We start from the raw sequence: 144,179 nt of genomic DNA, 5'->3' as shown, positions 1-144,179 counted from the left end.
TGATCCTTACTAGCTGGAAGTAAGGGAGATGGGGCATGAAGTTATTTCTAGGGGTTGGAGACCTACCAAGTTTAGCTCAGTTCTGGGCATCTTTGAAATACCTATTCAAACTTGTTCCTACATAGTAACTTGCAACTTTGAATGAGAATGTGCTTGCTTACAGCAACGTGCTATATGTTCTGAATGCCCGAATTGGGAATCTGTGTCAAAACTTTGTTAGGAATTATGTGATCCTTACTAGCTGGAAGTAAGGGAGATGGGGCATGATGTTATTATTAGGAGTTGGAGACATACAACGTTTAGCTCAGTTCAGGGCATCTTTGAAATACCTATACAAACTTGTTCCTACATAGTAACTTGCAAGTTTGAATCAGAATGTGCTTGCTTACAGCAACGTGCTATATGTTCTGAATGACCAAATTGGGAATCTGTGTCAAAACTTTGTTAGGAATTATGTGATCCTTACTAGCTGGATGTAAGGGAGATGGGGCATGAAGTTATTTCTAGGAGTTGGAGACATACAATGTTTAGCTCAGTCTGGGCATCTTTGAAATACCTATACAAACTTGTTCCTACATAGTAACTTGCAATTGTGAATGAGAATGTGCTTGCTTACAGCAACGTGCTATATGTTCTGAATGCCCGAATTGGGAATCTGTGTCAAAACTTTGTTAGGAATTATGTGATCCTTATTAGATGGAAGTAAGGGAGATGGGGCATGAAGTTATTTCTAGGAGTTGGAGACATACAAAGTTTAGCTCAGTTCTGGGCATCTTTGAAATACCTATACAAAATTGTTCCTACATAGTAACTTGCAACTTTGAATGAGAATGTGCTTGCTTACAGCAACGTGCTATATGTTCTGAATGCCCGAATTGGGAATCTATGTCAAAACTTTGTTAGGAATTATGTGATCCTTACTAGCTGGAAGTAAGGGAGATGGGGCATGAAGTTATTTCTAGGAGTTGGAGATATACCACGTTTAGCTCAGTTCTGGGCATCTTTGAAATACCTATACAAACTTGTTCCTACATAGTAACTTGCAACTTTGAATGAGAATGTGCTTGCTTATAGCAACGTGCTATATGTTCTGAATGCCCGAATTGGGAATCTATGTCAAAACTTTGTTAGGAATTATGTGATCCTTACGAGCTGGAAGTAAGGGAGATGGGGCATGAAGTTATTTCTAGGAGTTGGAGACATACCGACTTTACCTCACTTCTGGGCATCTTTGAAATATCTATACAAAATTGTTCCTACATAGTAACTTGCAACTTTGAATGAGAATGTGCTTGCTTACAGCAACGTGCTATATGTTCTGAATGCCCGAATTGGGAATCTGTGTCAAAACTTTGTTAGGAATTATGTGATCCTCACTAGCTGGAAGTAAGGGAGATGGGGCATGAGTTATTTCTAGGAGTTGGAGACATACAAACTTCAGCTCAGTTCTGGGCATCTTTGAAATACCTATACAAACTTGTTCCTACATAGTAACTTGCAACTTTGAAGGAGAACGTGCTTGCTTACAGCAACGTGCTATATGATCTGAATGCCCGAATTAGGAATCTCTGTCAAAACTTTGTTAGGAATTATGTGATCCTTACTAGCTGGAAGTAAGGGAGTTGGGGCATGAAGTTATTTCTAGGAGTTGGAGACATACCAAGTTTAGCTCAGTTCTGGGCATCTTTGAAATACCTATACAAACTTGTTCCTACATAGTAACTTGCAACTTTCAATGAGAATGTGCTTGCTTACAGCAACGTGCTATATGTTCTGAATGCCCGAATTGGGAATCTGTGTCAAAACTTTGTTAGGAATTATGTGATCCTCACTAGCTGGAAGTAAGGGAGATGGGGCATGAAGTTATTTCTAGGAGTTGGAGACATACAAACTTCAGCTCAGTTCTGGGCATCTTTGAAATACCTATACAAACTTGTTCCTACATAGCAACTTGCAACTTTGAATGAGAATGTGCTTGCTTACAGCAACGTGCTATATGTTCTGAATGCCCGAATTGGGAATCTGTGTCAAAACTTTGTTAGGAATTATGTGATCCTTACTAGCTGGAAGTAAGGGAGATGGGGCATGATGTTATTATTAGGAGTTGGAGACATACAACGTTTAGCTCAGTTCAGGGCATCTTTGAAATACCTATACAAACTTGTTCCTACATAGTAACTTGCAAGTTTGAATCAGAATGTGCTTGCTTACAGCAACGTGCTATATGTTCTGAATGCCCAAATTGGGAATCTGTGTCAAAACTTTGTTAGGAATTATGTGATCCTTACTAGCTGGATGTAAGGGAGATGGGGCATGAAGTTATTTCTAGGAGTTGGAGACATACAATGTTTAGCTCAGTTCTGGGCATCTTTGAAATACCTATACAAACTTGTTCCTACATAGTAACTTGCAACTGTGAATGAGAATGTGCTTGCTTACAGCAACGTGCTATATGTTCTGAATGCCCGAATTGGAAATCTGTGTCAAAACTTTGTTAGGAATTATGTGATCCTTATTAGATGGAAGTAAGGGAGATGGGGCATGAAGTTATTTCTAGGAGTTGGAGACATACCGACTTTACCTCAGTTCTGGGCATCTTTGAAATACCTATACAAAATTGTTCCTACATAGTAACTTGCAACTTTGAATGAGAATGTGCTTGCTTACAGCAACGTGCTATATGTTCTGAATGCCCGAATTGGGAATCTATGTCAAAACTTTGTTAGGAATTATGTGATCCTTACTAGCTGGAAGTAAGGGAGATGGGGCATGAAGTTATTTCTAGGAGTTGGAGATATACCACGTGTAGCTCAGTTCTGGGCATCTTTGAAATACCTATACAAACTTGTTCCTACATAGTAACTTGCAACTTTGAATGAGAATGTGCTTGCTTATAGCAACGTGCTATATGTTCTGAATGCCCGAATTGGGAATCTATGTCAAAACTTTGTTAGGAATTATGTGATCCTTACTAGCTGGAAGTAAGGGAGATGGGGCATGAAGTTATTTCTAGGAGTTGGAGACATACCGACTTTACCTCAGTTCTGGGCATCTTTGAAATATCTATACAAACTTGTTCCTACATAGTAACTTGCAACTTTGAATGAGAATGTGCTTGCTTACAGCAACGTGCTATATGTTCTGAATGCCCGAATTGGGAATCTGTGTCAAAACTTTGTTAGGAATTATGTGATCCTTACTCGCTGGAAGTAAGGGAGATGGGGCATGAAGTTATTTCTAGGAGTTGGAGACATACAACGTTTAGCTCAGTTCTGGGCATCTTTGAAATACCTATACAAACTTGTTCCTACATAGTAACTTGCAACTTTGAATGAGAATGTGCTTGCTTACAGCAACGTGCTATATGTTCTGAATGCCCGAATTGGGAATCTGTGTCAAAACTTTGTTAGGAATTATGTGATCCTTAATAGATGGAAGTAAGGGAGATGGGGCATGAAGTTATTTCTATGAGCTGCAGACATACAACGTTTAGCTCAGTTCTGGGCATCTTTGAAATACCTATACAAAATTGTTCCTACATAGTAACTTGCAACTTTGAATCAGAATGTGCTTGCTTACAGCAACGTGCTATATGTTCTGAATGCCCGAATTGGGAATGTGTGTCAAAACTTTGGGAGGAATTATGTGATCCTTTCCAGCTGGAAGTAAGGGAGTTGGGGCATGAAGTTATTTCTAGAGGTTGGACACATACCAAGTTTAGCTCAGTTCTGGGCATCTTTGAAATACCTATACAAACTTGTTCCTACATACTAACTTGCAACTTTAAATGAGAATGTGCTTGCTTACAGCAACGTGCTATATGTTCTGAATGCCCAAATTGGGAATCTGTGTCAAAACTTTGTTAGGAATTATGTGATCCTCACTAGCTGGAAGTAAGTGAGATGGGGCATGAAGTTATTTCTAGGAGTTGGAGACATCCAACGTTTAGCTCAGTTCTGGGCATCTTTGAAATACCTATACAAACTTGTTCCTACATAGTAACTTGCAACTTTGAATGAGAATGTGCTTGCTTACAGCAACGTGCTATATGTTCTGAATGCCCGAATTGGGAATCTGTGTCAAAACTTTGGTAGGAATTATGTGACTCTTACTAGCTGGAAGTAAGGGAGTTGGGGCATGAATTTATTTCTAGAGGTTGGACACATACCAAGTTTAGCTCAGTTCTGGACATCTTTGAAATACCTATACAAACTTGTTCCTACATAGTAACTTGCAACTTTGAATGAGAATGTGCTTGCTTACAGCAACGTGCTATATGTTCTGAATGCCCGAATTGGGAATCTGTGTCAAAACTTTGTTAGGAATTATGTGATTCTCACTAGCTGGAAGTAAGGTAGAAGGGGCATGAAGTTATTTCTAGGAGTTGGAGACATACAAACTTCAGCTCAGTTCTGGGCATCTTTGAAAGTCCTATACAAACTTGTTCCTACATAGTAACTTGCAACTTTGAATGAGAATGTGCTTGCTTACAGCAACGTTCTATATGTTCTGAATGCCCGAATTGGGAATCTGTGTCAAAACTTTGTTAGGAGTTATGTGATCGTTACCAGCTGGAAGTAAGGGAGATGGGGCACGAAGTTATTTCTAGGAGTTGGAGACATACAACGTTTAGCTCCATTCTGGGCATCTTTGAAATACCTATACAAACTTGTTCCTACATAGTAACTTGCAACTTTGAATGAGAATGTGCTTGCTTACAGCAACGTGCTATATGTTCTGAATGCCCGAATTGGGAATCTGTGTCAAAACTTTGGTAGGAATTATGTGACTCTTACTAGCTGGAAGTAAGGGAGTTGGGGCATGAATTTATTTCTAGAGGTTGGACACATACCAAGTTTAGCTCAGTTCTGGACATCTTTGAAATACCTATACAAACTTGTTCCTACATAGTAACTTGCAACTTTGAATGAGAATGTGCTTGCTTACAGCAACGTGCTATATGTTCTGAATGCCCGAATTGGGAATCTGTGTCAAAACTTTGTTAGGAATTATGTGATTCTCACTAGCTGGAAGTAAGGTAGAAGGGGCATGAAGTTATTTCTAGGAGTTGGAGACATACAAACTTCAGCTCAGTTCTGGGCATCTTTGAAAGTCCTATACAAACTTGTTCCTACATAGTAACTTGCAACTTTGAATGAGAATGTGCTTGCTTACAGCAACGTTCTATATGTTCTGAATGCCCGAATTGGGAATCTGTGTCAATACTTTGTTAGGAGTTATGTGATCGTTACCAGCTGGAAGTAAGGGAGATGGGGCACGAAGTTATTTCTAGGAGTTGGAGACATACAACGTTTAGCTCCATTCTGGGCATCTTTGAAATACCTATACAAACTTGTTCCTACATAGTAACTTGCAACTTTGAATGAGAATGTGCTTGCTTACAGCAACGTGCTATATGTTCTTAATGCCCGAATTGGGAATCTGTGTCAAAACTTTGTTAGGAATTATGTGATCCTTACTAGCTGGAAGTAAGGGAGATGGGGCATGAAGTTATTTCTAAGAGTTGGAGACATACAACGTTTAGCTCCGTTCTGGGCATCTTTGAAATACCTATACAAACTTGTTCCTACATAGTAACTTGCAACTTTCAATGAGAATGTGCTTGCTTACAGCAACGTGCTATATGTTCTGAATGCCCGAATTGGGAATCTGTGTCAAAACTTTGTTAGGAATTATGTGATCCTTACTAGATGGAAGTAAGGGAGATGGGGCAGGAAGTTATTTCTAGGAGTTGCAGACATACACCGTTTAGCTCAGTTCTGGGCATCTTTGAAATACCTATACAAACTTGTTCCTACATAGTAACTTGCAACTTTGAATGAGAATGTGCTTGCTTACAGCAACGTGCTATATGTTCTGAATGCCCGAATTGGGAATCTGTGTCAAAACTTTGTTAGGAATTATGTGATCCTTACTAACTGGAAGTAAGGGAGATGGGGCATGAAGTTATTTCTAGGAGTTGGAGACATACAACGTGTAGCTCAGTTCTGGGCATCTTTGAAATACCTATACAAACTTGTTCCTACATAGTAACTTGCAACTTTGAATGAGAATGTGCTTGCTTACAGCAACGTGCTATATGTTCTGAATGCCCGAATTGGGAATCTGTGTCAAAACTTTGTTAGGAATTATGTGATCCTTACTAGCTGGAAGTAAGGGAGATCGGGCATGAAGTTATTTCTAGGAGTTTTAGACATACAACGTTTAGCTCAGTTCTGGGCCTCTTTGAAATACCTATACAAACTTGTTCCTACATAGTAACTTGCAACTTTGAATGAGAATGTGCTTGCTTACAGCAACGTGCTATATGTTCTGAATGCCCGAATTGGGAATCTCTGTCAAAACTTTGTTAGAAATTATGTGATCCTTACTAGCTGGAAGTAAGGGAGATGGGGCATGAAGTTATTTCTAGGAGTTGGAGACATAACAAGTTTAGCTCAGTTCTGGGCATCTTTGAAATACCTATACAAACTTGTTCCTACATAGTAACTTGCTTCTTAGAATGAGAATTGCTTGCTTACAGCAACGTGCTATATGTTCTGAATGCCCGAATTGGGAATCTGTGTCAAAAATTTGTTAGGAATTATGTGATCCTCACTAGCTGGAAGTAAGGGAGATGGGGCATGAAGTTATTTCTAGGAGTTGGAGACATACAACGTTTAGCTCAGTTCTGGGCATCTTTGAAATACCTATACAAACTTGTTCCTACATAGTAACTTGCAACTTTGAATGATCATGTGCTTGCTTACAGCAACGTGCTATATGTTCTGAATGCCCGAATTGGGAATCTGTGTCAAAACTTTGTTAGGAATTATGTGATCCTTACTAGCTGGAAGTAAGGGAGATGGGGCATGAAGTTGTTTCTAGGAGTTGGAGACATACAACGTTTAGCTCAGTTCTGGGCATCTTTGAAATACCTATACAAACTTGTTCCTACATAGTAACTTGCAACTTTGAATGAGAATGTGCTTGCTTACAGCAACGTGCTATATGTTCTGAATGCCCGAATTGGGAATCTCTGTCAAAACTTTGTTAGGAATTATGTGATCCTTACTAGCTGGAAGTAAGGGAGATGGGGCATGAAGTTATTTCTAGGAGTTGGAGACATACCGAATTTACCTCAGTTCTGGGCATCTTTGAAATACCTATACAAACTTGTTCCTACATAGTAACTTGCAACTTTGAATCAGAATGTGCTTGCTTACAGCAACGTGCTATATGTTCTGAATGCCCGAATTGGGAATCTGTGTCAAAACTTTGGTAGAAAATATGTGATCCTTACCAGCTGGAAGTAAGGGAGTTGGGGCATGAAGTTATTTCTAGAGGTTGGACACATACCAAGTTTAGCTCAGTTCTGGGCATCTTTGAAATACCTATACAAACTTGTTCCTACATAGTAACTTGCAACTTTGAATGAGAATGTGCTTGCTTACAGCAACGTGCTATATGTTCTGAATGCCCGAATTGGGAATCTGTGTCAAAACTTTGTTAGGAATTATGTGATCCTTACTAGCTGGAAGTAAGGGAGATGGGGCATGAAGTTATTTCTAGGAGTTGGAGACATACCAAGTTTAGCTCAGTTCTGGGCATCTTTGAAATACCTATACAAACTTGTTCCTACATAGTAACTTGCAACTTTGAATGAGAATGTGCTTGCTTACAGCAACGTGCTATATGTTCTGAATGCCCGAATTGGGAATCTGTGTCAAAATTTGTTAGGAATTATGTGATCCTTACCAGCTGGAAGTAAGTGAGTTGGGGCATGAAGTTATTTCTAGAGGTTGGACACATACCTAGTTTATCTCAGTTCTGGGCATCTTTGAAATACCTATACAAACTTGTTCCTACATAGTAACTTGCAACTTTGAATGAGAATGTGCTTGCTTACAGCAACGTGCTATATGATCTGAATGCCCGAATTGGGAATCTGTGTCAAAACTTTGTCAGGAATTATGTGATCCTTACTAGCTGGAAGTAAGGGAGATGGGTCATGAAGTTATTTCTAGGAGTTGGAGACATACAACGTTTAGCTCAGTTCTGGGCATCTTTGAAATACCTATACAAACTTGTTCCTACATAGTAACTTGCAACTTTGAATGAGAATGTGCTTGCTTACAGCAACGTGCTATATGTTCTGAATGCCCGAATTGGGAATCTGTGTCAAAACTTTGTTAGGAATAATGTGATCATTACAAGCTGGAAGTAAGGGAGATAGGGCATGAAGTTATTTCTAGGAGTTGGACACATACCCACTTTAGCTCAGTTCTGGGCATCTTTGAAATACCTATACAAACTTGTTCCTACATAGTAACTTGCTTCTTAGAATGAGAATGTGCTTGCTTACAGCAACGTGCTATATGTTCTGAATGCCCGAATTGGGAATCTGTGTCAAAACTTTGTTAGGAATTATGTGATCCTCACTAGCTGGAAGTAAGGGAGATGGGGCATGAAGTTATTTCTAGGAGTTGGAGACATACAATGTTTAGCTCAGTTCTGGGCATCTTTGAAATACCTATACAAACTTGTTCCTACATAGTAACTTGCAACTTTGAATGAGAATGTGCTTGCTTACAGCAACGTGCTATATGATCTGAATGCCCGAATTGGGAATCTGTGTCAAAACTTTGTCAGGAATTATGTGATCCTTACTAGCTGGAAGTAAGGGAGATGGGTCATGAAGTTATTTCTAGGAGTTGGAGACATACAACGTTTAGCTCAGTTATGGGCATCTTTGAAATACCTATACAAACTTGTTCCTACATAGTAACTTGCAACTTTGAATGAGAATGTGCTTGCTTACAGCAACGTGCTATATGTTCTGAATGCCCGAATTGGGAATCTGTGTCAAAACTTTGTTAGGAATTATGTGATCCTCACTAGCTGGAAGTAAGGGAGATGGGGCATGGAGTTATTTCTAGGAGTTGGAGACATACAAACTTCAGCTCAGTTCTGGGCATCTTTGAAATACCTATACAAACTTGTTCCTACATAGTAACTTGCAACTTTGAATGAGAATGTGCTTGCTTACAGCAACGTGCTATATGTTCTGAATGCCCGCATTGGGAATCTGTGTCAAACTTTGTTAGGAATTATGTGATAATTACTAGCTGGAAGTAAGGGAGATGGGGCATGAAGTTATTTCTAGGAGTTGGACACATACCCACTTAAGCTCAGTTCTGGGCATCTTTGAAATACCTATACAAACTTGTTCCTACATAGTAACTTGCAACTTTGAATGAGAACGTGCTTGCTTACAGCAACGTGCTATAGGTTCTGTATGCCCGAATTGGGAATCTATGTCAAAACTTTGTTAGGAATTATGTGATCCTTACTAGCTGGAAGTAAGGGAGTTGGGGCATGAAGTTATTTCTAGGAGTTGGAGACATACCAAGTTTAGCTCAGTTCTGGGCATCTTTGAAATACCTATAAAAACTTGTTCCTACATAGTAACTTGCAACTTTGAATGAGAATGTGCTTGCTTACAGCAACGTGCTATATGTTCTTAATGCCCGAATTGGGAATCTGTGTCAAAACTTTGTTAGGAATTATGTGATCCTCACTAGCTGGAAGTAAGGGAGATGGGGCATGAAGTTATTTCTAGGAGTTGGAGACATACAAACTTCAGCTCAGTTCTGGGCATCTTTGAAATACCTATACAAACTTGTTCCTACATAGTAACTTGCAACTTTGAATGAGAACGTGCTTGCTTAAAGCAACGTGCTATATGTTCTGAATGCCCGAATTGGGAATCTGTGTCAAAACTTTGTTAGGAATTATGTGATCCTTACTAGCTGGAAGTAAGGGAGATGGGGCATGAAGTTATTTCTGGGAGTTGGAGACATACAACGTTTAGCTCAGTTCTGGGCATCTTTGAAATACCTATACAAACTTGTTCCTACATAGTAACTTGCAACTTTGAATGAGAATGTGCTTGCTTACAGCAACGTGCTATATGTTCTGAATGCCCGAATTGGGAATCTGTGTCAAAACTTTGTTAGGAATTATGTGATCCTTCCAAGCTGGAAGTAAGGGAGTTGGGGCATGAAGTTATTTCTAGAGGTTGGACACATACCAAGTTTAGCTCAGTTCTGGGCATCTTTGAAATACCTATACAAACTTGTTCCTACATAGTAACTTGTAACTTTGAATGAGAATGTGCTTGCTTACAGCAACGTGCTATATGTTCTGAATGCCCGAATTGGGAATCTGTGTCAAAACTTTGTTAGGAATTATGTGATCCTTACTAGATGGAAGTAAGAGAGATGGGGCATGAAGTTATTATTAGGAGTTGCAGACATACAACGTTTAGCTCAGTTCTGGGCATCTTTGAAATACCTATACAAACTTGTTCCTACATAGTAACTTGCAACTTTGAATGAGAATGTGCTTGCTTACAGCAACGTGCTATATGTTCTGAATGCCCGAATTGGGAATCTGTGTCAAAACTTTGTTAGGAATTATGTGATCCTTAATAGATGGAAGTAAGGGAGATGGGGCATGAAGTTATTTCTAGGAGCTGCAGACATACAACGTTTAGCTCAGTTCTGGGCATCTTTGAAATACCTATACAAAATTGTTCCTACATAGTAACTTGCAACTTTGAATCAGAATGTGCTTGCTTACAGCAACGTGCTATATGTTCTGAATGCCCGAATTGGGAATCTGTGTCAAAACTTTGGGAGGAATTATGTGATCCTTTCCAGCTGGAAGTAAGGGAGTTGGGGCATGAAGTTATTTCTAGAGTTTGGACACATACCAAGTTTAGCTCAGTTCTGGGCATCTTTGAAATACCTATACAAACTTGTTCCTACATACTAACTTGCAACTTTAAATGAGAATGTGCTTGCTTACAGCAACGTGCTATATGTTCTGAATGCCCGAATTGGGAATCTGTGTCAAAACTTTGTTAGGAATTATGTGATCCTCACTAGCTGGAAGTAAGTGAGATGGGGCATGAAGTTATTTCTAGGAGTTGGAGACATCCAACGTTTAGCTCAGTTCTGGGCATCTTTGAAATACCTATACAAACTTGTTCCTACATAGTAACTTGCAACTTTGAATGATCATGTGCTTGCTTACAGCAACGTGCTATATGTTCTGAATGCCCGAAATGGGAATCTGTGTCAAAACTTTGTTAGCAATTATGTGATCATTACTAGCTGGAAGTAAGGGAGATGGGGCATGAAGTTATTTCTAGGAGTTGGACACATACCCACTTTAGCTCAGTTCTGGGCATCTTTGAAATACCTATACAAACTAGTTCCTACATAGTAACTTGCAAATTTGAATGAGATATGTGCTTGCTTACAGCAACGTGCTATATGTTCTGAATGCCCGAATTGGGAATCTGTGTCAAAACTTTGTTAGGAATTATGTGATCCTTACTAGCTGGAAGTAAGGGAGATGGGGCATGAAGTTATCTAGGAGTTGGAGTCATACAACGTTTAGCTCAGTACTGGGCATCTTTGAAATACCTATACAAACTTGTTCCTACATAGTAACTTGCAACTTTGAATGAGAATGTGCTTGCTTACAGCAACGTGCTATATGTTCTGAATGCCCGAATTGGGAATCTGTGTCAAAACTTTGGTAGGAATTATGTGACTCTTACTAGCTGGAAGTAAGGGAGTTGGGGCATGAATTTATTTCTAGAGGTTGGACACATACCAAGTTTAGCTCAGTTCTGGACATCTTTGAAATACCTATACAAACTTGTTCCTACATAGTAACTTGCAACTTTGAATGAGAATGTGCTTGCTTACAGCAACGTGCTATATGTTCTGAATGCCCGAATTGGGAATCTGTGTCAAAACTTTGTTAGGAATTATGTGATTCTCACTAGCTGGAAGTAAGGTAGAAGGGGCATGAAGTTATTTCTAGGAGTTGGAGACATACAAACTTCAGCTCAGTTCTGGGCATCTTTGAAAGTCCTATACGAACTTGTTCCTACATAGTAACTTGCAACTTTGAATGAGAATGTGCTTGCTTACAGCAACGTTCTATATGTTCTGAATGCCCGAATTGGGAATCTGTGTCAAAACTTTGTTAGGAGTTATGTGATCGTTACCAGCTGGAAGTAAGAGAGATGGGGCACGAAGTTATTTCTAGGAGTTGGAGACATACAACGTTTAGCTCCATTCTGGGCATCTTTGAAATACCTATACAAACTTGTTCCTACATAGTAACTTGCAACTTTGAATGAGAATGTGCTTGCTTACAGCAACGTGCTATATGTTCTGAATGCCCGAATTGGGAATCTGTGTCAAAACTTTGTTAGGAATTATGTGATCCTTACTAGCTGGAAGTAAGGGAGATGGGGCATGAAGTTATTTCTAGGAGTTGGAGACATACAACGTTTAGCTCCGTTCTGGGCATCTTTGAAATACCTATACAAACTTGTTCCTACATAGTAACTTGCAACTTTCAATGAGAATGTGCTTGCTTACAGCAACGTGCTATATGTTCTGAATGCCCGAATTGGGAATCTGTGTCAAAACTTTGTTAGGAATTATGTGATCGTTACTAGATGGAAGTAAGGGAGATGGGGCAGGAAGTTATTTCTAGGAGTTGCAGACATACACCGTTTAGCTCAGTTCTGGGCATCTTTGAAATACCTATACAAACTTGTTCCTACATAGTAACTTGCAACTTTGAATGAGAATGTGCTTGCTTACAGCAACGTGCTATATGTTCTGAATGCCCGAATTGGGAATCTGTGTCAAAACTTTGTTAGGAATTATGTGATCCTTACTAACTGGAAGTAAGGGAGATGGGGCATGAAGTTATTTCTAGGAGTTCGAGACATACAACGTTTAGCTCAGTTCTGGGCATCTTTGAAATACCTATACAAACTTGTTCCTACATAGTAACTTGCAACTTTGAATGAGAATGTGCTTGCTTACAGCAACGTGCTATATGTTCTGAATGCCCGAATTGGGAATCTGTGTCAAAACTTTGTTAGGAATTATGTGATCCTTACTAGCTGGAAGTAAGGGAGATGGGGCATGAAGTTATTTCTAGGAGTTGGAGACATACAACGTTTAGCTCAGTTCTGGGCATCTTTGAAATACCTATACAAACTTGTTCCTACATAGTAACTTGCAACTTTGAATGAGAATGTGCTTGCTTACAGCAACGTGCTATATGTTCTGAATGCCCGAATTCGGAATCTGTGTCAAAACTTTGTTAGGAATAATGTGATCATTACAAGCTGGAAGTAAGGGAGATAGGGCATGAAGTTATTTCTAGGAGTTGGACACATACCCACTTTAGCTCAGTTCTGGGCATCTTTGAAATACCTATACAAACTTGTTCCTACATAGTAACTTGCTTCTTAGAATGAGAATGTGCTTGCTTACAGCAACGTGCTATATGTTCTGAATGCCCGAATTGGGAATCTGTGTCAAAAATTTGTTAGGAATTATGTGATCCTCACTAGCTGGAAGTAAGGGAGATGGGGCATGAAGTTATTTCTAGGAGTTGGAGACATACAACGTTTAGCTCAGTTCTGGGCATCTTTGAAATACCTATACAAACTTGTTCCTACATAGTAACTTGCAACTTTGAATGATCATGTGCTTGCTTACAGCAACGTGCTATATGTTCTGAATGCCCGAATTGGGAATCTGTGTCAAAACTTTGTTAGGAATTATGTGATCCTTACTAGCTGGAAGTAAGGGAGATGGGGCATGAAGTTGTTTCTAGGAGTTGGAGACATACAACGTTTAGCTCAGTTCTGGGCATCTTTGAAATACCTATACAAACTTGTTCCTACATAGTAACTTGCAACTTTGAATGAGAATGTGCTTGCTTACAGCAACGTGCTATATGTTCTGAATGCCCGAATTGGGAATCTGTGTCAAAACTTTGTTAGGAATTATGTGATCCTTACTAGCTGGAAGTAAGGGAGATGGGGCATGAAATTATTTCTAGGAGTTGGAGACATACCGACTTTACCTCAGTTCTGGGCATCTTTGAAATACCTATACAAACTTGTTCCTACATAGTAACTTGCAACTTTGAATCAGAATGTGCTTGCTTACAGCAACGTGCTATATGTTCTGAATGCCCGAATTGGGAATCTGTGTCAAAACTTTGGTAGAAAATATGTGATCCTTACCAGCTGGAAGTAAGGGAGTTGGGGCATGAAGTTATTTCTAGAGGTTGGACACATACCAAGTTTAGCTCAGTTCTGGGCATCTTTGAAATACCTATACAAACTTGTTCCTACATAGTAACTTGCAACTTTGAAGGAGAATGTGCTGCTTACAGCAACGTGCTATATGATCTGAATGCCCGAATAGGGAATCTCTGTCAAAACTTTGTTAGGATTTATGTGATCCTTACTAACTGGAAGTAAGGGAGATGGGGCAAGAAGTTATTTCTAGGAGTTGGAGACATACAACGTTTAGCTCAGTTCTGGGCATCTTTGAAATACCTATACAAACTTGTTCCTACATAGTAACTTGCAACTTTGAATGAGAATGTGCTTGCTTACAGCAACGTGCTATATGTTCTGAATGCCCGAATTGGGAATCTGTGTCAAAACTTTGTTAGGAATTATGTGATCCTTACTAGCTGGAAGTAAGGGAGATGGGGCATGAAGTTATTTCTAGGAGTTGGAGACATACAACGTTTAGCTCAGTTCTGGGCATCTTTGAAATACCTATACAAACTTGTTCCTACATAGTAACTTGAAACTTTGAATGAGAATGTGCTTGCTTACAGCAACGTGCTATATGTTCTGAATGCCCGAATTGGGAATCTCTGTCAAAACTTTGTTAGAAATTATGTGATCCTTACTAGCTGGAAGTAAGGGAGATGGGGCATGAAGTTATTTCTAGGAGTTGGAGACATAACAAGTTTAGCTCAGTTCTGGGCATCTTTGAAATACCTATACAAACTTGTTCCTACATAGTAACTTGCAACTTTGAATGAGAATGTGCTTGCTTACAGCAACGTGCTATATGTTCTGAATGCCCGAATTGGGAATCTGTGTCAAAACTTTGTTAGGAATTATGTGATCCTTACTAGCTGGAAGTAAGGGAGATGGGGCATGAAGTTATTTCTAGGAGTTGGAGACATACCAAGTTTAGCTCAGTTCTGGGCATCTTTGAAATACCTATACAAACTTGTTCCTACATAGTAACTTGCAACTTTGAATGAAAATGTGCTGGCTTACAGCAACATGCTATATGTTCTGAATGCCCGAATTGGGAATCTGTGTCAAAATTTGTTAGGAATTATGTGATCCTTACCAGCTGGAAGTAAGTGAGTTGGGGCATGAAGTTATTTCTAGAGGTTGGACACATACCAAGTTTATCTCAGTTCTGGGCATCTTTGAAATACCTATACAAACTTGTTCCTACATAGTAACTTGCAACTTTGAATGAGAATGTGCTTGCTTACAGCAACGTGCTATATGATCTGAATGCCCGAATTGGGAATCTGTGTCAAAACTTTGTCAGGAATTATGTGATCCTTACTAGCTGGAAGTAAGGGAGATGGGTCATGAAGTTATTTCTAGGAGTTGGAGACATACAACGTTTAGCTCAGTTCTGGGCATCTTTGAAATACCTATACAAACTTGTTCCTACATAGTAACTTGCAACTTTGAATGAGAATGTGCTTGCTTACAGCAACGTGCTATATGTTCTGAATGCCCGAATTGGGAATCTGTGTCAAAACTTTGTTAGGAATAATGTGATCATTACAAGCTGGAAGTAAGGGAGATAGGGCATGAAGTTATTTCTAGGAGTTGGACACATACCCACTTTAGCTCAGTTCTGGGCATCTTTGAAATACCTATACAAACTTGTTCCTACATAGTAACTTGCTTCTTAGAATGAGAATGTGCTTGCTTACAGCAACGTGCTATATGTTCTGAATGCCCGAATTGGGAATCTGTGTCAAAACTTTGTTAGGAATTATGTGATCCTCACTAGCTGGAAGTAAGGGAGATGGGGCATGAAGTTATTTCTAGGAGTTGGAGACATACAATGTTTAGCTCAGTTCTGGGCATCTTTGAAATACCTATACAAACTTGTTCCTACATAGTAACTTGCAACTTTGAATGAGAATGTGCTTGCTTACAGCAACGTGCTATATGTTCTGAATGCCCGAATTGGGAATCTGTGTCAAAACTTTGGTAGAAAATATGTGATCCTTACCAGCTGGAAGTAAGGGAGTTGGGGCATGAAGTTATTTCTAGAGGTTGGACACATACCAAGTTTAGCTCAGTTCTGGGCATCTTTGAAATACCTATACAAACTTGTTCCTACATAGTAACTTGCAACTTTGAAGGAGAATGTGCTGCTTACAGCAACGTGCTATATGATCTGAATGCCCGAATAGGGAATCTCTGTCAAAACTTTGTTAGGAATTATGTGATCCTTACTAACTGGAAGTAAGGGAGATGGGGCAAGAAGTTATTTCTAGGAGTTGGAGACATACAACGTTTAGCTCAGTTCTGGGCATCTTTGAAATACCTATACAAACTTGTTCCTACATAGTAACTTGCAACTTTGAATGAGAATGTGCTTGCTTACAGCAACGTGCTATATGTTCTGAATGCCCGAATTGGGAATCTGTGTCAAAACTTTGTTAGGAATTATGTGATCCTTACTAGCTGGAAGTAAGGGAGATGGGGCATGAAGTTATTTCTAGGAGTTGGAGACATACCAAGTTTAGCTCAGTTCTGGGCATCTTTGAAATACCTATACAAACTTGTTCCTACATAGTAACTTGCAACTTTGAATGAGAATGTGCTGGCTTACAGCAACGTGCTATATGTTCTGAATGCCCGAATTGGGAATCTGTGTCAAAATTTGTTAGGAATTATGTGATCCTTACCAGCTGGAAGTAAGTGAGTTGGGGCATGAAGTTATTTCTAGAGGTTGGACACATACCAAGTTTATCTCAGTTCTGGGCATCTTTGAAATACCTATACAAACTTGTTCCTACATAGTAACTTGCAACTTTGAATGAGAATGTGCTTGCTTACAGCAACGTGCTATATGTTCTGAATGCCCGAATTGGGAATCTGTGTCAAAACTTTGTTAGGAATTATGTGATCCTTACTAGCTGGAAGTAAGGGAGATGGGGCATGAAGTTATTTCTAGGAGTTGGAGACATACAACGTTTAGCTCAGTTCTGGGCATCTTTGAAATACCTATACAAACTTGTTCCTACATAGTAACTTGCAACTTTGAATGAGAATGTGCTTGCTTACAGCAACGTGCTATATGTTCTGAATGCCCGAATTGGGAATCTCTGTCAAAACTTTGTTAGAAATTATGTGATCCTTACTAGCTGGAAGTAAGGGTGATGGGGCATGAAGTTATTTCTAGGAGTTGGAGACATAACAAGTTTAGCTCAGTTCTGGGCATCTTTGAAATACCTATACAAACTTGTTCCTACATAGTAACTTGCAACTTTGAATGAGAATGTGCTTGCTTACAGCAACGTGCTATATGTTCTGAATGCCCGAATTGGGAATCTGTGTCAAAACTTTGTTAGGAATTATGTGATCCTTACTAGCTGGAAGTAAGGGAGATGGGGCATGAAGTTATTTCTAGGAGTTGGAGACATACAACGTTTAGCTCAGTTCTGGGCATCTTTGAAATACCTATACAAACTTGTTCCTACATAGTAACTTGCAACTTTGAATGAGAATGTGCTTGCTTACAGCAACGTGCTATATGTTCTGAATGCCCGAATTCGGAATCTGTGTCAAAACTTTGTTAGGAATAATGTGATCATTACAAGCTGGAAGTAAGGGAGATAGGGCATGAAGTTATTTCTAGGAGTTGGACACATACCCACTTTAGCTCAGTTCTGGGCATCTTTGAAATACCTATACAAACTTGTTCCTACATAGTAACTTGCTTCTTAGAATGAGAATGTGCTTGCTTACAGCAACGTGCTATATGTTCTGAATGCCCGAATTGGGAATCTGTGTCAAAAATTTGTTAGGAATTATGTGATCCTCACTAGCTGGAAGTAAGGGAGATGGGGCATGAAGTTATTTCTAGGAGTTGGAGACATACAACGTTTAGCTCAGTTCTGGGCATCTTTGAAATACCTATACAAACTTGTTCCTACATAGTAACTTGCAACTTTGAATGATCATGTGCTTGCTTACAGCAACGTGCTATATGTTCTGAATGCCCGAATTGGGAATCTGTGTCAAAACTTTGTTAGGAATTATGTGATCCTTACTAGCTGGAAGTAAGGGAGATGGGGCATGAAGTTGTTTCTAGGAGTTGGAGACATACAACGTTTAGCTCAGTTCTGGGCATCTTTGAAATACCTATACAAACTTGTTCCTACATAGTAACTTGCAACTTTGAATGAGAATGTGCTTGCTTACAGCAACGTGCTATATGTTCTGAATGCCCGAATTGGGAATCTGTGTCAAAACTTTGTTAGGAATTATGTGATCCTTACTAGCTGGAAGTAAGGAAGATGGGGCATGAAGTTATTTCTAGGAGTTGGAGACATACCGACTTTACCTCAGTTCTGGGCATCTTTGAAATACCTATACAAACTTGTTCCTACATAGTAACTTGCAACTTTGAATCAGAATGTGCTTGCTTACAGCAACGTGCTATATGTTCTGAATGCCCGAATTGGGAATCTGTGTCAAAACTTTGGTAGAAAATATGTGATCCTTACCAGCTGGAAGTAAGGGAGTTGGGGCATGAAGTTATTTCTAGAGGTTGGACACATACCAAGTTTAGCTCAGTTCTGGGCATCTTTGAAATACCTATACAAACTTGTTCCTACATAGTAACTTGCAACTTTGAAGGAGAATGTGCTGCTTACAGCAACGTGCTATATGATCTGAATGCCCGAATAGGGAATCTCTGTCAAAACTTTGTTAGGAATTATGTGATCCTTACTAACTGGAAGTAAGGGAGATGGGGCAAGTAGTTATTTCTAGGAGTTGGAGACATACAACGTTTAGCTCAGTTCTGGGCATCTTTGAAATACCTATACAAACTTGTTCCTACATAGTAACTTGCAACTTTGAATGAGAATGTGCTTGCTTACAGCAACGTGCTATATGTTCTGAATGCCCGAATTGGGAATCTGTGTCAAAACTTTGTTAGGAATTATGTGATCCTTACTAGCTGGAAGTAAGGGAGATGGGGCATGAAGTTATTTCTAGGAGTTGGAGACATACAACGTTTAGCTCAGTTCTGGGCATCTTTGAAATACCTATACAAACTTGTTCCTACATAGTAACTTGAAACTTTGAATGAGAATGTGCTTGCTTACAGCAACGTGCTATATGTTCTGAATGCCCGAATTGGGAATCTCTGTCAAAACTTTGTTAGAAATTATGTGATCCTTACTAGCTGGAAGTAAGGGAGATGGGGCATGAAGTTATTTCTAGGAGTTGGAGACATAACAAGTTTAGCTCAGTTCTGGGCATCTTTGAAATACCTATACAAACTTGTTCCTACATAGTAACTTGCAACTTTGAATGAGAATGTGCTTGCTTACAGCAACGTGCTATATGTTCTGAATGCCCGAATTGGGAATCTGTGTCAAAACTTTGTTAGGAATTATGTGATCCTTACTAGCTGGAAGTAAGGGAGATGGGGCATGAATTTATTTCTAGGAGTTGGAGACATACCAAGTTTAGTTCAGTTCTGGGCATCTTTGAAATACCTATACAAACTTGTTCCTACATAGTAACTTGCAACTTTGAATGAGAATGTGCTGGCTTACAGCAACGTGCTATATGTTCTGAATGCCCGAATTGGGAATCTGTGTCAAAATTTGTTAGGAATTATGTGATCCTTACCAGCTGGAAGTAAGTGAGTTGGGGCATGAAGTTATTTCTAGAGGTTGGACACATACCAAGTTTATCTCAGTTCTGGGCATCTTTGAAATACCTATACAAACTTGTTCCTACATAGTAACTTGCAACTTTGAATGAGAATGTGCTTGCTTACAGCAACGTGCTATATGATCTGAATGCCCGAATTGGGAATCTGTGTCAAAACTTTGTCAGGAATTATGTGATCCTTACAAGCTGGAAGTAAGGGAGATGGGTCATGAAGTTATTTCTAGGAGTTGGAGACATACAACGTTTAGCTCAGTTCTGGGCATCTTTGAAATACCTATACAAACTTGTTCCTACATAGTAACTTGCAACTTTGAATGAGAATGTGCTTGCTTACAGCAACGTGCTATATGTTCTGAATGCCCGAATTGGGAATCTGTGTCAAAACTTTGTTAGGAATAATGTGATCATTACAAGCTGGAAGTAAGGGAGATAGGGCATGAAGTTATTTCTAGGAGTTGGACACATACCCACTTTAGCTCAGTTCTGGGCATCTTTGAAATACCTATACAAACTTGTTCCTACATAGTAACTTGCTTCTTAGAATGAGAATGTGCTTGCTTACAGCAACGTGCTATATGTTCTGAATGCCCGAATTGGGAATCTGTGTCAAAACTTTGTTAGGAATTATGTGATCCTCACTAGCTGGAAGTAAGGGAGATGGGGCATGAAGTTATTTCTAGGAGTTGGAGACATACAATGTTTAGCTCAGTTCTGGGCATCTTTGAAATACCTATACAAACTTGTTCCTACATAGTAACTTGCAACTTTGAATGAGAATGTGCTTGCTTACAGCAACGTGCTATATGATCTGAATGCCCGAATTGGGAATCTGTGTCAAAACTTTGTCAGGAATTATGTGATCCTTACTAGCTGGAAGTAAGGGAGATGGGTCATGAAGTTATTTCTAGGAGTTGGAGACATACAACGTTTAGCTCAGTTCTGGGCATCTTTGAAATACCTATACAAACTTGTTCCTATATAGTAACTTGCAACTTTGAATGAGAATGTGCTTGCTTACAGCAACGTGCTATATGTTCTGAATGCCCGAATTGGGAATCTGTGTCAAAACTTTGTTAGGAATTATGTGATCCTCACTAGCTGGAAGTAAGGGAGATGGGGCATGAAGTTATTTCTAGGAGTTGGAGACATACAACGTTTAGCTCAGTTCTGGGCATCTTTGAAATACCTATACAAACTTGTTCCTACATAGTAACTTGCAACTTTGAATGAGAATGTGCTTGCTTACAGCAACGTGCTATATGTTCTGAATGCCCGAATTGGGAATTTGTGTCAAAACTTTGTTAGGACTTATGTGATCCTTACTAGCTGGAAGTAAGGGAGATGGGGCATGAAGTTGTTTCTAGGAGTTGGAGACATACAACGTTTAGCTCAGTTCTGGGCATCTTTGAAATACCTATACAAACTTGTTCCTACATAGTAACTTGCAACTTTGAATGAGAATGTGCTTGCTTACAGCAACGTGCTATATGTTCTGAATGCCTGAATTGGGAATCTGTGTCAAAACTTTGTTAGGAATTATGTGATCCTTACTAGCTGGAAGTAAGGGAGATGGGGCATGAAGTTTTTTCTAGGAGTTGGACACATACCAAGTTTAGCTCAGTTCTGGGCATCTTTGAAATACCTATACAAACTTGTTCCTACATAGTAACTTGCAACTTTGAATGAGAATGTGCTTGCTTACAGCAACGTGCTATATGTTCTGAATGCCCGAATTGGGAATCTGTGTCAAAACTTTGTTAGGAATTATGTGATCCTTACTAGCTGGAAGTAAGGGAGATGGGGCAAGAAGTTATTTCTAGGAGTTGGAGACATACAACGTTTAGCTCAGTTCTGGGCATCTTTGAAATACCTATACAAACTTGTTCCTACATAGTAACTTGCAACTTTGAATGAGAATGTGCTTGCTTACAGCAACGTGCTATATGTTCTGAATGCCCGAATTCGGAATCTGTGTCAAAACTTTGTTAGGAATAATGTGATCATTACAAGCTGGAAGTAAGGGAGATAGGGCATGAAGTTATTTCTAGGAGTTGGACACATACCCACTTTAGCTCAGTTCTGGGCATCTTTGAAATACCTATACAAACTTGTTCCTACATAGTAACTTGCTTCTTAGAATGAGAATGTGCTTGCTTACAGCAACTTGCTATATGTTCTGAATGCCCGAATTGGGAATCTGTGTCAAAAATTTGTTAGGAATTATGTGATCCTCACTAGCTGGAAGTAAGGGAGATGGGGCATGAAGTTATTTCTAGGAGTTGGAGACATACAACGTTTAGCTCAGTTCTGGGCATCTTTGAAATACCTATACAAACTTGTTCCTACATAGTAACTTGCAACTTTGAATGATCATGTGCTTGCTTACAGCAACGTGCTATATGTTCTGAATGCCCGAATTGGGAATCTGTGTCAAAACTTTGTTAGGAATTATGTGATCCTTACTAGCTGGAAGTAAGGGAGATGGGGCATGAAGTTGTTTCTAGGAGTTGGAGACATACAACGTTTAGCTCAGTTCTGGGCATCTTTGAAATACCTATACAAACTTGTTCCTACATAGTAACTTGCAACTTTGAATGAGAATGTGCTTGCTTACAGCAACGTGCTATATGTTCTGAATGCCCGAATTGGGAATCTGTGTCAAAACTTTGTTAGGAATTATGTGATCCTTACTAGCTGGAAGTAAGGAAGATGGGGCATGAAGTTATTTCTAGGAGTTGGAGACATACCGACTTTACCTCAGTTCTGGGCATCTTTGAAATACCTATACAAACTTGTTCCTACATAGTAACTTGCAACTTTGAATCAGAATGTGCTTGCTTACAGCAACGTGCTATATGTTCTGAATGCCCGAATTGGGAATCTGTGTCAAAACTTTGGTAGAAAATATGTGATCCTTACCAGCTGGAAGTAAGGGAGTTGGGGCATGAAGTTATTTCTAGAGGTTGGACACATACCAAGTTTAGCTCAGTTCTGGGCATCTTTGAAATACCTATACAAACTTGTTCCTACATAGTAACTTGCAACTTTGAAGGAGAATGTGCTGCTTACAGCAACGTGCTATATGATCTGAATGCCCGAATAGGGAATCTCTGTCAAAACTTTGTTAGGAATTATGTGATCCTTACTAACTGGAAGTAAGGGAGATGGGGCAAGAAGTTATTTCTAGGAGTTGGAGACATACAACGTTTAGCTCAGTTCTGGGCATCTTTGAAATACCTATACAAACTTGTTCCTACATAGTAACTTGCAACTTTGAATGAGAATGTGCTTGCTTACAGCAACGTGCTATATGTTCTGAATGCCCGAATTGGGAATCTGTGTCAAAACTTTGTTAGGAATTATGTGATCCTTACTAGCTGGAAGTAAGGGAGATGGGGCATGAAGTTATTTCTAGGAGTTGGAGACATACAACGTTTAGCTCAGTTCTGGGCATCTTTGAAATACCTATACAAACTTGTTCCTACATAGTAACTTGAAACTTTGAATGAGAATGTGCTTGCTTACAGCAACGTGCTATATGTTCTGAATGCCCGAATTGGGAATCTCTGTCAAAACTTTGTTAGAAATTATGTGATCCTTACTAGCTGGAAGTAAGGGAGATGGGGCATGAAGTTATTTCTAGGAGTTGGAGACATAACAAGTTTAGCTCAGTTCTGGGCATCTTTGAAATACCTATACAAACTTGTTCCTACATAGTAACTTGCAACTTTGAATGAGAATGTGCTTGCTTACAGCAACGTGCTATATGTTCTGAATGCCCGAATTGGGAATCTGTGTCAAAACTTTGTTAGGAATTATGTGATCCTTACTAGCTGGAAGTAAGGGAGATGGGGCATGAATTTATTTCTAGGAGTTGGAGACATACCAAGTTTAGCTCAGTTCTGGGCATCTTTGAAATACCTATACAAACTTGTTCCTACATAGTAACTTGCAACTTTGAATGAGAATGTGCTGGCTTACAGCAACGTGCTATATGTTCTGAATGCCCGAATTGGGAATCTGTGTCAAAATTTGTTAGGAATTATGTGATCCTTACCAGCTGGAAGTAAGTGAGTTGGGGCATGAAGTTATTTCTAGAGGTTGGACACATACCAAGTTTATCTCAGTTCTGGGCATCTTTGAAATACCTATACAAACTTGTTCCTACATAGTAACTTGCAACTTTGAATGAGAATGTGCTTGCTTACAGCAACGTGCTATATGATCTGAATGCCCGAATTGGGAATCTGTGTCAAAACTTTGTCAGGAATTATGTGATCCTTACAAGCTGGAAGTAAGGGAGATGGGTCATGAAGTTATTTCTAGGAGTTGGAGACATACAACGTTTAGCTCAGTTCTGGGCATCTTTGAAATACCTATACAAACTTGTTCCTACATAGTAACTTGCAACTTTGAATGAGAATGTGCTTGCTTACAGCAACGTGCTATATGTTCTGAATGCCCGAATTGGGAATCTGTGTCAAAACTTTGTTAGGAATAATGTGATCATTACAAGCTGGAAGTAAGGGAGATAGGGCATGAAGTTATTTCTAGGAGTTGGACACATACCCACTTTAGCTCAGTTCTGGGCATCTTTGAAATACCTATACAAACTTGTTCCTACATAGTAACTTGCTTCTTAGAATGAGAATGTGCTTGCTTACAGCAACGTGCTATATGTTCTGAATGCCCGAATTGGGAATCTGTGTCAAAACTTTGTTAGGAATTATGTGATCCTCACTAGCTGGAAGTAAGGGAGATGGGGCATGAAGTTATTTCTAGGAGTTGGAGACATACAATGTTTAGCTCAGTTCTGGGCATCTTTGAAATACCTATACAAACTTGTTCCTACATAGTAACTTGCAACTTTGAATGAGAATGTGCTTGCTTACAGCAACGTGCTATATGATCTGAATGCCCGAATTGGGAATCTGTGTCAAAACTTTGTCAGGAATTATGTGATCCTTACTAGCTGGAAGTAAGGGAGATGGGTCATGAAGTTATTTCTAGGAGTTGGAGACATACAACGTTTAGCTCAGTTCTGGGCATCTTTGAAATACCTATACAAACTTGTTCCTATATAGTAACTTGCAACTTTGAATGAGAATGTGCTTGCTTACAGCAACGTGCTATATGTTCTGAATGCCCGAATTGGGAATCTGTGTCAAAACTTTGTTAGGAATTATGTGATCCTCACTAGCTGGAAGTAAGGGAGATGGGGCATGAAGTTATTTCTAGGAGTTGGAGACATACAACGTTTAGCTCAGTTCTGGGCATCTTTGAAATACCTATACAAACTTGTTCCTACATAGTAACTTGCAACTTTGAATGAGAATGTGCTTGCTTACAGCAACGTGCTATATGTTCTGAATGCCCGAATTGGGAATTTGTGTCAAAACTTTGTTAGGACTTATGTGATCCTTACTAGCTGGAAGTAAGGGAGATGGGGCATGAAGTTGTTTCTAGGAGTTGGAGACATACAACGTTTAGCTCAGTTCTGGGCATCTTTGAAATACCTATACAAACTTGTTCCTACATAGTAACTTGCAACTTTGAATGAGAATGTGCTTGCTTACAGCAACGTGCTATATGTTCTGAATGCCTGAATTGGGAATCTGTGTCAAAACTTTGTTAGGAATTATGTGATCCTTACTAGCTGGAAGTAAGGGAGATGGGGCATGAAGTTTTTTCTAGGAGTTGGACACATACCAAGTTTAGCTCAGTTCTGGGCATCTTTGAAATACCTATACAAACTTGTTCCTACATAGTAACTTGCAACTTTGAATGAGAATGTGCTTGCTTACAGCAACGTGCTATATGTTCTGAATGCCCGAATTGGGAATCTGTGTCAAAACTTTGGTAGGAATTATGTGATCCTTACCAGCTGGAAGTAAGGGAGTTGGGGCATGAAGTTATTTCTAGAGGTTGGACACATACCAAGTTTAGCTCAGTTCTGGGCATCTTTGAAATACCTATACAAACTTGTTCCTACATAGTAAGTTGCAACTTTGAATGAGAATGTGCTTGCTTACAGCAACGTGCTATATGATCTGAATGCCCGAATTGGGAATCTGTGTCAAAACTTGTCAGGAATTATGTGATCCTTATTAGCTGGAAGTAAGGGAGATGGGTCATGAAGTTATTTCTAGGAGTTGGAGACATACAAAGTTTAGCTCAGTTCTGGGCATCTTTGAAATACCTATACAAACTTGTTCCTACATAGTAACTTGCAACTTTGAATCAGAATGTGCTTGCTTACAGCAACGTGCTATATGTTCTGAATGCACTAATTGGGAATCTGTGTCAAAACTTTGTTAGGAATAATGTGATCATTACTAGCTGGAAGTAAGGGAGATAGGGCATGAAGTTATGTCTAGGAGTTGGACACATACCCACTTTAGCTCAGTTCTGGGCATCTTTGAAATACCTATACAAACTTGTTCCTTCATAGTAACTTGCTTCTTAGAATGAGAATGTGCTTGCTTACAGCAACGTGCTATATGTTCTGAATGCCCGAATTGGGAATCTGTGTCAAAACTTTGTCAGGAATTATGTGATCCTTACTAGCTGGAAGTAAGGGAGTTTGGGCATGAAGTTATTTCAAGAGGTTGGACACATAACAAGTTTAGCTCAGTTCTGGGCATCTTTGAAATACCTATACAAACTTGTTTCTACATAGTAACTTGCAACTTTGAATCAGAATGTGCTTGGTTACAGCAACGTGCTATATGTTCTGAATGCCCGAATTGGGAATCTGTGTCAAAACTTTGTTAGGAATTATGTGATCCTTACTAGCTCGAAGTAAGGGAGATGGGGCATGAAGTTATTTCTAGGAGTTGGAGACATACAACGTTTAGCTCAGTTCTGGGCATCTTTGAAACACCTATACAAACTTGTTCCTACATAGTAACTTGCAACTTTGAATGAGAATGTGCTTGCTTACAGCAACGTGCTATATGTTCTGAATGCACGAAATGGGAATCTGTGTCAAAACTTTGTTAGGAATTATGTAATCATTACTAGCTGGAAGTATGGGAGATGAGGCATGAAGTTATTTCTAGGAGTTGGACACATACCCACTTGAGCTCAGTTCTGGGCATCTTTGAAATACCTATACAAACTTGTTCCTACATAGTAACTTGCAACTTTGAATGAGAATGTGCTTGCTTACAGCAACGTGCTATATGTTCTGAATGCCCGAATTGAGCATCGGAGTCAAAACTTTGTTAGGAATTATGTGATCCTTACTAGCTGCAAGTAAGGGAGATGGGGCATGAAGTTATTTCTAGGAGTTGGAGACATACCACGTTTAGCTCAGTTCTGGACATCTTTGAAATACCTTTACAAACTTGTTCCTACATAGTAACTTGCAACTTTGAGAATGTGCTTGCTTACAGCAACGTGCTATATGTTCTGAATGCCCGAATTGGGAATCTGTGTCAAAACTTTGTTAGGAATTATGTGATCCTCACTAGCTGGAAGTAAGGGAGATGGGGCATGAAGTTATTTCTAGGAGTTGGAGACATACAAACTTCAGCTCAGTTCTGGGCATCTTTGAAAGTCCTATACAAACTTGTTCCTACACAGTAACTTGCATCTTTGAATCAGAATGTGCTTGCTTACAGCAACGTGCTATATGTTCTGAATGCCCGAATTGGGAATCTGTGTCAAAACTTTGTTAGGAATTATGTGATCCTTACTAGCTGGAAGTAAGGGAGATGGGGCATGAAATTATTTCTAGGAGTTGGAGACATACAACGTTTAGCTCAGTTCTGGGCATCTTTGAAATACCTATACAAACTTGTTCCTACATAGTAACTTGCAACTTTGAATGAGAATGTGCTTGCTTACAGCAACGTGCTATATGTTCTGAATGCACGAATTGGGAATCTGTGTCAAAACTTTGTTAGCAATTATGTGATCCTTACTAGCTGGAAGTAAGGGAGATGGGGCATGAAGTTATTTCTAGGAGTTGGAGACATACAACGTTTAGCTCAGTTCTGGGCATCTTTGAAATACCTATACAAACTTGTTCCTCCATAGTAACTTGCAACTTTGAATGAGAATGTGCTTGCTTACAGCAACGTGCTATATGTTCTGAATGCCCGAATTGGGAATCTGTGTCAAAACTTTGTTAGGAATTATGTGATCCTTACTAGTTGGAAGTAAGGGAGTTGGGGCATGAAGTTATTTCTAGAGGTTAGACACATACCAAGTTTAGCTCAGTTCTGGGCATCTTTGAAATACCTATACAAACTTGTTCCTACATAGTAACTTGCAACTTAGAATGAGAATGTGCTTGCTTACAGCAACGTCCTATATGTTCTGAATGCACGAATTGGGAATCTGTGTCAAAACTTTGTTAGGAATTATGTTATCCTTACTAGCTGGAAGTAAGGGAGATGGGGCATGAAGTTATTTCTAGGTGTTGGAGACATACAATGTTTAGCTCAGTTCTGGGCATCTTTGAAATACCTATACAAACTTGTTCCTACATAGTAACTTGCAACTTTGAATGAGAATGTGCTTGCTTACAGCAACGTGCTATATGTTCGGAATGCCCGAAATGGGAATCTGTGTCAAAATTTGTTAGGAATTATGTGATCATTACTAGCTGGAAGTAAGGGAGATGGGGCATGAAGTTATTTCTAGGAGTTGAACACATACCCACTTTAGTTCAGTTCTGGGCATCTTTGAAATACCTATACAAACTTGTTCCTACATAGTAACTTGCTTCTTAGAATGACAATGTGCTTGCTTACAGCAACGTGCTATATGTTCTGAATGCCCGAATTGGGAATCTGTGTCAAAACTTTGTTAGGAATTATGTGATCCTCACTAGCTGGAAGTAAGGGAGATGGGGCATGAAGTTATTTCTAGGAGTTGGAGACATACAAACTTCAGCTCAGTTCTGGGCATCTTTGAAAGTCCTATACAAACTTGTTCCTACACAGTAACTTGCAACTTTGAATCAGAATGTGCTTGCTTACAGCAACGTGCTATATGTTCTGAATGCCCGAATTGGGAATCTGTGTCCAAACTTTGTTAGGAATTATGTGATCCTTACTAGCTGGAAGTAAGTGAGATGGGGCATGAAGTTATTTCTAGGAGTTGGACACATACCCACTTTAGCTCAGTTCTGGGCATCTTTGAAATACCTATACAAACTTGTTCCTACATTGTAACTTGCTTCTTAGAATGAGAATGTCCTTGCTTACAGCAACGTGCTATATGTTCTGAATGCCCGAATTGGGAATCTGTGTCAAAACTTTGTTAGGAATTATGTGATCCTCACTAGCTGGAAGTAAGGGAGATGGGGCATGAAGTTATTTCTAGGAGTTGGAGACATACAAACTTCAGCTCAGTTCTGGGCATCTTTGAAATACCTATACAAACTTGTTCCTACATAGTAACTTGCAACTTTGAATGAGAATGTGCTTGCTTACAGCAACGTGCTATATGTTCTGAATGCCCGAATTGGGAATCTGTGTCAAAACTTTGTTAGGAATTATGTGATCCTTACTAGCTGGAAGTAAGGGAGATGGGGCATGAAGTTATTTCTAGGAGTTGGAGACATACAACGTTTAGCTCAGTTCTGGGCATCTTTGAAATACCTATACAAACTTGTTCCTACATAGTAACTTGCAACTTTGAATGAGAATGTGCTTGCTTACAGCAACGTGCTATATGTTCTGAATGCCCGCATTGGGAATCTGTGTCAAACTTTGTTAGGAATTATGTGATAATTACTAGCTGGAAGTAAGGGAGATGGGGCATGAAGTTATTTCTAGGAGTTGGACACATACCCACTTAAGCTCAGTTCTGGGCATCTTTGAAATACCTATACAAACTTGTTCCTACATAGTAACTTGCTTCTTAGAATGAGAATGTGCTTGCTTACAGCAACGTGCTATATGTTCTGAATGCCCGAATTGGGAATCTGTGTCAAATCTTTGTTAGGAATTATGTGATCCTCACTTGCTGGAAGTAAGGGAGATGGGGCATGAAGTTATTTCTAGGAGTTGGAGACATACAACGTTTAGCTCAGTTCTGGGCATCTTTGAAATACCTATACAAACTTGTTCCTACATAGTAACTTGCAACTTTGAATGAGAACGTGCTTGCTTACAGCAACGTGCTATATGTTCTGAATGCCCGAATTGGGAATCTGTGTCAAATCTTTGTTAGGAATTATGTCATCCTTACTAGCTGGAAGTAAGGGAGATGGGGCATGAAGTTATTTCTGGGAGTTGGAGACATACAACGTTTAGCTCAGTTCTGGGCATCATTGCAATACCTATACAAACTTGTTCCTACATAGTAACTTGCAACTTTGAATGAGAATGTGCTTGCTTACAGCAACGTGCTATATGTTCTGAATGCCCGAATTGGGAATCTGAGTCAAAACTTTTTAGGAATTATGTGATCCTTACAAGCTGAAAGTAAGGGAGATGGGTCATGAAGTTATTTCTAGGAGTTGGAGACATACAACGTTTAGCTCAGTTCTGGGCATCTTTGAAATACCTATACAAACTTGTTCCTACATAGTAACTTGCAACTTTGAATGAGAATGTGCTTGCTTACAGCAACGTGCTATATGTTCTGAATGCCCGAATGGGAATCTGTGTCAAAACTTTGTTAGGAATTATGTGATCCTTACTAGCTGGAAGTAAGGGAGATGGGGCATGAAGTTATTTCTAGGAGTTGGAGACATACAAAGTTTAGCTCAGTTCTGGGCATCTTTGAAATACCTATACAAACTTGTTCTAACACAGTAACTTGCAACTTTGAATGAGAATGTGCTTGCTTACAGCAACGTGCTATATGTTCTGAATGCCCGAATTGGGAATCTGTGTCAAAACTTTGTTAGGAATTATGTGATCCTTACTAGATGGAAGTAAGAGAGATGGGGCATGAAGTTATTATTAGGAGTTGCAGACATACAACGTTTAGCTCAGTTCTGGGCATCTTTGAAATACCTATACAAATTTGTTCCTACATAGTAACTTGCAACTTTGAATGAGAATGTGCTTGCTTACAGCAACGTGCTATATGTTCTGAATGCCCGAATTGGGAATCTATGTCAAAACTTTGTTAGGAATTATGTGATCCTTACTAGCTGGAAGTAAGGGAGATGGGGCATGAAGTTATTTCTAGGAGTTGGAGACATTGAAACTTCAGCTCAGTTCTGGGCATCTTTGAAATACCTATACAAACTTGTTCCTACATAGTAACTTGCAACTTTGAATGAGAACGTGCTTGCTTACAGCAACGTGCTATAGGTTCTGTATGCCCGAATTGGGAATCTGTGTCAAAACTTTGTTAGGAATTATGTGATCCTTACTAGCTGGAAGTAAGGGAGTTGGGGCATGAAGTTATTTCTAGGAGTTGGAGACATACCAAGTTTAGCTCAGTTCTGGGCATCTTTGAAATACCTATAAAAACTTGTTCCTACATAGTAACTTGCAACTTTGAATGAGAATGTGCTTGCTTACAGCAACGTGCTATATGTTCTTAATGCCCGAATTGGGAATCTGTGTCAAAACTTTGTTAGGAATTATGTGATCCTCACTAGCTGGAAGTAAGGGAGATGGGGCATGAAGTTATTTCTAGGAGTTGGAGACATACAAACTTCAGCTCAGTTCTGGGCATCTTTGAAATACCTATACAAACTTGTTCCTACATAGTAACTTGCAACTTTGAATGAGAACGTGCTTGCTTAAAGCAACGTGCTATATGTTCTGAATGCCCGAATTGGGAATCTGTGTCAAAACTTTGTTAGGAATTATGTGATCCTTACTAGCTGGAAGTAAGGGAGATGGGGCATGAAGTTATTTCTGGGAGTTGGAGACATACAACGTTTAGCTCAGTTCTGGGCATCTTTGAAATACCTATACAAACTTGTTCCTACATAGTAACTTGCAACTTTGAATCAGAATGTGCTTGCTTACAGCAACGTGCTATATGTTCTGAATGCCCGAATTGGGAATCTGTGTCAAAACTTTGTTAGGAATTATGTGATCCTTCCAAGCTGGAAGTAAGGGAGTTGGGGCATGAAGTTATTTCTAGAGGTTGGACACATACCAAGTTTAGCTCAGTTCTGGGCATCTTTGAAATACCTATACAAACTTGTTCCTACATAGTAACTTGTAACTTTGAATGAGAATGTGCTTGCTTACAGCAACGTGCTATATGTTCTGAATGCCCGAATTGGGAATCTGTGTCAAAACTTTGTTAGGAATTATGTGATCCTTACTAGATGGAAGTAAGAGAGATGGGGCATGAAGTTATTATTAGGAGTTGCAGACATACAACGTTTAGCTCAGTTCTGGGCATCTTTGAAATACCTATACCAACTTGTTCCTACATAGTAACTTGCAACTTTGAATCAGAATGTGCTTGCTTACAGCAACGTGCTATATGTTCTGAATGCCCGAATTGGGAATCTGTGTCAAAACTTTGTTAGGAATTATGTGATCCTTACTAGCTGGCAGTAAGGGAGTTGGGGCATGAAGTTATTATTAGGAGTTGCAGACATACAACGTTTAGCTCAGTTCTGGGCATCTTTGAAATACCTATACAAACTTGTTCCTACATAGTAACTTGCAACTTTGAATGAGAATGTGCTTGCTTACAGCAACGTGCTATATGTTCTGAATGCCCGAATTGGGAATCTGTGTCAAAACTTTGTTAGGAATTATGTGATCCTTACTAGCTGGAAGTAAGGGAGATGGGGCATGAAGTTATTTCTAGGGGTTTGAGACATACCAAGTTTAGCTCAGTTCTGGGCATCTTTGAAATACCTATTCAAACTTGTTCCTACATAGTAACTTGCAACTTTGAATGAGAATGTGCTTGCTTACAGCAACGTGCTATATGTTCTGAATGCCCGAATTGGGAATCTGTGTCAAAACTTTGTTAGGAATTCTGTGATCCTTACTAGCTGGAAGTAAGGGAGATGGGGCATGAAGTTATTTCTAGGAGTTGGACACATACTCACTTTAGCTCAGTTCTGGGCATCTTTGAAATACCTATACAAACTTGTTCTTACATAGTAACTTGCAACTTTGAATGAGAATGTGCTTGCTTACAGCAACGTGCTATATGTTCTGAATGCCCGAATTGGGAATCTGTGTCAAAACTTTGTTAGGAATTATGTGATCCTTACTAGATGGAAGTAAGAGAGATGGGACATGAAGTTATTATTAGGAGTTGCAGACATACAACGTTTAGCTCAGTTCTGGGCATCTTTGAAATACCTATACAAACTTGTTCCTACATAGTAACTTGCAACTTTGAATGAGAATGTGCTTGCTTACAGCAACGTGCTATATGTTCTGAATGCCCGAATTGGGAATCTGTGTCAAAACTTTGTTAGGAATTATGTGATCCTCACTAGCTGGAAGTAAGGGAGATGGGGCATGAAGTTATTTCTAGGAGTTGGAGACATTCAAACTTCAGCTCAGTTCTGGGCATCTTTGAAATACCTATACAAACTTGTTCCTATATAGTAACTTGCAACTTTGAATGAGAACGTGCTTGCTTACAGCAACGTGCTATATGTTCTGAATGCCCGAATTGGGAATCTGTGTCAAAACTTTGTTAGGAATTATGTGATCCTTACTAGCTGGAAGTAAGGGAGTTGGGGCATGAAGTTATTTCTAGGAGTTGGAGACATACCAAGTTTAGCTCAGTTCTGGGCATCTTTGAAATACCTATACAAACTTGTTCCTAAATAGTAACTTGCAACTTTGAATGAGAATGTGCTTTCTTACAGCAACGTGCTATATGTTCTGAATGCCCGAATTGGGAATCTGTGTCAAAACTTTGTTAGGAATTATGTGATCCTCATTAGCTGGAAGTAAGGGAGATGGGGCATGAAGTTATTTCTAGGAGTTGGAGACATACAAACTTCAGCTCAGTTATGGGCATCTTTGAAAGTCCTATACAAACTTGTTCCTACATAGTAACTTGCAACTTTGAATGAGAATGTGCTTGCTTACAGCAACGTCCTATATGTTCTGAATGCACGAATTGGGAATCTGTGTCAAAACTTTGTTAGGAATTATGTGATCCTTACTAGCTGGAAGTAAGGGAGATGGGGCATGAAGTTATTTCTAGGTGTTGGAGACATACAACGTTTAGCTCAGTTCTGGGCATCTTTGAAATACCTATACAAACTTGTTCCTACATAGTAACTTGCAACTTTGAATGAGAATGTGCTTGCTTACAGCAACGTGCTATATGTTCGGAATGCCCGAAATGGGAATCTGTGTCAAAATTTGTTAGGAATTATGTGATCATTACTAGCTGGAAGTAAGGGAGATGGGGCATGAAGTTATTTCTAGGAGTTGAACACATACCCACTTTAGTTCAGTTCTGGGCATCTTTGAAATACCTATACAAACTTGTTCCTACATAGTAACTTGCTTCTTAGAATGACAATGTGCTTGCTTACAGCAACGTGCTATATGTTCTGAATGTCCGAATTGGGAATCTGTGTCAAAACTTTGTTAGGAATTATGTGATCCTCACTAGCTGGAAGTAAGGGAGATGGGGCATGAAGTTATTTCTAGGAGTTGGAGACATACAAACTTCAGCTCAGTTCTGGGCATCTTTGAAAGTCCTATACAAACTTGTTCCTACACAGTAACTTGCAACTTTGAATCAGAATGTGCTTGCTTACAGCAACGTGCTATATGTTCTGAATGCCCGAATTGGGAATCTGTGTCCAAACTTTGTTAGGAATTATGTGATCCTTACTAGCTGGAAGTAAGTGAGATGGGGCATGAAGTTATTTCTAGGAGTTGGACACATACCCACTTTAGCTCAGTTCTGGGCATCTTTGAAATACCTATACAAACTTGTTCCTACATTGTAACTTGCTTCTTAGAATGAGAATGTCCTTGCTTACAGCAACGTGCTATATGTTCTGAATGCCCGAATTGGGAATCTGTGTCAAAACTTTGTTAGGAATTATGTGATCCTCACTAGCTGGAAGTAAGGGAGATGGGGCATGAAGTTATTTCTAGGAGTTGGAGACATACAAACTTCAGCTCAGTTCTGGGCATCTTTGAAATACCTATACAAACTTGTTCCTACATAGTAACTTGCAACTTTGAATGAGAATGTGCTTGCTTACAGCAACGTGCTATATGTTCTGAATGCCCGAATTGGGAATCTGTGTCAAAACTTTGTTAGGAATTATGTGATCCTTACTAGCTGGAAGTAAGGGAGATGGGGCATGAAGTTATTTCTAGGAGTTGGAGACATACAACGTTTAGCTCAGTTCTGGGCATCTTTGAAATACCTATACAAACTTGTTCCTACATAGTAACTTGCAACTTTGAATGAGAATGTGCTTGCTTACAGCAACGTGCTATATGTTCTGAATGCCCGCATTGGGAATCTGTGTCAAACTTTGTTAGGAATTATGTGATAATTACTAGCTGGAAGTAAGGGAGATGGGGCATGAAGTTATTTCTAGGAGTTGGACACATACCCACTTAAGCTCAGTTCTGGGCATCTTTGAAATACCTATACAAACTTGTTCCTACATAGTAACTTGCTTCTTAGAATGAGAATGTGCTTGCTTACAGCAACGTGCTATATGTTCTGAATGCCCGAATTGGGAATCTGTGTCAAATCTTTGTTAGGAATTATGTGATCCTCACTAGCTGGAAGTAAGGGAGATGGGGCATGAAGTTATTTCTAGGAGTTGGAGACATACAACGTTTAGCTCAGTTCTGGGCATCTTTGAAATACCTATACAAACTTGTTCCTACATAGTAACTTGCAACTTTGAATGAGAACGTGCTTGCTTACAGCAACGTGCTATATGTTCTGAATGCCCGAATTGGGAATCTGTGTCAAATCTTTGTTAGGAATTATGTCATCCTTACTAGCTGGAAGTAAGGGAGATGGGGCATGAAGTTATTTCTGGGAGTTGGAGACATACAACGTTTAGCTCAGTTCTGGGCATCATTGCAATACCTATACAAACTTGTTCCTACATAGTAACTTGCAACTTTGAATGAGAATGTGCTTGCTTACAGCAACGTGCTATATGTTCTGAATGCCCGAATTGGGAATCTGTGTCAAAACTTTTTAGGAATTATGTGATCCTTACAAGCTGAAAGTAAGGGAGATGGGTCATGAAGTTATTTCTAGGAGTTGGAGACATACAACGTTTAGCTCAGTTCTGGGCATCTTTGAAATACCTATACAAACTTGTTCCTACATAGTAACTTGCAACTTTGAATGAGAATGTGCTTGCTTACAGCAACGTGCTATATGTTCTGAATGCCCGAATGGGAATCTGTGTCAAAACTTTGTTAGGAATTATGTGATCCTTACTAGCTGGAAGTAAGGGAGATGGGGCATGAAGTTATTTCTAGGAGTTGGAGACATACAAAGTTTAGCTCAGTTCTGGGCATCTTTGAAATACCTATACAAACTTGTTCTAACACAGTAACTTGCAACTTTGAATGAGAATGTGCTTGCTTACAGCAACGTGCTATATGTTCTGAATGCCCGAATTGGGAATCTGTGTCAAAACTTTGTTAGGAATTATGTGATCCTTACTAGATGGAAGTAAGAGAGATGGGGCATGAAGTTATTATTAGGAGTTGCAGACATACAACGTTTAGCTCAGTTCTGGCCATCTTTGAAATACCTATACAAATTTGTTCCTACATAGTAACTTGCAACTTTGAATGAGAATGTGCTTGCTTACAGCAACGTGCTATATGTTCTGAATGCCCGAATTGGGAATCTATGTCAAAACTTTGTTAGGAATTATGTGATCCTTACTAGCTGGAAGTAAGGGAGATGGGGCATGAAGTTATTTCTAGGAGTTGGAGACATTGAAACTTCAGCTCAGTTCTGGGCATCTTTGAAATACCTATACAAACTTGTTCCTACATAGTAACTTGCAACTTTGAATGAGAACGTGCTTGCTTACAGCAACGTGCTATAGGTTCTGTATGCCCGAATTGGGAATCTGTGTCAAAACTTTGTTAGGAATTATGTGATCCTTACTAGCTGGAAGTAAGGGAGTTGGGGCATGAAGTTATTTCTAGGAGTTGGAGACATACCAAGTTTAGCTCAGTTCTGGGCATCTTTGAAATACCTATAAAAACTTGTTCCTACATAGTAACTTGCAACTTTGAATGAGAATGTGCTTGCTTACAGCAACGTGCTATATGTTCTTAATGCCCGAATTGGGAATCTGTGTCAAAACTTTGTTAGGAATTATGTGATCCTCACTAGCTGGAAGTAAGGGAGATGGGGCATGAAGTTATTTCTAGGAGTTGGAGACATACAAACTTCAGCTCAGTTCTGGGCATCTTTGAAATACCTATACAAACTTGTTCCTACATAGTAACTTGCAACTTTGAATGAGAACGTGCTTGCTTAAAGCAACGTGCTATATGTTCTGAATGCCCGAATTGGGAATCTGTGTCAAAACTTTGTTAGGAATTATGTGATCCTTACTAGCTGGAAGTAAGGGAGATGGGGCATGAAGTTATTTCTGGGAGTTGGAGACATACAACGTTTAGCTCAGTTCTGGGCATCTTTGAAATACCTATACAAACTTGTTCCTACATAGTAACTTGCAACTTTGAATCAGAATGTGCTTGCTTACAGCAACGTGCTATATGTTCTGAATGCCCGAATTGGGAATCTGTGTCAAAACTTTGTTAGGAATTATGTGATCCTTCCAAGCTGGAAGTAAGGGAGTTGGGGCATGAAGTTATTTCTAGAGGTTGGACACATACCAAGTTTAGCTCAGTTCTGGGCATCTTTGAAATACCTATACAAACTTGTTCCTACATAGTAACTTGTAACTTTGAATGAGAATGTGCTTGCTTACAGCAACGTGCTATATGTTCTGAATGCCCGAATTGGGAATCTGTGTCAAAACTTTGTTAGGAATTAAGTGATCCTTACTAGATGGAAGTAAGAGAGATGGGGCATGAAGTTATTATTAGGAGTTGCAGACATACAACGTTTAGCTCAGTTCTGGGCATCTTTGAAATACCTATACCAACTTGTTCCTACATAGTAACTTGCAACTTTGAATCAGAATGTGCTTGCTTACAGCAACGTGCTATATGTTCTGAATGCCCGAATTGGGAATCTGTGTCAAAACTTTGTTAGGAATTATGTGATCCTTACTAGCTGGAAGTAAGGGAGTTGGGGCATGAAGTTATTATTAGGAGTTGCAGACATACAACGTTTAGCTCAGTTCTGGGCATCTTTGAAATACCTATACAAACTTGTTCCTACATAGTAACTTGCAACTTTGAATGAGAATGTGCTTGCTTACAGCAACGTGCTATATGTTCTGAATGCCCGAATTGGGAATCTGTGTCAAAACTTTGTTAGGAATTATGTGATCCTTACTAGCTGGAAGTAAGGGAGATGGGGCATGAAGTTATTTCTAGGGGTTTGAGACATACCAAGTTTAGCTCAGTTCTGGGCATCTTTGAAATACCTATTCAAACTTGTTCCTACATAGTAACTTGCAACTTTGAATGAGAATGTGCTTGCTTACAGCAACGTGCTATATGTTCTGAATGCCCGAATTGGGAATCTGTGTCAAAACTTTGTTAGGAATTCTGTGATCCTTACTAGCTGGAAGTAAGGGAGATGGGGCATGAAGTTATTTCTAGGAGTTGGACACATACTCACTTTAGCTCAGTTCTGGGCATCTTTGAAATACCTATACAAACTTGTTCCTACATAGTAACTTGCAACTTTGAATGAGAATGTGCTTGCTTACAGCAACGTGCTATATGTTCTGAATGCCCGAATGGGAATCTGTGTCAAAACTTTGTTAGGAATTATGTGATCCTTACTAGCTGGAAGTAAGGGAGATGGGGCATGATGTTATTTCTAGGAGTTGGAGACATACAACGTTTAGCTCAGTTCTGGGCATCTTTGAAATACCTATACAAACTTGTTCTTACATAGTAACTTGCAACTTTGAATGAGAATGTGCTTGCTTACAGCAACGTGCTATATGTTCTGAATGCCCGAATTGGGAATCTGTGTCAAAACTTTGTTAGGAATTATGTGATCCTTACTAGATGGAAGTAAGAGAGATGGGACATGAAGTTATTATTAGGAGTTGCAGACATACAACGTTTAGCTCAGTTCTGGGCATCTTTGAAATACCTATACAAACTTGTTCCTACATAGTAACTTGCAACTTTGAATGAGAATGTGCTTGCTTACAGCAACGTGCTATATGTTCTGAATGCCCGAATTGGGAATCTGTGTCAAAACTTTGTTAGGAATTATGTGATCCTCACTAGCTGGAAGTAAGGGAGATGGGGCATGAAGTTATTTCTAGGAGTTGGAGACATTCAAACTTCAGCTCAGTTCTGGGCATCTTTGAAATACCTATACAAACTTGTTCCTATATAGTAACTTGCAACTTTGAATGAGAACGTGCTTGCTTACAGCAACGTGCTATATGTTCTGAATGCCCGAATTGGGAATCTGTGTCAAAACTTTGTTAGGAATTATGTGATCCTTACTAGCTGGAAGTAAGGGAGTTGGGGCATGAAGTTATTTCTAGGAGTTGGAGACATACCAAGTTTAGCTCAGTTCTGGGCATCTTTGAAATACCTATACAAACTTGTTCCTAAATAGTAACTTGCAACTTTGAATGAGAATGTGCTTTCTTACAGCAACGTGCTATATGTTCTGAATGCCCGAATTGGGAATCTGTGTCAAAACTTTGTTAGGAATTATGTGATCCTCATTAGCTGGAAGTAAGGGAGATGGGGCATGAAGTTATTTCTAGGAGTTGGAGACATACAAACTTCAGCTCAGTTATGGGCATCTTTGAAAGTCCTATACAAACTTGTTCCTACATAGTAACTTGCAACTTTGAATGAGAATGTGCTTGCTTACAGCAACGTCCTATATGTTCTGAATGCACGAATTGGGAATCTGTGTCAAAACTTTGTTAGGAATTATGTGATCCTTACTAGCTGGAAGTAAGGGAGATGGGGCATGAAGTTATTTCTAGGTGTTGGAGACATACAACGTTTAGCTCAGTTCTGGGCATCTTTGAAATACCTATACAAACTTGTTCCTACATAGTAACTTGCAACTTTGAATGAGAATGTGCTTGCTTACAGCAACGTGCTATATGTTCGGAATGCCCGAAATGGGAATCTGTGTCAAAATTTGTTAGGAATTATGTGATCATTACTAGCTGGAAGTAAGGGAGATGGGGCATGAAGTTATTTCTAGGAGTTGAACACATACCCACTTTAGTTCAGTTCTGGGCATCTTTGAAATACCTATACAAACTTGTTCCTACATAGTAACTTGCTTCTTAGAATGACAATGTGCTTGCTTACAGCAACGTGCTATATGTTCTGAATGCCCGAATTGGGAATCTGTGTCAAAACTTTGTTAGGAATTATGTGATCCTCACTAGCTGGAAGTAAGGGAGATGGGGCATGAAGTTATTTCTAGGAGTTGGAGACATACAAACTTCAGCTCAGTTCTGGGCATCTTTGAAAGTCCTATACAAACTTGTTCCTACACAGTAACTTGCAACTTTGAATCAGAATGTGCTTGCTTACAGCAACGTGCTATATGTTCTGAATGCCCGAATTGGGAATCTGTGTCCAAACTTTGTTAGGAATTATGTGATCCTTACTAGCTGGAAGTAAGTGAGATGGGGCATGAAGTTATTTCTAGGAGTTGGACACATACCCACTTTAGCTCAGTTCTGGGCATCTTTGAAATACCTATACAAACTTGTTCCTACATTGTAACTTGCTTCTTAGAATGAGAATGTCCTTGCTTACAGCAACGTGCTATATGTTCTGAATGCCCGAATTGGGAATCTGTGTCAAAACTTTGTTAGGAATTATGTGATCCTCACTAGCTGGAAGTAAGGGAGATGGGGCATGAAGTTATTTCTAGGAGTTGGAGACATACAAACTTCAGCTCAGTTCTGGGCATCTTTGAAATACCTATACAAACTTGTTCCTACATAGTAACTTGCAACTTTGAATGAGAATGTGCTTGCTTACAGCAACGTGCTATATGTTCTGAATGCCCGAATTGGGAATCTGTGTCAAAACTTTGTTAGGAATTATGTGATCCTTACTAGCTGGAAGTAAGGGAGATGGGGCATGAAGTTATTTCTAGGAGTTGGAGACATACAACGTTTAGCTCAGTTCTGGGCATCTTTGAAATACCTATACAAACTTGTTCCTACATAGTAACTTGCAACTTTGAATGAGAATGTGCTTGCTTACAGCAACGTGCTATATGTTCTGAATGCCCGCATTGGGAATCTGTGTCAAACTTTGTTAGGAATTATGTGATAATTACTAGCTGGAAGTAAGGGAGATGGGGCATGAAGTTATTTCTAGGAGTTGGACACATACCCACTTAAGCTCAGTTCTGGGCATCTTTGAAATACCTATACAAACTTGTTCCTACATAGTAACTTGCTTCTTAGAATGAGAATGTGCTTGCTTACAGCAACGTGCTATATGTTCTGAATGCCCGAATTGGGAATCTGTGTCAAATCTTTGTTAGGAATTATGTGATCCTCACTAGCTGGAAGTAAGGGAGATGGGGCATGAAGTTATTTCTAGGAGTTGGAGACATACAACGTTTAGCTCAGTTCTGGGCATCTTTGAAATACCTATACAAACTTGTTCCTACATAGTAACTTGCAACTTTGAATGAGAACGTGCTTGCTTACAGCAACGTGCTATATGTTCTGAATGCCCGAATTGGGAATCTGTGTCAAATCTTTGTTAGGAATTATGTCATCCTTACTAGCTGGAAGTAAGGGAGATGGGGCATGAAGTTATTTCTGGGAGTTGGAGACATACAACGTTTAGCTCAGTTCTGGGCATCATTGCAATACCTATACAAACTTGTTCCTACATAGTAACTTGCAACTTTGAATGAGAATGTGCTTGCTTACAGCAACGTGCTATATGTTCTGAATGCCCGAATTGGGAATCTGTGTCAAAACTTTTTAGGAATTATGTGATCCTTACAAGCTGAAAGTAAGGGAGATGGGTCATGAAGTTATTTCTAGGAGTTGGAGACATACAACGTTTAGCTCAGTTCTGGGCATCTTTGAAATACCTATACAAACTTGTTCCTACATAGTAACTTGCAACTTTGAATGAGAATGTGCTTGCTTACAGCAACGTGCTATATGTTCTGAATGCCCGAATGGGAATCTGTGTCAAAACTTTGTTAGGAATTATGTGATCCTTACTAGCTGGAAGTAAGGGAGATGGGGCATGAAGTTATTTCTAGGAGTTGGAGACATACAAAGTTTAGCTCAGTTCTGGGCATCTTTGAAATACCTATACAAACTTGTTCTAACACAGTAACTTGCAACTTTGAATGAGAATGTGCTTGCTTACAGCAACGTGCTATATGTTCTGAATGCCCGAATTGGGAATCTGTGTCAAAACTTTGTTAGGAATTATGTGATCCTTACTAGATGGAAGTAAGAGAGATGGGGCATGAAGTTATTATTAGGAGTTGCAGACATACAACGTTTAGCTCAGTTCTGGGCATCTTTGAAATACCTATACAAATTTGTTCCTACATAGTAACTTGCAACTTTGAATGAGAATGTGCTTGCTTACAGCAACGTACTATATGTTCTGAATGCCCGAATTGGGAATCTATGTCAAAACTTTGTTAGGAATTATGTGATCCTTACTAGCTGGAAGTAAGGGAGATGGGGCATGAAGTTATTTCTAGGAGTTGGAGACATTCAAACTTCAGCTCAGTTCTGGGCATCTTTGAAATACCTATACAAACTTGTTCCTACATAGTAACTTGCAACTTTGAATGAGAACGTGCTTGCTTACAGCAACGTGCTATAGGTTCTGTATGCCCGAATTGGGAATCTGTGTCAAAACTTTGTTAGGAATTATGTGATCCTTACTAGCTGGAAGTAAGGGAGTTGGGGCATGAAGTTATTTCTAGGAGTTGGAGACATACCAAGTTTAGCTCAGTTCTGGGCATCTTTGAAATACCTATAAAAACTTGTTCCTACATAGTAACTTGCAACTTTGAATGAGAATGTGCTTGCTTACAGCAACGTGCTATATGTTCTTAATGCCCGAATTGGGAATCTGTGTCAAAACTTTGTTAGGAATTATGTGATCCTCACTAGCTGGAAGTAAGGGAGATGGGGCATGAAGTTATTTCTAGGAGTTGGAGACATACAACGTTTAGCTCAGTTCTGGGCATCTTTGAAATACCTATACAAACTTGTTCCTACATAGTAACTTGCAACTTTGAATCAGAATGTGCTTGCTTACAGCAACGTGCTATATGTTCTGAATGCCCGAATTGGGAATCTGTGTCAAAACTTTGTTAGGAATTATGTGATCCTTCCAAGCTGGAAGTAAGGGAGTTGGGGCATGAAGTTATTTCTAGAGGTTGGACACATACCAAGTTTAGCTCAGTTCTGGGCATCTTTGAAATACCTATACAAACTTGTTCCTACATAGTAACTTGTAACTTTGAATGAGAATGTGCTTGCTTACAGCAACGTGCTATATGTTCTGAATGCCCGAATTGGGAATCTGTGTCAAAACTTTGTTAGGAATTATGTGATCCTTACTAGATGGAAGTAAGAGAGATGGGGCATGAAGTTATTATTGGGAGTTGCAGACATACAACGTTTAGCTCAGTTCTGGGCATCTTTGAAATACCTATACAAACTTGTTCCTACATAGTAACTTGCAACTTTGAATCAGAATGTGCTTGCTTACAGCAACGTGCTATATGTTCTGAATGCCCGAATTGGGAATCTGTGTCAAAACTTTGTTAGGAATTATGTGATCCTTACTAGCTGGAAGTAAGGGAGTTGGGGCATGAAGTTATTATTAGGAGTTGCAGACATACAACGTTTAGCTCAGTTCTGGGCATCTTTGAAATACCTATACAAACTTGTTCCTACATAGTAACTTGCAACTTTGAATGAGAATGTGCTTGCTTACAGCAACGTGCTATATGTTCTGAATGCCCGAATTGGGAATCTGTGTCAAAACTTTGTTAGGAATTATGTGATCCTTACTAGCTGGAAGTAAGGGAGATGGGGCATGAAGTTATTTCTAGGGGTTTGAGACATACCAAGTTTAGCTCAGTTCTGGGCATCTTTGAAATACCTATTCAAACTTGTTCCTACATAGTAACTTGCAACTTTGAATGAGAATGTGCTTGCTTACAGCAACGTGCTATATGTTCTGAATGCCCGAATTGGGAATCTGTGTCAAAACTTTGTTAGGAATTCTGTGATCCTTACTAGCTGGAAGTAAGGGAGATGGGGCATGAAGTTATTTCTAGGAGTTGGACACATACTCACTTTAGCTCAGTTCTGGGCATCTTTGAAATACCTATACAAACTTGTTCCTACATAGTAACTTGCAACTTTGAATCAGAATGTGCTTGCTTACAGCAACGTGCTATATGTTCTGAATGCCCGAATGGGAATCTGTGTCAAAACTTTGTTAGGAATTATGTGATCCTTACTAGCTGGAAGTAAGGGAGATGGGGCATGATGTTATTTCTAGGAGTTGGAGACATACAACGTTTAGCTCAGTTCTGGGCATCTTTGAAATACCTATACAAACTTGTTCTTACATAGTAACTTGCAACTTTGAATGAGAATGTGCTTGCTTACAGCAACGTGCTATATGTTCTGAATGCCCGAATTGGGAATCTGTGTCAAAACTTTGTTAGGAATTATGTGATCCTTACTAGATGGAAGTAAGAGAGATGGGACATGATGTTATTATTAGGAGTTGCAGACATACAACGTTTAGCTCAGTTCTGGGCATCTTTGAAATACCTATACAAACTTGTTCCTACATAGTAACTTGCAACTTTGAATGAGAATGTGCTTGCTTACAGCAACGTGCTATATGTTCTGAATGCCCGAATTGGGAATCTGTGTCAAAACTTTGTTAGGAATTATGTGATCCTCACTAGCTGGAAGTAAGGGAGATGGGGCATGAAGTTATTTCTAGGAGTTGGAGACATTCAAACTTCAGCTCAGTTCTGGGCATCTTTGAAATACCTATACAAACTTGTTCCTATATAGTAACTTGCAACTTTGAATGAGAACGTGCTTGCTTACAGCAACGTGCTATATGTTCTGAATGCCCGAATTGGGAATCTGTGTCAAAACTTTGTTAGGAATTATGTGATCCTTACTAGCTGGAAGTAAGGGAGTTGGGGCATGAAGTTATTTCTAGGAGTTGGAGACATACCAAGTTTAGCTCAGTTCTGGGCATCTTTGAAATACCTATACAAACTTGTTCCTACATAGTAACTTGCAACTTTGAATGAGAATTTGCTTGCTTCAACAACGTGCTATATGTTCTGAATGCCCGAATTGGGAATCTGTGTCAAAACTTTGTTAGGAATTATGTGATCCTCACTAGCTGGAAGTAAGGGAGATGGGGCATGAAGTTATTTCTAGGAGTTGGAGACATACAAACTTCAGCTCAGTTCTGGGCATCTTTGAAATACCTATACAAACTTGTTCCTACATAGTAACTTGCAACTTTGAATGAGAACGTGCTTGCTTACAGCAACGTGCTATATGTTCTGAATGCCCGAATTGGGAATCTGTGTCAAAACTTTGTTAGGAATTATGTGATCCTTACTAGCTGCAAGTAAGGGAGATGGGGCATGAAGTTATTTCTGGGAGTTGGAGACATACAACGTTTAGCTCAGTTCTGGGCATCTTTGAAATACCTATACAAACTTGTTCCTACATAGTAACTTGCAACTTTGAATGAGAATGTGCTTGCTTACAGCAACGTGCTATATGTTCTGAATGCCCGAATTGGGAATCTGTGTCAAAACTTTGTTAGGAATTATGTGATCCTTCCAAGCTGGAAATAAGGGAGATGGGGCATGAAGTTATTTCTAGGAGTTGGAGACATACAACGTTTAGCTCAGTTCTGGGCATCTTTGAAATACCTATACAAACTTGTTCCTACATAGCAACTTGCAACTTTGTATGAGAATGTGCTTGCTTACAGCAACGTGCTATATGTTCTCAATGCCCGAATTGGGAATCTGTGTCAAAACTTTGTTAGGAATTATGTGATCCTTACTAGCTGGAAGTAAGGGAGATGGGGCATGAAGTTATTTCTAGGGGTTGGAGACATACCAAGTTTAGCTCAGTTCTGGGCATCTTTGAAATACCTATTCAAACTTGTTCCTACATAGTAACTTGCAACTTTGAATGAGAATGTGCTTGCTTACAGCAACGTGCTATATGTTCTGAATGCCCGAATTGGGAATCTGTGTCAAAACTTTGTTAGGAATTATGTGATCCTTACTAGCTGGAAGTAAGGGAGATGGGTCATGATGTTATTATTAGGAGTTGGAGACATACAACGTTTAGCTCAGTTCAGGGCATCTTTGAAATACCTATACAAACTTGTTCCTAGATAGTAACTTGCAATCTTGATTCAGAATGTGCTTGCTTACAGCAACGTGCTATATGTTCTGAATGCCCAAATTGGGAATCTGTGTCAAAACTTTGTTAGGAATTATGTGATCCTTACTAGCTGGATGTAAGGGAGATAGGGCATGAAGTTATTTCTAGGAGTTGGAGACATACAACGTTTAGCTCAGTTCTGGGCATCTTTGAAATACCTATACAAACTTGTTCCTACATAGTAACTTGCAACTGTGAATGAGAATGTGCTTGCTTACAGCAACGTGCTATATGTTCTGAATGCCCGAATTGGGAATCTGTGTCAAAACTTTGTCAGGAATTATGTGATCCTTACTAGATGGAAGTAAGGGAGATGGGGCATGAAGTTATTTCTAGGAGTTGGAGACATACAACGTTTAGCTACGTTCTGGGCATCTTTGAAATACCTATACAAACTTGTTCCTACATAGTAACTTGCAACTTTGAATGAGAATGTGCTTGCTTACAGCAACGTGCTATATGTTCTGAAAGCCCGAATTGGGAATCTGTGTCAAAACTTTGTTAGGAATTATGTGATCCTTACTAGCTGGAAGTAAGGGAGATGGGGCATGAAGTTATCTAGGAGTTGGAGTCATACAACGCTTAGCTCAGTACTGGGCATCTTTGAAATACCTATACAAACTTGTTCCTACATAGTAACTTGCAACTTTGAATGAGAATGTGCTTGCTTACAGCAACGTGCTATATGTTCTGAATGCCCGAATTGGGAATCTGTGTCAAAACATTGGTAGGAATTATGTGATCCTTACTAGCTCGAAGTAAGGGAGTTGGGGCATGAATTTATTTCTAGAGGTTGGACACATACCAAGTTTAGCTCAGTTCTGGACATCTTTGAAATACCTATACAAACTTGTTCCTAAATAGTAACTTGCAACTTTGAATGAGAATGTGCTTTCTTACAGCAACGTGCTATATGTTCTGAATGCCCGAATTGGCAATCTGTGTCAAAACTTTGTTAGGAATTATGTGATCCTCATTAGCTGGAAGTAAGGGAGATGGGGCATGAAGTTATTTCTAGGAGTTGGAGACATACAAACTTCAGCTCAGTTATGGGCATCTTTGAAAGTCCTATACAAACTTGTTCCTACATAGTAACTTGCAACTTTGAATGAGAACGTGCTTGCTTACAGCAACGTGCTATATGTTCTGAATGCCCGAATTGGGAATCTGTGTCAAAACTTTGTTAGGAATTATGTGATCCTTACTAGCTGGAAGTAAGGGAGATGGGGCATGAAGTTATTTCTAGGGGTTGGAGACCTACCAAGTTTAGCTCAGTTCTGGGCATCTTTGAAATACCTATTCAAACTTGTTCCTACATAGTAACTTGCAACTTTGAATGAGAATGTGCTTGCTTACAGCAACGTGCTATATGTTCTGAATGCCCGAATTGGGAATCTGTGTCAAAACTTTGTTAGGAATTATGTGATCCTTACTAGCTGGAAGTAAGGGAGATGGGGCATGATGTTATTATTAGGAGTTGGAGACATACAACGTTTAGCTCAGTTCAGGGCATCTTTGAAATACCTATACAAACTTGTTCCTACATAGTAACTTGCAAGTTTGAATCAGAATGTGCTTGCTTACAGCAACGTGCTATATGTTCTGAATGACCAAATTGGGAATCTGTGTCAAAACTTTGTTAGGAATTATGTGATCCTTACTAGCTGGATGTAAGGGAGATGGGGCATGAAGTTATTTCTAGGAGTTGGAGACATACAATGTTTAGCTCAGTTCTGGGCATCTTTGAAATACCTATACAAACTTGTTCCTACATAGTAACTTGCAACTGTGAATGAGAATGTGCTTGCTTACAGCAACGTGCTATATGTTCTGAATGCCCGAATTGGGAATCTGTGTCAAAACTTTGTTAGGAATTATGTGATCCTTATTAGATGGAAGTAAGGGAGATGGGGCATGAAGTTATTTCTAGGAGTTGGAGACATACAAAGTTTAGCTCAGTTCTGGGCATCTTTGAAATACCTATACAAAATTGTTCCTACATAGTAACTTGCAACTTTGAATGAGAATGTGCTTGCTTACAGCAACGTGCTATATGTTCTGAATGCCCGAATTGGGAATCTGTGTCAAAACTTTGTTAGGAATTATGTGATCCTTACTAGCTGGAGGTAAGGGAGATGGGGCATGATGTTATTATTAGGAGTTGGAGACATACAACGTTTAGCTCAGTTCAGGGCATCTTTGAAATACCTATACAAACTTGTTCCTACATAGTAACTTGCAAGTTTGAATCAGAATGTGCTTGCTTACAGCAACGTGCTATATGTTCTGAATGCCCGAATTGGGAATCTGTGTCAAAACTTTGTTAGGAATTATGTGATCCTTCCAAGCTGGAAGTAAGGGAGTTGGGGCATGAAGTTATTTCTAGAGGTTGGACACATACCAAGTTTAGCTCAGTTCTGGGCATCTTTGAAATACCTATACAAACTTGTTCCTACATAGTAACTTGTAACTTTGAATGAGAATGTGCTTGCTTACAGCAACGTGCTATATGTTCTGAATGCCCGAATTGGGAATCTGTGTCAAAACTTTGTTAGGAATTATGTGATCCTTACTAGATGGAAGTAAGAGAGATGGGGCATGAAGTTATTATTGGGAGTTGCAGACATACAACGTTTAGCTCAGTTCTGGGCATCTTTGAAATACCTATACAAACTTGTTCCTACATAGTAACTTGCAACTTTGAATCAGAATGTGCTTGCTTACAGCAACGTGCTATATGTTCTGAATGCCCGAATTGGGAATCTGTGTCAAAACTTTGTTAGGAATTATGTGATCCTTACTAGCTGGAAGTAAGGGAGTTGGGGCATGAAGTTATTATTAGGAGTTGCAGACATACAACGTTTAGCTCAGTTCTGGGCATCTTTGAAATACCTATACAAACTTGTTCCTACATAGTAACTTGCAACTTTGAATGAGAATGTGCTTGCTTACAGCAACGTGCTATATGTTCTGAATGCCCGAATTGGGAATCTGTGTCAAAACTTTGTTAGGAATTATGTGATCCTTACTAGCTGGAAGTAAGGGAGATGGGGCATGAAGTTATTTCTAGGGGTTTGAGACATACCAAGTTTAGCTCAGTTCTGGGCATCTTTGAAATACCTATTCAAACTTGTTCCTACATAGTAACTTGCAACTTTGAATGAGAATGTGCTTGCTTACAGCAACGTGCTATATGTTCTGAATGCCCGAATTGGGAATCTGTGTCAAAACTTTGTTAGGAATTCTGTGATCCTTACTAGCTGGAAGTAAGGGAGATGGGGCATGAAGTTATTTCTAGGAGTTGGACACATACTCACTTTAGCTCAGTTCTGGGCATCTTTGAAATACCTATACAAACTTGTTCCTACATAGTAACTTGCAACTTTGAATCAGAATGTGCTTGCTTACAGCAACGTGCTATATGTTCTGAATGCCCGAATGGGAATCTGTGTCAAAACTTTGTTAGGAATTATGTGATCCTTACTAGCTGGAAGTAAGGGAGATGGGGCATGATGTTATTTCTAGGAGTTGGAGACATACAACGTTTAGCTCAGTTCTGGGCATCTTTGAAATACCTATACAAACTTGTTCTTACATAGTAACTTGCAACTTTGAATGAGAATGTGCTTGCTTACAGCAACGTGCTATATGTTCTGAATGCCCGAATTGGGAATCTGTGTCAAAACTTTGTTAGGAATTATGTGATCCTTACTAGATGGAAGTAAGAGAGATGGGACATGAAGTTATTATTAGGAGTTGCAGACATACAACGTTTAGCTCAGTTCTGGGCATCTTTGAAATACCTATACAAACTTGTTCCTACATAGTAACTTGCAACTTTGAATGAGAATGTGCTTGCTTACAGCAACGTGCTATATGTTCTGAATGCCCGAATTGGGAATCTGTGTCAAAACTTTGTTAGGAATTATGTGATCCTCACTAGCTGGAAGTAAGGGAGATGGGGCATGAAGTTATTTCTAGGAGTTGGAGACATTCAAACTTCAGCTCAGTTCTGGGCATCTTTGAAATACCTATACAAACTTGTTCCTATATAGTAACTTGCAACTTTGAATGAGAACGTGCTTGCTTACAGCAACGTGCTATATGTTCTGAATGCCCGAATTGGGAATCTGTGTCAAAACTTTGTTAGGAATTATGTGATCCTTACTAGCTGGAAGTAAGGGAGTTGGGGCATGAAGTTATTTCTAGGAGTTGGAGACATACCAAGTTTAGCTCAGTTCTGGGCATCTTTGAAATACCTATACAAACTTGTTCCTACATAGTAACTTGCAACTTTGAATGAGAATTTGCTTGCTTCAACAACGTGCTATATGTTCTGAATGCCCGAATTGGGAATCTGTGTCAAAACTTTGTTAGGAATTATGTGATCCTCACTAGCTGGAAGTAAGGGAGATGGGGCATGAAGTTATTTCTAGGAGTTGGAGACATACAAACTTCAGCTCAGTTCTGGGCATCTTTGAAATACCTATACAAACTTGTTCCTACATAGTAACTTGCAACTTTGAATGAGAACGTGCTTGCTTACAGCAACGTGCTATATGTTCTGAATGCCCGAATTGGGAATCTGTGTCAAAACTTTGTTAGGAATTATGTGATCCTTACTAGCTGGAAGTAAGGGAGATGGGGCATGAAGTTATTTCTGGGAGTTGGAGACATACAACGTTTAGCTCAGTTCTGGGCATCTTTGAAATACCTATACAAACTTGTTCCTACATAGTAACTTGCAACTTTGAATGAGAATGTGCTTGCTTACAGCAACGTGCTATATGTTCTGAATGCCCGAATTGGGAATCTGTGTCAAAACTTTGTTAGGAATTATGTGATCCTTCCAAGCTGGAAATAAGGGAGATGGGGCATGAAGTTATTTCTAGGAGTTGGAGACATACAACGTTTAGCTCAGTTCTGGGCATCTTTGAAATACCTATACAAACTTGTTCCTACATAGCAACTTGCAACTTTGTATGAGAATGTGCTTGCTTACAGCAACGTGCTATATGTTCTCAATGCCCGAATTGGGAATCTGTGTCAAAACTTTGTTAGGAATTATGTGATCCTTACTAGCTGGAAGTAAGGGAGATGGGGCATGAAGTTATTTCTAGGGGTTGGAGACATACCAAGTTTAGCTCAGTTCTGGGCATCTTTGAAATACCTATTCAAACTTGTTCCTACATAGTAACTTGCAACTTTGAATGAGAATGTGCTTGCTTACAGCAACGTGCTATATGTTCTGAATGCCCGAATTGGGAATCTGTGTCAAAACTTTGTTAGGAATTATGTGATCCTTACTAGCTGGAAGTAAGGGAGATGGGTCATGATGTTATTATTAGGAGTTGGAGACATACAACGTTTAGCTCAGTTCAGGGCATCTTTGAAATACCTATACAAACTTGTTCCTAGATAGTAACTTGCAATCTTGATTCAGAATGTGCTTGCTTACAGCAACGTGCTATATGTTCTGAATGCCCAAATTGGGAATCTGTGTCAAAACTTTGTTAGGAATTATGTGATCCTTACTAGCTGGATGTAAGGGAGATAGGGCATGAAGTTATTTCTAGGAGTTGGAGACATACAACGTTTAGCTCAGTTCTGGGCATCTTTGAAATACCTATACAAACTTGTTCCTACATAGTAACTTGCAACTGTGAATGAGAATGTGCTTGCTTACAGCAACGTGCTATATGTTCTGAATGCCCGAATTGGGAATCTGTGTCAAAACTTTGTCAGGAATTATGTGATCCTTACTAGATGGAAGTAAGGGAGATGGGGCATGAAGTTATTTCTAGGAGTTGGAGACATACAACGTTTAGCTACGTTCTGGGCATCTTTGAAATACCTATACAAACTTGTTCCTACATAGTAACTTGCAACTTTGAATGAGAATGTGCTTGCTTACAGCAACGTGCTATATGTTCTGAAAGCCCGAATTGGGAATCTGTGTCAAAACTTTGTTAGGAATTATGTGATCCTTACTAGCTGGAAGTAAGGGAGATGGGGCATGAAGTTATCTAGGAGTTGGAGTCATAGAACGCTTAGCTCAGTACTGGGCATCTTTGAAATACCTATACAAACTTGTTCCTACATAGTAACTTGCAACTTTGAATGAGAATGTGCTTGCTTACAGCAACGTGCTATATGTTCTGAATGCCCGAATTGGGAATCTGTGTCAAAACATTGGTAGGAATTATGTGATCCTTACTAGCTCGAAGTAAGGGAGTTGGGGCATGAATTTATTTCTAGAGGTTGGACACATACCAAGTTTAGCTCAGTTCTGGACATCTTTGAAATACCTATACAAACTTGTTCCTAAATAGTAACTTGCAACTTTGAATGAGAATGTGCTTTCTTACAGCAACGTGCTATATGTTCTGAATGCCCGAATTGGCAATCTGTGTCAAAACTTTGTTAGGAATTATGTGATCCTCATTAGCTGGAAGTAAGGGAGATGGGGCATGAAGTTATTTCTAGGAGTTGGAGACATACAAACTTCAGCTCAGTTATGGGCATCTTTGAAAGTCCTATACAAACTTGTTCCTACATAGTAACTTGCAACTTTGAATGAGAACGTGCTTGCTTACAGCAACGTGCTATATGTTCTGAATGCCCGAATTGGGAATCTGTGTCAAAACTTTGTTAGGAATTATGTGATCCTTACTAGCTGGAAGTAAGGGAGATGGGGCATGAAGTTATTTCTAGGGGTTGGAGACCTACCAAGTTTAGCTCAGTTCTGGGCATCTTTGAAATACCTATTCAAACTTGTTCCTACATAGTAACTTGCAACTTTGAATGAGAATGTGCTTGCTTACAGCAACGTGCTATATGTTCTGAATGCCCGAATTGGGAATCTGTGTCAAAACTTTGTTAGGAATTATGTGATCCTTACTAGCTGGAAGTAAGGGAGATGGGGCATGATGTTATTATTAGGAGTTGGAGACATACAACGTTTAGCTCAGTTCAGGGCATCTTTGAAATACCTATACAAACTTGTTCCTACATAGTAACTTGCAAGTTTGAATCAGAATGTGCTTGCTTACAGCAACGTGCTATATGTTCTGAATGACCAAATTGGGAATCTGTGTCAAAACTTTGTTAGGAATTATGTGATCCTTACTAGCTGGATGTAAGGGAGATGGGGCATGAAGTTATTTCTAGGAGTTGGAGACATACAATGTTTAGCTCAGTTCTGGGCATCTTTGAAATACCTATACAAACTTGTTCCTACATAGTAACTTGCAACTGTGAATGAGAATGTGCTTGCTTACAGCAACGTGCTATATGTTCTGAATGCCCGAATTGGGAATCTGTGTCAAAACTTTGTTAGGAATTATGTGATCCTTATTAGATGGAAGTAAGGGAGATGGGGCATGAAGTTATTTCTAGGAGTTGGAGACATACAAAGTTTAGCTCAGTTCTGGGCATCTTTGAAATACCTATACAAAATTGTTCCTACATAGTAACTTGCAACTTTGAATGAGAATGTGCTTGCTTACAGCAACGTGCTATATGTTCTGAATGCCCGAATTGGGAATCTGTGTCAAAACTTTGTTAGGAATTATGTGATCCTTACTAGCTGGAGGTAAGGGAGATGGGGCATGATGTTATTATTAGGAGTTGGAGACATACAACGTTTAGCTCAGTTCAGGGCATCTTTGAAATACCTATACAAACTTGTTCCTACATAGTAACTTGCAAGTTTGAATCAGAATGTGCTTGCTTACAGCAACGTGCTATATGTTCTGAATGACCAAATTGGGAATCTGTGTCAAAACTTTGTTAGGAATTATGTGATCCTTACTAGCTGGATGTAAGGGAGATGGGGCATGAAGTTATTTCTAGGAGTTGGAGACATACAATGTTTAGCTCAGTTCTGGGCATCTTTGAAATACCTATACAAACTTGTTCCTACATAGTAACTTGCAACTGTGAATGAGAATGTGCTTGCTTACAGCAACGTGCTATATGTTCTGAATGCCCGAATTGGGAATCTGTGTCAAAACTTTGTTAGGAATTATGTGATCCTTATTAGATGGAAGTAAGGGAGATGGGGCATGAAGTTATTTCTAGGAGTTGGAGACATACAAAGTTTAGCTCAGTTCTGGGCATCTTTGAAATACCTATACAAAATTGTTCCTACATAGTAACTTGCAACTTTGAATGAGAATGTGCTTGCTTACAGCAACGTGCTATATGTTCTGAATGCCCGAATTGGGAATCTATGTCAAAACTTTGTTAGGAATTATGTGATCCTTACTAGCTGGAAGTAAGGGAGTTGGGGCATGAAGTTATTTCAAGAGGTTGGACACATACCAAGTTTAGCTCAGTTCTGGGCATCTTTGAAATACCTATACAAACTTGTATCTACATAGTAACTTGCAACTTTGAATCACAATGTGCTTGGTTACAGCAACGTGCTATATGTTCTGAATGCCCGAATTGGGAATCTGTTTCAAAACTTTGTTAGGAATTATGTGATCCTTACTAGCTGGAAGTAAGCGAGATGGGGCATGAAGTTATTTCTAGGAGTTGGAGACATACAACGTTTAGCTCAGTTCTGGGCATCTTTGAAACACCTATACAAACTTGTTCCTACATAGTAACTTGCAACTTTGAATGAGAATGTGCTTGCTTACAGCAACGTGCTATATGTTCTGAATGCACGAAATGGGAATCTGTGTCAAAACTTTGTTAGGAATTATGTGGTCATTACTAGCTGGAAGTATGGGAGATGAGGCATGAAGTTATTTCTAGGAGTTGGACACATACCCACTTGAGCTCAGTTCTGGGCATCTTTGAAATACCTATACAAACTTGTTCCTACATAGTAACTTGCAACTTTGAATGAGAATGTGCTTGCTTACAGCAACGTGCTATATGTTCTGAATGCCCGAATTGGGAATCTGTGTCAAAACTTTGTTAGGAATTATGTGATCCTTACTAGCTGCAAGTAAGGGAGATGGGGCATGAAGTTGTTTCTAGGAGTTGGAGACATACAACGTTTAGCTCAGTTCTGGGCATCTTTGAAATACCTATACAAAGTTGTTCCTACATAGTAACTTGCAACTTTGAATGAGAATGTGCTTGCTTACAGCAACGTGCTATATGTTCTGAATGCCCGAATTGAGTATCTGAGTCAAAACTTTGTTAGGAATTATGTGATCCTTACTAGCTGCAAGTAAGGGAGATGGGGCATGAAGTTATTTCTAGGAGTTGGAGACATACCACGTTTAGCTCAGTTCTGGACATCTTTGAAATACCTTTACAAACTTGTTCCTACATAGTAACTTGCAACTTTGAGAATGTGCTTGCTTACAGCAACGTGCTATATGTTCTGAATGCCCGAATTGGGAATCTGTGTCAAAACTTTGTTAGGAATTATGTGATCCTCACTAGCTGGAAGTAAGGGAGATGGGGCATGAAGTTATTTCTAGGAGTTGGAGACATACAAACTTCAGCTCAGTTCTGGGCATCTTTGAAAGTCCTATACAAACTTGTTCCTACACAGTAACTTGCATCTTTGAATGAGAATGTGCTTGCTTACAGCAACGTGCTATATGTTCTGAATGCCCGAATTGGGAATCTGTGTCAAAACTTTGTTAGGAATTATGTGATCCTTACTAGCTGGAAGTAAGGGAGATGGGGCATGAAATTATTTCTAGGAGTTGGAGACATACAACGTTTAGCTCAGTTCTGGGCATCTTTGAAATACCTATACAAACTTGTTCCTACATAGTAACTTGCAACTTTGAATGAGAATGTGCTTGCTTACAGCAACGTGCTATATGTTCTGAATGCCCGAATTGGTAATCTGTGTCAAAACTTTGTTAGGAATTATGTGATCCTTACTAGCTGGAAGTAAGGGAGATGGGGCATGAAGTTATTTCTAGGAGTTGGAGACATACAACGTTTAGCTCAGTTCTGGGCATCTTTGAAATACCGATACAAACTTGTTCCTCCATAGTAACTTGCAACTTTGAATGAGAATGTGCTTGCTTACAGCAACGTGCTATATGTTCTGAATGCCCGAATTGGGAATCTGTGTCAAAACATTGGTAGGAATTATGTGATCCTTACTAGCTCGAAGTAAGGGAGTTGGGGCATGAATTTATTTCTAGAGGTTGGACACATACCAAGTTTAGCTCAGTTCTGGACATCTTTGAAATACCTATACAAACTTGTTCCTAAATAGTAACTTGCAACTTTGAATGAGAATGTGCTTTCTTACAGCAACGTGCTATATGTTCTGAATGCCCGAATTGGCAATCTGTGTCAAAACTTTGTTAGGAATTATGTGATCCTCATTAGCTGGAAGTAAGGGAGATGGGGCATGAAGTTATTTCTAGGAGTTGGAGACATACAAACTTCAGCTCAGTTATGGGCATCTTTGAAAGTCCTATACAAACTTGTTCCTACATAGTAACTTGCAACTTTGAATGAGAACGTGCTTGCTTACAGCAACGTGCTATATGTTCTGAATGCCCGAATTGGGAATCTGTGTCAAAACTTTGTTAGGAATTATGTGATCCTTACTAGCTGGAAGTAAGGGAGATGGGGCATGAAGTTATTTCTAGGGGTTGGAGACCTACCAAGTTTAGCTCAGTTCTGGGCATCTTTGAAATACCTATTCAAACTTGTTCCTACATAGTAACTTGCAACTTTGAATGAGAATGTGCTTGCTTACAGCAACGTGCTATATGTTCTGAATGCCCGAATTGGGAATCTGTGTCAAAACTTTGTTAGGAATTATGTGATCCTTACTAGCTGGAAGTAAGGGAGATGGGGCATGATGTTATTATTAGGAGTTGGAGACATACAACGTTTAGCTCAGTTCAGGGCATCTTTGAAATACCTATACAAACTTGTTCCTACATAGTAACTTGCAAGTTTGAATCAGAATGTGCTTGCTTACAGCAACGTGCTATATGTTCTGAATGACCAAATTGGGAATCTGTGTCAAAACTTTGTTAGGAATTATGTGATCCTTACTAGCTGGATGTAAGGGAGATGGGGCATGAAGTTATTTCTAGGAGTTGGAGACATACAATGTTTAGCTCAGTTCTGGGCATCTTTGAAATACCTATACAAACTTGTTCCTACATAGTAACTTGCAACTGTGAATGAGAATGTGCTTGCTTACAGCAACGTGCTATATGTTCTGAATGCCCGAATTGGGAATCTGTGTCAAAACTTTGTTAGGAATTATGTGATCCTTATTAGATGGAAGTAAGGGAGATGGGGCATGAAGTTATTTCTAGGAGTTGGAGACATACAAAGTTTAGCTCAGTTCTGGGCATCTTTGAAATACCTATACAAAATTGTTCCTACATAGTAACTTGCAACTTTGAATGAGAATGTGCTTGCTTACAGCAACGTGCTATATGTTCTGAATGCCCGAATTGGGAATCTGTGTCAAAACTTTGTTAGGAATTATGTGATCCTTACTAGCTGGAGGTAAGGGAGATGGGGCATGATGTTATTATTAGGAGTTGGAGACATACAACGTTTAGCTCAGTTCAGGGCATCTTTGAAATACCTATACAAACTTGTTCCTACATAGTAACTTGCAAGTTTGAATCAGAATGTGCTTGCTTACAGCAACGTGCTATATGTTCTGAATGACCAAATTGGGAATCTGTGTCAAAACTTTGTTAGGAATTATGTGATCCTTACTAGCTGGATGTAAGGGAGATGGGGCATGAAGTTATTTCTAGGAGTTGGAGACATACAATGTTTAGCTCAGTTCTGGGCATCTTTGAAATACCTATACAAACTTGTTCCTACATAGTAACTTGCAACTGTGAATGAGAATGTGCTTGCTTACAGCAACGTGCTATATGTTCTGAATGCCCGAATTGGGAATCTGTGTCAAAACTTTGTTAGGAATTATGTGATCCTTACTAGCTGGAAGTAAGGGAGTTGGGGCATGAAGTTATTTCAAGAGGTTGGACACATACCAAGTTTAGCTCAGTTCTGGGCATCTTTGAAATACCTATACAAACTTGTATCTACATAGTAACTTGCAACTTTGAATCACAATGTGCTTGGTTACAGCAACGTGCTATATGTTCTGAATGCCCGAATTGGGAATCTGTTTCAAAACTTTGTTAGGAATTATGTGATCCTTACTAGCTGGAAGTAAGCGAGATGGGGCATGAAGTTATTTCTAGGAGTTGGAGACATACAACGTTTAGCTCAGTTCTGGGCATCTTTGAAACACCTATACAAACTTGTTCCTACATAGTAACTTGCAACTTTGAATGAGAATGTGCTTGCTTACAGCAACGTGCTATATGTTCTGAATGCACGAAATGGGAATCTGTGTCAAAACTTTGTTAGGAATTATGTGGTCATTACTAGCTGGAAGTATGGGAGATGAGGCATGAAGTTATTTCTAGGAGTTGGACACATACCCACTTGAGCTCAGTTCTGGGCATCTTTGAAATACCTATACAAACTTGTTCCTACATAGTAACTTGCAACTTTGAATGAGAATGTGCTTGCTTACAGCAACGTGCTATATGTTCTGAATGCCCGAATTGGGAATCTGTGTCAAAACTTTGTTAGGAATTATGTGATCCTTACTAGCTGCAAGTAAGGGAGATGGGGCATGAAGTTGTTTCTAGGAGTTGGAGACATACAACGTTTAGCTCAGTTCTGGGCATCTTTGAAATACCTATACAAAGTTGTTCCTACATAGTAACTTGCAACTTTGAATGAGAATGTGCTTGCTTACAGCAACGTGCTATATGTTCTGAATGCCCGAATTGAGTATCTGAGTCAAAACTTTGTTAGGAATTATGTGATCCTTACTAGCTGCAAGTAAGGGAGATGGGGCATGAAGTTATTTCTAGGAGTTGGAGACATACCACGTTTAGCTCAGTTCTGGACATCTTTGAAATACCTTTACAAACTTGTTCCTACATAGTAACTTGCAACTTTGAGAATGTGCTTGCTTACAGCAACGTGCTATATGTTCTGAATGCCCGAATTGGGAATCTGTGTCAAAACTTTGTTAGGAATTATGTGATCCTCACTAGCTGGAAGTAAGGGAGATGGGGCATGAAGTTATTTCTAGGAGTTGGAGACATACAAACTTCAGCTCAGTTCTGGGCATCTTTGAAAGTCCTATACAAACTTGTTCCTACACAGTAACTTGCATCTTTGAATGAGAATGTGCTTGCTTACAGCAACGTGCTATATGTTCTGAATGCCCGAATTGGGAATCTGTGTCAAAACTTTGTTAGGAATTATGTGATCCTTACTAGCTGGAAGTAAGGGAGATGGGGCATGAAATTATTTCTAGGAGTTGGAGACATACAACGTTTAGCTCAGTTCTGGGCATCTTTGAAATACCTATACAAACTTGTTCCTACATAGTAACTTGCAACTTTGAATGAGAATGTGCTTGCTTACAGCAACGTGCTATATGTTCTGAATGCCCGAATTGGTAATCTGTGTCAAAACTTTGTTAGGAATTATGTGATCCTTACTAGCTGGAAGTAAGGGAGATGGGGCATGAAGTTATTTCTAGGAGTTGGAGACATACAACGTTTAGCTCAGTTCTGGGCATCTTTGAAATACCGATACAAACTTGTTCCTCCATAGTAACTTGCAACTTTGAATGAGAATGTGCTTGCTTACAGCAACGTGCTATATGTTCTGAATGCCCGAATTGGGAATCTGTGTCAAAACTTTGTTAGGAATTATGTGATCCTTACTAGTTGGAAGTAAGGGAGTTGGGGCATGAAGTTATTTCTAGAGGTTAGACACATACCAAGTTGCTCAGTTCTGGGCATCTTTGAAATACCTATACAAACTTGTTCCTACATAGTAACTTGCAACTTTGAATGAGAATGTGCTTGCTTACAGCAACGTCCTATATGTTCTGAATGCACGAATTGGGAATCTGTGTCAAAACTTTGTTAGGAATTATGTTATCCTTACTAGCTGGAAGTAAGGGAGATGGGGCATGAAGTTATTTCTAGGTGTTGGAGACATACAACGTTTAGCTCAGTTCTGGGCATCTTTGAAACTCCTATACAAACTTGTTCCTACATAGTAACTTGCAACTTTGAATGAGAATGTGCTTGCTTACAGCAACGTGCTATATGTTCTGAATGCCAGAATTGGGAATCTGTGTCAAAACTTGGTTAGGAATTATGTGATCATTACTAGTTGGAAGTAAGGGAGTTGGGGCATGAAGTTATTTCTAGAGGTTAGACACATACCAAGTTGCTCAGTTCTGGGCATCTTTGAAATACCTATACAAACTTGTTCCTCCATAGTAACTTGCAACTTTGAATGAGAATGTGCTTGCTTACAGCAACGTGCTATATGTTCTGAATGCCCGAATTGGGAATCTGTGTCAAAACTTTGTTAGGAATTATGTGATCCTTACTAGTTGGAAGTAAGGGAGTTGGGGCATGAAGTTATTTCTAGAGGTTAGACACATACCAAGTTGCTCAGTTCTGGGCATCTTTGAAATACCTATACAAACTTGTTCCTACATAGTAACTTGCAACTTTGAATGAGAATGTGCTTGCTTACAGCAACGTCCTATATGTTCTGAATGCACGAATTGGGAATCTGTGTCAAAACTTTGTTAGGAATTATGTTATCCTTACTAGCTGGAAGTAAGGGAGATGGGGCATGAAGTTATTTCTAGGTGTTGGAGACATACAACGTTTAGCTCAGTTCTGGGCATCTTTGAAATACCTATACAAACTTGTTCCTACATAGTAACTTGCAACTTTGAATGAGAATGTGCTTGCTTACAGCAACGTGCTATATGTTCGGAATGCCCGAAATGGGAATCTGTGTCAAAATTTGTTAGGAATTATGTGATCATTACTAGCTGGAAGTAAGGGAGATGGGGCATGAAGTTATTTCTAGGAGTTGAACACATACCCACTTTAGTTCAGTTCTGGGCATCTTTGAAATACCTATACAAACTTGTTCCTACATAGTAACTTGCTTCTTAGAATGACAATGTGCTTGCTTACAGCAACGTGCTATATGTTCTGAATGCCCGAATTGGGAATCTGTGTCAAAACTTTGTTAGGAATTATGTGATCCTCACTTGCTGGAAGTAAGGGAGATTGGGCATGAAGTTATTTCTAGGAATTGGAGACATACAAAATTCAGCTCACTTCTGGGCATCTTTGAAAGTCCTATACAAACTTGTTCCTACATAGTAACTTGCAACTTTGAATGAGAATGTGCTTGCTTACAGCAACGTGCTATATGTTCTGAATGCCCGAATTGGGAATCTGTGTCAAAACTTTGTTAGGAATTATGTGATCCTTACTAGCTGGAAGTAAGTGAGATGGGGCATGAAGTTATTTCTAGGAGTTGGAGACATACCAAGTTTAGCTCAGTTCTGGGCATCTTTGAAATACCTATACAAACTTGTTCCTACTTAGTAACTTGTAACTGTGAATGAGAATGAGCTTGCTTACAGCAACGTGCTATATGTTCTGAATACCCGAATTGGGAATCTGTGTCAAAACTTTGTTAGGAATTATGTGATCCTTACTAGCTGGAAGTCAGGGAGTTTGGGCATGAGGATATTTCTAGGAGTTGGACACATACCAAGTTTAGCTCAGTTCTGGGCATCTTTGAAATACCTATACAAACTTTTTCCTACATTGTAACTTGCAACTTTGAATCAGAATGTGCTTGCTTACAGCAACGTGCTATATGTTCTGAATGCCCGAATTGGGAATCTGTGTCAAAACTTTGTTAGGAATTATGTGATCCTTACTAGATGGAAGTAAGGGAGATGGGGCATGAAGTTATTTCTAGGAGTTGCAGACATACAACGTTTAGCTCAGTTCTGGGCATCTTTGAAACTCCTATACAAACTTGTTCCTACATAGTAACTTGCAACTTTGAATGAGAATGAGCTTGCTTACAGCAACGTGCTATATGTTCTGAATTCCCGAATAGGGAATCTGTGTCAAATCTTTGTTAGGAATTATGTGATCCTTACTAGCTGGAAGTAAGGGAGATGTGGCATGAAGTTATTTCTTGGAGTTGGAGACATACCAAGTTTAGCTCAGTTCTGGGCATCTTTGAAAGTCCTATACAAACTTGTTCCTACATAGTAACTTGCATTTTTGAATGAGAATGTGCTTGCTTACAGCAACGTGCTATATGTTCTGAATGCCCGAATTGGGAATCTGTGTTAAAACTTTGTTAGGAATTATGTGATCCTTACTAGCTGGAAGTAAGGGAGATGGGGCATGAAGTTATTTCTTGGAGTTGGAGACGTACCAAGTTTAGCTCAGTTCTGGGCATCTTTGAAAGTCCTATACAAACTTGTTCCTACATAGTAACTTGCATCTTTGAATGAGAATGTGCTTGCTTACAGCAACGTGCTATATGTTCTGAATGCCCGAATTGGGAATCTGTGTCAAAACTTTGTTAGGAATTATGTGATCCTTACTAGCTGGAAGTAAGGGAGATGGGGCATGAAGTTGTTTCTAGGAGTTGGAGACATACAACGTTTTGCTCAGTTCTGGGCATCTTTGAAATACCTATACAAACTTGTTCCTACATAGTAACTTGCAACTTTGAATGAGAATGTGCTTGCTTACAGCAACGTGCTATATGTTCTGAATGCCCGAATTGGGAATCTGTGTCAAAACTTTGTTAGGAATTATGTGATCCTTACTAGCTGGAAGTAAGGGAGATGGGGCATGAAGTTTTTTCTAGGAGTTGGACACATACCAAGTTTAGCTCAGTTCTGGGCATCTTTGAAATACCTATACAAACTTGCTCCTACATAGTATCTTGCAACTTTGAATGAGAATGTGCTTGCTTACAGCAACGTGCTATATGTTCTGAATGCCCGAATTGGGAATCTGTGTCAAAACTTTGGTAGGAATTATGTGATCCTTACCAGCTGGAAGTAAGGGAGTTGGGGCATGAAGTTATTTCTAGAGGTTGGACACATACCAAGTTTAGCTCAGTTCTGGGCATCTTTGAAATACCTATACAAACTTGTTCCTACATAGTAACTTGCAACTTTGAATGAGAATGTGCTTGCTTACAGCAACGTGCTATATGATCTGAATGCCCGAATTGGGAATCTGTGTCAAAACTTGTCAGGAATTATGTGATCCTTACTAGCTGGAAGTAAGGGAGATGGGTCATGAAGTTATTTCTAGGAGTTGGAGACATACAAAGTTTAGCTCAGTTCTGGGCATCTTTGAAATACCTATACAAACTTGTTCCTACATAGTAACTTGCAACTTTGAATCAGAATGAGCTTGCTTACAGCAACGTGCTATATGTTCTGAATACCCGAATTGGGAATCTGTGTCAAAACTTTGTTAGGAATTATGTGATCCTTACTAGCTGGAAGTCAGGGAGTTTGGGCATGAAGATATTTCTAGGAGTTGGACACATACCAAGTTTAGCTCAGTTCTGGGCATCTTTGAAATACCTATACAAACTTTTTCCTACATTGTAACTTGCAACTTTGAATCAGAATGTGCTTGCTTACAGCAACGTGCTATATGTTCTGAATGCCCGAATTGGGAATCTGTGTCAAAACTTTGTTAGGAATTATGTGATCCTTACTAGATGGAAGTAAGGGAGATGGGGCATGAAGTTATTTCTAGGAGTTGCAGACATACAACGTTTAGCTCAGTTCTGGGCATCTTTGAAACTCCTATACAAACTTGTTCCTACATAGTAACTTGCAACTTTGAATGAGAATGAGCTTGCTTACAGCAACGTGCTATATGTTCTGAATTCCCGAATTGGGAATCTGTGTCAAATCTTTGTTAGGAATTATGTGATCCTTACTAGATGGAAGTAAGGGAGATGGGGCATGAAGTTATTTCTAGGAGTTGCAGACATACAACGTTTAGCTCAGTTCTGGGCATCTTTGAAACTCCTATACAAACTTGTTCCTACATAGTAACTTGCAACTTTGAATGAGAATGAGCTTGCTTACAGCAACGTGCTATATGTTCTGAATTCCCGAATAGGGAATCTGTGTCAAATCTTTGTTAGGAATTATGTGATCCTTACTAGCTGGAAGTAAGGGAGATGGGGCATGAAGTTATTTCTTGGAGTTGGAGACATACCAAGTTTAGCTCAGTTCTGGGCATCTTTGAAAGTCCTATACAAACTTGTTCCTACATAGTAACTTGCATCTTTGAATGAGAATGTGCTTGCTTACAGCAACGTGCTATATGTTCTGAATGCCCGAATTGGGAATCTGTGTTAAAACTTTGTTAGGAATTATGTGATCCTTACTAGCTGGAAGTAAGGGAGATGGGGCATGAAGTTATTTCTTGGAGTTGGAGACGTACCAAGTTTAGCTCAGTTCTGGGCATCTTTGAAAGTCCTATACAAACTTGTTCCTACATAGTAACTTGCATCTTTGAATGAGAATGTGCTTGCTTACAGCAACGTGCTATATGTTCTGAATGCCCGAATTGGGAATCTGTGTCAAAACTTTGTTAGGAATTATGTGATCCTTACTAGCTGGAAGTAAGGGAGATGGGGCATGAAGTTGTTTCTAGGAGTTGGAGACATACAACGTTTTGCTCAGTTCTGGGCATCTTTGAAATACCTATACAAACTTGTTCCTACATAGTAACTTGCAACTTTGAATGAGAATGTGCTTGCTTACAGCAACGTGCTATATGTTCTGAATGCCCGAATTGGGAATCTGTGTCAAAACTTTGTTAGGAATTATGTGATCCTTACTAGCTGGAAGTAAGGGAGATGGGGCATGAAGTTTTTTCTAGGAGTTGGACACATACCAAGTTTAGCTCAGTTCTGGGCATCTTTGAAATACCTATACAAACTTGCTCCTACATAGTATCTTGCAACTTTGAATGAGAATGTGCTTGCTTACAGCAACGTGCTATATGTTCTGAATGCCCGAATTGGGAATCTGTGTCAAAACTTTGGTAGGAATTATGTGATCCTTACCAGCTGGAAGTAAGGGAGTTGGGGCATGAAGTTATTTCTAGAGGTTGGACACATACCAAGTTTAGCTCAGTTCTGGGCATCTTTGAAATACCTATACAAACTTGTTCCTACATAGTAACTTGCAACTTTGAATGAGAATGTGCTTGCTTACAGCAACGTGCTATATGATCTGAATGCCCGAATTGGGAATCTGTGTCAAAACTTGTCAGGAATTATGTGATCCTTACTAGCTGGAAGTAAGGGAGATGGGTCATGAAGTTATTTCTAGGAGTTGGAGACATACAAAGTTTAGCTCAGTTCTGGGCATCTTTGAAATACCTATACAAACTTGTTCCTACATAGTAACTTGCAACTTTGAATCAGAATGAGCTTGCTTACAGCAACGTGCTATATGTTCTGAATACCCGAATTGGGAATCTGTGTCAAAACTTTGTTAGGAATTATGTGATCCTTACTAGCTGGAAGTCAGGGAGTTTGGGCATGAAGATATTTCTAGGAGTTGGACACATACCAAGTTTAGCTCAGTTCTGGGCATCTTTGAAATACCTATACAAACTTTTTCCTACATTGTAACTTGCAACTTTGAATCAGAATGTGCTTGCTTACAGCAACGTGCTATATGTTCTGAATGCCCGAATTGGGAATCTGTGTCAAAACTTTGTTAGGAATTATGTGATCCTTACTAGATGGAAGTAAGGGAGATGGGGCATGAAGTTATTTCTAGGAGTTGCAGACATACAACGTTTAGCTCAGTTCTGGGCATCTTTGAAACTCCTATACAAACTTGTTCCTACATAGTAACTTGCAACTTTGAATGAGAATGAGCTTGCTTACAGCAACGTGCTATATGTTCTGAATTCCCGAATTGGGAATCTGTGTCAAATCTTTGTTAGGAATTATGTGATCCTTACTAGCTGGAAGTAAGGGAGATGGGGCATGAAGTTATTTCTTGGAGTTGGAGACATACCAAGTTTAGCTCAGTTCTGGGCATCTTTGAAAGTCCTATACAAACTTGTTCCTACATAGTAACTTACATCTTTGAATGAGAATGTGCTTGCTTACAGCAACGTGCTATATGTTCTGAATGCCCGAATTGGGAATCTGTGTTAAAACTTTGTTAGGAATTATGTGATCCTTACTAGCTGGAAGTAAGGGAGATGGGGCATGAAGTTATTTCTTGGAGTTGGAGACATACCAAGTTTAGCTCAGTTCTGGGCATCTTTGAAAGTCCTATACAAACTTGTTCCTACATAGTAACTTGCATCTTTGAATGAGAATGTGCTTGCTTACAGCAACGTGCTATATGTTCTGAATGCCCGAATTGGGAATCTGTGTCAAAACTTTGTTAGGAATTATGTGATCCTTACTAGCTGGAAGTAAGGGAGATGGGGCATGAAGTTGTTTCTAGGAGTTGGAGACATACAACGTTTAGCTCAGTTCTGGGCATCTTTGAAATACCTATACAAACTTGTTCCTACATAGTAACTTGCAACTTTGAATGAGAATGTGCTTGCTTACAGCAACGTGCTATATGTTCTGAATGCCCGAATTGGGAATCTGTGTCAAAACTTTGTTAGGAATTATGTGATCCTTACTAGCTGGAAGTAAGGGAGATGGGGCATGAAGTTTTTTCTAGGAGTTGGACACAAACCAAGTTTAGCTCAGTTCTGGGCATCTTTGAAATACCTATACAAACTTTTTCCTACATTGTAACTTGCAACTTTGAATCAGAATGTGCTTGCTTACAGCAACGTGCTATATGTTCTGAATGCCCGAATTGGGAATCTGTGTCAAAACTTTGTTAGGAATTATGTGATCCTTACTAGATGGAAGTAAGGGAGATGGGGCATGAAGTTATTTCTAGGAGTTGCAGACATACAACGTTTAGCTCAGTTCTGGGCATCTTTGAAACTCCTATACAAACTTGTTCCTACATAGTAACTTGCAACTTTGAATGAGAATGAGCTTGCTTACAGCAACGTGCTATATGTTCTGAATTCCCGAATTGGGAATCTGTGTCAAATCTTTGTTAGGAATTATGTGATCCTTACTAGCTGGAAGTAAGCGAGATGGGGCATGAAGTTATTTCTTGGAGTTGGAGACATACCAAGTTTAGCTCAGTTCTGGGCATCTTTGAAAGTCCTATACAAACTTGTTCCTACATAGTAACTTGCATCTTTGAATGAGAATGTGCTTGCTTACAGCAACGTGCTATATGTTCTGAATGCCCGAATTGGGAATCTGTGTTAAAACTTTGTGAGGAATTATGTGATCCTTACTAGCTGGAAGTAAGGGAGATGGGGCATGAAGTTATTTCTTGGAGTTGGAGACATACCAAGTTTAGCTCAGTTCTCGGCATCTTTGAAAGTCCTATACAAACTTGTTCCTACATAGTAACTTGCATCTTTGAATGAGAATGTGCTTGCTTACAGCAACGTGCTATATGTTCTGAATGCCCGAATTGGGAATCTGTGTCAAAACTTTGTTAGGAATTATGTGATCCCTACTAGATGGAAGTAAGTGAGATGGGGCATGAAGTTATTTCTAGGAGTTGGAGACATACAACGTTTAGCTCAGTTCTGGGCATCTTTGAAATACCTATACAAACTTGTTCCTTCATAGTAACTTGCAACTTTGAATCAGAATGTGCTTGCTTACAGCAACGTGCTATATGTTCTGAAAGCCCGAATTGGGAATGTGTGTCAAAACTTTGTTAGGAATTATGTGATCCTTACTAGCTGGAAGTAAGGGAGATGGGGCATGAAGTTATTTCTAGGAGTTGGAGACATACCCACTTTAGCTCATTTCTGGGCATCTTTGAAATACCTATAGAAACTTGTTCCTGCATTGTAACTTGCTACTTGGACTGAGAAAGTGCTTGCTTAAAGCAACGTGCTATATGTTCAGAATGCCTGAATTGGGAATCTGTGTCAAAGGTTTGTTAGGAATTATGTGATCCTTACTAGACGGAAGTAAGGGAGATGGGGCATGAAGTTATTTCTAGGAGTCGGAGACATACCAAGTTTAGCTCAGTTCTGGGCATCTTTGAAATACCTATACAAACTTGTTCCTACATAGTAACTTGCAACTTTCAATGAGAATGTGCTTGCTTACACACCGTGCTATATGTTCTGAATGCCCGAATTGGGAATCTGTGTCAAAACTTTGTTAGGAATTATGAGATTCTTACTAGCTGTAAGTAAGGGAGATGGGGCATGAAGTTATTTCTAGGAGTTGGAGACATACCAAAGTTAGCTCAGTTCTGGGCATCTTTGAAATACCTATATAAACTTGTTCCTACATAGTAACTTGCTACTTGGAATGAGAAAGTGCTTCCTTAAAGCAACGTGCTATATGTTCTGAATGCCCGAATTGGGAATGTGTCAAAATTTTGTTAGGGATTATGTGATCCTAACTGGATGGAAGTAAGGGAAATCGGACATGAAGTTATTTCTAGGAGTTGGAGACATACCCACTATAGCTCAGTTCTTTGCATCTTTGAAATACCTATATAAACTTGTTCCTGCATTGTAACTTGCTACTTGGACTGAGAAAGTGCTTGCTTAAAGCAACGTGCTATATGTTCTGAATGCCTGAATTGGGAATCTGTGTCAAAGGTTTGTTAGGAATTATGTGATCCTTACTAGACGGAAGTAAGGGAGATGGGGCATGAAGTTATTTCTAGGAGTCGGAGACATACCAAGTTTAGCTCAGTTCTGGGCATCTTTGAAATACCTATACAAACTTGTTCCTACATAGTAACTTGCAACTTTGAATGAGAATGTGCTTGCTTACACACCGTGCTATATGTTCTGAATGCCCGAATTGGGAATCTGTGTCAAAACTTTGTTAGGAATTATGAGATTCTTACTAGCTGGAAGTAAGGGAGATGGGGCATGAAGTTATTTCTAGGAGTTGGAGACATACCAAATTTAGCTCAGTTCTGGGCATCTTTGAAATACCTATATAAACTTGTTCCTACATAGTAACTTGCTACTTGGAATGAGAAAGTGCTTCCTTAAAGCAACGTGCTATATGTTCTGAATGCCCGAATTGGGAATGTGTCAAAATTTTGTTAGGGATTATGTGATCCTAACTGGATGGAAGTAAGGGAAATCGGACATGAAGTTATTTCTAGGAGTTGGAGACATACCCACTATAGCTCAGTTCTTTGCATCTTTGAAATACCTATATAAACTTGTTCCTATATAGTAACTTGCTACTTTGGATGCGAAAGTGCTTGCTTAAAGGAACGTGCTATATGTTCTGAATGCCCGAATTGGGGATCTGTGTCAAAATTTTGTTAGGAATTATGTGATCCTTACTAGCTGGAAGTAAGGGAGATGGGGCATGAAGTTATTTCTAGGAGTTGGAGACATACCAAGTTTAGCTCAGTTCTGGACATCTTTGAAATACCTATACAAACTTGTTCCTACATAGTAACTGGCAACTTTGAATGAGAATGTGCTTGCTTACAGCAACGTGCTATATGTTCTGAATGTCCGAATTGGGAATCTGGGTCAAAACTTTGTTAGGAATTAGGTGATCCTTACGGCTGGAAGTAAGTGAAATGGGGCATGAAGTTTTTTCTCGGAGTTGGAGACATACCCACTTTAGCTCAGTTCTGGGGATCTTTGAAGGTCCTATACAAACTTGTTCCTAGATAGTAACTTACAACATTGAATGTGAAAGGGCTAGCTTACAGCAACGTGCTATATGTTCTGAATGCCTGAATTGGGAATCTGTGTCAAATCTTTGTTAGGAATTATGTGATCCTTACTAGCTGGAAGTAAGTGAGATGGGGCATGAAGTTTTTCTAGGAGTTGGAGACATACCCACTTTAGCTCAGTTCTGGGGATCTTTGAAAGTCCTATACAAACTTGTTCCTTGATTGTAACTTGCTAGTTGAAATGCGAAAGTGCTTGCTTAAAACAACTTGCTATATGTTCTGAATGCCCGAATTGGGAATCTGTGTCAAAACTTTGTTAGGAATTATGTGATCCTTAGTAGCAGGAAGAAAGGGAGATGGGGCATGAAGTTAATGCTTGGATTTGGAGACATATCCACTTTAGCTCAATTCTGCGGATCTTTGAAAGTCCTATACAAACTTGTTCCTACATAGTAACTTGCAACTTTGAATGAGAAAGTGCTTGCTTACAGCAACGTGCTGTATGTTCCGAATGCCCGAATTGGGAATCTGTGTCAAAACTTGTTAGGAATTATGTGATCCTTACCAGATGGAAGTAAGGGAGATGGAGCATGATGTTATTTATAGGAGTTGGAGACATACCCACTTTAGCTCAGTTCTGGGCATCTTTGAAATACCTATAGAAACTTTTTCCTGCATTGTAACTTGCTACTTGGACTGAGAAAGTGCTTGCTTAAAGCAACGTGCTATATGTTCTGAATGCCCGAATTGGGAATCTGTGTCAAAGGTTTGTTAGGAATTATGTGATCCTTACTAGATGGAAGTAAGGGAGATGGGGCATGAAGTTATTTCTAGGAGTCGGAGACATACCAAGTTTAGCTCAGTTCTGGGCATCTTAGAAATACCTATACAAACTTGTTCCAACATAGTAACTTGCAACTTTGAATGAGAATGTGCTTGCTTACACAACGTGCTATATGTTCTGAATGCCCGAATTGAGAATCTGTGTCAAAACTTTGTTAGGAATTAGGTGATCCTTACTAGCTGGAAGTAAGGGAGATGGGGCATGAAGATTTTTCTAGGAGTTGGAGACATACCCACTTTAGCTCAGTTCTGGGGATCTTTGAAAGTCCTATACAAACTTGTTCCTAGATAGTAACTTGCAAATTGGAATGTGAAAGTGCTTGCTTACAGCAACGTGCTATATGTTCTGAATGCCTGAATTGGGAATCTGTGTCAAAACTTTGTTAGGAATTATGTGATCCTTACTAGCTGGAAGTAATCGTGATGGGGCATGAAGTTATTTCTAGGAGTTGGAGACATACCCACTTTAGCTCAGTTCTGGGGATCTTTGAAAGACCTATACAAACTTGCTCCTACATAGTACATTTCCACTTGGAATGAGAAAGTGCTTGCTTACAGCAACGTGCTATATGATCTGAATGTCCGAATTCGGAGTCTGTGTCAAAACTTTTTAGGAATTATGTGATCCTTACTAGCTGGAAGTAAGGGAGATGGAGCATGAAGTTATTTCTAGGAGTTGGAGACATACCAAGTTTAGCTCAGTTCTGGGCATCTTTGAAATACCTATACAAACTTCTTCCTACATAGTAACTTGCATCTTTGAATGAGAATGTACTTGCTTAAAGCAACGTGCTATTTGTTCTGAATGTCCGAATTGGGAATCTGTGTCAAAACTTTGTTAGGAATTATGTGATCCTTACTAGCTGGAAGTAAGGGAGATGGGGCATGAAGTTATTTCTAGGAGTTGGAGACATACCAAGTTTAGCTCAGTTCTGGGCATCTTTGAAATGCCTATACAAACTTGTTCCTACATAGTAACTTGCAACTTTGATTGAGAATGTGCTTGCTTACAGCAACGTGCTATATGTTCTGAATGCCCGAATTGGCAATCTGTGTCAAAACTTTGTTAGGAATTATGTGATCCTTACTAGCTGGAAGTAAGGGAGATGGGGCATGAAGTTATTTCTAGGAGTTGGAGACATACCAAGTTTATCTCAGTTCTGGGCATCTTTCAAATACCTATATAAACTTGTTCCTACATAGTAACTTGCTACTTGGAATGAGAAAGTGCTTGCTTAAAGCAACGTGCTATATGTTCTGAATGCCCGAATTGGGAATGTGTCAAAACTTTGTTAGGGATTATGTGATCCTAAGTAGATGGAAGTAAGGGAAATCGGACATGAAGTTATTTCTAGGAGTTGGACACATACCCACTTTAGCTCAGTTCTTTGCATCTTTGAAATACCTATATCAACTTGTTCCTATATAGTAACTTGCTACTTCGGATGAGAAAGTGCTTGCTTAAAAGAAAGTGCTATATGTTCTGAATGCCCGAATTGGGGATCTGTGTCAAAACTTTGTTAGGAATTATGTGATCCTTACTAGCTGGAAGTAATGGAGATGAGGCATGAAGTTATTTCTAGGAGTTGGAGACATACCCACTTTAGCTCAGTTCTGGGCATCTTTGAAATACCTATAGAAACTTATTCCTACATTGTAACTTGCTACTTGGAATGAGAAAGTGCTTGCTTAAAGCAACGTGCTATATGTTCTGAATGCCCGAATTGGGAATCTGTGTCAAAACTTTGTTAGGAATTATGTGATCCTTACTAGCTGGAAGTAAGGGAGATGGGGCATGAAGTTATTTCTAGGAGTTGGAGACATACCAAGTTTAGCTCAGTTCTGGACATCTTTGAAATACCTATACAAACTTGTTCCTACATAGTAACTTGAAACTTTGAATGAGAATGTGCTTGCTTACAGCAACGTGCTATATGTTCTGAATGCCCGAATTGGGAATCTGTGTCAAAACTTTGTTAGGAATTATGTGATCATTACTAGCTGGAAGTAAGGGAGATGGGGCATGAAGTTATTTCTACGGGTTGGAAACATACCAAGTTTAGCTCAGTTCTGGGCATCTTTGAAATACCTATATAAACTTGTTCCTACATAGTAACTTGCTACTTGGAATGAGAAAGTGCTTGCTTAAAGGAACGTGCTATATGTTCTGAATGCCCGAATTGGGAATCTGTGTCAAAACTTTGTTAGGAATTATGTGATCCTTACTAGCTGGAAGTAAGGGAGATGGGGCATGTAGCTTTCTCTACGAGTTGGAGACATACCCACTTTAGCTGAGTTCTGGGGGTCTTTGAAAATCATATACAAACTTGTTACTACATAGTAACTTGCTTCTTGGAATCAGAAAGTGCTTGCTTAAAGCAACGTGCTATATGTTCTGAATGCCCGAATTGGGAATCTGTGTCAAAACCTTGTTAGGAATTATGTGATCCTTACTAGCTGGAAGTAAGGGAGATGGGGCATGAAGTTATTTCTGGGATTTGGAGACATACCCACTTTAGCTCAGTTCTGGGCATCTTTGAAATACCTATAGAAACTTGTTCGTACATAGTAACTTGCTACTTGGAATGAGAACGTGCTTGCTTAAAGCAACGTGCTATATGTTCTGAATGCCCGAATTGGGAATCTGTGTCAAAACTTTGTTAGGAATTATGTGATCCTTACCAGCTGGAAGTAAGGGAGATGGGGCATGAAGTTATGTCTAGGAGTTGGAGACATACCCACTTTAGCTGAGTTCTGGGCATCTTTGAAAGTCCTATACAAACTTGTTCCTACATAGTAACTTGCAACTTGGAATGAGAAAGTGCTTGCTTAAAGCAACGTGCTATATGTTCTGAATGCCCGAATTGAGAATCTGTGTCAAAACATTGATAGGAATTATGTGATCCTTACTAGCTGGAAGTAAGGGAGATGTATCATGAAGACATTTCTAGGAGTTCGAGACATACCCAGTTTACCTCTGTTTTGGTGATCTTTGAAAGTCCTATACAAACTTGTTCCTACATAGTAACTGGCAACTTGGAATGAGAAAGTGCTTGCTTACAGCAACGTGCTATATGTTCTGAATGTCCGAATTCGGAATCTGTGTCAAAACTTTGTTAGGAGTTAGGTGATCCTTACTAGCTGGAAGTAAGGGAGATGGGGCATTATGTTATTTCTAGGAGTTGGAGAAATACCCACTTTTGCTCAGTTCTGGGAATCTTTGAATTTCCTATACAAACTTGTTCCTATATAGTAACTTGCATCTTGGAATGAGAAAGTACTTGCTTAAAGCAACGTGCTATATGTTCTGAATGCCCGAATTGGGAATCGGTGTCAAATCTTTGTTAGGAATTATGTGATCCTTACTAGCTGAAAGTAAGGGAGATGGGGCATGAAGTTATTTCTATGAGTTGGAGACATACCCACTTTAGCTGAGTTCTGGAAATCTTTGAAAGTCCTATACAGACTTGTTCCTAGATAGTAACTTGCAACTTGGAAGAAGAAAGTGATTGCTTAAAGCAACGTTCTATTGTTCTGCATTTCCGAATTGGGAATCTGTGTCAAAACTTTGTTAGGAATTATGTGACCCTAACTGTCTGGAAGTAAGGGTGATGGGGCATGAATATATTTGTATGAGTTGGAGGCATACCCACTTTAGGTCAGTTCTGGGAATCTTTGAATGTCCTATACAAACTTGTTCCTAGATAGTAACTTGCAACTTGGAATGAGAAAGTGCTTGCTTCAAGCAACGTGCTATATGTTCTGAATGCCCGAATGGGGAATCTGTGTCAAAACTTTGTTTGGAATTATGTGATCCTTAGTAGACGGAAGTAAGGGAAGGGGGCATTAAGTTATTTCTAGGAGTTGGAGACATACCCTCTTTAGCTCAGTTCTGGGGATCATTGAATGTCCTATACAAACTAGTTCCTAGATTGTAACTTGCAACTTGGAATGAGAAAGTGCTTGCTTAAAGCAACGTGCTATATGTTCTGAATGTGCGAATTGGGAATCTGTGTCAAAACTTTGCTTGGAATTATGTGATCCTTAGTATATGGAAGTAAGGGAGATGGGGCATGAAGTTATTTCTAGGAGATAGAGACATACCCACTTTAGCTCAGTTCTGGCAATCATTGCACTTCCTGTACAAACTTGTTTCTACACAGCAGCTTGCAACTTGGAATGAGTAAGTGCTTGCTCAAATCAACATACCATATGTTCTAAATGCCCGAATTGGAAGTCTGTGTCAAAACTTTTTTAGGAATTATGTGATCCTTAGTAGATGGAAGTAAGGGTATGGGCCATGAAGTTATTCCTAGGAGTTGGAGACACACCTACTTAAGCTCATTTCTGGGAATCATTGCAAGGCCTATACCAACTTGTTGTTAGATAGCAACTTGCAACTTGGAATCAGAAAGTGCTTCTTCAAAGGAAAGTGCTATTTCTTCTCAATGCACTAAACATGAATCTCTTCCAAATCTTCTTTAGGATTTATGTGATCCTTAGTAGCTGGAAGTAAGGGAGATGGAGCAAGAAGTTATTTCCTGGAGTTGGAGTCATAGCAAGATTTTCTCAGCTGTGGGCATCTTTGCATGTCCTATACAACTTGCTAGACAGCAACTTGCAACTTGGAATCAGAATGTGTTTCTTCAAAGGAACTGGCTATTTCTTCTCGATGCCCAAAAAGGGAATCTGTGCCCAATCTGGTCAGGAAATGTGTGATACTTACCAGATGGAAATAAGTGAGATGGGGCATGAAGTTATTTCCAGGAGATAGACACATACCCACTTTCGCTCAGTTCTGGCAATCATTGCAAGTCCTATATAAACTTGTTTCTACACAGCAGCTTGCAACTTGGAATGAGAAAGTGCTTGCTCAAAGCAACGTTCTATGTGTTCTGAATGCCAGAATTGGGAATCTGTGTCAGAACTTTTTTAGGAATTATGTGAACCTTTCTAGATGGAAGTAAGGGAGATAGGGCATGAAGTTATTTCTAGAAGTTGGAGACATACCCACTTAAGCTCAGTTCTGAGCATCTTTGCAAGTCCTATGCAAACTTGTTGCTAGACAGCAACTTGAAACTTGGAATCAGAAAGTGCTTCTTCAAAGGTACGTGCCATTTCTTCACAAAGCACCAAACATTAATCTGTGCCAAAACTTCTTTAGTAATTATGTGATCCTTACGAGATGGAAGTAAGGGAGACGGAGCATGAAGTTATTTCCAGGACTTGCAGTCATACCCAGTTTTTCTCAGCTGTGGGATTCTTTGCAAGTCTTATACAAACTTGTTACTAGACAACAACTTGCAACTTGGAATCTGAAAGTGTTTCTTCAAAGGAACTTGCGATTTCTTCTCAATGCCCAAAAAGGGAATCTTTGACAAACTTTTTTAGGAATTATGTCATCCCTACTAGATGGAAGTAAGGGAGATAGGGCATGAAGACATTTCTAGGAGTTGAAACATGCCCACTTTAGCTCATCTCTGGGAATTTTTGCAAGTCCTATACAAACTTGTGGCTAGACAACAATTGCAACTTTGAATCCGAAAGTGCTTCGTCAAAGGAACATGCTATATCTTCTCAAGGCACCAAACGTTAATCTCTAGCAAAACTTCTTTAGGAATTATGTCATCCTTACTAGCTGTACGTAAGGGAAATGGGGCATGCAGTTATTTCCGGACATAGAGACCTACTCACTGTAGCTAAGTTCTGGCAATCTTTGCCAGTGCTATACAAACTTTCTTCTACACAGCAGCTTACAACTTCGAATGAGAAAGTGGTTTCTCAAGGGAACGTGTTATTTCTTCTCAATGTCCTAATTGGGAATCTGTGTCAAACCTTTATTAAGAATTATATAAACCTTACTAGATGGAAGAAAGGGAGATGGGGCATGAAGTTATTTCTAGGAGTTGGATACAGACCCACGTTAGTCCAGCTCTGGGAATCTTTGCCAGTCCTATACAAGGTTGTTGCTAGAGATCAACTTGCTGCTTGGAATCAGAAACTGCTTCATCACTGGAACGTGCTTTTTCTTCTCAAGACACCAAGTATTAATCTCTCCCAAAACATCTTTAGGAATTATGTGATCCTTACACGATGGAAGTATTTGAGATGGACCATGATTTTATTTCCATGACTTGAAGTCATACCCAGTTTTTCTCAGCTGTGGGCATCTTTGCAAGTCCTACAGAACTTGTTGCTTGACAGCAACTTGCAACTTAGAATCAGAAAGTGTTTCTTCAAAGGAACGTGCTATTTCTTCTCAATGCCCAAAAAGGGAATCTGAGACAAAACTTATTTAGGAATTATGTGATCCTTATTAGCTGTAAGTAAAGGAAATGGGGCATGCAGTTATTTCTAGGAGATAGAGACATACTCACTTTAGCTCAGTTCTGGAAATCTTGGCCAGTCCTATGCAAACTTGTTTCTACGCAGCATCTTACAACTTGGAATGAGAAAGTGCTTCCTCAAGGGAATGTGCTATTTCTTCTCAATGCCCTAATTGGAAATCTGTGTCAAACTTTTTTTAGGAATTATGTGATCCTTATGAGATGGACGTAAGAGACATGGGGCATGAAGTTATTTCCCGGACTTGGATTCTTACCCAGTGCTTGCTCAAAGGAACTTGCAATTTCTTCTCAATGCCCATTTGGGAATCTGTGACAAATCTTTTTTAGGAAATATGTGATCCTTACTAGATGGAAGTAAGGGAGATGGGCCATGAATTTATTTCTAGGAGTTGAAGACATACCCACTTATGCTCATCTCTGGGAATCTTTGCAAGTCCTATACAAACTTGTTGCTAGGCAGCAACTTGCAACTTGGAATCAGAAAGTGCTTCTTCAAAGGAATGTGTTATTTCTTCTCAAGGTACCAAACTTTAATCTGTCCCAAATCTTCTTTAGGAATTATGTGATCCTTACTAGGTGGAAGTAAGTGAGATGCGGCTTGAAATTCTTTCCAGGAATGGGTGCTATATATGGCTTGGCTTACCTCAACTCTGGATTGCCAGTCCTATAGTAACCTGTTGCCATACCTGCCCTGAGAAGCCATGATCAAGACACTGTCTTCTGAAAGGCATTTGAGATTCTTTCTCAAGGACCAAAAATGGCATCTTTTTCTTAACCTGGTTTACGTGTCTGATCATTACAAGATGGAAGGGAGAGAGTTCAGGCACAAAGCAATTTTTAGGAATGGATGTCACACCCAGTTTCGCTCAGCTCAAGGTATTACTGCCAGTCCTATACAAACATTTTGCCAGACAGCGACTTGGAACTTGAAGAAAGAAAGTGCCAACTCAAAGAAATGTGTAATTATTTCTGAAGTCCCAAAATGGTAGTCTGTGCCAAACTTGTTTAAGTATTATGTGAGCCTTATTAACTTGCACTAAGGGAGATGCGGCATGAATTTATTTCCAGGAATGGGTGCTATACATGGTTTGGCTCAGCTCCACTCTGGATTGTCAGTCCTCTACAAACCTGTTGCCAGAGCTGCCCTGAGAAGCCGGTATCAGAACATTGTCTTCTGAAAGACATGTGAGAATCCTTCTCAAGGGCCGTAAATGGCTTCATGTTCTAAATTTCGTTTAGGTATGTGATCCTTATGAGATGGAAGGGAGAGTGATCAGGCACAAAATCATTTTCAGGAAAGGGTGTCATACCCAGTTTAACTCAGCTCTAGCTATGTTTTGCAGTCCTATACAAACTTGTTGCTAGACAGCGACTTGCAACTTGGAATCAGAATGTGCCTCCTCAAAGGAATGTGCAAATCCTTCTCAAGGCCCCAAAGAGCATTCTGAGCCAAATCTTGTTTAGGTACTATGTGATCCTTACTAGATTGAAGGAAGTGAGATGGGGCATCAAGTTATTTCCAGAAATGAGTGCTAGACATGTTTTGGCTTATGTCTACTCTAGATTTCCCGTCCTATACAAACCTGTTCCCAGACGTGACCTGACAAGCCTGATTCAGAACTCTGCCTTCTGAAAGTCATGTGAAAATCCTTCTCAAGGGCTGTAAATGCCATCATGTTCTAAACCTGGTTTCAGTGTATGATCTTTGCGAGATGGAAGGGAGAGGGATCTGGTACAAAGTTATTTTCTGGAGTGGGCATCATACCCAGTTTAGCTAAGCTCTAGGTATGATTGCCAGTCCTATGCAAACTTGTTGCTAGACAGCGACTTGGAACTTGGAATCAGATACTGCCTTCTCAAAGGAACGTGAGATTCTTTGTGAAGGCCCAAAACGTGAATCTGTACCAAAATTTGTTTAGGTATTATGAGATACTAGCTGGAAGGAAGGTAGATGGGGAATGAAGTTATTTCCAGGATTGTGTGCTAGACCTGGTTTGCCTCAGGTCCACTTTGGATTTCCAGTCCTATACAAACCTCTTCCCTGATCAGCACTGACAAGCCAGGATCAGAACACTGCCTTCTGAAAGGCATGTGAGAATCCTTCTCATGTGCCATATATGGCATCATGTTGTAAACCTGGTTTCACTGTGTGATCCTTACGAGATGTAACGGGGAGAGATCAGGCACAAAGTTATTTCCAGGAATGGGTGTCATACCAAGTTTAGATCACCACTGGTATGATTGCCCATCCTATACAAACTTGTTGCTAGACAGCGACTTGGAACTTGGAATGAGAATGTGCCTTCTCAAAGGAACGTGTGATTCCCTCTGAAGTCCCTAACTGGGAACCCGTTCCAAATGTTGTTCAGTTACTACTTGATCCTTACTAATTGGAAGGAAGAAGTGGCTGTGCAGTTGCCGTGCCCAGGTGAGGCTCACCCCGAGGCGGTCGTGAGGGTGGTGGGTGGAATTGGGATGGCGTGTGTGTTGGCACCAGCAGTGGCGACAGAGACTCAGAGATCAGGGATCTCTCTCTCTCTCTCTCTCTCTGTCTTTCTGTCTCTCTCTCTTTTTCTCTCTCAGGGACCTGAGGAGAGGAGGTTGGCATGCCCTGCCCACCTCACTTACCTCTCCCCTGGGCCCTTCTTTCTCAGGCCACTCCAGGAGCCCTGCGGGCTTGGATTCCACCCATCAGACCAAGGGTACATGCGCAGCCACCGGGACCTGTGGCGGGCCTCAAGAGTCCTCAGTTGAGGCCCCGCCGACTGCCAGGCTCTGACCGGGTGGGGCTCTCTTTCTTGCCTGCCAGATTCAGGTGAAGAAGGAATGCCGCCCTTCTTTACTTGGCTTCAGCTGTTGTCTCCCTCCATTCCCCCACTTCCACTCAACTGGCTGGCTGCTTCCCTTCTTTGGAAGCGGTGGTCTGCCCCTGGTGGCCAAAGGCAGACTGGGGTGGGAGGTCAAGGCTCTGTTTCAGCCAGCTGTTTTGTGCCAGGCCTCATTTCATCCTGGAAAGACAGAACCATAGCGTCACCCCAGGCCTGCACTTTTTGACTCCAACCAGGTGGAGGAAAGGCTCTGTGGAGTCCGAAGGGCTGAGACAGGCATATGGCAATGTAATGAGTGTGGCCCAAGCAGGCCTCAGGCCTAGGGACCCGAGCCCACACTGGGCACACCCTTCAAGCATCAGGTCCCAGCCTCTTCTCTGGAGTTGGGAAGGCCTGGCCTTCCTAGTGCCCAGGTTATGGCTCTGAGGAGAAATCCATGATGGAGGGCATGTGTAAGGTCCTCTGCCTGAGGGTGCAGGTGCAGTGCCCATGGCGACAGCAAGGCTGGCTCGGCTTGCCTGCTTTCTCCAAAGGAGGCTGGCCAACCAGCCAAAGCAGCCACCTGGTCCATGCCCCTTTTGAGTGGACAAGTTCTGGAGGAAAATGCTCTGGGGCCTGGCACCAAGATTCCTTGGATGTGTGCTGGGCCCCATCAGAGCAGGAAGCAGCCTGGCAACCAGTGTGCCAGACCTGAGATCTGGTCTCCCACACCTGCATCCCTGTCCAACCCAGACCTCTCGAGGGAGGACGATGGTCTTGGCAGTGGTGAGTGAGGTAGGACTGGCAGTAAGACTTTCCTGGGATGCTCCGGGAGAGGGGGCCAGGGGATGGCCTGCCCCTGGCCAGGACTGCGGGACTGACCCAGCTCAGGGCTGTCAGGGGCAGAGAGAGAATCACCCTCTGCCCCTTCCCTTTAGGTTCTTATGGCAGGCCAAATGCTTAACAAATCAGATTATCTGGAGAAAATAATACCAAGCTTAAGCACGTGTGTACATGGGGGAAACCAGGGAAACTGAGTCTCTAAACACAATGGCAGAGATTCTCCTCTTATATCCTATCTTCACCCAAAAACAAAGGAGGATTTTGGGGATGGGGTTTTGGGATTAGAGAGAGGCAGAAGATAATTATCATGGAGTGGGACATGTAAACAATTGTCTGAACCATTTCCCCTGCACTGGGTTCAGGTCCAGAAGGGACAGCATGGAGGTGACCAGGAACTGGCCTCTCTGTGGTGGGGCTGGCCCAAGACAGCAGTGGTGGTGGGTGGAAGTGGGATGGCATCTGAGTTGGTACCAGCCATGGTGACAGCGACTCAGAGATGAGGGATCTCTCTGTCTCTCTGTCTGTCTGTCTCTCTGTCTCTCTCTCGGGCACCTAAGGAGAGGAGGTTGGCATGTCCTGCCCACCTCGCCTACCTCTCCCATGAGCCTTTCTTTCTCTGGCTGCTCCGGGAGCCCTGCAGGCTTGGGTTCAAACTGTCAGGCCAAGGGCGCAAATATGGCTGCCGGGGCCTAGGGCAGGCATCGGGGGTCCTCAGTCAAGGCGCCGCCTACCCTCCAGGCTCTGACAGACTGGGGTGCTCTCTTGCGCCCACCAGGTACAGGTGAATAAGGTGCACCAACGTTCTTGACTTGGCTTCAGGTGTTGTCTCCTTCCCATCCTCCGCTTCCACTCAGCTCGCAGGGTGCTTCCCTTCTTTGGAAGCAGTGGTCTGGCTCTGGTGGCCAAAGGCAGACTGGGGTGCCAGGCCAAGGTTTTGCCTCAGCCAGCTGCTTCGTCCCGGGCCTCATTTCTTCCTGGAAAGACAGAACCACAGCCTCACCCCACGCCTGAACTTTTCAACTCCAACCAGGTGGAGGAAATGCTCTGTGGAGTCAGAAAGGCCGAGACAGGCATAGGACAAAGCAGTGAGTGTGGCCCCAGCAGGCTACAGGCCTAGGGAGCCGGGGCCACACTAGACAAGCCCTTCTGATGACAGGTCCCAGCCTCTTCTCTGGAGTCAGCAAGGCCTGGCCTTCTTAATGCCCAGGCCACGGCTCTGGGGAGAAATCCATGATGGAGGGCACACATGAATCCCTGTGCCTGAGGGCCCAGGTGCCATACCCAGGGCAGACTGCAAGGCTGTCTCGGCTCGTCTGCTTTGTCCAAAGGAGTCTGGCCAACAAGCTGAACCAGCCACGTGTGCCAGGCCCCTTTCAAGGGGACAAGTTCTGGAGCAAAGAGCCCTGGGGCCTGCCGCCAAGTTTTCTGGGGCTTGTTCTGGGCCCCGTCAGAGGAAGAAGCAGCCTGGCAACCGGTGTGCCAGACCTGAGATCTGGCGCCCTACCACACCCGAGTTCCATTCCTGCCCAGGCCTCCCAAGGGAGGAAGACGGACTTGGCAGTGGCGAATGTGGTGGGGCTGGTGCTGAGCATTTCCTGGGATGCCCCAGGAGAGGGCGCCTGGGGATGGGCTACCCCTGGCCAGGTCTCAGGGACCAAGCCAGCTCAGAGCTGTCGGGAGCAGAGAGAGAATCCCCCTCCGCACTTTCCCTTAAGGTTCTTATGACTGGCCAAATCATTAACAAGTCAGGTTAGCTGGAGAAAATAGTACCAAGCTTAAGAACTTGTGTACATGGGAGAATCCCAGGAAACTGAATCTCTCAGCACAGTAGCAGAGATTGTCCTGTTGAATCCTATTTTCCACTAAAGACAAAGGAGGATGTTGGGGGTTAGGTTTTGGGATTTGAGAGGGGAAGAAGACAATTCCCATGGAGAGTGACATGTAAATGTTTCTCTGAACCCTTTGCCCAGCACTGGGGTCAGGTCCAGAAGGGCCAGAATGGAGAGAATCAGGAACCGGCCTCTCTGTGGTGGGGTTGGAATGGGTGAGGGCGTGGGGGTGGTGGGGGAAGTGGTATGGTATATGAGATGTCACCAGCGGTGGCGGCAGAGACTAATGGTCTGGGATTTCTCTCTCTCTATCTCTCTCTCTCTGTGTTTCTCTCTCTCTGTGTCTCTCTCTCTCTGTCTGTCTCAGGGACCTGACAAGAGGAGGGGGGCATGCCCTGCGCACCTTGCCTACCTCTCCCATGGGCCTTTCTTTCTCTGGCCCCTCCTGGGGCCCTGTGTGCTTGGGTTCAACCTGTCAGGCCAAGGGTGCATGCGTGGCCACTGGGGCCTATGGTGGGCCTTGGGGGTCCTTAGTGAAGGCTCCCCCCATCTGCGAGACTCTGACCAGCTTGGGCATTCCCTCATGCCTGCCAGGTGCAGGTGAAGAAGGTGCACAGCCATTCTTGACTTGGCTTCAGGTGTTGTCTCTCTCCCATCCCCCACTTCCACTCAGCTCGCAGGCTGCTTCCCTTCTTTGGAAGCGGTGGTCTGGCCCTGATGGCCAAAGGTGGACTGGGGTGCGAGGTCAAGGTTCTGCCTTGGCCAGCTGCTTCGACCCAGGCCTCATTTCTTCCTGGAAAGACAGAACCATGGCCTCACCCCACGCACGCACTTTTTGACTCCAACCAGATAGAGGAAAGGCTCTGTGGAGTCAGAAGGGCTGAGACAGGCATACAGCAAAGCAGTGAGTGTGGCCCCAGCAGGCTACAGGACTAGGGAGCCAGGTCCATGCTGGGGAATCCCTTCCAGCGACAGGTCCTAGTCTCTTCTCTTGAGTTGGCAAGGCCTGGCCTTCCTAGTGCCCAGGCCACAGCTCCAGGGAGAAATGCACGATGGAGGGCACCTGTGAGACCCTGTGTCTGAGGGCCCAGGTGCCACACCCAGGGCAGACTGCAACGCTGGCTTGGCTCGCCTGCTTTGTCCAAAGGAGGCTGGCCAACCAGCCGAACCAGCCGAACCAGCCACATTTGCCAGGCCCCTTTCAAGGGGACAAGTTCCGGAGCAAAGAGCCCTGGGGCCTGCCGCCAAGTTTTCTGGGGCGTGTGCTGGGCCCCGTCACAGGTGGAAGCAGTCTGGCAACCTGTGTGCCAGACATGAGATCTGGCAGTCTCCCACACCTGGGTCCCTGCCCCACCCATGCCTACCTTCATCGAGGGAGCACGACGGTCTTGGCAGTTGCGAGTGTAGGTAGTCATTAGAGACTTAACTTGGACTTGTAGTAAAAGAGCCTAACATAAGAACATTGGGCTTGGGCTCTGCCATTTGTAACCTGGGTGAGTTTCCTAGCCTGTGTACCCAGTCTCTTCATCTATAAATTGTGAGAAGAAAAACATCTACTACATCTGGATATTTTGAGTGTTATGTGCGTTAATGTATGTTCAAGTGCAGAATTAACATTCAGAGTGTAGTCCCTGGCTCAGAAGAACTGTTTGATGCTATTATCATAATTATCATTATTTCACGTCCTTATCATCCTCGTGAGTTGCCTGTAAAACCAACCATTATCCACAGTGTCAACAGTTTTCTTCCTGGTCCCTGCTTAAAGGCCTGCAGTTGGTGCCTCGTGCTCTTAATCTCCTGTTTTTATCCCAGTCCTTGTAGGGATACATTTATTCCTTTCTTCTTTGCACTAAGGTGCTGAATTGGGGGCCCACACCCAACCCTGCATGTTCTTTTAATATCCGATGCTTTTGAAACACTTATTACTGTTTACCTGGTGGATTATACTCCCTCACATGAACAACGTACAGAAGATAGGATGTAGGAATCGTTACATGTAGGACTCTGAGTTTATCATAACACAGATTACAGTTGATCAAGGACCAAAGTAGTGTTCCTTAATGCAAAAATCTTCAGAGATGAGTGTGTTCTAATGTGACACCACCTGAAAATAAAACAAGCACATAAAAGCATAAGTAGTTTTAAAAGGAAAAGCACACAACTAAAAGAATTGATCCCATTAAATACACTATTCTATTTGTTTATGTATCAAATTATTGATAGGAAATAGCCAGGTGTAGAGATAGTAGAATTGAAGAATTTCATAGAGAATTATTTAACAATTGTTCATATCTTGTGTTTTACATCTTTGATTAGGGTAATATTTTCACCTTTTCCTTTCCTGGTGTCTCTATCTTTCTCAACTTTTCCAAGAGATATATTTATATTATCCTCTAAAATTTTAGAGAAATTTTTAAAAAGTTCTGAAACATTTTAATTTGTATTAAATTAATGTTGTTGATTTTGTATATTGGAATAGCACTAGATTGCAAGTTAATTAGTGATAATTCGAGATTTAGTTTGGTAAAAGATGGTAGTTGGAATTAATACCAGGATGTTTGTAACCTAGTTTTTCTTCATTATTTGATGTAGTTTTCAAAGTGCCAGAGCTGGTCATTTTTAATATAATAAAGAGTCTCATTTTAAAATATGTGTTCCTGGAGAGGGTGATGGAAGTAAGTAGAAAATAATTTACTGTAGTGACTTGTTTTTCTCTAATGGATCTGTTATAAACCCAACAGCCATATAGCATTCTTTTGTCCAAATGACCTGATGGCACATAAATTTTCTTGCTGTGAATCGAGCAATCTGGGATCACACTATCTTCTCCCTCTTAGTCAGGCTTTCAGTTGTAACAGTGACATTGTCAATAATATAGTGACAAATTTGCACACAGTCTAATATTTACTAAAATATATATATATCAATTGCAAACTTTGATAACATAATTGTTATGTAAGGAACTATTTGCAGTGCACTTAAGAACTGATTGCTACACATTACTGTGTAGTGACATCATGGTTAAAACCATTCTTTGCAACATGTGGCCCATTTCAATTTTATTTTAAAGGAAAAGGTTCAATAATCTTTCTCTTTTTGAAGAAGAAAGAATTGCATTTCCATCTCAGAAAATTGAGAACTTGTTTTTTGCCTTCGTTTTTCTCTTCAGCTCTTTATATTGCTTATTAATTCACATGTCCAGTTACTTCAGATTCATGGTGCTACCTCCTCTGCCTTTTTCATGGTTCTCACTTTAATTTTTTCATAATCCCGTCTGTGAGAGAGGTTTCTCTCCACCTTCATATATCAAGGAAGGAACTGACCCTCCTTTATGTGAACTTGGAGACAGAGGCCAAAGTGAAGCCTCAGTGCCCCTCCCCACCAGTGAGTGGCAGAAGGGCTGCAGATTCCTGTGAATCTTTTTCTCCCCTCCTGGCTCTCTACATAGTTGGCATTGTCTCCATGGAGGAGCCCAGCTTGTTACAATGGAATTTTTGAAGTCTATAGGAGCTGGCTGAAGGATGAGACTGGCTAGAAAGGACACCAACAAGCAGTGTGTTCCTAAAGTTGGTGGCAGAAACATTAAGAAGAAGAAAACCTTTGCATTTATCTTCTTTTGTCTTTATCTTCTCGCTCTTTGTTTTCCTTTACTTATATGGTACAAACCCTGTCCACCCCCCATGGCGGTTTTTTTTTCCCTCAAATCCCCAGTACTTAGCTGTATATCTTGGTTGTGGTTCAACCCCTGGTGGTTCTTTTTCCTAGAGTCCCCTTGCATTTTATACATATCTCTTTAGTTCAAATTATTTCTGTAATGTAATTTATCTGTTTATACATATCTGTCTTCCTTGCAGACCCCCAACATTTCAAGACCTTTGGGCACATAGTATATACTTAAGTATTTGAGTGAATCAATGAAGATCTTTTGTGGAATAAGATCTAAATAAATAAAATACCTACCCAGCACACGAATGCAAGCATTTGAGAGAGAGTTTTGTGTCTGCTGAAGCAGGCTGTGGACAAGTTTAGGGGCTCAGTGCCAAGGTTACTCAATAGATTTAGATAAAATGAAAGAGATAATTAACTTCAGTTTTAAAATTCATGGAGAACAGGAGCAGGATATCTAGGTGTGACTCAGGACTTGATCATTCTTGTTGCATCTTTGAAAAATCCAGTGCTTTATCTTTCTATGAACATGTGACTGGCCAAGAGAGTGAACAGAGGACTGGCTTTTAGAAAGGCTATTTTGTCACAGGAAATCCTGGAGGAAAATATATGGAAGGAGAGCTGGTAGAAACATGGCAGAAACTTTTTGTGTAGAAACCCTAAAAATTGTGTTTACATGCTGGCTGAAAGAATTGTAATCCAACTTTTCTCCAATATAGATTTGAGCAGCTTTTAAATATCTAGGTATACAAAAGGATTACAATGGAAAATAGATCAAACCTAAAGGAATTTAGGATGGAACAATGAAATGAAGCTGAAATAAGCCAGTGCACTGAAATGTGTTTCAGAAGGACCTGCAGTTTTTTTTTTAATGTTTTAATTTTTTTTGTGTGTGTGTGTGTGAGGAAGATCAACACTGAGCTAAAATCCATACCTCTCCTCCTTTTTTTGCTGAGGAAGACTGGCCCTGAGCTAACATCCGTCACCAATCCTCTTCCTTTTTTTCCGCCAAAGCCCCAGCAGATAGTTGTATGTCATAGTTGCACATCTTTCTAGTTGCTTTATGTGGGATGCAGCCTCAGCTTGGCCAGAGAAGCAGTTCGTCGGTGCGTGCCTGGGATCCGAACCCAGGCTGACAGTAGCAGAGCTTGGGCACTTAACCACTAAGCCATGGGGCTGGCCCGAGGACCTGCAGTTTTTAAAAGTAGTTGGAAATGTATCCCTCAGGTTTAAAGTAGAAAGGGAAATGGGAACAATTCTCTATCATCTCATGTCCATGAGATTAAAAGCAACAGTCTCTCAGAGAAGCAAAACTTTTCTGGCCTCTAATGTCCCAAAAAAGTGTTTTGAATGGTGCCTAATGAAAGAGATTCTGTGTGACGTAATGCAAATACAGTGTCATCAGCTCATTTTCAAGTTTAGTTCAAACACTTTAGGACACGTTCGGTTGAGGCAATGCAGAATTCTATAAGGGGCCAAGGAAGAGGCTGACAGCATTCCCTCTCTCAGCTTCTCACTTGAAGGGAGAAAATGTTCTTGAACAGAATGACCATGTCTCCTAAAGATAATGCTCCATCTTCAATTTTTCTTTTTGTAAACTCAGCCCACATTTCCCCTTACATATGCAAGCTAAAGCCTGAGTGTAGACATCCTTTGTTGGCAATGAGGAGCAGATCCATGCTATTAAATGATCAAATAGGCAGAACATACGGTTGGGCCCTTTCAGGAAAATTACAGGTTCAACCCCACCTTCATTGGTGGAGGACATGGTATACCAGAATTAAAATATCTACCATTTATTATGTAGTTAATCATAAATCATGTTATTTAAATGAAATTTAATGAATTCTTCTTCTATTAAGTTGACTAGACTTTAGTCAACCTGATGTATAATTTCATATAGGTGCATTTTTACTTAAAATGTAAAACTCTTTAGAGACAGCTTCATTCAGTTTTAGAGGTGTATTTTGTATATTTTGGTGTGATTTTATTTATTTTCCTTCATAGCAGAGAGGCACATCCTAGTCTTTTTCTTGCTGCCCTCTCTCTACAAGATAAAACTCATCCAAGTTTATTTTGTTTTTTAAGGCATAGGCTTACTTTGTGATGATACAGAGATCATTTCTGAAACATATTTAGAACTGTGGGGAGCCCAGAATTTTAGATTATGCTCAGAATTTTGTGATGTAACTTCAAAAAAAATGGAACATTTAAAGTTTTGCCAGGAAAGTTTTCTCCTACTTTGCTTCACAGTAATTAAAAAAAAAAAAACTGTTTAGATTCTTAATTCTTCAGAAGGGTGAGTGAAGGATTTGGCAGGTTTAAATGTACCCTTGAGAGAGCTCTCTCTGAGTTACTCTTTCAAAGCAACCATCCCAGTTGATGAATATTTAATGGGGACTCTGTCAGTCCCAGAGATGAGAGAGGCAGTTCCTAAAGCTCCAGCAGGTCCTGGGAGAGGAGAGCACTGATAAGCAGTGCCATCAGAGCTTGGATGAAGCGTGGTCATTCTCAAGATGTTAGAACTGAGTGGAGTTCTCAAATGCAGCCCAGGGACTCTAGACCTGAGCCCTGTTCAGAAGCCAGTTGAGTTGTCATTTGCTCTGAGCATGGTGTTGTCAGGGAAGAGGGAGGAGCCCCCTCTTCCCTTTTCCTTAAGGTTCTTCGGGCTGGCCAAATAATTAAAAGACAGGTTAGCAGGAGAAAATAATACCAAGTATAATAACACGTATACATGGGAGAAACCAGGGAAACTGAGTTTCTCAACACAATGGCAGCGATTCTCATCTTAAATACCATCTTCAGCTAAAGACAAAGGAGGATGTTGGTGTAGGTAGTGTTTTCGGATTTCAGAGGGGAAGAATGCAATTCACAAGGAAAGGGCAATGTAAATATTTGTCAGAAAATTCTTTACAGGGCTGCCTATAGAGAATGTGGTTAGAGAGACAGAAATCACAGTAATCAAGAGTATATAAGGCCGGCCCCGTGGCTTAGCGGTTAAGTGCATGCACTTCGCTACTGGCGGCCCAGGTTCAGAACCCAGGTGCGCACCGATGCACCACTTGTCCAGCCATGCTGCGGCCGCGTCCCACATACAGCAACTAGAAGGATGTGCAACTATGACATATAACTATCTACTGAGGCTTTGGGGGAAAAAAGGAGGAGGATTGACAATAGATGTTAGCTCAGAGCCGGTCTTCCTCAGCAAAAAGAGGAGGATTAACATCGATGTTAGCTCAGGGCTGATCTTCCTCACACACACAAAAAAAGTATGTACATTTAAGACCTCTCCTTCTGTACTGATAAGAGTTTCCAGAGACAAGGCCATACCCCCCCTTCCCAGTACATGGAGGGAGATACCTTTACAAATGTAAATATTTGGTAAACAGAACATTGAAAAGAATGGCCTTATTGAGGACCCTGCCAGGCTGTCCATACCCAGAGTTAAATTCCCTTAGGCAGTTAGTGGGGAAGGTCAAATGTCCGCCAGAGAAAATAATCAAAGTAACGTGATATATTTCAGGGTGGTCAATTTTGATTTCCCACAGTGTGTTCTCTCTGCTCGTGCCCCTTTTTGCCATTTCTCATGCTTCCCCTAACTCTTTCTCTTTCCTACACCTTCTTTCTTCTTTTTTCTCTCTTTCTTACTTTTACTCTATCTTATATTCTTTCTCCTTATCATTTTTTTCTTCTTCTCTCATTGTTCTCATTCATTTTCTTTTTATTTTGTAGTACAGTTACTCTGTACATCACTTTCATCTTAAAATCTTGACCCTCTACAACTCCTATACTTCAGCTAGCTATTTTGAAGAGAGTATTTTGATAAATTTCTCTTAGATGTTATAACATGCTGATTCAGGGAAATAAAAACTATCACGAAAGGGATGGGGATGGAGAATGAATTCAGTTCAGGTAGTCATGAAATAAGACAGAGGGAAACTGAGAGCTTAGGTGTGGGTGTTCAAAATATTTCCTGATACATCTTTGTAGTTCATTGGTGTGGTAAACTGCACACAGTCTTATTTACTGTTGGAGCCCAGAAGTTTGCTCCTCTGGGCAAGTCAGCATGTCTTGGCCTATAGAAAAGACTCTAGGAAACACTGCCTGCATTTCTAATGTAAAGAGCTGTTCGTGTTCCACCAGGAGACCCTTTGGGCTCTTCCCTGCACTATCTGAATAGAAACAGAGGAAGAGAAGCTTTTCTCAATCTGCACAAAGCCGGGACCCTATCTTGAGTTTGAGAGGATTTGCATGTGACTGAAAACACAAGTGTTCCAGAGTTTGGATTTGCTTTAATAGGATCTATTGGCTGGCTTTGATGTTAAAGGTCTTTATTCAAAATTGACTACCTCTAGTGCTAAGTTCAGAGTGGAGATTTGTCAGTATAAGAGAGAAGAATCCCTTTTTGATTAACTCAGTGAAATATAGTATTTGGGAAAATGGTTATATTTGAAGGCCACTTGTTAATATTCTGTTGCCACAGTGACATCTGTTGGTAAGTGACTACTTCATGTTATTCTTAATCATTTCTGTTTGAAAGACACACCTTGAGCTTGATAAATAAATGGCAAGCAATAGGATATATTGGAGTATATGAGGAAGCCATTTGGGGTAAAGCTAATTCGGCCTGAATTTGTTTTTCCAAAAAGGCCTGTGGCCTGCATTGTGTAACTGCTTTGCCATGTCCCAAAGAGAAGAGTAAATGCCTTTAAGATAAGGATGCAACTTCCCCGCCACTGGCATTGCCTTAAGGATAAGCATTTCTCCCTAATCTAGGATTTGATTGCTGCAGTCATCCTGTGACCACCCAGCTCCAGACAACAGACCTGACACCAGCCAAGCCCATCGAGACAGCAGACCTGCTCCCCGCTGTGTCCATCTATATCTATTCTGGCAGGGCAACCTGGCAGGGCGGATCTTGTTATAGTAAAAGAGACATTGCAATCATATGTGATACTTTCTCTTTGACAGTATGTAACTGCTCTGTACACCCCACTTCTTTGTTGCCCTTCCTTCCTTAGGGAAGGAAGGCCCCGGGCCACGGTCCTCAAAAGTTGGCTCATAATAAACTCACCCCAATTTTGATTTATAGTTTGATTATGGATTATTTACATCGACAAGCTGACATGCAGGAAGTAGTAAAGGCACAGTGGTATCTGTGTTGCCAGATATAAAATCTTTCCTCCCTCTTTCCCTTCCCAGGATGCCCACTCTTCATGGTTTCACCTACTTCCATGCTGTGCTCATTCTTCTGATTACTCCTTTCATTCCCTCCTACAATTACTCAACAAATATTTAAACACCTACTCTATGCCAGGCTTGGGATACACTAAGGAAAAAATTTTCTACAAAATCTCTGTCTTCACAGAGTTTGTTTTTGTTGGGTAAGAGAGATAATGGCTAAGTAGGCAGACAAGTGAATTACATAGTCTATCATGTGATGATCTGTTTCATGAAGAAGGTAAGTGACAGGCAATGGGGAGAGCTAGGGAATGAGTGGGTTGCTACTTTAGAGAGCCCAGGGAGGCTGGAGCAAGGCCCAGAGGGAAGAGACAGGGCAGGAGGACATGCAGATGTCCCAGGGCTGCAGAGATGCTGTGGAGGGACTGTGACTCGGATGTCAGTGGGCAGCAAGAAGCCAGTGTGGCTGGAGCACAGTGAGCAAGAGCAGAAATGCAGAGAAGGTTTGAGATGTCAGGGAGGGTGAGCAGATGAAAGAAGGCCCCTGGGCCCATCAAAATTGTGCTGTAAGTGAAATGAAAACTTTCAATGTCATTTAACTATACGTTATACAATTTAGGTAGTAAATACCTTTTGTTTTTCTATAGCCTTGTCACGTACATCAACTAAAATGTTGCTAAATTGGGAATGTCTAAATTATCCCCAGGAGTGACTGCTGTATCTTGTCAGGTGTCTAGTCTGCACAGCAGTCGGAGGTGGGAGTGACGTGACAGTCAGGAGATGAAGTCTAGTCTTCAGGTTGCCACCAACTGCTTGTGTTATGTCTCATCTGTAAAACGTGGAGGATGGAAAAGACGAGTGGTTTTCAGACTCCGATCCATGGAGCACTGGGGATTCCTGAAGGCTTTTTGTTTTTCTTCTTATGTTTGTAAACATCGCTGCAAGCTTCACGTAGAAGAAAGTGTCCCCTAGCTTTAAAAAGATTCCTAGACTTGGTTATCCCTCAGGTTTTCCAGTATGAAGAATTTGCAGTCTCACAGACTCCTAAAGGACAGACTAAAGGAGCACAATCCCTTTCTCCCGAATGTCTCTGGTGACAGTGCTCATCATCTCTCATTCAAACCAGAAGGTGATTTGTCAATAGTGAGATGTGGCATTTGAGACCCCATCCTTCAAGATGGCTGAGTTGTCATCTATCATTGTACAGACTTACGATAAGTGAATAATATAAAAAGTGAATGTCTCAGCAGGTACTTTCTGGCACAAAATAGAAACTAGGAATTGAGAAAAGTAATTATGATTGATGTCTGTCAATAAGGGCATAGGGCTATTCTAATTCCAAAAGTAATTAACTGCATGAGTGTTAGTCACTGTACATATTAAATATATTGAAAAGCAGTCATGTTCTCATAACACAGAAGTATAACTGGAAGATAAACTGGATGTTTTTGGTACTTATAGCTAAAGATATATTTTATTTAGTTCTATTTTCTGATTGAGAAAATGAGAAAATTTATTTTTTAGTATACTGACTATCTTCTTCCTTTCCAACATAGAATCTCAATCTGCTATTTTGGAAACTCCGAAAAAAATGTTCAGATGTTGTTCAACAAGTAAGAAGATCTTGTTAGGATGTGGAATCCTTTTCTCTCTTATTTGTCATAAAATTGTGACAAACTCTGATTTATCTTCCTGTCTGCCCAGCTGGCTAGGCCACCTTGTTTCTCTAAGCCTGCAGGGGAATCCAATCAGGTGGAAGAGGATGTTTTCTTCCACTTAGACTTTGCAGAGGAAATCAACCTTGAAGTGGAACTGAGCACATGCTTTTCAGAAGCTGCATCATTCTCTACCCAGCCAGAACATTGGACCTGACAACAACTGGATCCAGCAGAAAACTGGCCACTCTAGGAGATGTCATGTGGAAATGTGCTTGGTTGGACTAATAATGACAAGGATATGATTTTTAACAAAATCTCTCAGAGCTTTTCTAAAATCAAATAATATTCTTAAGTTGCTTTAGTAGATGAAACATTAGTTAGTGTCTTTTTAATTTTCACAGCTTTTTTTTCTGTTACTAAAGAAGCCACATTTTATGTCTTTTTTTCTTGTACCAAAATGGACTCACTATTAAAAAAAGGAAACCTGCAAGAAAGGAAACACTCATATGGGATAGAAATTGTGGATAGCAGTTGCTACTTTTTATATAAAACTATCTGTTTAATTTATTTATACTTTCTCCCAACTCGGCTTTTGAAAATAACTTAGTATTAGAAATTACCAGTAAGAAGAGGGTGTGCTCTCTTGAGTGTGGTCCAGTAGAAGTCAGGCGACTGAGACATGAGTTCTAGGCCCAGGTCTGTTTCTGGGTAGTGTGTGAAAATGTACTTAGGCTCTCTGGAATGTAGTATTCCTTTCTGTAAAATTAAATAATTTGATGATTTTTGAAAACTTTTCCAAATATTAAATGACTTCTCTTTTAAAAAGAAGCAGACATATCCTCCTTAAACTTAAAAATTATCAAAAATGTTTTGTGACCTTTCACTTGTCAAGAACAACTGATGTCCCTTTAATTATATTTATTGAAAATAAAGATCATAAAAGTATAAATTTAGGAATCTAATAAATGAATTAGCATAAAAATGATCCAGGAAAAAATTTATGGTCAATCAAGATACTACATTATGAAAGTATTACTGCTTATTACAGTATATAAAATTATGACACTAAAATAGCAGGTTTTTCCAGTTTGTAAGTTTATATTGTTACTCACATATCACTATTAACCCTATTATGTTTTACAAGTAATAAAATATCTTGAAAGGAAAAAACAATAAACCAGCAGCCCTGCATTTCACATGAAAGTTGTGCTCCCCTGGAGGGAAAATGAGGATACAACATTGGTCGAGTACTTCATTTTGTAATCCATTGGTGCCTCTCAAAACTATAGCTATTATTGTAAGAGTAAAGATACTCTTAAGAATAGTGCCACAAAACAGGTTTTCCCAGCTTCTTTTTGTCAAAGCTGAGACCTACATCAGGCTGGGGCACTTGAAGAGGCATGGTGGACTCAGCTGAGGGTTACTTAATTACTGTGAGATGATTAGCAAATAGCGAATAAGATGGAGAAAGATTAAAAAGAGGTAAAGGGAAACAAAGCTGGAAATAAGAATAATAGTGCCTTCAAAATATCCTCTCATTATTTTTATAGCTTTTTTTTTTTTTTGAGGCATGACTAGGATAGTATGTTAGATTTTTCTGAATCCTTATCTCCAGGGCATATATTACTGAGTTCTTCATTATATATGAAAATGCCAAAGAAAATCTGGACAAAAGTATTCTATATTATCAACAAGGACAAAACATGTACAACATGTTAATTTATTATTATTATATTATTTATTATATTTTATATAATTTATATATATAATTATATAATTTTATATTTATTATTATATATTAAGATTCCAGCTGTAATAGTCAAGATATATATTCACGTGTGTAAAATTGTGATGATTTTCTATTTTTCTCGGGCTATGAACCGTGGTAAAATATACAGTAATAAGCAGAAAACCTGATGAACTAGGTGATTTAAAACACCTGATATTACAGCTTGGCCATTCGAGGGTGAAATGGATGAATTTAAATTTCACAGCTTCTCCTTTCTTTGTAGCCAGTGAAGTGTCTGGAAGACAGAAAACACATAAAACTAATTGAGAGTTAACAGTATTTGGAAGCAGTTGAGGTTAAGCACTCGACAATGATGTTCCTTACTTCTGGAGCTATTGACTCTTTGTTATGAGTTTATTGTATAGGCGGGTTCTCTTCTTAGATGATTTGTGTATGTGTCATAGAAGAGAGACAAAGAAGGAGAATTAACTGTCAATCTACTGTGCACCGGTTCCTTTATTGTATTATCTCACGCAATTCTTACAGTAATCTTTTAAAGTAACTATTATAATTCATATTTAACTGATAAAGAAAACCATGTTTACAAAATTGATCAAGGATAAGAGGGAAGATCTGAACATCAGTCTGTTGGGTTTTATGCCTCATATTCTCTCCACCGTGATAAAAATGGTACTTCAACATGGGTACTCACCGTCTGGCTATTTAATACCAGGTCCTGCCAACAGCATTGGATGAGATGAGATGAGAAGTTTATTTCCAAAGTTATTCTACTATATTTAAACTATATTATTTATGAGTCAGATGTCAAGACATGTTTTAGAGGCAGAGAGAGCAACTGATTAGTTCACCTACACATTTTTCAGGTTCACTATAACTTTCGTGTGCCACCTTGTGTCAACTTTACCAACTTTAGTGCTTCACTGTTCTTCTTTAAAAAACTCACAATTTCACTTTTCTTGTAAAGCACCTTGCTGTTTTCTTCTTAGTCACTAGATGGCAGTTCTGTATGTCTGTAAATTACCACTGCAGCAGGAAACGAGAGGTCTTAAGCCAGTTTACTCTGTACAAATGATGGCCATAGGAGGATTTCTGGTCCATCAAGGCTGCCTGTGTTTTTCCGTGGCCGTAACGGGGATGTCTAGGACAGCTTAGTCAGAGGCACGAAGCAGAGTCAGAAAGCATCCTCTAAGTTCTTCTTCAGATGTGCGTTCAGTCACCTGCCCTCTCACCTGAGTACAATGGAGTTTGTTGAATGTGTTCTGACTCTTACTCTCTCTGTAGTTAATAAGTCTGGGAGCTCCATACCCCTAGAAAAAACACATGACTCATAAAGAATTTTCTCAACTAAACGGAGTTGAGGGTTGTGGTGTTGCCAGAGAGTTTGATGCTTAAAGAAAATACAGCTGGTGCTCATGAGGAAGAAAGAGGGTCACCTACTCCTGGAGGGCTTTTATTGATGCTCCTATAGAATGAGCAAGTTTAAAATAAAACCACATTGCTTAAACCTCACTAACTGATTGTTTTATTTTCAAATAATGTGCTCTGAAAATCTGCTATGTCTAAAAAACTATTTCATAAAACTGATACAATTCTGTTTTTTATTCTCTGGTATTTGAAATACTATTAAAACTGTAACTCCTTTAACATTCTACAATATACAAACAGGCAAATATCAATTATATTCTCTAAAAATGTTTGCTCCCATGCTAAATATTAATATATGGTAGCAAAACTGGTTACCACCCAGTTTTTAACTAATTTTTTGCTTTTGAAATTACATATAAAATTTGTGTTTTGAAGTATTTTCCTAAAACTCAACATCTTTCTGACATAAGTGGACTAGTTGAGAGGTAACTAGAATGAAATTTGATCTTTAAAACTCTAGCTTTATGTAAGAATTGATAATATCAGGCAGTTGAAAGTTGAGTCTCTCCACATTATATTTATTAATTGTGAATAGCCACATCTATTACCAAGTGCTGAATAATAAAAAGAAATTAAACAATATCAGCACTCTTACCCCACATGTGGTACAGTTTATATGCAAATAAATTCTCAAAGGTCAGAGAAATGCTTATGATTTCAGATAACTGGTAATATACTTGCTCATTCCAGTTTTAACCTCATTTGAAATTGACTTAAAATTCTTCTCTTAGGATCCTGGTCTAATCAGTGCCCCCTGCTCCCCTCAATGCCTCATTTGATTGCAAAGTTATCTGAAGAATTTAATATTCTTTTCCATTTGTTCTCTTTAAAATATCTGTGATAGTGATTTTTATACAATGACCAGTTGGTACAATTTATTATTAGTTTCAGAAACATCTTTATTTAGGAACAAATCAAGGAAATGTAGCCAGAAAAACCCAGGACCCTGTCACCGTAGCCGAATCAATGAACGCAATGACCAGGGACCGAGGAAAAGAAAAGTGGTTTAATTTTGCCAGCAAAATGAGGCTGTAGTGGGCACATGCCCCAAAATCCACAGTCCTCCTGAGGCATTAGGAGTTGAGGCTTTTAAAGGAAAGTCTGTGGGAAATAATATATCCTTGGTGACTGATTATTTGTTGGAGGAGTGATCCCAGTCTTCTGGCGCCAAGCCGCTGTCATCTCTATCTACAGCGGGAGATCTAGGGCTCCATCAACCAATCTTCTCTCATCACCAGAAATTTGGCCTTGGGGTGTGGACGGCAACTGCTGCCAATTAACGATTACAGTTTACAAGGTTTTAGGTGGGGGAGGGGAGCTGCGGCTTTGCAGTTCGGCGTCCTCCCATCAGCCTGCGTTTAGCTGAGTTAGGGGAGCTGCAGGTGTCCTCTGTTTGTCTGTCCCTGTGATGAATGGTGGATTCGGCGCCAGGAAGCGGGAGTTGGGGAGCTTCAGCTTCTTGATAATTTTGAGATCTCAGTCTCCCTGTAACAAACCACAAGAACTGGTAATTAGTCAGAGTTTCAGTTTGTAGACACCTGGGCTTTCAACAATTTATTACCTCCATTTGTCTTGTGGAATTCAGGAACACAAAGGGTAAAACAACCCATATCTACATGTGAATATAACTTAGAGAAGCAGAGAAGGGGGAATGAGTGCTTTTTGATTTAACCCCATATATGGTGGGTTCAATGCTGGGGAACAGATATCAGGGCTGGTATCAGAAACAGATGTGAGGAATGTGGGGTTGCCTAGCTGATGGTGCTTGAGGGATTCCTCATGGGAGTCTTGGCATAGAAAAGTTTAAAGAGTAAAGCATCATTGGTCAGATCAAAAGTGTGGGGTGAACATAATTCTGAAGGAATAATGATGGAGATATAAGAACAAGAAGCCACTTGAATTGCGTTGGAAGGTATTAGACACATCAAAGAGCTGGGAAAAAAACCTTGTTTAATGTAAGTTCTTTCTAAACTCTAAGGCAAAAAGTAATATGAATTTACATGGTAATTATAAGCCACAAAACAAAAATTCACAAGACAAGTAAAGAACTAAAGTAGAAACCAGAGTAAGAAAAATAGAGGTTAAAGGAGAGATGGAGAGAGATGGTTGGGGTCAGAAAACAGACAATCCTTGAAGTCTCCCTCAGACTCTGATCATTCTTAGTGCTCAGTAAACACTTTGAGCCCATGAGCCTGGGGAGGGGCAAAGTGAGAGGTGGTTGGGAGGGACCACAATGCAAGGATACCCTTGTGGAGGCACTGACATTGAAAATCAGTGACATTTTGCCAAGGTGTTTACCATAATATATTAAGGATTATTCTGGAAAGTTAAGGATTTTTCTGGAATGTACATTTTCATTTTATGGAAACTCCAACTAGCCTGGAGAACGATTTAGACATTTCAGCTTTAGAAATAAACAGAGGGGTCGGCTCGGTGGCACAGCAGTTAATTGCGCACACTCTGCTGTGGTAGCCCCGGGTTCACAGGTTCAGATCCCAGGCGCGCACCAATGCACCTCTTGTCAAGCCATGGTGTGGCGGAATCCCATATACAGTAGAAGAAGATGGGCACAGATGTTAGCCCAGGGCCAATATTGCTCAGCAAAAAGAGGAGGATTGACATCAGAAGTTAGCTCAAGGCTGACCTTCCTCCCCCCCAAAAAAAGGAAAGAAAGAAATAATGAGAATCTTTTCTGTCAGTTTTAAGAATGAAAACCAGTTAGCATCTGGAAAACAGTTGCAATTTGACATGAGAATGTGAAGAAAGAATTAGATGTCACACGTTGTTTTTGCTTTTCTCTGGGGCAGTAGGGCTTGCAGGGGGAATGAAGTTCCATCTTTGCTCTATTGAGTTTGAGAAGGTGTAAAATTCATTTGTGCTGGGCAACACTGTTGACCTGTGGAGAAAGACAAATGGTTCCAGCAGCTGATCTAAAGGAATAACTGAGCTCATAAAAGTTCTTAGCTTATAAAAGGTGCTTCTTCTTTATTGAACTTTACTGGACATCCATTGACCTATATGTGCAAGATATTTGTGGTAGGTATTGAAGAAAATACAAAGAATTATAAGGTTCCAAGCTCCTCCACATACATGAAACTGTTTGCAAGATGTAATTAGGTTCTGCCAAGGTATTTAGTGTATGTTGTATTACAGAACCTAAAAAAATTGGGAATGTTATTCAGAAAATGTAATTAAGGACAGCTCCTTAGGAGAGGTAGACTAGATCAAGTCCTCAAATGGATCACTTTTGGGCAGGTGGAGGGAAGAAAGAATGAGGATTTCAAATGGAAGAAGAGGGGAAAGGTACAGACGTAGAAAGGAACATGGCGTTTGGGCATGGGGGTGGGGAGGCCATGACAGGCACAGTCTTCCTGTGACTGAGAGGCAGCTCAGTTTCCTCCTCCAGGAGCCCAGCACTGCTTCCCACCTCCTGGCCTCCTCCACCTGCAGACCCCCGGCCTGAACCAAGGCCTATTTATCTGGATCGCTGCCCAGTCTCCCAACAGGTCCCTCTACTTCCAGTCTTAATTTCTTCTAATCTTTCCTCCACAATACCTCCAGAGTTACCTTCTAGAATCTAAATTTGCTTAAATCTGATATCTGCTTAGACTGCTACAATGACTGCTCAGAGCATCCGAGAGAACATTCAGACTCCTGAGCTGGACACGCAGGCTTTCTCTTGCTGTCCTCATCTTTAGCCTCATCACCCACTGTTTCCTACATGTTGGCTTTTTTCCAGCCTTAAAAATACCCCCATACTCTGAAATCCTTAGCATCCTTTATATCTGTCTTTTTATATGTGTTTCTTCTGTCTTCCTACCCTCTTTTTTGATCAACTTAATTCCTATTTCTCAATCTAAACTCATGTCAAATGTTCCTTCCTCTTGGACACTTTTCCTGGGAGGTCTCCATTTAGAGACCCCTTTTGATGTCGCCACTCGGGGACCTTGTACTTATCTACTTTTTCTTAACTGTTGTTTTTTTCATGTCTCATTGACAGTGAGCTCCTTAAAGCTGAGACTATCCTTCTTCTTCATAAATAAATGGCAAGCAATAGGATATATTGGAGCATATGAGGAAGCCATTTGGTGTAAAACTAATTAGGCTTGACCTTGTTTTTTTTTCCCCCCCAAAAGGGGCCTGTAGCCTCTGTTCATCCATTGTATATCAGCTTTAAGCAATTAACATGTCCCAAAGACAAAAACAATGACCTAAGGTGCTGATGTGATAAATGCAACTTCTCCCACATTGGCATTTCCTTAAGGATAAGCATTTCTCCCTAGGCTAGGATTTGATTGCTGTGCTCATCCTGTGACCACCCAACTCGAGACAACAGCCACATCCATGGAGACAGCAGACCTGATACCTACTGTGTCCATCAATCAACGTGCTGAAAGGTCAATGTCACGGCTATTATGAAAGGAACATTGCAATCACATGTGAAACATGCTCTTTGATGGTATATAACCACTCTGTACACCCCACTTCTTTGGAGTGCTCCATTTCTTAGTGAAAGGACTCTCCCCGGCTATATGGCCCTCAAATGTTGGCTCATCATAAACTCAACCCAATTTTGATTTATAGATTGGTCATGGATTATTTGTGTCAACATTCTATTTGTCCCTCCAGTATCTAAACACAGTACCTGACACCTTTGGGGCACTCAGAAAATGTTTGATGATTGAATATGTATGTGAGAGACCACACTGACTGGAGAAGAAGAGGCTTTTCGGGGCGTGCTAGAAAATTCGCTCACATTCCTACCACAGTGGTTGAGGCTGTGTGCTTTGGACCAGTTTGTCTGGGCACCAATCCCAGTTATTCCACTTTTAACTGGGGAACCTGTGCAAAGTATTTACTCTTTGAGATTTAGTTTTCTCATCTATAAAATGAGGCTACTGAGAACTCCTGTCTCATAGGGTTTCAGTGAGACTGAAATGCATTAACTTATGTAAAGTGCTTAGAAGAGCTCCTGGCGCATAGTAGGCACTAAAATGTTAGCTGTTATGTTATCATTATTGCTCTTATATATAAGCAATACTCTGGTTTTGAAAAGATGCTTTCATAGTATAGTTGATCCTCATTATTTGTGGATTCCGTGTTTGCACACTTGCACACTAGCTAAAATGTACTGACAGCCTCCAAATAAACACTCACAGGGCTTTCATGTCCATTTGCAGATATGCACAAAGTGGTGAAAAACTTGAGTCACTCGACATGCACGTTCCCAGCTGCGGGGAACAAGGTGACGCTCTGCCCTCTTGTTTCAGCCCATGCTGTAAACAAGTGTCCTTCTTGCAGTCTATTTAGTGCCTCATTTCTCATCTTTTTGTGCCTTGTGTTGGTGACATTGCTGTTCAATATGTCCCCCATGTGTAGCGCTGCAATGCTGCCTGGTGTTCCTCAGGGCAAGAGATTGTGACATGCCTTTACAGAGAAAGTATGTGTGTTCGACAAGCTTCTTTCAGACATGAGGTACAGTGCTGTTGGTGTGAGTTCAATGTTAATATATCAACAATATATTTTAAATAAGGTGACTTTAAAGAGAAACACACAGAGAATAAGGCTACGTATTGATCAGTTGAAGAAAATGTGACTAAGGCTTGCAGCAACCTAACCCTGCATTTCTCGTAGGAGCAGTGGGTCATATTCACTGACTCAGTGTTCACAGTGACTTTATAGAATGTCACACTGTGCATAACAAGCATCATTGTGCATATCTTATGTAATCCTCACATACTCCTTTATAGTAGGCAGGGTAGGGAATAGGTTGTCCACATTCTACAGGCTATTCCAGACCTTATGAGCCAAGTAGAGAATTTAAAATGTCTTGTGCTCAGCATAAGAGCCATGAGATTTTGAGCAAGGAAGATCTATGATGAACTGATGTTTAAGGAAGAATTACCTAGCAAGAGAATGTAGTATCAAGAGGAAAAGGGAGAATTGAGCCAGAAAGGAGGACCAGTTGTTAAACTCTCCAAGTATTGCCAATGCTAGATGAGGAGATTCGGAGCTAAGGTGCTGATGTGATAAAAGAAAAGTAGCAGACAAATGATGAAATAATGGATTTGGTAACCATATATAGGGTGTAAGTTAGGCTGTGGTTCTCAAAGTGGGGTCCCTGGACCAGCAGCATCAGCATAACCTGGGAACCGGGTAGAAATGCAAATTCTCAGGTGCTGCTGCACACCTGCTGAACTGGAAACTCTGGGGTGGGGCCTGGCAATCTGGGTTTCAACAAGGCCTCCAGGTGCTTCTGCTGCCCATCAAGTTTAAGAGCCAATGAATTAGAAAAATGATTCAAACACGTCACCATGCCCAGGTAAGCGACAAGGCAGAGAGGTGGTATTTGTTTGGAAGATAAGATGCATTTTAAACTTTAAGAAAAAGTAGTTCAACGTCTGTTTCATCATAAGGATTCCAGCATTTAAGATCTTTTAGCTCTCTGCATTTAAGATCTTTTTTCCACAATATGTTTTCCTTTAGAGAGCCCCTGGTAAGTTATTTACCATTTACCACATGTTCTGAGAATCCCTTCTTTCTTGAAATACCCTTTCAGACGTGAAAATGTACTTTATTTTTGTACACAATCTCCTCTATTTAAAATTCGGATTTCTCTTCTTATAGGATCATGTACGGCACATGCAGCCTTACTGTAAATTTGGAATGTCATTGGTTTGTTCCAAAACCTTAGAATGTTTTAGAATTTAGAACAAGATGAAGAGAGAATTTATATGTTTCTCTGTAGGACTCATATTTTTCAGATGTCTAGAGGTATCCCAACTTGCCAGTAATGTGGCCTTAGATTTAGCAGAACTTGAAAATCCTAATATAGTAGGAAGTGAATTACTTCTTTTTTTTTTTTAAGATTTTATTTATTTATTTTTTCCCCTCAAAGCCCCAGTAGATATTTGTATGTCATAGCTGCACATCCTTCTGGTTGCTGTATGTGGGACACAGCCTCAGCATGGCCAGAGAAGCGGTGCGTCAGTGCGCTCCCGGGATCCGAACCCTGGCCACCAGCAGCAGAGCGCGTGCACTTAACTGCTAAGCCACGGGGCCGGCCCAAAAGTGAATTACTTCTCTCGTATTAACATTTACAAAATAAATGATCACAATGTTAACTTACCAATAAGCACTTTCCATATTCCAGTCTCTGAAAGTATCTTGCTTACATAATAAACAAGATAAAGTTTCAAAGATGAGCCAAATAACTTTTCAGCAAAAGCTTGACTTGAGTCTATCTTGGCTTCCTTTTTGACAGTTTTAGCCTTAATGTTACAGTATTGTTTTCTTTTTCTAGGAATCAGATAACCTTGTATTTGGTGAATATTTTAATTTTTAATGGCCACTTGTATTTTGTGATACGCACGTGTTTAAACAATCTATAATAACCCACCATTACCACCCATATATAAGATTATACAGGAATGGAAGAATTTTGGCTGACACTGTATATAATTGTTCAGCCAAGGCAGATGGCAGACTCTACCACTTACAATGATTTAGGGGTTTGAAGCAGTATTTTTAAATACAAATAATCTCAAAATTGGTAATATATAAAATATAATACTGTGTTAACTAACCAAAAGAGTTAAATTTGTTACCTTTCCTCCATTTATAAGGATGCACCCATTATATAGATTCTGTACAAAATTGCAAAGATCACTTTTTTCCTTTTCAAAGTTTATTTATTTTAATTTTTAATAGTGAGAAGCTTAGTATTGGGTAAACTGCTGCACAATTACTGGAAATGCTGAGAGTCTTTTTGAAAAGTGTAAAAGTCTAAAGACAATGAAAAGTACATTTCTCCAATGTCAAGTCCTTTGAGCCTCTGTCTAGTAGTACACTGAAGAGATGGAAGATTAAGTACCAGCACAGGACACAAGAGAACAGGCTCCCAACTTGAGTCCTTCCCACTGACCACAGTGTGCCTGGCAGACGCTTGGAGATTAAATCTGGTCTTTGTCCATGGGTGGGCCCTGAGAGGAGGATTTTGCTTAAATGACCAAAGAATAGACAACATTTTTTCTTGATAATAAGTAATACTTACCATATAAATTTCTTTATAAATCTCTGAATAAAATAAAAAAATATAACCCGTACAGAAATCAACTCTTACTGACAAGCCCCACAGCCTTCTCTAGAAAGCTCAACAGAAAATGTCACAGCTGACTGTGAATTGGTCTTCTCTGAAAGCCAGCCAGCCCTTCACTGATAGCTTTGGATGAGGAAGGCCAGATACAATTCTTTGAAGATGTTTAGCTGAATTCAGAACCAAAAATCCTACCTCCAGTTGGCTCCTCTGTGAGAATGGATGGCCGGCCTTATTTCACAGGCTGGGCAGATGAGGTTTCAGATGAGCTCTGTTCCCCAGGGATGGAAAAGCTGGATTGTGACATTGATTCAGAGCTGACATTTTGCAGATAAAGATAGGGTCATAGAGGGAAACAAATATTTCAGCAAATTGGATTTTTGTTCTCTACAGTGGGAGTAATTTAACAAGCAGATAGTCTCTCACTCCAACTTCTCTTCCCTCTTCTCGATCTGTAATATCGCTGTAAAAATTCTCTCTATAAAAATTTCAGTCTTTTTTCTTTGCAGTCTATTTATTATCATCTTTACGAATTCTTTGACTTCACCACCTTCTTGGCACCACAACGCTAGCCATTGAGATATTAGTATAGATTCGGTTTTGCAATTTCATCCTCTTATCTCTATTTCCTCTGCCATTTCTTGGCTTTAGTTCTTATTGTAGTTTATGCTTGAAAACATTTGAAGCTTACAAAGTATATCAGTTCCTTATTTTCTCAACTTTTTATTATCTAAGTGCCCTCAACTATCACTTTTTTAAAAAAAGAAGTGAAATACATAACAGAACAATACACTGTAATAAACTGACCACTTGTAAAATTAAGTTCAACCTGAAATCCTTCCCCACTTAACAGAGACCATCTTTTATAATTCACCATGCTTTAGTTTGGGCAGGGTCAGTTTATCAATGATTTTTGGATGTTTTAGACCACATGAGAGAAATACAGTGTAAGGTAAAATTGTTAATCTTGCAGAAGTTGTAGAATTTCCTGATGGTTAGGGAAATCAATGGCGGAGAACCTGAATCATAGGAAAAGTAGTTAATTAATTAGCACCTGACAGAGTTTGTTAATTTGGTAAGGATGATGATAAGACATATATGTTGAAAAGATAACTTTGCATATCAGAGTATTGTCAGAGGCTACTGGGAAAATTCGTAATGTTCTCAAATACTACAAAAAATGACCATTTTTTGATAAAAGATGTCATACATGATGGTATCATATACTTCTGTCAGAAAATTTGTAATGAAGAAAATGAACACTTGAGTCATTTTAATTCTAACAATTTTTTCATGACTATTATTAGGTTAAAAAAATTTTAAGTAGTAAAGTGGTAAGTAATGTACTTGCTTCATTTTTAATTTCTTTTAGGAAAACAACTTTTTCACATTTTTAAAAAATATTTGTATTTATTTTATGCTGAATTTATTCCTGGGCACAAAGCCTTTTTTTTAAATTAAATAACACCAATTCTTTTCAAACTCTTTCAAAAAGTTGAAGAGGAGAGACTATTTCTAAAGTCCTCCTGTGGGGTTAGCAGTATGCTGATATCAGAGCCAAAGACACTAAGAGAAAATAAAATGACAGGTGTTTGAAACTACAGAAATAGAAAACTATAATAGAATACAATAGAAGAGAAAAGTACAATTTCTATTGTAGAAAAGTACAATATCTTTGATGAATATTGATACAAAAATCCTCAATAAAATAGTAACAAACCAAATTCAGCAGCATATTAAAAGGATTATACATCATTTTTAGGTGGGATTTATTCCTGGAATGCAAGGATGTTTCAATATATGAAAATAAATCAATGTAATAAACTACATTAACAAAATGAAGGAAAAAATAAAAAGATCATCTTAATGGATGCAGAAAAAGCATTTGACAAAACTGAACATGCTTTCATGTTAAAAACCCTCAGATATAAGGAAGCTACTTCAACATAATAAAAGCCGTATATAGAAATTCACACAGAACACCATATTCATGGGTGAAAGACTGAAAACTTTTCCTCGAAGATCAGGAACACGGCAAGAAGGCCCACATTCACCACTTCTATTCAACATGGTATTAGAAGTTCTAGACAAAGCAATTAGGCAAGAAAAAGAAAGAAATAGCATCCAAATTGGAAAGGAAGAAGTAATATTATATTTGTTTACAAATATTATCTTATATGTTGAAACCCCTAAAAATTCCAGAAAAAAATTTTTAGAACTAATAAATTCTGCAGAGTAGTGGGACACAAAATCAACATGCAAAAATTAGTTGTTCTTCTATACATTAATAATAAGTAATCTGAAAAAGAAATCTAGAGACATTACATTTTTATTTACAATATCATCAAAAAGAATAAAATACTTAAGACTCAACTTATTCAAAGAGGTAAAAGTTCCAATGATGTTTTTTGCAAAAATATAAAAATATGTCCTAAAATGCATATGGACCCTCAAGGGACCCTGAATAGCCAAAACAATCTAGAAGAAGAAGAACAAAGTTAGAGAACTCATACTTCCTGATTTCAAAACTTACTACAAAGTAATCAAAACAGTGTGGTACTGGCATAAATACACACAATATACTAATGAAATAGTATAGAGAGCCCAGAAATAAACCTTTGCTTATACAGTCAAATGATTTTTGACAAGGGTGCAAAGACCATTCATTGGAGAAAGGATAAGTTTTTCAACAAATGGTGCTGGGAAAACTGGATACCCACATGCAAAAGAATGAGGTTGGATGCTTACCTTACACCATATACAAAAATTAAGTCAAAATAGATCAAAGATGTAAATGTTAGAGTTGAAGCTATAAAATCCTTAGAAGAAAACACAGGGTAAAAGCTGTGTGTCATTGAGTCCAAATGCCATTGCCAACAATGATTTCTTTAATATGACACTAAAGACATAAGCAACAAAAAAATAACAAATTGGACTTCATCAAAATGCAAAAGTTTTCTGTATCACAAGATACTATCAACAAAGTAAAAAGGCCACCCACAGAATGGTTGAGAATATTTGCAAATCACATATCGGATAAGGGCTTAATATCTAGAATATATAAAGAACTCTCACAACTCAACAATTAAAAAAACACCCAATTTAAACATGCACAAAGGACTCGAATAGACATTTCTCCAAACAAGATAAAAAATGGCCAGTACACACATGAAAAGATGCTCAACATCACTAAGAATCAGGAAAATGCAAAATAAAACCACAATGAGATACATCTTCATACCCATTAGGATAGTTACTATCACAAAATCAGAAAATAACATGTTGGCAAGAATGTTGAGAAATTGGAACCCTTGTGCTCTGATGGTGAGAATATAAAACTGTGGAAAACAGTATGGTAGTTCCTTCAAAAATTAAAAATAGAATTACCATATCATCTAGCATTTCCACTTATGGGTTCTGAAATAATAGAAAATATATTTATTGGTCTCTGCCTCTAGTTCCTGGCACAGAGCTCCTAAAACCCTTGTAATTTCCTAAATGATAAGAGCACTAGGAGCATCTCTTGTTCTAATATTTGTCTTTGACTCCATCCCTGACACAGAGCTCCTAAAACCCTTGTAATTTCCTAAGTGATAAGAACACTAGGAGAATCTTTTGTTCTATTGAGGCAACTCTGGGTGGGCTCCTGGATGGCTCCTGGATGGGGGCTGGTCACCAGACAGACCAAGCCCTGATTAGAAGCTTGGAATATTTAGCCCTACTCCTTATCCTCCAGACAGGGGAGAGGGGCTGGAAACTGAGTTAATAATTGATCATGCCTACATGAGGGAGCCTCAGTAAAAATCCCAATAGAAGGAGGTTCAGAGAGCTTCCAGGTTGCCAATGACAAGGAGTGACTGGAGAGTGGTGCACCTGGAGATGGCATAAAAGCTCTGTGCTCTTTCTCACATACCTTTCCCTATGCGCCACTTCCATCAGGCTGTTCTTGAGTTATATCCTTGTATAATAAACTGGTGATCTAGTAAATGTTTCTCTGAGTTTTGTGAGCCACTCTAGCAAATTAATCAAACCCAAGGAGGAGGTTGTGGGAAGCTCTGGTTTACAGCCAGTCAGTCAGAAGTACAGGAAACAACCTGGGCTTCTAACTAGCATATGAAGTTGAAGTGAGGTTGGGTGGGTGTGCAGTCTTATAGGACTGAGCCCTCAACCTGTGGAATCGGATGTATCTCTGTGTTGACAGCATCAAATTGAGTTGAATTATCTGACGACCAGCTGACATTCCAAGAATTGCTTGTTGGAGGTCTGGGGAACCCTCCCACATGGGAGAAAATGAATCTCAGAACACCATTTATGGGTATACACCCTAAAGAACTGAATGCAGAGGTAAAAAGACATATACATACACCCCTGTCATTAACAGTGTTATTCAAAATAGCCAGAAGCTGGAAGCAAGCCAAGTGTCCATCAACGGATGAATTGACAAAAAAAATGTGCTGGATACACACAGTGGAATACCATTCACCCTTAAAAAGGAAGGAATTCTGACACATGCTATGGCATGGATCAACCTTAAAGACTTTATGCTAAGTGAAATAAAGCCAGCCACAAAAGTAAAATAGTGTATGATTCTACTCATATAAGGTACTTAGAGTAGTCAAATTCATAGGAATAGAAAGGAAAATGGTGGTTCCCAGGGGCAAGAGGGAGAGACAACAGGGAGTTGTTGCTTAATGTGCACAGAGTTTCACTGCAAGGTAAAAATAGTTCTGTGGATGGTTGGAGGTTATAGCTACACAATAATGTGAATGTACTGAATGTCACTGAACTGTACACTTAAAAATGGTTAAAATGGTCAATTTTATGTTATGCATATTTTATGACCATTTAAAAAAATTAATTATTTCCAACAAATAAACAAACACTAGCTACATGCAATAGCATAGATAACTATCACAATCATAATGCGGCATAAAAGAAATTATATTCAAAAGGCAATATATTTTATAATTCAATTTATATAAAATCCAAAAAAGACAAGGTCTGGCTTCCAGTAATGGTGGAGTAGCTTGTTGAACTAACACTCTCACAGATAACAATGATAAAATCTGCATAAAATATTATATATATTTATAGAGAATCATTTATCTATATGTAATATACATATAATAAATGTGTATGTGTGTGTATGTATAAATCTCTTCCAAAGCAAGCAGAACTGAGACAGCGTCTTCCCTTAAGTGATGGGAATTGCACCAGGAGATATTTGCAAGCTTGAGTCTTTTGCCTCAAAGCATTCCAAAATCTGTACATGGCCCAGACAGGGGAAAAACTACAGTCTTACTTGTAATGCTACAGGACATATTTTGGGGCTGGCAGAGTAGCTGGAAAGTTAGGGGAGAAATTCTGGAAGGGAGGGACACACAAAGAGGAAAATCTCAAAATATGTATGAATGTCTCCCCCCAACACACACCAAATTGGCAGATCTTTGAACAACACACATGCACGGTAGGCCCCAGAGGGCCTTGTGTAAACAACAGTTGGAAGATGAAAGACCTGAATGAGGATTTCAGCTATGCTCACTGTAAAGGAGACAGGATTGGAGTTTCAGTCCAGCCAAGTTAACTCTCTGCTAGAAAAACAACAACACTCTTCAAAGGAATACAATAGAATCCAGAGTCTCTATAACTATCATTCCATGGTTTCCAGTACACAATTTTGAAAAATCATGAGATTTGAAGAAATAGGAAAATGTAATCCATATATGAGCAAAAGCAGGCAGTAGAAGCTATCCTCAAGGTGTTGCAATTAGCAAACAAGGATAAGAGAGTAACTATTATAAAGATGATCATGGTGGTAAAGAAAAATATTCTCATAATGAATGAACAGATGTTGAAACTCAGCAGAGAAATGGAAATTACAAAAAAGTACCAAATAAGAAGATGAAATAAAAAAATACTTTTGAGTTTACCGGTAGATGAGAAACAGTAGAAGAAACATGAAGATAGAGCAATAGAAATTATCTAGCCTGAAGAAAAGAATGTAAAAATTTTGAAGAAAAATGAAGAGAGCCTTACAACCTGTGAGATGATTGAGTCTCCAGCAGAGGGGAGAGACAGAAAAATTAAATGAGGCAGAAAGGTAAATCAATAAGTAATAGCATAACTTTCAAAATTTGGTGGAAAATCTAAAATTTTAGATCCAAGAAAGTCAGGAAACCCACAAAATAAAACACAAATTAAAACCATACCTAGGCACGTGATAGTCAAGCTGCTAAAATCCAAAGATAAAGGAAAATCTTGAAAGCAGTCAAGGAACTACATATATACATGGGAAGACATTACATACAGGGAGAAATAATGTGAATGATGGATGATACATTATCAAACACAAAAGAGACAAATCAATAACAAAATGACATCCTTCAAGTGCAAAATGAAAACCCAAAAGTCAACACAGGATTCTATATTTAGCAGAACTCACTTTCATAAAGGAAGCAGAAGCCACAATAAGAGACCGCACACATATTAGATAGCTAGAATAAAAAATCAAATTGCAAATACCAAGTGCTGGTGCGGACTAGGAGCAACTAGAACTAGGAATGCAACATGATAGTTGCATTTGGAAAACAGTTTAGCAGGTTCTTATAAAGTTAAACATACATTTATTATATGACTCAGATATCCCCCTCCTAGGTATTTACTGAAACAAATTAAAAACTAATGTTTAAACAAAAACCTTTGTGTGAATCTTTATAGCCATTTTATTCATAATTGCCAAAAGCTGGAAATAAACTAAGTGTCCTTCATCAGGTGAGTCGAGAAAGAAGCTGTGGTGCATCGGGACATTAGAATAGTACTTGGCAATAAAAAGGATAAACTCTTGATTCACACAACAACATGGATGAATCTTGGAGGCATTTCTCTAAGTGAAGGAAGCCAGATGCAAAAGGCTATATGGTATATGATTCCATTTACATGACTTTCTAGAAAAGGCAGAATTACAGAGATGGAAAGTGATCAGTGGTTGCCAAGGGATGGAGTGGGGGAAGCGGTTGACTACAAAGAGACAGTATGAGAGAATTTTGGGGGTGAAAAAAACAGCTCTGTATGGTACTGTAGAGATGGATACACGACCATAAAGTTGTCAAAACCCGTAGAACTGTACACCGCAAAGAGTGAATTTTACTCTGCAAATTTTAAAAATCAATCAGGATGCTGGGGAACTCAGATGGAATGCAGCAACAAATGAATCTCACTGTATTACAAGCACCTGACATAACCACACAGAAGGGGTGGGGGTGAAAGGTCCTGACCTAAGTAACTTTGGAAGACAGTGCTTTGACGGGATACTGTAAATCTAAAGTACTGGACAAAAACACTGTACACTAGGTGATAAATGTGTTTCTCATAAGGGTATGGATTAGCAATTCTGAAACTAGTTGACACATTAGTAAATATATTGTAGATAACTGGAGTTAAGTTTCTCACTGTTGGTAAAAGAAGTTACATATAAACAAAAGGAGAATGCTAGAATAAAATCTGTGGTGCTGGATTGGAGTTGGAAGTATCAGTATAAATCCATGTCTCTTTTAATATCTCTATCCAGATAGATAGTTAGATTGATAGATAGATGGATAGATCAACAGATAGATGTGTATACCTGAGTTTATATTCATACATACATTTCCAAGCTCTGCTGAGTGGGTCTAGAAGCAGTTACACTCTAGTATCAATGAGCACACCTAGCTCCCAGATCTGCATTTATATCATTCTCCAATAAAAAGAAGCAGGTTTTCTTGGAGAAGTGGCTAATTCTAGGGCTGGAGATGGAAAATACAAGATGAACCTGGAACACCTTGTAATGCCAGAAAGTAGGAAAGTGCTTTAAAAAAAACACAGAAAATGATGAGATGTGTCAAAAGGAATCAATCTGAAAGACTTCCCAATGGCTCAAGCTGGAAAATTGTGAGCAACAAAATAAATAATGGTAGCATTGGATTATTACCCAGAGAACAAAATAAATATCCATGAGTCTATACTGATATGAAATAGATTAAATAAGAAAGGAAGAAAGAAAGAGAAAAAAAAAAAGAATGAGAGAAAGAGAGAAAGAGAGGAAGAAGGAAGGGAGAAGTAGGGGGGGAATCTTCCTCACAGAATTCCAAATAAAAACGTGGCTGGATAGCATGAAATAGAAAATTGCCACTAGAACACCACAGTAATAATTACTGTGAGCAAGACTGACTGAAGAATGCAAAAACTGTGGGTGAAACTTAAAGAAGAAACAGTACATTTGCAGAGCCTCAAAGCATCTCCCTCCAAATACTTAAATTTTTTCTCTTAATTTCTTTAAAAGACCTATGACTATTTAAAGCAAAAATTATAACATTGTATTGTGGGATTTACAACATGGGTAGATGTAAAATTTATGACAACAATAACATAATGGACAGACATAGGTAAATGGAACTGTTCTGTAGCAAGGCTTCCATATTTTACATTGATTAAACTGGTGCACTATTAAGTCTAGGTAGGCAGTGATATGTTAAAGATGCATATTGTAATCTGGACCAACCACTAAAAAATGCAAAGGTGTGTCACTTAAATGCTAATAAAGGAATTAAGAAGCAAAAAAAAGGGTTTGTACAAGAATGTTCACAGGAGATGACCTGCAAGACGAGCGCACTGTAGGGCAACCACAGAGCAGAACGCCCTCAGCCATGCCAAGGAGCAAACGCTGACACACACATGCTGGGTGAGTCTCATCAACCTCGTGTTGAGGGAGGCAAGCTGGACAGAAAACAAAACACTTGGGATGATTTCAGCCAAGATGAACCTATGATGAAAAAACCAGAGCAGTGGTTGCCTCGGGGGAAAGAAAAAATTGCCTGGGAAGGAACAGGAAGGAGTTTTCTGGGGGTGATGGAACTATTCTATTCTTAAAGGGGTGAAGGTTATATGGGCATGTTTATTTGCCAAAACTGTACAGTTGAGAGTTGTGTCTTTCAGTGTGCATACATCTTACACCCCCCACACACAAAGGACTAAAAGAATAATAAAGTGAGGTGGGAATGGGATGGAATGTGGATGAAACAAAATTGGCTGACAGTTAGTAGTTGTTGAAGCTGGGTGACGGGCCTACTATGCTATTTTGTTTATTTTGTATATTGTTTAAATTGTTCTGTAATAAAAAACTCGTATAAGAAGACAAACTCGATATACAGTGTTTGCTGGTAAGATATCGCTTACCTTTTGGGAGGAAGGAGGGAGAAATGGATTGTTGGCGCTGGAATGAAGCTGGTGCTAGTTCTTGGTCACACAAGTGTGCTCGCTTTGTAATAATTCTTTGAGGTTTACATGGATGATTTCTGCATATATTTCTGTACTCATGTTATACATCAATAAACATTTTAAATCCTTCATATTTGCACAAAGATCCTAACTCAATATCTCAGAATAACAGCAATGTTTTGTTTTAAAGTGGAACACGTTCACTCATGACATCATCAGATGGATCTATTAATGCCCTCATCCTTGCGTGTCCCCCTGGGTCTTTCCATTTTTGCCTCAATTTGGCAAGTGGCATGGCTTTGAGTTTTTATGATGGGTATGGGCCCTTCAGGTGGGCGAGGTCCAAGGGAAAGATCTCTGCAGCGACCTTGACCACGGGAACCAGAAGGAGGATCATGGCAACCTGGAGGGATGGAGGGGATGATAGGACAGGTGGCCTTGTAAAGGCAAATTCCAGAATCCCAGGCACCCAATATTTCCATTTTAGATATAGAATTTACCCTTCAAATACTGGCCAGGAAGTTTCCAGGAGGGCTGCAAGCATCCTCAGCAATAGCCAGGCTGGTGAGCCCCACCCCTACCTGAGTGCTGGCCTCAAGGGATGTAGCCCAACCACACTGCGCATACTCTGGGGGGTGGGCAGGGCATAGAGAGTGGTCATGGTATAGAGAAGAGGCGGAATAGAGAGTGGGGTGGAGAAGCAGAGGGATGGGGACCAGGGGCGGGGGGACAAGGTAGGAGTTGGGGCCCCTAGCTGTGTATGCTGGGAGCTTTTGTCTCTTAAACGCTCCCAGCTGGGAGCTTGCAGGACCGCAGGACTACAAATCCCAGGAGGCTGTGAGCATGGGGCGGTGCCTAACCCTGGGGGGAGGAACAGGGCTGTGTGCGCTTGGCCGAGGGACACACCGCCCTTGACTCAGGACTCTGGTCCTGCACCCGCTGCACGTGGACTGAATCCCAGAGGGATGCGACGGGACTAGCGGGACCAGGGAGTTAGGAGGATGTGGCGGCTGCATGGGCAGCCAAGGGCCTGCAGCGTGCAACTGGTTTTGTCCAAAATAGAAGTCGGACTCGTGCCTCTTCCACACCGCCTTCCTCCGTTGTTTGATTCCTCCTCCCACCTGCGTGCCTGTGGGTCTTTCCACAGCCCCCTACCAAGTCCAGGGCCAGGTGCTTCTCTAAAATGCTTATGGGAACTGGTTTGACATCCCAGAAACTTTCCACTTTGCCTGCTGCCCTCTGCCTTCTCCAGCCAAAGTGCCATCCTTTCATCAGCTTTTGAGAGAGATTCCCCCTTGTGGCTGGTCTTGCAAGTACAACTTAAGAGCTTTGCTGGGTGGTAACACTGGCTCTTTCTTGCCTTTTTCACAGGTGTGGAAGTTAAGGCATCTGTGAGGTTAATCACTGGTTTCCCCAGGATCCGCTAAGAGCAGAGGAGAACAACCCAATTCCCAGGCAAGTATCTAGTAGGCCATTTTCACCAACGCATTCCAGGGCAGTGGCCTCCAAAGCAGCAACCTTAAGACGAGAATAGCTTAATCATTTTGCCCTTTAGATTGATCACCTAATCTCAGCTCAGGCCTGAGTGGCCAGTCTCTCAGGGACACGAATGGCGACTCTGATCACTCAGGAAGAGACTAGTCATCCAGCTTTGGGAGAGGGATGTTCAAGGTAGACAGCACTTGGGCAGCATTTGAAACCCGTCACCTTTAACATCTCTGCTTTGGATTCTGGCAAGGTTCCCACATAAACATGCCTAGGGATAGTCAGAGGTACCATATTCTTTAAAAATTGATTAGAGTTGTGAAAGGAACAGAGCATAAAATATCTTGCTTATTTGCAAAAGATAAAATGCAAGCAAGACCTTCCTGTTAATTTTTTTCTGCTCATTCTCTTAGCTGTACTGTATGTTTGAATGCAGAAACAAAAAACTTGAATTGCCAAATTCTCTTTTCCTGAGATTGGTAAATTAACTTAAATGTCTTATTGAAACCTGTGGAGGAATGGTTAGCAGCTTTCATGATTTATGTCGTCCCTAAAAATCTGGGTGTTGATCTACATGAAAAAAACTCCCTGTTTATATTACACATCCCAATAGGTTACATTTCCGATTCCTGAATGTGGGATATTATCAAAACAACTGAAAAACCTGGTCATGGAAACTGGACCCTGTCACTTTGTCAAGAATTTGCCTCTTTATGAATTAATGACACATGAATTCTTTAACAGTTTTGTAAAGAAAGAATGAGAGTGTGTAGTGTCTCTGAATGTGGTAAGATAGGGAAGTCTTGTTAGACCACATCCTCGGGTTCTTCTCTCGTGTTCAATAGGCCCAGGTGATAGTCCGTGTAGTCAGGTGCAGCGCCGCTCCCCCAGCCCCCAGTGTTCCATCCTACTCTGGCCTGTGCCCTCTTCAGGGGGTTCTGATGACACTGGTCCACAAGTGTTGGAAGGAGACATTGTAACATGAGAATATTCATCATCTTAAAACAAGGATTAATGGAGAGGAAAGTCTCAGGGTGTGTGTGCTCTGATGCACTGCTGTTGGGGTATGGCCGCAGTGACCACTGTGCTCCCAGCAGTCCCCACAATAGCAGTCTCAGGCGTTTGATCTCCTGGCGCAACCACAGCAGCTGTTGACAGAGCTGGGAACTCATCGTGGTTCAGTGTCTTCCATCAGATTTTGTCGCTCTGACCCTCCTCTGCTTGCCCCATTCCCACGCCTATCCGCTGTGTTGATTGCTTTGTAGTTGTTTCCTATGAGCCACTGTGTGTAACTCTATTTCACAGTGTCTTTAGGGACCCACTCTCACTACACAAGTCACTGTACAACAGCCCCTTATCCTGGTGTAGCCCATGTTTATCCTCTCCAGTGGAGCTGTGAAGAACCCTGCTTAGTCGGAGCTCCTCTCATTCTCATGCTGCTGGGGCTGCTTACGAAGCTGGGCATCTCATCTTTGGTCATCAACATTATTCTTTTCATCGATTTTCTGAAGTCAGAGACGACTTTGTTAATAATGTGACACTGATTCTAACAGACACTTTTATGTATCTTCCCCAACAGCTCTGTGAAGTAGGCCTGTGATCCCCATTTTACAGGGGGGGGACACTGAGGCTCAGAGAGGTTGAGTAGCTTCCTTCACTTCACACAGTTTCTTGGTACATTTTGAGTCTCCACCTGGAACTCCGCCTCTCAGGTGTGTGCACTTAGCTGGTGTTCCACTTTGTGCCTCTCTGCCAGCCTCTCCAAAGGCACACGCCCCATCCTGAGTCCATTTTCTGCTTGATGGCAGTCACCCTGCACAAACCGGCCCCATGCAGGGAGTGGATTAGTCGGGCATGGTCCTCCAGCTTACCCTGGGGAGGTTCTAGGTTTCTTGGGAGAGCTGGAGCAGTGGAAGATACTGACCATCACTCACCTGGAAGGTTTGTTATGTAGAAATACTCCACTGACTTTTTGCAGGTGTCATGTCTTCTTTGTCTTCATTGCTTCTCTGGGCTTTCTCTTACAGTCCGTGCTGTGCAGTAACATACAGTACAGAGACTGGGGAACATAATGTTGTTGCCCTGCACCAAACGGTCACATTACTCATTTTTCTAATTATGAAAGAGTTACATACTGTAAAAAAAGTGAAATTACCCAGATCTGTGTAGAGCAAAGTGAAACCTCCCCCATCCATCCCTTTCCCTGCAAACTCACTCCCCTACTCAGAAGGAACTATTGTTAAGAGTTTGCAGCTTATTCTTCTGGGCATTTCCTATGAATTTATAAATACACATAAAGTTTTTTTAACATAAATGACATAACTACATCATTTTGCAATTTGTTGTTTCCCAAACCATATATCATAGATGTCTCTCCTTGTCAGTGCTCGCCACTCTAACTTAGTTTTTTAGAAGTTTTAGAGGTACTCCAAAGAACAGGAATACCATGATCTGTTTATCTCTTCTTTGATAGAGATGGGATTATGTCCAGTTTCACTATTATACATAATGCTACAGTAAGATCCTTGCATGGAGTTTATTACACTGCTATTCAACTGCTCAATTTTCCTTGTTTCCTCTTGGTCAGAGACTATGATATATTTTTAACAATTTTATGGGAATTATTATTGTTATTATTATTATTATTTTTTGTGTGTGAGGAAGATCAGCCCTGAGGTAACATCCATGCCAATCCTCCTCTTTTTGCTGAGAAAGACTGGCTCTGAGTTAACATCTGTTGCCAATCCTTCTCCTTTTTTTCCCCCAAAGCCCCAGTAAATAGTTGTACGTCATAGATGCACATCCTTCTAGTTGCTGTATGTGGGATGTGGCTTCAGCATGGCCGGAGAAGCGACGTGTTAGTGCATGCCGGATCTGAACCCGGGCCACCAGTAGCAGAACACTTAACCACTAAGCCACGGAGCCAGCCCTATGGGAATTATTTTATAGGGAATTTAATTTTATCACTGAATAAAGACATTTATGGGGAAACTGGACTTTAAGGTCATCCATCTCAGTATTCTGGAGAAAAATCATGAAACTTAGAAGGTATGAGGCTTGCTCCATCACAATCTAACAAGTCATGTTAACAATTTAAAGTTGAATGTTTGAATAGCCACTACTCTCTCTGTTCAGAGGAAGAATGACTTTTTCTTGTCTAGAAAACATCTGACTCCAGGGGCTCTCAGTTGTGCTTCAGAGAGGGTAAGATATTGGTGTTGTATCTGTTTCTCTTCAGCTGTAGGCTGCATCTTCTAAAGATCATAGAATTGAACATGGTCCAATAAATGTATATGATTTGGGTCAAAAATTCAAAGTAATGAACCCAAGATAGGAATCCATAACTTTGGTTCTTAATAAAGAATTTCCTTTGATATCCTCAAGTCTCTGTGATTACTGTGTATACATGAATGAAGTATCCCTCTGTCCATTTCTTAAGTTGTTTCCATTGACTTTATGGATTTATCCTCTAATCCAGATTCTAAGTGTGAAAGAACATCTTGGTCCTTCAAAGAAAAGAAGCCATTGAAATTTGATTTTCTTTTAGCTCGCCATCCTACAAGTTTGAGGAATAAATTATCATGTAATGGTACAATGATTCTGAAATCTAATTTTTAATTAGAGGGGTGTAAGGTATGAATGAATGGTGGTTCATCCCCATGGTCAAGGGTATTGTACACGTGGACGTGTAAACAAGATTCAGGAAGCTGCTTCAGCCCTGTGACATCCCTGAGAACCACAGTGCAGGAGGATCTAGGCACACAGCCATCTGCCTAGATCTCCTGGGTTACATGTAGATCCAGGGGTCTTGAGAGTGGTGTCAGAGCAGCTAGCTTTTATCTATTTCTCCCCTTCCTTCTCTCCAGCTTATCTCAAACAGTCCTGACTATCATATTTTAAAGACCAATTATAGTTATTTACATGAGCTGCTTGTTCATTACTGCAGAGTAATAATCAGGCATACCATTAAATATCATTTAATCTACCTAATTAAATTTGTTGTACCTTTTGATTGATTAGAACACTAAAGTTAATTCAGAGTTTGATATTCACCAAATGTGTTAATCTGCTTACAACTGCCATGTGCCTCATTCCTCTTAGAAGTGTATCTTTGGCCCATCACAAGATTTTAATGAATCAAATCATCATAAATTAAGATAATGTACTGTCTTTTGGATGATCGGGAGGCATATGGGTCCATTTTGGAAATATGCCCATCTGTCTTTGCTCCCCATGGGAAGTTTCTGGTCACTAGGTCTCCAGGTGGCTTGCACAAGCCCTAGGTCTATAAAGCTTGGTGCCTCTCCTTCTAATTGAGGTAGAAATAAAAGAGGTCAGAGAGACTTATTAAAGTTTTGGTTGTATGAAGTCTTCAATGAAGACCATCCATGCATATTGTTCTGGATAGCTCTCTGTTCCTAAGACTACTAGCTACTTTAAGGGCTTGTCTGGAACTGTCAATGGTCTGATATTTTACCTTACCTGCAAACGAATAAGTTAGCTACCATGGTCTTACAGATGCTGGCAAAAGATACGAGACCCATGGGTCAGAGACACAGGACTTAATGACACAGCAATGGCAGTGGCCAGAGTATCAACATTTGCACTGGTTCACTAAATCCCACTTCCTGCAGGATGATACACAGTGGGTCAGGAGACATGCAGAGGGTTGCAAGAACTCAGAGCTTAAGGAACTCAAATCTTCAATAAGAGGCAGGAAATCTGCTGACCTTTGGTTTGGGGAAGGGTGTTATTTTTATTATACTGGGGAGTAAGCAAGCCTGCCTTTTGCTCCAGAGGAGGCCACTATTTCTATCTTCCAAGGTTGTCAGCTCTACACACATTCTTGAAAAGATAACCTGGTTTTACTGGCTTTCAAAGGTAAGCTTGAATGAGACTTCATCATCATTCCGTTCTTCTGTTACCTTTATTGAGATTGTCCAAATATGCTTTTTTCTCTGTAAAGTTCACTAACTTTATTCATACATAAGGGTTGCTTTTGGTTTTATTTATTAAGTTAAAATTTTCTTATTAGAGCAAATGAGGAAACTATTATGGGTTGGATCTGAAGGTATGCTTTTCCAGGAAAAATGTGAAAGAAGATCGGTGCTCACAGAACTTTGCCACAAGGAGTTGATATCAACTTAAATGATTTTGATTTGAATAGTGTTTTGTACAACTTTCTTCCATCTTACTTCATCCTCTCTGCTTCCTGTAACTCTCATATGGGAATGAGGCAGTTTCAGGGATTCACTGAACTCATTTACAATATTAAAATGGTTTTTTCTGTTGTTTTTTTTTTTTTATTGAGGTAAAGTTAACATACAACATTAAATTAGTTTCAGCGGTACAACACAATGATTCAGTGTTTGTATAAATGTTGAAATGATCACCACAATAAGTCCAGTTAACATATGTCCCCATACATAGTTACAAATTTTTTTCTCTTGTGATGAGGACACGGCGTACTTCAAGGTGCAGAAGAATCAATGATGATGTCATACTTTTCCATATACAACTTGATGAATTTGGACATAAGTATACACCCTTGAGACTGTCACCACCATCAAGGCCACAAACATATCCATCACCTCCCAAAGTTTTCTCTCACCTCCTTTATTATTATTATTGTGTAGTAAGAACTCTTAGTATCTACACTATTAGCAAATGTGATGTACGCAATACAGTCTCGTTAGCTGTAAGCACTATGCCATATCCTAGATCTCCAGAACTTATTTATCTTGATTACTGAAACTCTGTATCCTTTGATCATCAGCTCCCCATTTCTCCATCCCCTTAACCCCTGGCAACCACCATTCTAACCTCTGCTTGTATAAGTTTGACTATTTAAGATTCCACATATAAATGAGTATTTGCCTTTGTCTGTCTGCCTTATTTCACTTAGCATAACGTCTTCTAGGTCCATCCATGTTGTCAAAAATGGCAGGAACTCCTTCTTTTTTCAAGGTTGACTAATATTCCATTTCTTTATCCATTCATCCGTCAGTGACATTTAGGTTACTTCCATATCTTGGCTATCGTGAATTAGCTACAATGAACATTAGAGTGCAGGTATTTCTTTGAGACCCTGAGTTCAATCCTGTGGGCATATACCAGAAGTGGGATTGCTGGATCATATGCTAGTTTTCATTTTTGGAGTAAGCTCCATACTGTTTTCCATAATGGTTTTACTAGTTTACATTCCCACAAGGGTTCCTTTTCTCCACATTCTCAAAAACATTTGCCATCTTTAGTTTTTTTGATAATCGCAGTCTTAACAGGTGTGAAGTGATAGCTCATTGTGGTTTTGATTTGCATTCCCTGATGATTAGTGATGCTGAACACCTTTTCATACACCTGTTGGCCACTTGTATGTCTTCATTAGGAAAAGTCTACTCTGGTCCTTTGCCCATTTTTTAAATTGATTTATCGTCTTGTTATTGAGCCAACACGAAAAAAGAGAACAAGATTTCCAGGCATTATGGATGCTTCCCAGTTGATACAGATGGTTTTGTATTTACAGTGGTACCAAAAGATCATGTTTCATGCTTTTTCTTCAGCTTGTTATAAGACCAGCAGTAGCTGCGGCATGGCAGATAATTGGGATCTTCTGGGTTTGGAGGTTTACAACATAAATGAGTGGTAAGGAATTTTTTATTATTCCAAGGAAATTATTGAGATCATAGTCCGTGGAATTCAGGATTGATAGGTGTAGGAGGAAATTAAGGTGAGGATCGGTGATCTGGCACTACTTCTGATCATGAGGCACAGGTATCTACTGTATGAGTGTTTGAATAAAAATATTAGAGATCAGGAATTTATGGTGGGTGAATATGTTTTCTGAATTATTTACTTTTGAACATAACCATTTGGATTATGTGAACATCTGGGATATGGGAGTAAGTCGTTAACAGGGGGTGGTTGATAATATCACTATTGATTTAACTTCTATGAACACCAAGTGGTCAATGGATTAAGCAAATGAGTAATCAGAAAACACAGAAATGGTAGGATTTGGGATTTAGTAAAGGACTGGGGACCGACTGTCCTGAGAGAGAGTGCCAGGACTTATGAGGTTGAGAGTGACAAGGACAAGAAAAGAATAGAAACACACTCAAACAAGGAGGGGGTGTTAACAGGATGGGGGAGGAGAAATGATCTGGAGTAGCCTTGAGTTTTGACCTTGAGCTTTCTGTTCTTGATGCAAATCTGCCTGATGACATCCCGGGACACAGGTCAGATCTATTCCCAGAGGATAGAGGGAGGGTGGAAGTACAAAACAGCCAGGATAATTGTCCTAAAAAGGCAGGCTTCCTTTATCATTTGTCTCAATTTCATGATTTACTTTTGTAGGGTAAGAGGAAAAGAAGGATGATAGCCACGTCTTCACAGAGGAAGCAGCATAACTGTGGGATCCAGTCCAAACCAAAGCCTGGTTTAAACATCTCCATCCCTATAAGGATGTCCAGTGACATATTCAAGAGGCTGGGTACTAGAATTCCATCCCATCCTGGCAATGAAGGGTCTCTGGGAGGACACCTTGGACCAGCCCCACCAGGTCTGCTGGCCAGAGAGACTGCAAGGACTCCAGGCCTGCAGCAATGCAGGACAACTGGTAACTCCTTTCAAGCTTGCCAAAGGGTTGCAAAACCTAGCACCTAGTCACACAGGTGAATCCCTGCCAGGTGTGCTCGCAGGTGGTCTGCACTCCAGGTCCCATGCCCACTCCTGCCGGTCTTCAGATTTGGCAGGGATGATTCCAGGAGCTGATCTGGGCATTCCACAGCTCCACTGCCAACAATTTCTGGCGACTGAGGAAGGTATCAGGAAGGAGGAAAGGGCAGTGAAGAGCACAGGAGAGAGACTGGTGATAGCACTGATGGCGGACAGACTTGCTAGTGAGGCAGAGAAAGTGAGGGGCCAAGAAGGCCGTCTTGACAGCAGATGAAATGGAGCAGGCACCTCAGTGAGGTCTCTTGGCAGCATCCCAAATGTTTGTGTGCTTTGAGCTCTTGAAACTTTGAAATATAACAATACGTTTCTTTTATTAAACTCTGCTGCGTGAAATAGAAAATATAGACAGTGGTTTCTTTCTGAGGTGAGAGGTTGAGTTGCAGGTGAGGAGAGAAAGATCTTCCTTTTTCATGCTGTTCTCTCATTTTCCTTTACTATGTACTTTATTTATTTGTACTTTCAAGTCAGCAGCGAGTTATCAACGTCACAGGATGATTCAGTTTTTCCCCATACAGTCACAGTAAAACCTACTTAAAGTGGATTATTCTTTTTGTGTAATATTCCAATAGATTCCAAAATATTATTTCCAAAGCACTTCGATGTCTATGTTCTCAAATTAGATATTTACTTCTAGGTCTCCATTTTTGTGTTCCTTCTTGCATGCTACTTCAGAGTTGCATCTAAGGAAATACCAGATTTCCCTCAGTTTTTTAGATCCATATGTGTTGGAAATTTGATTCATGAAGATGGACATGGCAGCTGGGGGATTATGCTATTATCAAGAGACCATTTTTCGGCATCAGTAATCTGACAAGAACTCACTGCTTGTTGAGATTTAATTGACTATTTGAGGAATCAAGCTTTCACTATTGGTACTTCTCTTTCTCTTTGGAGGGGAAGTATTGCCTTCATAGTCTTTCCATTACCAAACCACTTTCCTGGGTGGCTGTGCCCTGTCAGGAAGGGCCTGGGATGCCGGGAACCAGGATTCATCCTCAGCTTCTGCCTGTCCTGAGAAGGCTTCCCTGGCAGAGTCCAGCCTGTGTGTCTGGGTGACACTTGCAGCCATCAGAAAGGAGGCGATAACTCACAAGTGCCAAGCGATTCATCTGGCTCTTGTCTTACAGGGTGTTTCCAAGGGATGAGGTTCAAAATGCCACTTGGTAACCCCTTGAAAGCTCCTGGTCACGGGGTGGGTTCTCGGTGTGAGGTCAGAGCAGTGTCTATTCACCACCAGATGGGAAGCATTTCAGTATTTTAATTGCTAAGTCTGTGTTCATGCACGACCATGGATCATCTGTTCCGTGGCATTTCCTGCTGGACCACCCCACACCCCTGTCATGCCTCATCTTTCAAAGCTCCAAACAGGGTTCACAACCCATCAGGTGGTTGTAATGTAACCACAGCGCAAGACAGGGGAAAAAAACACAACCACCCAAGGGTGACACACTTTAATGGTTCGGGCCAAATTGCCCCATTTGGACAAGTTGGCAACATCAACACTGAGTATGTAAACTGGAGGACTGTCTAAGACCATGGACCTCAGAATGACACGGCCTCAGATGTCACCTGGACAGCAAGGGACAGTGTGGGGTCACTCACTGGTCAGGATTATGGTCCCTTATCCTGGTAAAGCAGAGCTCACCCGGGATCCATCAGACCAAGCCAGGGAGGAGGCTGGGAGCCTTCTAGGGAATTTCTGCCCTAAAGTGAATGGCATACGGAAGGCAGTTGTGCTGGAAATCCTGGTTCACAGAGAGCGGTCGGTCGTGTTTATGGAATGAGGCCCAGTGGTAGACTTAAAGCTGCGTCACAGATCTTTCCCATTGGATACAAAACAGCAGGAAACAGATTTCACAGTCCTGGACATGGACCCCAGCAGGATTCAATTCTAGGTCAGTGGTGAACATGGAGGCACTAGAGGGGTATCAGGAGGGAAAGTCCTGTCTGCCTTTAGTCCATTTGCAAATCACCTTTGCGGGCCTTGTCCTCTCCACATGCATGTTTTGATCTTTTTACATTGTTTTCCCCACTTACAGCTGATGCAATTCCAGAGATTGAACTAGAAAACTACAAGTTCCTAAAATTTGGTCAAAAGAAACCTCAACAGGAGAAGCAGAAAACATTCCTTCTTCCTCCAGAATGTAGAAAGGCACCCCCTGCCTATGGCACGACCTGGTCCTGGGTAGTGCTGTTTTAAAGACATCCACATTTCAGTGGTTGTTGCTTTGCCTGTGAAAGTACCATTAACCTTTAAATCCCAGGAGAACGGGCCGGGGACCGTGTCCGCCCCTGGAGCGGCTGAATGATACTGAAATGAACTTGTTCTCGGAGTTAGGGGGAATTGGGAGTGATGTCACTAGCCAAAAAGGGGGCTGGCCTTTCTCCCTTCTCCAACATACAATAAGTTGATGACTCAGAAGAGTTCTTTTTTTTTTTATATAATTTTATTTATTTATTTTTTTCCCCCAAAGCCCCAGTAGATAGTTGTATGTCATAGTTGCATATCCTTCTAGTTGCTGTATGTGGGACGTGGCCTCAGCATGGCCGGAGAAGCGGTGCATCGGTGTGCGCCCGGGATCCGAACCCAGGCCGGCAGCAGCGGAGCGTGCGCACTTAACCACTAAGCCACGGGGCCGGCCCAGAAGAGTTCTTGATTCAAGGAGAAATGTGAGATTCTGTGTCTCACTCACATGCCTACAGAAAGCGACAGAACCACACCACAACTCCCAAGCTGTAAAGGGAACAGGACTTTAATATAATATTCAAATATGTCATTTATTATTTACAACAAATAACCACTGTCTCTCCCCAATGGGTGAGTAGGTGCTGAGGTAGAGATGTCAGGGAGCTGGGATGGGGTCATCCCTTCTCTCTTGGGCTTCAGGGGACCCCAGGAATCAGCTTACAATGCTCCCCTTCCCATCAAATGGGAGGAGCTGACCCTGTGCATCGCAAGCATCCCAGCTGTGTCCCCGCTGCTGAGGATGGGGCTGTGATCGGCCACTGGTATGGGGTTCGGGGTTGGGGCCTGGGGGCTGAGTAGAAGAGTCGGGTTATCTTGCGTGGCCTCCCTCAGAATCATGGCCCCCCACCATGTCCCCACTGCACTGGGTGCTCCAGACCCTGTGCTCAGTGCTGTCAGCCACCAGTACCCCATTTGTCCCTGCCACGTGAGCGATCATTTAGTATTACCTATTTCACAGAGGGGGAAACGGAGTCTCAGGAAGCTGAAGAGAGTCACCCCAGTCACAGGACTGGTCAATAGTGGAGCTGGGATCCCAGTGCCAGCTATCCGACTCCCCAAGGCCACGCTTAGCCCAAAGCCTTACTGAACCCCTAGGAGTCAGTCACCCCGGCCCAGACACTCACTCACCCCTGACCTTGATGATGGCCGGTTCTTCTTGGCCTTGCGTACTCTGCAGGCCAACTAGGTCTAGCGCTCTGGCTGGCAGGACAAGGTGTAGCTACAGGACAGAGAGGCACCTGTGAGCCTACCAGGAACCACACCTCAGGGGTCCCCCCACTGCCTGCCCAGCAGCTGGAGTCTGGGTGTCCCAGAGATCACCATGTAATCAGGCCGGGGGATGAGTGGGGCACCATGGAGACAGGCTCTCTGGACTGGCCAACAGGGAGAGTCCACCCCTGCCCTCACCCAACTCCTGCCCGGCCTCACCTCTCATTCTCGTTGAGCAACTCCATGTCCTGGAACGAGGCCCCAAATGGCTCCCTCGGGCTCTAGCTTGTAATTCTTTGCAGCCTCCTGGAGCAGCAGGATCTCCCTCATGACTCGGTATTCCTGGGACCAGAGGGAAGGAGAGGATGCAGACAGGGCCTGGGTGGGGGATGCTGCAGGGGTCTTGTTGGAGGTGAGGAGAGGGGCAGGGGACCAGTCCTGGAAACCATCCTTCCCTCCAGTTCCATCCAGGATCTACCAGTTCTCAGAATGGGAATAATCAGCCCCTCCTCCAGGAAGATTTCCTTGATGCCATCCTCCCCTCAACCCACCCGCCAATTGGATGGGTCTCCCACTTCTCTGGTATCAAACTCTTCCACTCAATGTAAGATACAGCGGGTGAAGCCAAGGACTGTTCTGCCCAGAAGGTCTCTGATTTCCACCTCCTTCCTCTCCCCTGCAGGGAGTGCCACAGCTGCTCCTCAGTACTCTTCTCAAGGTTGATCCCATTCCCCTGGAAGGTAGACAGCCAGAGTACATCAGACAAAGACCCCTAGCCTGACTAGCTCCCTATGCCCACCCCTTCTCATGTTGCACTACTGCCAGATCCCCAGAGGGGGCCAGGCATGCAGAGAAAACAGGACTTGGACCTAGGCTTGCCTCTGGGCTCCAGAGGAGGAGGACATGGGGGTGTAACTGAGGGACCTGGCAGCACAACTCTCTCTGATGACAGACTTGGAGGCTGAGGCTTCAGGCAGAGGGGACTGCTCAGGCACTTATGTGCTTCCTGACTTGGGGGGGGCCGACTTCTTTCTCCCTTCATGGGCAACATGGGAGTTACAGGCTGAGTCCAGCTCAGATAAAACCTCACGCAGCTCTGCCATCAGGCAACTCTGAGCTTCCCCAGCCTGGGTAACTGGAATGGGTTTCTCTGGCAGAAACTCTGTTCACTCATCGCTAAAATAGGCCTGATGCCCCAGCTGCCAGCGGTGGCTGCAAGGCTTTCATGAGAGGAGATGTGCCAAGTGCTGAGAACTCAGAGCTCAGTTCGGGGGCTCCCGCATCCCAAGGCTCAGAATCCTGGTCCTTCCTGCCTAGACCTCAGGTGCACCCACCTCGAAATAGTCACCCATCACCAGGTGCAGCATCAGCAGGTCACTGAGCAGAGTTCCAAGACAGGGGACAACACCTTGTGACATCGGGGTGTGGGTGGGATGAACCTTTGCTCTCAAGTCGACCCCATGTAGACCCTCTCCTGAAAAGTCCCCACCCTCAGCCACCTGGCCCACCCCAGGGTTCCCACGAGGAGCAGCCTAGGACCCTCAGCAGCCTCCCGTCAATTCCTACTCCCTTCACACCCCAAGAACACCACACTCCTCCTCCTCACCTCCCAGGGCCGGCTTCTGGCAAATCACAGGGTGTGCAGTCCCTTGCCCTCCCCAAAACACACTCATCCTGCACCAGCTCTTCCAGGCCCTCCTCTTGGTCACTTCTACTGGGGGATTCAGACACTGTGGCACCAAGATGAAGGGCCCTCATCTTTTGATTTCAGGCCTCCAGCTGGGAGCACAGAGCCCCTCCCCCACAGGCACACTAACCTGCCGCTGCTGCTGCTTCTCCTGCACTCTCTGGGGGTTGCTCTCTGGGGGAGCAAACGTGGAGGGCCCCTCCTGCCAGGGTCGAGGACAGTGTCAGTGAGGCCATACTCCCCTCACCCCATTTCTCTCCAGCACCACTGGCCTCCGACACTGGACATCTGACTTGAGTCAACTGGTACCAATGTCATTCCATCCTCCAAGGTCTTGTGATTCCAGAACAAGCCCAGCTCCAACTCTCACTCTGGGTGTGAGCTTGGGCTTGTGGCCTGGCCTCCTTGAGCCTGTTTCCTCATCTGGAAAGTGTGAGAACTCCGGCTACCACACAGGTTCTCATGAGGACTCAGTGTCACAAGACTGTCATCATTGTTCTGGCCCTCACCCCTCCAGGTGGAGTAGGCAGAAAGCTCCCACATTCCTTTCCTCCCTCTTACCTCAACACCACCCTGTGAGGCCTGCACCACACAATCACCATCCCTCCATTTCCCTGATGAGGAGACAGAGACCCAAACATAGGCAGTGTGTTGCTCAGGGGCCCACAGAAGAGAGGCCGCTTGCCCCTCTCAGTCAGAGGCCCTGTTCCAACATCCTTGCCTAACCCCCAGCCCCACCACTGACAAGAGTCCTGTCCCTTGAGCTCTCAAAGCTTGGTCCTGGGCTGAGTCATGGATGGAGAGGACGGGGTGTCTTGGGAGTCTGGTTGAGTGGCTCCTGCCTGCCCCAGTCCCGTGGAGTGTCTGGGCCCCAGGCTGGGCCAGAGGCCAAGCCAAAGCCTTCTCCTCCCCAAGGAACGCCTCAGGACATTCCCCTGCACTGAATCCTTTTTTTTTTTTTGTGAGGAGATCAGCCTTGTGCTAACATCTGCCAATCCTCCTCTTTTTTTGCTGAGGAAGACTGGCCCTGGGCTAACATCCATGCCCATCTTCCTCCACTTTATATGGGACGTTGCCACATCATAGGTCGACAAGCGGTGCGTCGGTGCGCACCCGGGATCCGAACCGGCGAACCCTGAGCCGCCGCAGCGGAGTGCGCGCACTTAACCGCTTGCGCCACAGGGACGGCCCCTGAACTCTTTCTTTATCCACTCAAGAACTGGACCTCCAAGGTGCCACCTCTGATCAACAGAGAAGGGGATGACAGGACATTTTGATTCCCCGTTTACATGAAGCTCCTAAGGTCCTTTCAGCAGGATCCACTAAGAATCCATCAGTTGCCTAGACGCTTCTCATAAGCCACTGGGGGCATATGTCATTGCCAACCAGGCACTCAGGTTAGACTCCTGTGGTTGATTCAAGTGAAGTGACTGCTCTAGGGGTCCAGTGGGGAGTCCCAGAATGCACACACATCTCTCACCTGAGGATGAGCAGCCTGTTTTTCCACCTGGGCCATGGGAATCCTCTGCCACGCACATCCCTGGGGCAGGCAGGATGCAGCCCCTTGGAGATGTGGTGAAGATAGAAGGAGCAGCAGGGTCCTGGCTTCCTGAGGATAGGTTTAGGCTGAGGGCTAAACCCACCCCAACCACCCAACAGCCTGGAAGAAGCTACATCCAGCAGGATGGACATACATGGAAGCCAGAGACCTGTTGATGGCGCCAGCTCGGCAACTCCTCCTGGAACAGCCCAGCCAACACCATTGTGTCTCATGACCAGGGCCTCCCGCCCACAAATGGCACCCCACCTGCCCATGGGCAGAACAGATCCCTCTGCTTGTTAATCTGGATGAGATAGACGGGAATGTTTCAGAGAAAGTTCAAGGGAGAAACTATCAAAACCACAGCCTGCCCAGTGCCCCTCCTCCGCACCCCTCCTCTCTTTCCAGACCCCCAGCCTCCACTCTACCTTGATCATCAGTTCTCTGCTCAAGGACTTGTCTTGACTATTGAGTTCCTTAAGATTTTCAGAGCTCTCTCTCAGGGGAGGGGAAAGAACGAGGGATAAATTTAGGAATAATGTGAGGGGTCTGAATGCAAATCCCTTTTCTTTGCAAACCCAAGAGATTCAAACTGCCTGAAGGAGTGTTCTCACTGGGCTCCTCTGAGCGCTAAGGTCTCATGGTACTGGGAGGGGGCTCTCCTGTTGGTCACTGGGGTCTCCACTCCCCAGTTCTACAGAACAGCTCTGTTTTGACTGCTTTGAGTTTCAACTGGGCATGGGGTTCTGTTGCTATAAACACTTGAAAATCTCCAATTTGGCTCAACTTAGTACCTGACACTTAGGGAAGCCGAGTCCTAAAGCAGAACTGGTGCATTAAGGACCCCGGAAGGTTTAGAGACCCCCTGCCGAGGCCCAGGCCCTGTCCCCAGCATTTGCTGCCTCCCAGGAGTTCCCAGCTGACTGAGGGGCCAATGGCAGACATACAAGAGATCCCCCATCCACCCTGGTCCTCCTATGGAGAGAGGCCTACCCACCGGGAAACTTCCCCCGTGTGTTCTTCAGGTGGCTTGTGAAGGTTTTCTGCAGAGCAGAGTTGACAGTGCAGGACGAGAAGAAGTTCTTCAGGATCTCGAACTCCTGGGGAAGGGAAGAGAATGAGCTGTGAGGTGGGGCACTGTAGCCCAGCTTGCTCTAGCTTCAGTACCCTTCTATTTAAATCTCCCCTCCTGGATGAGACAGATGCTCAGGGAGTCCCAGAAGGGCACATTTAGGACCCAAAGAGTAACACTCACAGGGAGCAGGATTTTAGCTCAACCCAGGGAAGGAGCCAGGTAGGAAGTGAGCATCTTCTCACTGGGACCTGGAGTTAAAGTCAGCGGGCCCCTGGCAGGAAGGTCCTAGGGACTGTGCAGGGGCTTAGACCACACACTGCAATCCTGGGAGCTGATAAATGTGGAGAGGCAGTTCCCAAGGCTTCAGAGAGGGGCTCCACTGGGCCTCCCACAGCACACCTGGGCCACCTGGATCCAGCGCTCCACCACCCTCACCCTGTCCTGGGCTGTCTTGCTCGGGTCCCCGAGGCAGGGGATGATGACGAAGCTGGCCACCCTTCTGACGTGGTCGACGGTGGCCTGGACGTTGGGTGTCTGGTGCTCATTGCCGGGCTTGTTCCTCTTGCCCCAGGTGGAGCCCAGACACGGAGAGGACACCACCTTCTGGAAGAGCTCCTGGAGAACAGGGGGAGTGTCACCGAGCCCTGCCACACCCCAGGTCTGTGCCTACAGCCCCCAAAGTCCCACACAGGAGTCACAGTTTAGAGCTGGAGCTCAGAAAGCTCAGGATGTGGCCTGAGCCTTGTGACAGTCCCTGGCTTTTCTTCTCTGTCCACTGAGGACACCCAGCACAGGATGACCCAGGACCCAATACTGGCAGGGAAGGGAGAGGGGCATTTGAACCCAGCCCGTGCTGGCTAACTCCAAGCTCCAGATGGTGGCTCAACTAGGCTCATCCCAAGGGGGCATCTTCCAATACCCTGATCCCCCCTCTGGTCCCACTCCACATTCTGATGCACATCCCCGCGTGGCAGCTACACCCACAGGCCTTGTCTGTCTCCCTTGTAGTGGAGTACACATCAGGCGTCTAATAAGTCCTGAGGCTGTTGAGACTCCTGAGCAGACGGTTGGGCCACCAGGGTCCAGGCTGTACACAGTGAGCCCTTCCCTGCACAGATGGGCCAGGGCCCACCCAGCTTTCCATCTCTTCTACCTCATGGAGTTGGCACAGTCACTCTGTGCAACAGGTCCTCTTAATGTCCACCTCCACGGTCTGCAGGTGGACAGCAAAGGCTTGGGTGTTCAGAAAGTTGCCCAGGTCTTATGATTGGTAAAGGGTGGAGCCTGGATTTGGGCCCAGATCATAGGAGTCTGGATCAGGTCTGGGGCAACGATAGCAGAGGGAAGGCCTGCCCCACACCACCCTGAAAGCCCAGCTGCTCACCGCATCCATCATGGTAAACTGCTCCACCACCAGCTTAGGAGGGAAGGCCATGAGATTAAGCTTCTCACGCTCCTTAAGAGCCACAGGTGGAGATGGACTTCTCACTAGAAATGATGGTCCAGGTGACTCTAGCTAAGCAGCTCCTACTCCTGCTGGAGCCCATGTTGGCCCTTGCTCCACCTCCAACACTGCTGGTGGAGGGGACACTGGCTCCAGTGCTAGAGGGGGTGGTGTCAACGGAGCTGGAGCCAGCTCTACCTCCACCACTGCCCACTGCTCTTCTTCTGCCGCTGGCTGGAGCTCAGCAGCTGACGCTGGAGTGGGATAAAAACAAAGATTCACCCACATAGCTGACTTTCCATGTGACCTTCTAAACACAAGAAAGATCCCACTCCCTTCCAGGAATACCCAGCCTGCAGTCCCCCTTACCATCTGGCTCTGCCTCAGTGGCCTCCAGAAGCTCACACCGGACAAGGGTAAGAGGGTCACGGCAGCTCATCTCCTAGCCAGGCAAGGTGACATTCATGTACATCCCCTTTAGCTTCAAAAAGGGACAGCCTGAGTCTGGTCCCTCCCTAGTTCTAGTCCAACCTCATCATCTCAAGCTCCTGAGTGTGGAGACCCTCTGCTCCTGCTCTCATCTCAGAGCAGCACTGGAAAGTGTGGGTGGCCTCATGTACCTGCCCCTTGTCTAGTGAGTTTGTGGAGTTGAAACCATTGGGCAGTTACTCGACAACCTAATGAGTGGAGTTCTGCAAAGACTGCCTGGGAACTGGGCCAGAAGAAATCAGGGGCTGCCTGCACACTGCCACTGGGGCCAACCACCAAGAGAATATCTGTTCCTCAGTTCAGGCACAGAGGGGCATCTCTGCAAAGAACTCTGGTCAGGGAGGGAAGGAGATGAATCCTCTAGTGCTCGGTAACAATATGAGTAGAGGTGCTCACCTTCTCATGCTGCCAGGCATGGCCTGAAGTATGAACATGACCTAGCTGTTAGGTTTCCGACACCTAACAACCAGCACCTGCTCAGGAATGACCCGCCCCTTATGTCCTGCCTTCTCTCCTCCTCACAGACACATGCACACACACACACACACACAAAGAGGGGCAAGGGGTGTGGGGCTGATCAGGTGGGATCACAGCTGTGCCCTGGCCTGCACTAGCCTCCCCTGGGCTGCCCCGTGTTACCTTTCACAGCCTCCTGCCAGATGCCCAGAGGCGTCAAGAATTAAGGCTGAGCCAACATCGCCAACTACCAAAAAGATTCTCTTTCTGGGATTTTTTGAGCCCAGATCCTCCAAAAGTTGGGAAACAACAACAAAACATCTTTGCCTGTTGACTGTCTCCAATCAAGTGAGGTGGATGGGGCAATGTGGGTGCCTGGTTACCAGAGTTCTAAGATCTGTTGAGGTCTATGACCCCACGTCATCTCTTGAACTGTACACAATGAGACCACATAGCCCTACCCACAGGTCCCTGGAAACCTAACTAGGGACCTAGTTTTGAGGAGACAGAGATGAATGCAGACCTCCTTTTCCTTACTATTTCTTCATCCTGGGATAGTCCCTGTGCCTCTCAGGTCCTCCCCAGTCTCTAAACATGCACCATGGGAATCAAGCTAGAATCTACTTCCTAGGGACATCACCCGGTGTATATGAGATAATATCTATTACCCCTGTGGGCTGGTGTCACATGTACCTAAGGCACAAACTTAGAGATGGAAGAATAACAAGGAGGGGTGGGATGTAGTACAGAACACCACTCAAAACAGGCCTGGGCTCCAAGAATGTGATATTGGGACAGTCACTTCCAACTTGGCCTCATTTTCAGGTCAACACCATGAGGGGGTTGCAACTAATGGAAATTCAGATATTGCCATCTGTGGCATAAAACCATTCAATTGTTTCCTGTTTTATGGAGAATGAGACCGAAGTGCCTCATCTTGGCCTATGAGGTGGGCAGCCTCCACAGTGGTACCCAGTAAGCCCCACCCATGTTATACACTTCCCCGTGGAACCACAAAGAGGTTAGTAACTGGCTTCTGAACATAATAAGAGCCAAAGTGATGGGATGTCTTGTCTAAATTTTAACTAAAAATGTCTCTCACTTCCTCTTACTCCCTCTCTCATGTGCCATCTCTCTCTCTCTCACTCTGTCAAATCCCTGGAAGTGAGGAATCAAATACCGGTGTATTGGGGCTGCCCAATGTGGAGGCACATTGAAGAGAGAAGCAAGGGAGTGCCTGGGCCAACAGACAGAAAGGAACTCAGGCTCTCAATACAAAATGAATTCTGAAGGCTGAGAGTGAACTTGTGGGCCAGTCCTCCCCTAGTCGAGCCTCAGTTGAGGCCACAGCCCCAATCTGTTAAACTCACTGAGACAGAGGCACCCAGCTAAAACATGCCTGATTGCTGATCCACACAAATTGTGAGATTGTCAACATTTGTTGTTTTGAAATGCAAGGTTAGGGGCAATGAAGTCAGAGAGGGAAAGGTAACGAACACAGCCTACCAGGCCCTGGCCCTACCTTCCACCCTAGCTCCTGTTCTCTTCTCCCAGCCTCCCTCCAGTTGCATTGGCCACCTTTCTAACATCCTCTGGCCAAACTCACTTCTGCCTGTGAGACTCAGGACCAGTGGTGCCATCTCCCTGACACACTGCTCCCAGACTTGTGCAAGGCTGACTCCCTCTTGTCATTCCGGTCCCAGAAAATGTCACCCTAGAGAGGTCTTTCAGACCCTCCTACCCAGTGACGCCCAGCCCTCCCTCACAGCCCCCTGATGTGTTTCTCTACAGCACTTGCTCTTTTCTTTCTCATGTCTTTGCTTTTGTCCATTTCCCCTCTAGACTGTGAGCTCCCGGCAGGCAGGGACCACTTGGTCATTTTCATCCTGCACTTCAGCCCACCAGGGCACCTGGCACAGGGTGAGTGCTCAGGACACAGCTGCTGAATGAGTATATGGGTAGATCTTGCACCCCGCCCCCTGCTTTTGACCAACTTTCATTGTGGAGATGAACACTAGTAATAGGAGGTACAAGTTGTTTCTGAGGCAGGGGGACAGCCAGAAAGACCTCTGGTTGACTCTTCGCTGCTCCAGGAGCTCAAGAATAGTTCAGTGGACACCAAGTAAATTCCAGGATTACAGCAGAATGACTTGATATATATATATATTATGTAATGGTTACCAAAATAAGTTTAGTTAACATCAATCACCAAACAGAAAAAAAGATTGTTTCCTGATGATGAGACTTTTTAGGATCTACTCTCTTAGCAAGTTTCAAATATACCACACAGCAATGTTAACTTAGTGCTGTATATCAAGTATACCTCAATACAACTGAAAAAAAATAAAAGCAAAAACTCACTGGCCACCACTGACACAAGAGGCTGCCCGCCCCCTCGTGGCCAGAACTAGCACTGCTGCCCAGGCCGGAACTCCAAACAGAAAGGAATCTTTCTTCAGGTGTCCTCAAGGCAGATGCTCTCCAGGGTCCCAGGGGTAAAGCAGCAGGACCTGTCAGCTTCGAGGGAGTGGGAGGAATCTCGGGAGCCTACCGTGCACCTCTCTTGCTTTTCCCCACCAGGTGTCCTCTTCACTCCTAAGGCATCCTAACTGCAGCCATGACAATGATTTCCCCTACTTCCAGATGAGGACCGCAAGGGTCCAACAAGGATTAGTCTTCTCCCTGGACTCTGGACTTGGTGTCCAGTGCTCTGGCATCTTCTTCCTTATCCTCAGTTCTCATCCACCCAAGCCCCCTAGCCTCGTCAGTTCTAAAGGATCTCCAGGGGCTGGAAATCATTTTCTCAGGGTTTCAGAGCACAGTAGGTCATCAACAGAGAACCTAGTCCAACAGACATGTAGTGAGTGCATGGAACACTTGGAGTCACTCGCTGGATGCACTCCACTTTATACAGGAGGACCCTCACTGAGATCTTCTCTCCTGTTCCCAATGCCTACACAAAGGGAGGATGGGCTCATCACAGTTTTGGGTGCCCACAGAGGTGGACTGCAGGACCCCAGTCCTGTGATCCCCAGGCTGGGCCAGGGATGGATCTGGAACAGGTAGACACCTAGGAACCTTAGGGATTCCTCTTCCCATCTCTGGGCCCCTGTGCACGAATCTAGGAGAACGGATGCTACTGCCCCGTGGGAGAGCTGCCTCCAACCTCTCTCCCTCCTGCCTCTTGTCACATCCCCGGTGTCAGCTCTTTCTTGACTGCACCTCAGTGTTCTCCATATGAGAAGTCAAGTGTGACGGAGTGTGCCTGTGCAGGTGTGATGATGAGGAGAGGAAAATGACCCCATATGGAAAAGGGTGCGCAGCAATCCTCTAGGATCTTAAAGCCACTCATTGCCAAAGGAAACCTGAGGGAAGAGGTGGAGCCTTGGCCAAGTAAGCTGGAGCTCTCTCTAGTCTTCAGGACTCTGACGACCTCCTGTGGTCTGGGACAGTACCTGCCTCTTTCTAGGCCAGTTTCCCAACTGCACAGTGAGGGGTAAGATGTGCAACAGCACAAGCATGTGCTCGGCCAGGACAAGTCATCAGGCCCCATAGATACATTAAGTATGTTTTAATGTGTATTGAAGTGTATTGAAGACATTAATATTGCTGTGCAATCATCACCACGATCCATCTTCAGAACACTTCTCATTTTACAAAACTGAAACTCTATACCCATTCATGAATAATCCCCCATTCCCCCTCCTCCCACCCACTGGCAAACACCATTCTACTTTCTGTCTCTCTGAATCTGGTGATTTCAGGAAGCTCTAGAAGGGAAATCACACAAGGTTGTATTTTTGTGACTAGCTTATTTCATTTAGAGTAATATCTTGAAGGTTCATCCATGGTGTGCCGTATATTAGACTTTCCTTCATTTTTCAAGGATGAATAATATACCATTGTATGTATATAGCACATTTTGCTCATCCATACATCCCTGGACAGATACCATAGCAAGGCCCACAACCAAGCCCAAAATAAAATGGGGCCCCAGCCAGATTTTTCTCAACAGTACCCTGGAGACTACTTTTTTAAGCCATATCCCATATGATATTTACTAAGGATTTAATCTTGGGCCGAGAGTTGCTTTTCAGAAACTCCATTTCTCTTCCTTAAGCAAGTTTCAACTACTTTGAACCAATGAGACAACAAGACGGCTTGCAAGACTCAAACTGCAACTGCATAAGTGACTGGAGGATGAACTGGGGGACCAAGAACTCCCCTGCCAATCATGTTAAGGACACCGTCTTTTGAACGTGGGATGTGTGACAGAACATGAAAATCTGTGCTTGCACAAAATAAGTGACTGGAGGATGAACTGGGGGGCCAAGAACTCCCCTGCCAATCATGTTAAGGACACCATCTTTTGAACGTGGGATGTGTGACAGAACATGAAAATCTGTGCTTGCACAAAATGCCTAGGACTGCTCCCAAACTTACTGCACCCGCTCCTTTGCCCTTTTCAAGCCCTTTTCAACAGCCCATTGGGGAGAAAGATTTAACCTTCGTCTCTTTGCTGGCCAACCTCGTAATAAAGCTTTTTCCCCTTCTACAAGAGCGGGTATCCTGTTTGGCTAATGGGTGCATTGGGCTGTAAGCCCTTCCTTGATTACAATACTTGTGTGGCTTCCATGTTTTAGCTATTATGAATAATGATGCCATGAACATGAGTGTTGAAATATGTCTTTGAGAACATGCTTTCAACTCCTTGGTGGGGTATACACCCAGAATAGGAATTGCTGGGTCCTATATAATTATATTTTTAATTTTTTTTAGGAATTGTTATATTGATTTCTACAGCAACTATATATTCCCACCACAATACACAAGGGTTCCAACTTCTCCACATCTTGGCCAACAGTGGTTCTATTCTTTTTCTTCTTCTTTTTTTTTTCTTTTTGATAGATGCCATCCTAATGAATGTGAGGTGGTCTCTCACTGTGTATCTGATTTGCATTTCCCTAATGATTACTGATGATGAGCATCTTTTCATATGCTTATTGGTTATTTGCATATCTTCTTTGAGCAAATGTCTACTCATATACTTTGTTCAAATTTGATTTGAGTTGTTTGTTTTTTGTTGTTGAATTTAGGAGTTCTCTAACTATTCTGGATATTAAGCCTTTGTCAGATACATGGTTTGCAAATATGGTCGCCCATCCTATGGGTTGTGCTTTTACTCTGTTGATAATGGCTTTTGAGGCACAAAACTTTTTAATATCCATGAAGTCCAGCATATGTATTTTCCTATTTTATTGGCTGCTCTTGGGTGTCAGAACCATGAAATCATTACCAAATCCTATCTTGTCAAGTTTTGCCTTATGTTTTCTTCTAAGGGTATTATAGCATTAGCTCTTACACTTAGGTATTTGATTCACTGGGAATCAAGTTATGTATACAGTGTTAGGTAAATGTCCAAGTTGATTCCTTTGCATGTAGATATCCACTATTTCCAGCACAACTTGTTGAAAAGACTTTTCCCCATTTAATAATCTTGGCACCCTTGTCAAACATCATTTGATCACATGGGTGAGGGTTAATTTCTGGGCTCTCAATTCTGTTTCCATTGCTCAATATGGCTGTCTTTATGCCATGACAATGCTGTTTTGATACTGTAGATTTATAGTAAGTTTTCAATCAGGAAGAATCAGTCCTCCAACTTAGTATCTCCTTTCAAGATTATTTTTGGTATCTGGGCTTATTTGAGATTCCATAAGAATCTTAGGATGGGTTTTTTTCTATTTCAGCACAAAATGCCCTTGGGATTTTGATAAGGACTGCACTGCATTTGTTGATCTCTTTGGATAATGTTGACACCGTCACAATAAGGAGTGTTCCAATCCACGGTGATCGGATGTCTTTCATTTCTAATAGTGCCGGATGGCTGTTCAGGTGGGGGGGGGGCCCTCCTCGAGGTAGTCGTGAAGAAACCCACAGTTCCTCCTCACTGTGCCTTCACCATTTCCTTAGAACCCATCAACAGTCAACAGAGGTCAAAATGCATGTAAAATGCACGCAGGAAGTTTTCAAAGATTGGATGTGCATGGAGCACACATTTCTTCCACTCCTCTCCATTAGCAAGAACCACGGACTGAAGCAGCAGACCCTAACACATGGAGACTGCAGACTCACCCAGCAGACCCCAACAAACGGGGACTGTGGACTAACTAAGGGCCAGGGACTCGGGTTCCTGGCAGAACCATCTGGCAGCTCAAGCTGAACCACTAAGCCTTTGCCTGGCACTGCTGACTAACCAAGTGCTAAGACTGATGCTCTCTTAGAGCATCCTGTCAGTCTAGACTGACCCACTGACCCTGGACTGGAAAGCCAGGTAGATCAGGAGGTCAAGGCAAACAGAGTGGATCTCAGATCCAAGAGAAACTTACCCACAGCCCTCAGAAACAGTGAAAAAGATGGAGAACTCAAAGGTTTTGCTGGTACCAATGACTGTTTCTCATCCTCGAAGCCATCAGGCGTCTCCTTTGGATCCCACTGCTGCCACCAAACTGGTACAAAACAAAATAAAATTCAGTAAATTTTAAACATCTTATTGGCTTTATTCAACAGTTCATGAATCAGGCAGCATCCAGTCTAGCAGAGAGAAAGGACCTCCAAGGAGTTCTACAAAATGAAGGAATTTATAGGCAGAAGGGAGCAAGAACAAGGAAGTTACACTAGATAAAAAAGCGGGTTGGTTACTGCAAGGTTACTTTCCTTTAGAGGATGGCAGGGTTCTATCAGGAAGATGACCTACCTGCTGCGCATGAGGTGATTCCTGATTGACTGGTTTAAGATTCTATTCCTGGGCCAAAAGTCTAATTAAGTCTCGACTTGTTTATGTGAGGCATAGCCTAAGCGGCTCCATTTGGGTCTGGTGTCTTGTTTTAAACACATGACTTCTGCTGGTCCCTGCTTTCCCCAGTTACCCCCCGGCTGTCCCTTCACTGACCATTGTTGGTCACACACCCACTGCACCTGCCTCCAGTCCTTCCCCTTCAACACCGTAATCTCACACACAGCTCCTCCCGACACTATCATGACGTCTCCCACCACACGTCGCCTATACTTTCCACACTGCCATCAAGATGCTTCACAAACACCACCACCATTTATGTCCAATGGGCTGAGAGGCCTGCCCGTGCACTGGGAATCAGGAGCCGCAGGGTCTGTCACTTGGCCTCCAATCACCTATTGTACCCCAGCTGAAGGGCTTACCCTGCGGAGACACTCAGTTTTACCCAACTCAATCGCACAACATCTTTGCCCCAGGCTTCCTTCAAAATGCTCCACCCACTTTCTGCCCCAACTGCTCCTTGAGGAGTCATTTTGGGGTAGCCTTCGAGACCACCTTGGTGATTTTTTGCTCAGGCCCAAACAGATCTTGGCCGACAAACACTTTAACCATACCCCCTGAAATCATATAGCATAGGTAACTAGTGAATGGGTGCAAATTACTGGTTTTACTTCCAAAGGCCGTAATGAATATTTCACACCAGGAACATCCACTTTTGGGTTTTACTGTAGGCTGATATCACAAGGCTCTCACACAGTGAGGCTCTCTCTTCCCCAGCCCTCTGAGCAGATTTCTCCAAGCTATATTCTGCAATACATCATTGTTTCTATCTCAGCCTGCTTCCCTCAGGTTGCAGGTCCCCTGAGGTTCCTGCCCTGACTGGCTACCACCAACCCATAGAGACACTGTCAGTCCTATAGGACTGGGTGTTCAGTTCTACTAGGACTGACTGACTGGACTGGACACAGGTGCGGTGGCCCTACCCACGCAAAATCAGGTAACTGAGGCAACCAAGAAGTATCAAAAACCTTAACCCAACATCGACAACAACTCCATAAGACCCTATCCTAGCCCTTGTGGAACAGTCTCATGAGTCTCTTGCCTAAATGGTTTTAGAGAATGGCCTGGCCCTAGATTGTCTATACCAACCAACGAAGGAGGGGTTTTTGCCTTTCTTAGAACCACTTGCTGAATGTACATCAACACACAAGTTCAAACCTACCTCCACCAGATGGCCCAAGAGGTTAAAATATTGCGTAATGTTACCTAAATCTTTTAAAAGATACCCAAGGCCCCCGAGATCACTGACCTATTTTCATGGCTGGTCTTTCCAAGTTGGCGACAATGGAAACAGACTGGATTTTAGACTGTTGCTTGTACAATTTTAGGATCTGTTACTATAGCCATCATCGGATATTTACTCTCTTGGCTACAATGTGCCCTATCCCTAATAACTCTATTAATTACCCTTATTAACTATCCCAACCAACTTTAAATTAACTAAATTAAAATTAATCAATACCCTGATTAATTTAAAAAATTCAAAATTTTTATGGAGAATCTACTTAACACAGAATACACTGTTGTAAGCATTTAAAGTATACAGTTCAGTGCCATTTAGTACAATGATTATGTCGTGTGGTTATCACCACTAACTAATTCCAGAACATTTTCAACACCCCCAAACAAACCCATACTCATTCACACTATTTTCTCCTAACCCAAGCCCATGAAAACAACTCATCTGTTTTCTCTCCCTATTGATTTGCCTATTCTGGACAGTTCATTCAAATGGCATCATGCTATCTGTGGCCTTTGTGGACGACTTCAGTGAGCACACATGTTTCAAGGTTCATCCATGGCCGAGCATGTAGCAGTAGCTTATTCCTTTTTATGGCTCCATAATGTCCTATATTATGAATAGGGCACATTTGGTTTATGCAGTCATAACTGGATAGAAATTTGGGTTTGTTCCACTTTTGGACCACTGTGAATAATGTTGCTTTGAATATCCATGGAAAAGTTTTTCTTTGAACATATGTTTCCAATGGTCTTTTGGACATACCAACCTTGTGACTCTCCTGGTCCATGGTAATTCTAGGTTTAAGATTTTTAAAAATGGCAAACTGTTTTCTGCAGTGGATGCATCAAATTACTTTCCCACCAGTAATGTATGTGGGTTTCCCATTCTCCATATCTTTACTAACACTTGTTACTTTCCATTATGTGGAGTATAGCCTTCATTTTGAGTGTGAAATAGTATCACACTATGCTTTGAATTTGCATTTTCTTAATGATTTATGATACTGAGCATCTATCTAGTGCTTATTGGCCATCTGTGTTTCACCTGGAGACATGTCCATTGCAGCTAGTTACCCATTTTCATTGGGTAACCAATGAAAATGGTTTCATTTCAAATTTCTTTGAATGAAGTTTCATTTCAAACTTCTTTGTTTTTTATAATTGAGTTCTAAGAGATCTACCCCAGGTAGATTCCATGGCTCCAGGCTCCCCGGGGGCTACTAGGAACTCAGGCCCATGGCTTAGCACACCACCTGCCAGTTCCAGCAGCCATAGACAGCTCTCATGGAACCAGGCTTCTGACAGGCTTCTGCAGAACCAAGCCCCCAGCCCACCCAGGTGCTTGCTGACTCAGGCGGCCCCAGGCAGCTCCCATGGCACCAGGCACTGGCAGGTTCCCATGAACCCAGTCTTCCATCTTGACCCAGCGCCTGCTGGCTCCTGCAATCTCAGGTAGCTCCTGTGGCCCCAGGCTACCAGGAATCCAGACTTCTGGCCCACACCAGCACAAACTGTCTCTCATGGCACAGGCTTCTGGCAGGCTCCCGTGAGCCAAGACTCTCAGATCATCCCAGCTCTGGCCAACTCTCATGGCCCTGGATGACTCCTGTGGTCACAGGCTCTCAATGAGGACCTGCCAAACCAGGGTCCAGTGGGGTTACTCGTGAACTCAGGGTCCCAGCTGTGCCCAGGGCCAGACACAATACCGTGGACCCAAGCTTTCCACTCACCCCAGTACCAGGCTGCTCAAGGACTCCAGCAACAAGCCTGCCCCTGGACACCACCAGATGGCCTACCCAGGACCCCTAGATGGGCTGAATGTGAAGGCTTTGGTTTACTAAAGCCAGTCTGTAATAAGTGGAAGAAATGCCTACTTCCTCAAATTTGCAGACACCAATGGAAGGTCACAAGGATCATGAATAATCAAAGATCCATGACACCACCAAAGAAAAAGAATAAAACTCCAATGACCGACAAAGAAATGGAGATATAGGAACTATGTGACAAAGACTTCAGAACAATGCTCTTTGAGAAATTCATAAAACTCTAAGGAAACAAAGATAGACTACTAAATAAAATAAGGAAATAGTGCATGAACAAGTGAGAAGTTCAACATAGAAACAGAAATCGTTAAGGAAAAATAAACAGAAATCCTAGAGTTGAAGAACACAATGACTGAACTGAAGAATTCAATAGAGACCTTCTAAATCAGATTCAACCATGTACAAGAAATAATTAGTGCACTAGAAGATGTGTCATCTGAAATCATCGAGTCAAAGGAGCAAAAAGAAAAAAAAGGAACAGATAAGATTGGGGAAAGGCAGTGTGAATTATGGGATACCTTGAAAAGAAATAGATAAGCATTATTAAAATACCAGAGGAGAAGACAGGGAGAAAGGAAAAGAAAGTTGACTTAAAAAAGTAGCAGCTGACACCTTCCCAAATCTGGGGAGAGATGTAGACATCCAAGGTCCTGAAGCCGATCAGTCACCCTAAAATTTCAAACTAAAACATTCTTCTCCAAGACACATTGTAACAAAACTATCTAAACTCAAAAAAAGGATCAAACAACATGATCAAGTTCAACATGATGCAAATCAATGAATGTGATGCACCACATTGATAGAATGAAAGATAAAAATCCTAAAATAATCTCTCAAATCAGAAAAAGCAGTTTGACAAATTCAACGCCCCTTCATGATAAAAACTCTCAAGAAAGGGTTACAGAAGGAACATACCTAAACATAATAAAAGGTTTACATGACAAACCCACAGCTAACATCATATTGAACAGTGAAAGGTTGAAAGCTTTCTTGCTAAGACAAAGAACAAGACAAGGGAGCCCAGTCTCAACACCACTCTTCAACATACTGCTGCAAGTCTTAACCAGAGACATTTGGCCAGAGAAAGAAATATAAAGCATCTAAATTGGAAATGAAGAAACAAAGTGGTCTCTGTT

The 144,179-nt window shown here is 41.3% G+C and overlaps 1 protein-coding gene across 1 annotated transcript; it reads right to left on the bottom strand.

Moving 5' to 3' along the window:
• Positions 1–131,003: 131,003 nt before the first annotated feature.
• LOC131399513 (ral-GDS-related protein-like) lies at positions 131,004–132,221 on the bottom strand. The gene is made up of 2 exons (XM_058533879.1): positions 132,118–132,221; positions 131,004–131,348 (listed from the first exon to the last, which is right to left on the bottom strand). Exons 1-2 carry the CDS (start codon positions 132,166–132,168, stop codon positions 131,097–131,099), a joined length of 303 nt encoding a protein of 100 aa, XP_058389862.1. The 5' UTR covers positions 132,169–132,221; the 3' UTR covers positions 131,004–131,096.
• Between the last annotated feature and the right edge of the window lie 11,958 nt (positions 132,222–144,179).

The sequence above is a fragment of the Diceros bicornis genome, chromosome 38 (assembly GCF_020826845.1).
Source record: "Diceros bicornis minor isolate mBicDic1 chromosome 38, mDicBic1.mat.cur, whole genome shotgun sequence".
NCBI lineage: Eukaryota > Metazoa > Chordata > Mammalia > Perissodactyla > Rhinocerotidae > Diceros > Diceros bicornis.
This window is presented reverse-complemented; position numbering and strand designations above follow the sequence as displayed.

What these genes read in the sequence shown, in the direction of transcription:
- LOC131399513 (XM_058533879.1), bottom strand. Translation starts at nt 132,168, where the DNA reads ATGGCCTTCCCTCCTAAGCTGGTGGTGGAGCAGTTTACCATGATGGAT. An exon ending in AGTTTACCATGATGGATGCG is followed by an intron (nt 131,349 to 132,117) that starts GTGAGCAGCTGG and finishes CCTGTTCTCCAG; the next exon opens with GAGCTCTTCCAGAAGGTGGT.